General features: G+C 45.8%; 2 protein-coding genes across 7 annotated transcripts in view; one reads left to right on the forward strand and one right to left on the reverse strand.

The window, feature by feature from the left end:
- Nucleotides 1-28,377: 28,377 nt before the first annotated feature.
- On the forward strand, nt 28,378-112,326 carry BCL9 (BCL9 transcription coactivator). 6 transcript variants are annotated; one of them, XM_042993942.1, is made up of 10 exons: nt 28,378-28,655; nt 91,136-91,270; nt 93,374-93,465; nt 97,904-98,216; nt 99,430-99,746; nt 100,963-101,152; nt 102,040-102,193; nt 105,012-107,253; nt 108,522-108,782; nt 109,886-112,326. In XM_042993942.1, exons 4-10 carry the CDS (start codon nt 98,164-98,166, stop codon nt 111,001-111,003), a joined length of 4,335 nt encoding a protein of 1,444 aa, XP_042849876.1. In that variant the 5' UTR covers nt 28,378-28,655; nt 91,136-91,270; nt 93,374-93,465; nt 97,904-98,163; the 3' UTR covers nt 111,004-112,326. The 6 variants fall into 6 exon arrangements, with proteins under 6 accessions (XP_042849876.1, XP_042849877.1, XP_042849875.1 ...); XM_042993943.1 differs by lacking the exon at nt 28,378-28,655 and adding an exon at nt 87,050-87,067; XM_042993941.1 differs by lacking the exon at nt 28,378-28,655 and adding an exon at nt 87,427-87,540.
- Nucleotides 112,327-133,655: 21,329 nt separating this feature from the next.
- The window catches only part of ACP6 (acid phosphatase 6, lysophosphatidic), an 18,611-nt gene continuing 8,399 nt past the window's right edge, over nt 133,656-143,867 (reverse strand). Inside the window, exons 4-10 of the mRNA XM_042993948.1 lie at nt 143,580-143,659; nt 140,785-140,872; nt 139,783-139,915; nt 138,569-138,669; nt 136,311-136,406; nt 134,486-134,651; nt 133,656-133,847 (exon numbers count right to left, since the gene is read on the reverse strand). Coding sequence (XP_042849882.1) covers nt 133,704-133,847; nt 134,486-134,651; nt 136,311-136,406; nt 138,569-138,669; nt 139,783-139,915; nt 140,785-140,872; nt 143,580-143,659 — 808 coding nt within the window. The 3' untranslated portion in view covers nt 133,656-133,703. The remainder of the gene's footprint in view (nt 133,848-134,485; nt 134,652-136,310; nt 136,407-138,568; nt 138,670-139,782; nt 139,916-140,784; nt 140,873-143,579; nt 143,660-143,867) is intronic.

Genomic DNA, 143,867 nt, shown 5'->3' on the forward strand with positions numbered 1-143,867 from the left:
CCAGGCTGAAAAGACCTTCCCGGATGAGCTTAAAAACTAGTGGAGGAAACCACCACAGCAAACAACACTTCTGTGAACTTCAGAAGAAGCAGGGCCATATCGAATAATGAAGATAGCTGTAATCTAAGCAGGTGGCAATACAACCACATGCACAAAAGACAACTCAAGCAATCTAGATAGTATAGATTTAATACATATGTATGTCAGAGCTAACATTTATCGAGTACTTACTATGCAGCAGATATCGTATTAAGCACTTTATGCACATCTTATATATGGGAAGTGTGGACTAGCCTGGGAAATCGAAACATCAAGTAATACGCCTGTTCATTTTGGTATGAAAGGAAATAAATGAAAGGGTATAGGGAAGAGGTGTGGGAACAGACTTTGGCATTCCAGGATTTGACATAACAAGCAGTGACTATCGAGGAGCAGTCCTTAAAGTGCAGGTCGTGGATTAATGTGCAGCGTGCTCAGATAAGAGTGACTTATGTTGGGCGACGATTCTCTCTTAGCTTTGGGGGAGAAAGTTTCACTGCCCACTGTTTGCATCTCAGTACAACCTCCTTGTTCTATGTACTTCATTGAGTTTGTAGTCATTCTTCTGAAAGGATGCTTTACCGCACTTCATGGGGGGGAGACTAGAAACCACTGTTTTAAATGCGAGTTTGAAGACTTACAAAGATGTTATGAAGTGCACTTCATAAAGGCAAGGGGTCTCCTGATTTCAGAGCGGCGCTCAAGTCCCCTGTTGGGCAGGGGTAAGTTCTCTGACGCCTCCCTGTGGTCTAATTCCAGTGGAATCACCGGGGTCTGTACCAGTGGTTCTGTCAGAGCCGCTGCTGTGACAGCTTGCCATTCTTGCCTCCTGGGAGTAACACCTCTGTTTTGCTCAGGGTTTGGGGGATGGAGAACTGTAAAATGTATTTTGGATTGGCCAACCTTCTCTTCAAAGGGTGCCTGGCCTCGACCCCCCATTCCCTGCTGTGCTGCGGGACAAGGCCCTGGGCTGCTCTTGCAACCAGGGTGGCTGTGTTCTCTACAAGAGCCTGCGCTCTGCCCTGTGATCGAATGCATAGTTGACTCTCGATAGAAAGGCAGCCAGGGCACCTGGGTGGCTCAGTCGGTTGAGCAACCAACTCTTGATTTTGGCTCAGGTCATGATCCCAGGGTCATGGGATCGAACCCCACGTTGGGCTCCACACTGAGGAGACTTCTTAGGATTCTCTCTTTCTCCCTGTGCCCCTCTCCCCTACTCACATACTCTCTTTCTCTCTTTCTAAAAAAATGGGGCACTTGGGTGGCTCAGTCGGTTGAGCGTCCGACTTCAGCTCAGGTCATGATCTCCCAGTCTGTGGGTTTGAGCCCTGCGTTGGGCTCTGTGCTGACAGCTCAGAGCCTGGAGCCTGCTTCGGATTCTGTGTCTCCCTCTTTCTCTCTGCCCTCCCCCCCCCCCGCCACTCATGTTCTGTCTCTTTCTCTCTCTCTCAAAAAAAAAGTGAATAAACATTTTAAAAATGTTTTAATTAAAAAAAGAAAAGAAAGACAGTCAATCTGAACTGTGTGTCAAGTGGGCTCCACAGAAGTGATGACATAGGGCAATAAGGTTCTTTTAGAAATTTGAACTGGTAAATTCCAAAAAGGAATTGGTAGCACAAAAAGCGTCAAGAAGTTCAACAGGGAAGGGCAACTGGGGAGAATAGCCGGTCACGCTTGTGGCGAACAGTACAACACTGAAGGGCCAGCTCCTGGGGCAGATCCTCCCTGCGCCCATCAGACACTTCCCTCGCTGAGAGGCTACTGTTGCCAGATGGTTCTGGGATGTGTCTCTCTTCTATTGCCATAGGTATGCCTCAGTAAGCCCCCACCGACTGAGGCAGAGTGAGGTAGTGTCTGTTCCTGGGAAAGAAGATATCCCAGGACTGTCAGCCAGTTAGGGATCATTTCATCAGTGCTACCTGAAGTACGGCCCAAGGACCAGTGCACTCCACCGCCGGGCCGGTGCGTGCGAACCAAGAACAGAAAGTGAGAGTAAGCGTTTGATACTTGAACGGGAATTTGACTTTGCCGCAACATCCAGTTTTATGGCTGTTGAATCTACCGATAAAAAAAATTTGAGCCTGCGTTTAGTAAGTCTGGGGGTTTATTTTTACTTCATTTTTCTAGTAATTTATTTTTATTGTGTTTTACAAAATTATCAGTAACCGAAGGGCTGTAAATGGTAAACAACAACAACAACAATAACAACAACTTAAAAACAAGTCCTCTGGAACAGATAGCCCTGATTGATCCTTGATCCATGAGTGGATATCAGCAATAACAAATAATAGAGTAGAAAATATTACAGCACATTGCATATAGCAAGGCTGAGTATGGGTTTGTTTGTTTTTAACTCGGTAAGTATGGCTTTGTGAAACTTTTCTTTAAGTATAAGTAAATACACACACACGTATTTTTGTATACGTATACAGCAAGGCAACGAACCTGGGATCATCCTGTTTGTTTGTAAAATGTGCCTCTGCTTTTTTCATAGGTATAGGGAAAAATATGTACATCACTGGAAAATTATGTAGTATCTATAGGATACTCTTTTGCATAATCTGATTTTGACTCTATGGGATCTATTTGACAACTGTATAAGTTGCAGATCACTGGGGTGCCTGGGTGGTTCAGTCAGTTAAGCATCCGATTCTTAACTGTGGCTCAGGTCATGATCTCACAGCTCATGAGACTGAGCCCACATCGGGCTCTGTGCTGATAGTGCAGAGCCTGCTTGAGATTCTCTCTCTCCCTCTCTCTCTCTGCCCCCTCTCTCACTCATGCTCTCTCTCAAAATAAATCAGTAAACATTTAAAAAAATGATAGATAACTGATAGCATTGCAAAATCATTCCTGTCTACAGACATGCAAATTCTATCACTTTAAGGAGTGGTTCAGATGACTCCCACCCCCCATGGAAGAAACCAGTTTTGCCTCTTTTTGTAAATTCTTGTCAGTATTCCCGATGTAGAAACATCCCTGTTCTCTGGATTCTCTTTGATCCAGTTGTAACATCCATCTAGTTCCCTCACTGATTGAATTAAATAAAGTCTCTAAGGGGGCACCCGGCTGGTTCAGTCGGTACAGCACATGACTCTTGATCTCAGGGTTGTGATCTCGAGTCCCACGTTGGGGGTAGAGATCACTTTAAAAAAAAAAGGCAGTAAAAAAAAATCTGTAAGGCATGAGCATTCTAACTCTGTATGAGCATCCTGTCTACCTTTTCTTAAGGATGATCTTTCAACAGAGGTCATGGTAACGCTTTCATGCCAACATCAGGTTGTGGTGTTCGTTGAGACTGAAGTCCATTCTGATGAAATGGGACCCCTTGACAGGAAGCAAAGCCTGGGACCCCAGCAAGGCTGAGGGGCTTCCTCCTGCGCTCACGTTCTGCAGCTGCCATTACAGGAATTGAAAGGGACTTCGATTGTGAAAGACCTTTGCGAAAGACCAGGTGCTGTCAATGACTTTGATTGCTGCTCCATAATATCCCTCCCAGACCTTATTCTTGTGATATTTTAAAATACACACCCCTCTTATTATAGTTCAGAAAAATGTCAAGATGCAATTGAACGTAGACTAGGTAAATTCAAAGTATAAGGCCTCAAAGATAGCAAGAATGAACAGCAGCCTGAGAATCAAATATCTAGATGCTAGCCCAGGGGCACCTGGGTGGCTCAGTCAGTTGAGTGTCCAATTCTTGATTTCGGCTCAGGTCATGATCCCCTGGTCAGGGGAGCAAGCCCCGTGTCAGGCTCTGTGCTGAGCATGGAGCCTGCTTGGGATTCTCTCTCTCTCTTGCTCTCTGCCCCTCCCTAACTCAAGCATGCTCGAGCTCTCTCTCTCTCTCTCTCTCAAAATAAATAAATAAACATTAAAAAAATAGATGCTAGCCCAGCTTGATCTCTAATTAGCTGTATGATCTTAAGAAAGTTACTTAACCTCTGTGGGCCTCAGATTCCTTATCTGTACTTTGACCTAAATTAATAGCTTTGATTTTGGGGGTGGGGCGGAACGTGGGGGTAACAACAGTTTTTTCAAAAGAAAGCTTGCACACAGCCCCAATTAGCAAAACAATGACAGACACTCTCTCCAGTTGGGTGTCTGCTTGATTTCAGCTCCCCACACTGTGGCCGGCTCTACTTACAGGGGCCCCTCAGAACCCCAAGGATTCCAGAATAGTACAGCCTCCGAGACGTGGAACTCAATTGCATGAAAGCGCTTCCTAACACTGTGATGTTACAGTCAATTATTTTGTCTCTGAGTGTCCTGACCTTTGGAGTGGTGTTTCTATCCCCAGTTCCCGTAACCCCTGGGATTCACTCCTCAGTTCTAGTTTAAAACATGTCTATTGTATTCTATGGGGCACGTGGGTGGCTCAGTCAGTTAAGCATCCGACTTCGGCTCAGGTCATGATCTCATGGTCTGTGAGTTCGAGCCCTGTGTCAGCCTCTGTGCTGATAGCTCAGAGCCTGGAGCCTGCTTCCGATTCTGTGTCTCCCTCTCTCTCTGCCCCTCCCCCGCTCATGCTCTGTCTCTCTCTGTCTCTCAAATATAAGTAAATGTTTAAAAAAAATAAAATAAAACATATCTATTGTATTCTAATAATCTGTTGAAATATCTGCTTCCCCCACCAGCCTGTGAGTTCCCCGAGAGTACAAGCCACATCTTCATTCTGAGCTCTCTCCTCCACCCCACCAGTGACCTCCTGCTCAGAGCTCGCTCCTGAGCCTCAGGCTCCCACGTGCAGCTTCGTGCCAGACAATTCCACCCTGGGGACCTCCCAGGCTCTTCAAAAGCAACACGTGTAGAACTGGCCAGAGCTTCCGTTCAGAACCCTCACCCCATCCTGACGTCCCATCTCGATGAAGGAGGCTGCCATCCACCCACTGCCTCACTTCATTGCCACATCCAACCTGTGACGTGTCCCTTAATTCCACCTCCTCCTATTCTTGGTTCCACATGCTTCTCCTCCAGTGGGACACTGCTATTGCCCAAGGACCCATGGCCACAGGGATAACAGCAGATAATTTTGATGGAGCTTTCGGGGTGCCGAGTGTTGTGGTAGTATGTACGTATATAAATAGGTGAATTAAGTAAGTTGCTCTTCATACGCGAACTCCTTCAATGTCCGTGCCTACTTGGTATCTTAGTGGTCATTACCAGTCTCTCATTTGATGGGTAAGGACATTGAAACTCGGAGAGAATAAATAACTTGCTGGAGCTGGAACGCGAGCCCCTCTTTCTCTAATGCTAATGCTCCAGCCCTTGACCATTCCATGAAAACTAAAATGTGGGCTGGTGTTCTGTCCCTACCACCAGCCTTGCCCTTTTAAGTCCTTTCTCCCTTCTTATAGCCCGGGGCATTTTTAAAAATAGAAGTCTTATCATGTATCCTCCACTGACAACTCTTCATTGTTTTTCCTTTGCCCTGGATACTGTACAAACTTGTTTCGAGCTCACTGGGGCCTTCACAATCTGGACCACATTAACCTCTCTGACTCTCTTCTTGCCTCTGTCACCCTGGGCTCCAGTCACATTGAATCGTTTGCAGTTTTGAGCACACACCTCACAGTGTCTCGCATCAGTCCATACCGCCTTTTGCTTGTGCCTGGCAAATTCTTTGCCCCACCTCTTTACCCAGCCGGCCCCTGGGCCCCGAGTCACACTCCAGGGCTCAGCTCAGAAATGTTCACTGCTAAGAAGCTCTCTGTGACCCACTCCGGTTGCCAGAGCCCCATGTATTTCCTGACAGTATCGCCGTTACTCAACATCGGAAGTCCCTGTTTATTTGTCAGTGTCCCCCACCAAAACCAGCTCCCAGAGGGTAGAGACTGCTTCTCATTCATACATTGTCACCCTTTACCCTAAGGTGGGTTCCTTTGAAACAGGTGAGGATTCTTGGCAGGTGATGGATTTATTGAGGGAGTATTTATCTCAAGCTGGTCCCAGAGGGAGCTCTGGGTCTTGATGACAGCACAGATTGTCCCCTGTCCAGTGAGCAAGGGGGCTGAACTTCCATCCCCTCAGAGAGAGAGAGGGAGAGAAAGAGAGAAAAAGTGTGTCGGGGACATAACTCCCAGGCATCACTGGGGACAGTGCTTCCCACCCATAGGATTCCAGAAAAGGGCAGCTGTGAGTCCTTAGCAGCTAGCAGGTGGGTACGCCCTCCGGCTAAGAGGATTTGCTACTCACCCCAGCAACTGAATGCAGCCTGCCACATGACACTCAATAACTGTCAGAGGAATAAACGACATAACTTTTTTATTCATCTCTCTATTTCTCATTTATTCCTGGCTTAATGGTTTTTCTCGTGAATTAAATCCCCTTAAAGCTCTCTAGCTGTTTTCCCCTTCCCTGAACTCTAACCCCTTCACAGTGTTCCCAAACTTGGGTAACTCTAGTTTTTCCCTTAATGTGTTTTGTTAAGTACTAGCCAAATATGCACATGACTGTTCAAATTTCTACAACTTAATTAGTTGTTAAGGGTCTAACTGCTCCCCAGTCAGACCGTACACATCTTCTCAAATCCAGGAGGATTTGCGGGGGAAAAGTTTCTGTCATACTGGCAATTGTGGGCAAATTTGATTTTTTAAAAAATTTTTTTAATGTTTATTCATTTTTGAGAGAGAAAGAAACCGAGTGCAAGTGGAGGAGGGGCAGAGAGAGAGAGAGGGAGACACAGAATCCGAAGCTGGCTCCAGGTTCCGAGCTGTCAGCACAGAGCCCGATGTGGGGCTCGAACTCACGGACCGTGAGATCGTGACCTGAGCCAAAGCCAGACACTTAGCCGACTGAGTCACCCAGGCGCCCTTGGGAAAATTTGACTTTTAAGCCATTTGCTTAGAATGATCTGCTCCAGAATATCTACATATATCCTGCTTGAGGGTCTACTCAAATATATCTATCAATTCTCCATAATTTGTGTGTGTATTATCAAGGGTAAGGGCCCTTACCTAGCAGTTAGCTGCTGCCTGTTCAGAGGGCCTGACATCAGCAGCCCCCTTCCCCGGTTAGGAAGCTGGGGAGGTCCCCTGTGGAAGGAAGTTGGATTATTCCTACAAGAAGTTTGCTTCTGCCCAAGAGGGCCGGGGCCCCGACTTTGTTCCTCAAAGACATTTTCTCTCTGGGAGAAATTCAGCCCCATCAGACTCAGCCAGAAGTTAAGAACCTTCAAGGTAGAGACTGAGTCTTGTTCGTCTTTACATAAACTTAGTAATACTTCACACTCGACTGTTTAAATGTACTTTCACATATAGTATCTCATTTGACCCTCACAAAAATCACAGTGAACAAAGAACTATTGGTCCCATTTTACCATCAAGAAACATCTAGACATCAAGACATCTAGAAGTCAAATGACTCCCCTACGATCACATAGCTATTAAGTGATGGAGCCACGATTCAAACCCAGGATTTCTGATGCCAAATGCGATGGTCTCTTCAGGGCACCCCCCTGCGTCCCTGAGTAATGTGAGGCTGGCATGCCATATGCCCTCATTAGCTGTTTGTTGGGTTGAATTACCTATGGCTTCTATTATTCATGTCCAGTGCTCCCCTTCTTTAGTCTAGATAGCAAAGAGTACATGATGGGCTCGTCTGTGTCAGTGGAAGCATTGTGCCAATAAGGTCAAGGGCACTGGTTCAGTTCTCAAAAGAACAGTTACTTCTGTCCCAAGACAGTAGCAATCTTAGTTCCAGAGATAGAGATCACTCTCCTAATCAACCGTTTTGCCTGACTGTCATGGTCAACAGCAAGGAATGGACAAAATAATTTGAATAGGGAGGGGCAAATCCATTACTAATTCCAGGGAGCCTGGGAAAGAAAATCTTGTTATTTTAATTTTTCTCCTAGGAAAAGGGGTAGAGAATCAGTGGAGTTACCCAGAGAAGACTCTGGGTCAATATTCAATGATTCAACTGGATCTAGCCCTAAAAACGTTTAGGAAGGAGGGGGTGAGCCAGGCTAAAGTGAGAACAACGGCACAGGAAGAAATGACCAGCTGGGACATTTGGTTCCAATACACATCAGGTCTTCAAAGAGGAGGTCAGAGGGTACATTTTCTGCTAGAGATACCTTGAAGACTTTGAGGAACAGGAAAGTGTCATGCTTCCACTGGCTAAATTTTAAATCCAGAACCTCAAATAAAACCTTCACCCAAATTCCCAACTTCCATTCCTACCACTTAGCTTATAACGACAAGAAAGAACAAACGCTTTCTAACAAATACTTGAAAACTTCAGAGCTCTTACTGCTAATAAAGCTCACAGCCATTCAATTTAATGAACACTGGATGACAGGCCTGTTGTACATCCACAACACTACAAGGCCCCGGGAGTGGGGTGCATGAAGCCTCTGCCCTTGTTATCATCCAAGGAGTAAAACCATTGTAGTACGTAGTAACACAAGTCAAGCAAAAAGTAAGCGCTGACTGGTGAATGTGCTCTAGGAGATTCAGGGGGAAAGCTGGCTGTGATCACATTCCTTTGGGAAATCTTCATGGGAGAGGACTGAACTGAACTTTGAAGGATTGTTAGGATCTGATTCTGAAGGCAGAGGGGAGGGGAAAGAGACTTCCTCTTCTGAATCCAGTGCCCCACCTACATTCTCCGGGCCCCCTTTGCTAGTTCTGCCATTGCTGCAGCAACCAGCCGCAAGCGAACAAGATTTGGCACTTCGGGGCCCGGAGCAGTGCTCGGTTTCCCTTCCTGGCTTCCTCCGCCCTCGCCCGTCCCATCCGCAGGAACCAGCTCAGCTGCTCTGATACACGTGCAAACCTGGCAGCGCGAGGAAGTTAACACCCAATGGACAGCACTCGACCAATGGGGAGCAGAAGCTGGTGGACTGATGCCTCCGTCTTCCACCCTGCGGGTTCCCAAGCCTGAGATGCCTTATACAAGGGCTCTTCAGAGAGTCCCAACTAGCACTGAACGCGGGTTGCCCACAGTGATGATCAGATAAATAAAATCCGCATGGATTGGCTTCTCTTTCTTTCCTGTTTCAGTCTTTACAGACCCCTAGGCCCCCAATCCTATTTCTTAGAATCACTTCCCAAAACTAACCGCCTGCACACAAGCTCTTGACTTGGAAAGAGTCTGGACTAAGGTTAAGAATGAGGTTGTTGCTTTTTCTTGACCTCCCTGAAAAGCAGGTGTTCCAGAGAGAGGAGAAAGTCATGCAATACGGTACAGGGAGGGAGGTGCCAAATCTCTCTACCAAACCTCACAGGCGGATGACCTGCTCCTTCTTTTGGATTGGTCCTACAGGACTTCACTTAGAGCCCTCCTGGGGGTCTTCAGAGAGCTCCCTGAGGCCTGAGTGATGGAGAACACCACCTCTGTGTGGTATAGGACACTTCACTGAGGCTGCAGCAGCCCAGCCCCATGCCCTCCTCTTTCCCCAGTTGTCAGTGAAAGCTGAAAGGGGTTCTTGTATTCTGAGGCCCAGCATTGTGGAGAGGGCGAGAGCTGGACCTCAGCTTACCTGCAGCACCCTAACCCTCCCTAAGCCTAAGCCACCCTCCCTCCCTCCCTAAGCCATCCTCCCTCCCTAATCCACCAGGTCTCAGCACCCTCCAGACCCCCGACCCATCCCCAGGTTGGCATTTGCTCAGTCTGCACGCAGCCAGCCTCCCCAGACCGCTCGGCCCCACTGTGTCCTCACCAGAAAGCACGCTCGGAAGGGCCCTCAGACCGGCTTACTCTGATCTTGGCAGTACGCCTGATCCTCTCTGAATGTAGACCATGTTGAGTTTTGTGCCTCACAAGTGAAGCATGATAATAAGAACTTGGAGAGGATCTCACAGGGATATTGGGTTTGAGAAAAAGATCTAGACTGAATGCTGAGAGGAACAGGGTGACTTAGCTCAGTGAGAAGGAAGGATGTGCAATGTGCCAATGGTCCCAGTGATTCAGACAGACCGACCCATGCCAGAGGCATGGGACATTGCCTGAAAGACTGAGGTTGGTGGGAACTTCTCCCTCAGAAGGACCGTGAAGGGCTTGCATTAGGTGGGAAGGTGGGGGCGGGAAGATTGTCAGGGAGACTGAAGAGAGGTAGATGACTGAGTAGGGTTTCTGGTAAGACCAACAGGACTCGGGGTTCATTTAAGGACGACTAAAGCCCAGTCATTGGTGGTGGGAGGCTTGTTCTCCTCAACAATCTCTCTGGCCTTGAGTGATGCCATCAGGCTCAATTTTACCCGTGTGCACTTGAAGGTGCAGGAAAGCGATGTGGAGAGGAGGGGAGAGAGGGCGGTGGGAAAGGCAAGAAGGAAGGGGGAATGGCACCTGTAATTGCTGTTGGAACGCTTCCGCATCAGCAGCCAGCCCTACAGGTCTTCTGGACCCTGTTCAGGAAAGCCGCGTGGCCCAGGGGTCAGGATCCTGGCCTGGGCGACAGACCCGAGGGTCCCAGCGCTGCCTTAGGCAGGCTGAACAGCCCTCGCTCCACACGTACCTCCCAGCACAGCTTCCTCATCTAGAGTGGAAACCCCGTGAGGACAGGCACTTTGCCCTATTCATGGTGATAGCCCTGGAGCCTCGTAGGGCACCTGGCAATACATATTTTCTGAATGAATGCAGAAACCTATGAAATGGGAGTAATGTGACCACTGCTCCATAGGCAATAAAACATCATGACAAAGAACATAGAATTCATCTGAATTCAAACTCAGCCACTTCTAGCACATAACTTGGGCAGGTTAGTGAATCTCTCCATGCCTCTCTGTGCCTCAGTTTCCTTATGTGTAAAATAGAGAAAATAACAGTACATCTACCTCAACCAGTTATGGTGTAGCTTAAAACAAGTTAATTTAATGTATGTGAAATGTATAAAATAGTGCCTGGTTATATATTTGTTAGTTATTATCATTGTGATGAGGATTAATTGATAAAAGGCAGAGAAATGCTCAGCCCTTGTGTTCTATTCTATATACTCTATTCTATACTCTCTCTTACGATGAAAGATAATCAGATATTGTTATTGAAAAAAAAATTTTTTAATGTTTGTTCATTATTGAGAGACAGAGACAGAGCGTGAGCATGGAAGGGCAGAGAGAGAGGGAGACACAGAATCCAAAGCAGGCTCCAGGCTTTGTGCTGTTAGCACAGAGCCCAACGTGGGTCTCGAACCCACAGACTGTGAGACCATGACCTGAGCCGAAGTCAGACACCCAACCGATGATGGAGCCACCCAGGCGCCCTGAAAAAAAATTTTTGTTTATTTATTTATTTTGAGAGAGACAGAGACAGCACCAGCGGGGGAGGGGCAGAGAGAGAGAGAGAGAGAGAGAGGAAGACAGAGAATCTCAAGCAGGCTCTGCACCATCAGTGCAGAGCCCAACGCGGGTTGGTGGGTGGGGGGGGGGGGGGAGGGCTCGAACACATGAAGCCGTGAAATCATGACTTGAGCCGAAACTGAGAGTCAGACAGTTACCCACCTGAGCCATCCAGGCACCCCTGAAAGTTTTTTAATATTAAAATATTTAAAAAAATTTTTTTAATGTTTATTTATTTTTGAGAGAGACGGAGACAGAATGTGAGTGGGTTGGGGCAGAGGGACAGGCACAGAATCCGAGGCAGGCTCCAGGCTCCAAGCTGTCAGCACAGAGCCCGACACGGGGTTCGAACTCATGAGCTGCGAGATCATGACCTGAGCTGAAGTCGGACACTCGACTGAGCCACCCAGGCGCGCCTTTAATATAAAAACATTTTAAAGCCCACGGCTCATCATCCGCCACACTGTAAGCTCTCCCTAAATGTTAGTAATTGTTACTGTTGCTATTGTTTTCGGTATAAGAAAATCATTCTGATCTGACCGGATCGGCAGGCTGAGTTTCATCCTCAGGATCCATTTGGAACAGGAGCAGGCAGTGGCAGGCATTAACGGAGGAAAGATCCCCAGGAAAACTGCTCTTGGCATTGAATAGGATGGAGTAGCGGGAACTGAGCTGGTTGTAATGTTTAGCCGCAGGCTAGAGAAACAGACTTGAACAACAGCAGAACAGGAGAAAAACAGTGATGTGAAGAAGCACAGACACTGAGTAGAACTTGTTGTAATTCACCAGACCAATTTCTTCTTCTGTACAGTTTGTTACTTCCATTACTAGTCAGAGAGGCTGGTTCAATTCCTCAAGAAGTATTTACGAAATTTGTACTATTATCATTTTTTTCGGCACTGTGATCAGGGTTGTGAGAAATAGAAAGGCAGTATATGGCAGCCTTTGCTCTTGGGCTTATAATCTCTTAAAGACAGAATACAGTAGACACATTAAGATCGTATATGAATACATCCCTAAGTGGACAAAGCAGGTGACTGCTGCAATACTTTAAGACAAGGGAGACGTTGATTCATTTGTTCATTCTTGCAAACACTCACTGAATCATTGTTTAATAGACATTTACTAAGCAGCCACTGTGCTGAAGGTCATAAAGGATAGGAAGTTCAGGAAACTACATGCCTGCCCTCAAGGAACCTGTACTTTAAAACTGAAGGTGGTCAGGGGGGCCTGGGTGGCTCAGTCAGTTTCTGCTCAGGTCATGATCTCACCGTTTGTGAGTTCAAGCCCTGCATCAGGCTCTGTGCTGACAGCGTGGAGCCTGCTTGGGATTCTCTCTCTCCTTCTCTCTCTGTCCCTCCCCCCATCTCAAAATAAGATACATTTTTTAAAAATTAAAAAAAAACAAACAAACCTGTTGGCAGTCTGTATGAGAACAGCTCCAATACAGGGCAGAACACAGTCATGTTTTAGGGATTTGCTCAGTGTTAGCATTACCAGATGTACCTGAGTGGTTTTGTGTGGCTTTCTGAGGATGGTGGAATTTGATGTGACTTGAAGGCTCAGTATAACGTAAATGTATGGGGGCAGAGATGGCATGCCGAGGAGGAAACTCGCAGAAGTAGAGATCAGCACGGCTTGTATTTCGTTGATTCATCAATTCATGGAACAGACTTTATTTTTGGAAATATCTATTATAGGTCTTAAAGAGGAATAAGAAATCATTCCTTCCCTCAATTTGTAGGCTAACGGGGGAGGCAGGTGCATTTGTAAAAAGCATATTACAGTGTGGCATGTGTAACAATTGAAGTACGTGTAAAGTAACCTGCAGAAGGCTATAATGACGTGGGGACTCAGCAGGTGACAAGGGAGCCAAGACTGCAGGAACAAGGGCCAGCATGTACAAAGGCTCTTTAGGAAGCCCATTGGAGAAGCCAGTGTATAAGGACAGATGAAGAGTGATGGGAAATCAGGTAGTTAGACAGGTAGAGATCAGGTCATAGGGGCACTAGAGGCCATTCAATGGAATTTAGGCTTTGTTCAGAGGACAGGACGATCAGTAAAAGTTTTCGGGGGAAATGACCTACCACATTTGTATTTTGGAAAGATAATGATAACTGTGTCTTATGTTATTTAGGGAGGGCCAACTGTGGTTTATAAACCTCAACCTCACAATAATCTTTATCACCTCCAGAGAGATGCACAAATTTGCCCAAGTTCACTCAAGGGGTGAGGAGCTGAGGAGGCTTTCCTGTCTTACCCCTACACGCTGCTGCCTCTCTGCCGCATGGAAGGGACCGGAAGGGAAGAGGCAGAGCTGTAGTCAGAACAAAAGATACTAAGCCCAGAATTGAAGCAGTGGGGGAGGAGTGTAGAGAAAGAGACGGAGTCCAAAAGTATTTAAGACGTATGCTCTCCTGGGCATTGTGAGAGATTAGATGTGGGGAGAAAAGTGGGGAGGGGCTAGAGCGACCCCCAGATTTCTGCTCCTACAACTGTGTTTCTTGTGGGGCTGTCTGCAGGGGTCGGAACTGTAGGAAGTGAGGGAGGCAGGGATGGAGGTGATGGGGGAGGCAGCTGTGGGACATCCAATGAGGACCCCCGTGGGTGGGGGACCCCCGTGACACACAATCTGACAGACTGGCCGGACGGGCAGGGCTGATTGGACTGTAGAGAGCCCGGATGACAGGATAACACACGGATGTGAGTTTGAAGGCAGTAAGGAGTCACTGAGGCCCTTTGATTAGGGAAGCAACATGGTCAGTAACAGCTTTTTAAATGTCAAGCCTCAAGTGACAATACAAGAACTAAACCAGAACTCCATTCCACTCTGTGGTGAAAATAACACATCAGGAAGGATCGGCCAGCACCTGCCTGGGCGGAGACCAAGTGCTGTGGGGCTTAGCAAGCCCTGGAGAAGGGGCTGGCTCTTGGCCGTTGTCACCCTCCCATGTGGCGCCCCTGAGATGTCTCGTTCCCGAGGTCTGCAGGCCTGCTCTGAGCCACGTGCACGGGCATCATCGGGACTGCGAGGGCTCTTCCCGTCTCTCCCTGGGAAAGGCCAGAGGACTCCCAGCTCCTGTCTTTGTCTTTCTCATTCCTGCTACCACATGGTGACCGAAGGGTAAAGGATGAAAAGAAATGTTGGGAGATGAAATGGAGTGGGAAATATTAATTTGTACCTTGAGACACTATCCTGCCACATAATAAGAGTCCTATTTTGGGAAAACCAGTTCACGACATTGGACAGGGTCTGGTGGAGTGAGGAGACAACCAAGGAAATGGGGAGGCCAATTAGGAGCCTACCGGGGTCACGGGGTGTTGTATGGGCCACACAGAGTTACTCTTGAGCAACTCGCGTATGAACCGCGTGGGTCCACTTACACGCGGGTTTTTTGGGATGAGTACCGTACACAACTCTAAATGTATTTTCTCCTCCTTATGATTTTTTAAATAACATTTTCTTTTCCCTAGCTTCCTTTCCTGTAAGAGCACAGCGTGTAGTGTATATAACGTATAGAATATGGGCTAATCAACTGTCTATGCTATCGGTAAGGCTTCCGGCCAACAGGAGCTTTTGGGGGAGTCAAAAGTTATGCTTGGGTTTTTGACTGTGCAGAGGCGTGGCGTCCCTAACCCCCACAAGCATCAACTATAATTTATAATGGGCTCTCCCCTCTCGCTTGATGTTCACAGGGACTCTGTCATTTGGTCTTGTGATTCCCATTTTACAGATAAGGCAACTGTGCGAAGTTAAGCAGACAAAGCCACCTTGCCAGCTTAAATTAAACCTTGGTCCTGCATCGAAAACCTTTAAGGGAAGGAGCAACCCTTGTGCCCTCACAACCCACGCACATCCCGCAACACCTCCTTGCCTCTCCGGGAATACGACGCCTAAACATCAGAGCCCACAGGTGCATGTGGTGGCTCTATGTTGAGAGAAGATCCCACTGGGAAGGAAGGCTGCAAGCCTTAAAGCATTCCTCTGGGCTTTGGAGGGACTTCCCACAGAGAGCTGCTTGGAGCAGCACCACACAGCCTTCCGCAGGCCCCGCTGTAACTTCGCTGTTGAGGCTCAGCGTACAGCCGGCTCTGACAACCGTCCTCTGATCCATGCTGAATGAATCCCGGGTACACACTGTCAGAATCTAAGAGGCAGGTGTGGCTCCCCTGACGCTTTGAATAGGAACTTGTTCAAATCATGTAGCCTCTCTAGGAATGGTTTTTCAAAGGAGTGGTTTATAATTTCTCCTCTGCAGCAGGAGTCAGGGGGTGGGTTGGGAGGAGGAAAGAGGAAGTACTGATGGGGGAGGCAGGGAGAGAGACACCTTCCTGGATCACAGCAGCAAAGATCAAAGGAGAGGGGTGATCCCGGCTTCTGGAGATGAGAGGCGGGGAGAGAGTGCCTGAGTAGGTAAAGGAGAGAAAGAAATGAGATGTGGCAGGTGGAGTCCTCTCTAGAGAGAAGGAGAGGAGGTTTCTGTTTCCCCACAGGAGTTTGCTATTCAGGGCTCCCTGGCCCCACCCTCAGCCTCTGTAACCACTTCCTCTTCGTCCAAGCTACAGCTTCTGGTCCCTACTCTTCCTGACCTTCCTCCCCACCGTCTCCTCCTCTCCTCCTGTGGTTTATGCGTTCCTACCCCTATACATCCACTCACGTAGATAGCCCCCAACCCTTCACCCTCTCTCATTGATCAGGACCAAGTTTAAAAGCTGAATGCCCTGTTAGTCTGACCTGAGCCTCCAGCCCCAGAACCGAATCGCCTACACCTGTGCTTTCAGGCGCTAGCCCACCTCAGAATCACCTGGGGGGCTTTATAAAACACAGACTGCTGGGACCCCCCCCCCACCAGTTCCAGATTCAGCACACCCGAGGTGGGGCCTGAGAACCGACATCGCTAACAAATTTCTAAGTGATGCTGAGCTAGTGGTCCGAGGACCACTAATCTAGATCATTCACGTACCCTTAATCACGCACTGCCCCAGGGGCGCCTGGGTGACTCAGTCGGTTAAGCGTCGGACTTTGGCTCAGGTCATGATCTCACAGCTCGTGAGTTTGAGCCCCGTGTCAGGCTCTGTGCTGACAGCTCAGAGCCTGGAGCCTGTCTCGGATTGTATGTGTCTTTCTCTGCCCCTTCCCTGCCCACGTTCTGTGTGTCTCTCTCTCAAATAAATAAACATTTACAAAAATTTTTTAAAAATAATGCACCGCCCTGTATTGATACCTTAATTGAGTGTGTGCATCCTGCCTCCCGGATGAAACTGAACAGTTCAAAGGCAGTGGTAAGTATATGACTGTCTCCTCCCCCTACCTCCCACAGTACTGAGCCGGCAGACTCTGAGCAGGTACCCAGATCCAATAAAATTTATTAATTGGTTGTGAAGGGTTAGTTTTGATTTTGGGTAAAATTATGAAATAGGCAGTTTGTCCACAGGAACCCTCCCACTTTCTTCTCCTCTTTTTCTCTACTGATTTCTGTGCCATTCACTCTTCCTCTTCCAGGCTGAACCTGCTCCCCAAACCATATGACCGTCCTAAAAACCCAGGGTTCTATTGTTTGCCCCCTTAGTGTCTATCAACAATTCTTATAAGCAGTTGGGCTGAGAAGGAGAAAAGTGAGACCAGGCAGTAGCCATAGAGGATACGGGGCCCAGGAAGCCTGTATTTTTATTTTATTTTACGTTATGTTATGTTATGATATGTTATTTTGTTTAAAGATGAGGGGAACTTGAGCTTATTTAAAGACTGACCGAAAGAAGCCAGCAAGGTGATGGTATGAAAAAGACAGTATAATGGACAGAGGGTGAAGATTGAGGGAGGCAGGGGGATCCAGAGGAGGAGAAGGATTGACACAGACAGGAGCAGGGACTCCTCTCTCACTGTAGATAGAAAAAGGAAAGAGGTTTAGATTCAGGGACAATGAGGCTTTGGACTTTAGGTGACTCCTCACTCTAACATCTTATGATTCCACGAAATTAAATTGCCACAGAGTCAGTGGCTTAAGGGGCACCTGTCTTTGGCCAAGCTTTTTTTTTTTTTTTTTTTAAGATTTTAAAGTAATCTCCACACCCAGTGGAGGTGGGTCTCGAACTCCCAACCCTGAGATCAAGAGTCACACCGTCCACTGACTGAGCCAGCCAGGCAACCTTACTTCTCCTTAGCTAAGCTTTAACCCAAAGAAAATAATTTTTCCTGCAGAAGTCTCAGGCATAGGAGGCCTGGCAGTGGGGCCTTCCAGTGGCCTCAAACACCTGTTGTCCTACTCCATAAGGTGGAGGTGGAAAAGCAGGCCAAATATGTCCAACTGTGACAATGTGAGGTCTAGAGCAGGGTCACAGTGCCAAGCAAGTGCTGGAACCAGATTTGGAACCCTCCTCCACCTGACCCGAGAAGCCATCCAATCCACCCCTCTACACTCATTCGTTCTCTGACCACCTAAAATTGCAAGGAAGTGGGGGCAATTTTAAGACAGCTTTTCTTAGCCCTCGGCATTGAGACTGGAGATCCACGCAGCCCTAGCCCATCTCTGAGAAAGAGAAGAGTAATAACAGCAATAATAACAAGTTGTAATACATCCTCAATTACATTAGCATGCCAAGTCCTGCTACATTGTAGGAACAGGTCAATAAGTGTAGGTCGCCATCATCTTCTTCCTCCATCCTTCTCCTTACCATCATCGTCCCCACCATCATCATCATCACCATCACCACCATCACGGTGTGTCCAGGCACCATACCATGCTATGTACTTATGTGTTTATTTACTTTTAAAGTATATGTTTTTCCTAATTACAAAAGTAATAGATGGGCAGTGTTAAAAAGTTCTAACAAGAAATCCATAACAGAAGAAGTGCAAGTGTGGTGTCCTGGGAAGAGGGAAAGCCCTGGGCTCAGACTGCCTGTGTTCATATTAGGGCTCTACTGATGTTGGCTGTGTGATCTTGTTTAGCTCTTCTGTGCCTCAGTTTCCTGATTTGCTAGGTGAGGGCAAGAAGAGTTCTTAACGTCATACAGTTCTTAGGAAATTTAAGTAAGATGTTGTATACATAAAACATTGATCACCGTGCTCGGTACATAGCAAGCAGTCAGGAAAAGGGGATTGTAATTGATATTATTGCTGCTGTTCTGTAAATGAAGCTCCCCACAATTCACATCTCAGAAGTAACCAGTATTGACAGCTCTTTGCATATCTTTTCAGGTTTTGTTTCTATCTATCTATCTATATCTATCTATCTATCTATCTATCTATCTATCTATCTATCTAATACAGGGCCCAAAATATGTATACTATTTCACATCTTTGTTCACATGACAAATATTCTAGATGATTCTCAAACAGTCCTACAAAGTACATATTGGTAACACCATTTGTTATGGATATCCATCAGTTATGGATAACTGATATACCCTCTCTGAAGGTGGCATCTTCATATCCCAAACGTTCCAAGGAAACCTTTGGAGGCTGAAGTATAGGGTGTAGGTCAGCAATCTTTTTCCGCAAAGGGCCAGAAAGAAATAGTTTGCACTTTGCAGACCATATGGTTTCTGTTGCAACTACTTAACTCCATGGTTCTAGTATGAAAGCAACTGTAGATACTATGTGAAGGAATAAGGGTGATTGTGTTGCAATAAAACTTTATTCATGGAGACCAATTTGAATTTCATCTAATATTTACATGTCATGAAATAGTCATCTTTTAAAAAATTTTTCCAGCCATTATTTTGAAATGTAAAAACCATTCTTAGATTGCAGGCTATACCGTACAAAAATGCTACAGGTCAAATATGGCCCGTGGGTCCTAGGGAGTACCCTAGATTGCCGTGCTGGAACGTGGTTGAAAACTAGAGAGGCAATGACGTGTAGAAGTAATATCTTAATATGATCTTCCTACCTTCTCTGTAGTAAGTATCTTTTCCTCTGCTTGAAATGCATGAGCCCACAAAATCTCTTCAAATCCTACTCCAGGTTTAGATCACACACTGCATCCTCTGTGAAAGTTTCCCAAAATTCCTCTGAAGAAAGAAATGCTTGTTTCCTCCCCAGATTCTCTTAACACTACTTTCATAGTACTATATACGTACTTTTCACCTACCAGAATCCCTACTAGGCCTCAAACTCCTTGTGAGTTCGACTTATTTAATGTGCATCTGGAACAAGTATGCTGCTTGGCATCTAAGAAGGGTTGAACTGAGTTACTGAGCTTCATTCTCTCTACTGGGGGCAAGAAAGAGACACCTGTTAGAAGTAGTCTGGCGGGAGAGCTGGAGAGGGGTTATTTAGTGTCCTGAACATCTCAAGGGACCTCAGTTCAGGAAGCCTCCCCCAGAGCAGACAAGCAAGGATACTTTCTCTCTCTCTCTCTCTCTGTCAAGCCACAAGGATTCTCCTCTCTACCTCTCTGAGTAGGCTGATTTCATTACTTTTCTTCCCCCACTCAGAAGTTCTCTCAATTCAGGAGCTAAGAGAGATCAACTAGCTTCTCTTAAGTCCTGATTCAATTTCTTAGAGACAGAATGTTACTGGCCAGGGGAGCTGGTTACATCGTATAAACATAAGTGCTCCAGCTTTTCTGAGCAGGTGGCCTTGGTGTTATACTCCAGTAATGGAGGACATGTTTTGGGCAGAAACCTCAAAATATGTCCAATACCTGGGTTCCTGGCTGGCTCTGTTGGTAGAGCACGCGACTCTTGATCTCAGGGTTGTGAGTTCTAGCCCCACATGAGGCCTTCTTTAAAAAAAAAAAAAATGCCTGTGACACCTGTTGGCTTCATTTACCTTGTGATGGCTGGTGTTTTCATTTGGAAGCACCTCTCTCTTTTCCACTATCTAGAGGGCATGCTCCTTTAGAACAGAGGCAGTCTTACTCATTTTGGTGGCGCCAGGCCGAGCATGGTGTTTCGCACACAACAGGTCATAGCAAATGTTTATTGAATTGGACTGAAAATACCACCTTCTATTCAGTCTTTACTTCATCTTTCATCTTTATGAAAGGTACACATTCCATTGCTAGGCAAAAGACAGGTGGCATGAAAGATAAATTACCTTTTCCTGGCTTCGGGATTTTTTTTTTTTTTATTAAATTGTCTTAAGCTCAGATAATTGCATTATTTCCATTCCAGGTTTTCAGAGGTCAAACGACCTCGGGTCCAGATGTACTATGAATGCCACTATCATAGTTGCAGAGCAATTATCTCCTTCCAGCTCTGCAGGGCGGAACAGCTCCAACTCTGGAGCCAGTCTAGGCAGAGATCCTTGTGTAAGTACCCCTCTCAGAGTGAGGGAAAAGTGAACTCCCAGCCGCTTGGAGCAGAGGATTACGTGGTTGTGGCTGGTGGCCGAGGCACTGGCTGCCTGAGCTGGCTTCTAAGCAGGCCCCGGAGCAGCTGAGGGCCTCAGGTCACACCTGAACCCCTCTGCCATTAACCAAGGCCAGGGAGGCCGAGCCTCCAAGGTCAATCAGGGGAGGCAGTCCTTCCCTGGCTGTCTCCCTGACTGCTGGAGAGAAGCTCTCTAGCCAAGTTACTACATCGCCTCTGATCTGTTCCCTTGGGGGAGAAGTTGGCTGATTGTTTACCAAAACCTGCAGCTCCCATCGGTACCTCTGCTGCCTCTTTCTGTGCTGATGAGCTACAAGCTTTGTATATGTATAGAAGCAGATCTCCGGGAAGGGGCATTACAGATAAAGCCCTCGGCAGGCAAATGCAGCGTGTTCTATGGTTTGTGCCTTCCTGGCCTTGGCTAATATTGATTCCTCAGGCCTTCTAAGCTCCCTTCCACATCTAGCTTAGAGGAGAGGGAGACGGGACACAGTGGCCTCTCTGTCCCACTGAAATGCCAGTTCCTAACAGACACTCTACAACCTGCATAGTTGGGGTACTTAATCATGCAGATCCGGGCCCACCTCTCTCCCAAGACACTGTGTGCGTGAGCACGTACATATGTGCCATGTCCCCCCTGTGAAATGCACGGAACTCCAAATTATCATTAGTTAACCCACTTAAACAACAATTATAAATATGAAGCAAATACATATGAGCTCCAGCAAATCTCAGACTATCCTTTATCTCCTTTATCATTCAATTAGGGTCCTCTACAAGCATGCATAGGTCCTTTGCAACAATTAGAGCTTTTTCAGAAAGTTGCCTGGAAAAAAAAAAAAAGATGAAATAACTCGAGCTTAAAAAATGGTGTGTGAAGACCTTGGGGCATTGAATCTGTTGGCCGCTTCCAGAATGGTTATCCTGTCAGCCTCCCCACATTGAGCCTGTTCTTCTGATTTATTGTACTTTAAAGAGAAGGAAGAAGCCGTATTCGTTCACTCTGCAGGAGAAGGGTTTCTGTTCCTCACTACGTGATGATCTGTGGTCACCTGCCATCTCTCACTGGAGCTCAATTATGTGAATCTCTCGTTAAGATACAAACTTAAGTTGTGCTCCCTTTAAATATTTTTTGCCTGTAAAATAGATCTTCTCAAATTTCTACGCATCTCTTAACATTTGGGGTGGGAGCGTACTATGGTTTGTAGATTACCTACATGCTTTGTTCTTTCTTCTTATTTTTTAAAAATCTTTTTAATGTTTGTTTATTTTTTTTTTTAATTTTTTTTTTTCAACTTTTTTTTTTTTTTTTTTTTTTTTTTTTTTTTTGGGACAGAGAGAGACAGAGCATGAACGGGGGAGGGGCAGAGAGAGAGGGAGACACAGAATCTGAAACAGGCTCCAGGCTCCGAGCCATCAGCCCAGAGCCTGACGTGGGGCTCGAACCCACGGACCGCGAGATCGTGACCTGGCTGAAGTCGGACGCTTAACCGACTGCGCCACCCAGGCGCCCCCAATGTTTGTTTATTTTTGAGAGAGACAGAGACAGCCAGAGTATGAACAGGGGAAGGGCTGAGAAAGAGAGAGACACGGAATCCGAAGCAGGCTCCAGGCTCTGAGCTGTCAGCACGGAGCCCGACACAGGGCTCCAGCTCAAGAACCGTGAGATCATGACCTGAGCCGAAGTCGGATGCTCAACCGACTGAGCCACCCAGGCGCCCCTGTTCTTTCTTCTCCACTATACTTTTTGGCCACTTATGCTCTTTTTTTGACCTGAAGCTTAGCTGAGAAGAGAAGATAAAATTCAAACTAATAATTTTTAAGTTCTAAAACACTAGTCTGCCACAACCATTTTCTGAGATGCTCACACTCTGCTCCAGGATTACTTGGAGGGATCCTTCCAACTAGTGTTTTCAAATAATAACATCATTTCTCTAAGATGTGCTATATGGAAAGTATTTTCCTTGAGTGTTTATGTTTACAGACCAACAGTTCACGTGGGAAAGCTAATAAAGGGTAAAGCAAATGATGATGCCATTAACATGTCCTTTCAATTACCTGCGGTTCAGAAAAATCAATGGCGAGATAGACAATATAAAAGAACAGTAAAGAGCAGGGGCTCTGGGTCCAACAGGACCACATTTGGGTGCCTTATATGTATAAGCCGTGCGACCTTGAGCAAAGCATTTCATCTCCCCACGTTTGTGAAATGAGAACAAATATAACATCTAACGTCTGCTGATTACTTTTCATGTGCTGGGCACTGTGCTAATTATGTCACATGCATTCATTATCTCATTTCTTCCTCAAAATAATCCCATGAGGAAGGTACTGTTGATATCCTCATTTTGCAAACGAAGAACCTGAAACTCAGAAAGGTTGAGTAATTTGTCTGAAATCACAGAGTGACTGTGACTCACTGTAACACGATACCATGCCCAGCTGGCTCTAGAGACCCAGTGTGAGCACGAAAGCACCGTGTTGCATTGTGTTAGCAGTACTTTTCTTACAGGGTGAGTTGTAGCAATTAAATGAGATACTGCATGTCAAAAGCAGCCCTGATGCATAGTAGGGCTCTTATTGTCACAAATGTTTACCTATTACTCGCTAAAATTTGTATAGCGCTTTACTCTTCATCAAGCCCATTGACACAGTAACTCATCACTTCATGATATCATGTGAAGTATCATCAAACTGTGGCTCAGAAAGGTTAAAAGCCTTGGCCAAGGGCATTTAGCTTAGACGTACATCACATCGGAACTCATATCTTTCAATTCCAGAACCCAGAAACTTCACCCTGCCTTTTAATCCTGGAGGAGGTAGCTATATTTTTATGGAACGTAATTTATTTAATTTATTATTAGGAGAAGTGGCTATTTTCAAATCAGGTGAGTTCTAATCTTGCCTGCCCTCTAAATTGCTGCTTTATCTTGCTAAATCTTGAAACTTGGTTCTTGATTTTCTGCTTGATTCTCTCCTTTATGTCAGACAGTTCACCTTCCAGAAATGTGGACAGAGAAACCTCTTTTGTCTGACTCCCACATTTTTCCCCACAGTGAAATACATACAGGTAGATGGACATCAAATTATGAATGGGCTGGGTTTTGTAACATTAATTTGTGAGTTGGGTGTTTGGAGGGCTGAGCATTTTTCCCTCATAAAAACCATGTTTGAAATGGAACTTGAGCCCCATAGGGACCCCGCAGGGACCTATTATGAGCATGTGTCAGGTGCAGGGAAAGGAGAGTGTGGAGGATGAAATCAGGGTCCCTCTTCCTGTATGTATGTATTTATTATTTTTTAATGTTTATTTATTTTTGAAAGAAAGAGAGAGAGTCAGAGACAGAGTGTGAGTGGGGGGAGGGGCAGAAAGAGAGAGGGAAACACAGAATCTGAAACAGGCTCAGGCTCTGAACTATCAGCACAGAGCCCGACGCGGGGCCTGAACCCATGAACTGTGAGATCATGACCTGAGCCGAAGTCAGATGTTTAACCGACTGAGCCACCCAGGCGCTGCAATTTTTAAATTTTTTAAAAAAGATTTTATTTTATTTTTTAAAGTTTATTTATTTCTGACAGAGAGAGAGAGAGAGAGAGAGAGAGAGCTGAGCAGGGGCAGAGAGAGATGGAGACACAGAATCCAAAGCAGGCTCCAGGCTGTGAGCTGTCAGCACAGAGCCCGACGCAGGGCTCGAACCCATGAACCGTGAGATCACGACCTGAGCTGAAGTCCAGTGCTTAACCAACTGAGCCACCCAGGCACCCCTAAAAGATTTTATTTTTAAGTAATCTCTATACCCAACATGGGGCTTGAACTCACAGCCCTGAGATCAAGAGTTGCATGCTCTATGGACTGAGCCAGCCACGTGCCCTGGTCCTTCTTCCTTGAATTCCAGACTCGCCTCAGATACAATTTTGAAACTATTTGCCTTTATTGTGTTCTCACCTTCTCATAGTTAATGCCATCCCCTCGTGGCCCTTTATCTTCTCCCGCTTCGAGCAAGCCCCAAATCAGGCCTGTCTTAAACCAAGACGCTTCTCAATTCTGAAACTATTTACCTGCTTCCCCTAGTCTTTTCCACTTCACTCTCTAAGCTAACTGGCCATTTGATATGAATTAGGTATTTGGAGGAAAGTAGCCTAATGAAATAATTCACACTAACCTAAGAGTGGCTGATTTTCCTTATCCCCTCTAGAAGCGTTTGTCTTTTTTTTAAGATTGTTAATATTGCAAGCGAACGTGCAATTGTTGGAAATTCTGGCAGTGAAAGAAAATAAAGTGAAAAATAGCTATCACGTGGTAGGTATCTGGGGGGAGATGTGCCATGATTTGGGTAGATCCGCCCAAAGAGTCTTCCTTGCTCTATCCCTTCATGCTATGACCCTCTCCGGCACACATGTACACACGTACCCAAACACACGTCTCATCAGCTACCTTGGCTTTGACCAGGGAAACTTACCAGAACGATAGCGTTTTAGTGCTAGACATGGCGCTAGGGCTGATGGCGTCAGCTCATTTTATAACTGACGACACCAAGCTCGGACAGAAGGGCCTGGTTCACATCCCCGTGAGTGGTAGAATGGCACTAGAATCCAGATCTTCCACTCAAGAATCCAGGACATTTTCTACCCTCCTCCATTCTTAGCGTTCAGAAGTCTCCTAAAATAAACTGAGGAACACTCACACCGTGACCTTGCTCACTTGCCTATTTGGATTTTCTCTTCTTGGCTTTTTGGACTTGGCAGGTGCAAACCATCAGTGGTAGAGGCAAGATAGTACAACCTGGCGTTCCTATCAACATGTTGTGACCCAGGCGCTGGGGAGTCTCGGCCCTCTGCCAGGTGGGACTATGGAGGAATTGGAAAACTGGGGCTGTCGGGGGGGACCCTGGCATAGGCTTTCTTCTCCATTAGCCCCTCCTGGAGATGTCACGTGAAGACATTAGCATTGTTATTGCCTCTCTCCTCTCTCTCTCTCTCTCTCTCTCTCTCTGAGCATTCAGATTGTCACTCTAATAACTGGAAAGGGTCTTCACTCTCCCACTACTGTGCAGCCGTGGAGATCACAGTCTCTGGAGAGGAGGGCCTCCTGGGGCCACATCTCAGCCAGCACTTCCTGCCTCACTGAGCTTGGCACCTTACTGAACCTCCGTGCCTCAGCTTCTTCATCCAGGAAATGGGAGCGGTAACAGTTTATACCTTATGGGGTTGTCTAACAGACGGAGGAGCTTAATAAATGTTAGCTACCGTCATCATCATCATTATCGTCAACACCTTGCGGGTGTTTTTAGTTTGCTTTTATTCTTTTTTTAAGGAAGGGAAGCCTTCCTGGCCTTAGCTGCCTTTCTCCATTGCCCGGCAATCTGTAAATCGTGTAGTCATTAAAGGTTAAGTTGACCCTTTATGCAATTTTTGCCTAGAAGGCCCCATTGTGTATAGTGAGTCATCATGGCTTAGAAGTGGACGGTGAGTCAGTAGCCTGTTAAGGGGAGGTCAGAAGGTCCCCTGGCTCAGAGTGAGAGGACTCAAATCCAGTTCTGAGGTGCAGAAGGAAACAATGCATTTGTATGGCCGAGTGGGGTGTTATGGAGAACCCAAGCTATGCAGGTGAGAGGGCATAAACTAGTGGGCAAATGCCGGGCCTTTGGAATCACACAGACCTGATTTCAGGGTCTGATTTCAGCTCCACTTGTACCTTGCTGTGTGACCTCAGGGAAGTTATTTAACCTCTCTGTGCCTCATTTTTTATCATCTGTAAATGGAGATGGTCTGAATAGAAATGCTTTCATGGTACAAATGCTTGGACAAGTGCTAACAATTAAGTAAATACTCAATCAAAAGTAGTTACTATTCTGGGGCACCTGGGTGGTTCAGTTGGTTAAGTGTCCAACTCTTGATCCTAGCTCAGGTCTCAATCTCAGCACTGTGAGTTCAAGCCCCGAGTTGGGCTCCATACTGGGTGCAGAGCCCATTTAAAAAAAATAATAAAGTGGTTATTATTCTTATGATCACCATGAATGGGAGTTGGGACAGAAAATTCTAGGGATCGGCCCTAATGGAGAAGCAAACTAGGTGATGAAGTAACAGGAACAAGGATGTGCCATTGACCTGGTGAGTTTTAGGCAGTGACAAGCCATGTAGTCAGCATTAGGTTTAAAGAGCCCTAATTTCCCCTTTGTCGCACCTCTACGAAGAGTGAGTGATGTGCATCCATGTAATTTGCATTTTGTAGAAGATTCTGAGAAATAGAGTCTAAGCCACCTTCCTGTAAGAATGCAGGTCTAGATCAGCTCCAGTTAGGAGCTAAGCTTCCCCACAGACCCCGCGTGCTGGGGGGTCACTTCCTGGCCTAGGGGGAGACCTTGTCAGGTCTGTGACTGCACAACACAGTAAGCATATGAATGTCACATAATCATCCTGTCCTTCTTCTTGATCTCAATCAGCCCTCCTGATTTCATGCCATCTGCAAATTCGCACATCTTTTGTGCTCCTTCTTGTTCACATTTTATGCCTTCGTTTGCCATCTCAGTTCCCCCACATGTTTCAATCTCTGGGCTTCCATTTTTCTTCTTCCTTTTTCAATGCAGTCTCTCTCTCTCTCTCTCTTTCCCCCCCTTCTCTTCTCTCCTTTACACCCCCACCTTCCTCCTCCCTCCACACCAATCAAATTCCTGCTTGCTTCATGCCATATTCATTATCCTACCTCATTCCCCCCTCATTCCTCGAAAACAGCTCACTGAGACTCACCCTCCCCCCCTCCCCCCTTCCCCGCACTCGCAACTCGCAGCGCCCACCCTCCATACATTCCAGCCGCCTGGCAATCAGTAACTGTAGCATCACACTTCACAGCTCTCGGAGTTTACACTACTTGTTACTACTCTCCTGGCTACTGCTCTCTAGGGTTTCTGCAAAAAAAAAAAACAAAAACAAAAACAAAAACAAAACAAAAAACAAAACCTAAAAAACAAAAAAACAAGTCCACTTTAAAAATATCCCGGGTACAAGTTGAACCCACAGTTAGAGTTTACGCGCACCTTGACACGTTTCATGGTTTTATTTTAGCTAGTAGCTCAGGTCTGGGCTCAGTTATGCAGTGAAGAGAGACCAGCTCCTCAGGGGACCAATTTTTGTCTACCTGAGAGAAGAAAAGGCACCTATAACATTCTACAGACGCGCCGGAGCTGGGCCCACCTACCCTCTCACGTCCCCACTCCCCCAGTGTGGAGCTGACGGGACCTTGCTGTTTTGTTTGTGGAGTCATTTCTTTCACTCTTCCTGGAGCTCAGGCTACCCCCGGGGGTGGGGGGGGGGGGCGTCTCTGTGCACACGTGTGTGGCCACTGCTGTTTTTCCAAAGGGCTCACCTCTCTTCTGCCATTTTACCAGGACACAGGAGGCTCTCCTGCTCTCCCGCTCCCTCTCTCTTTCTCTCCCTGCCCCCAACTCAGCCTAGGCTTTTTCCTGTCTCTTAACTCCACCAGTGCAGCAACTAGCTGAGCTGCTTGCGTGTGAGTGAGTGAGAGAGAGAGAGAGAGAGAGAGTGTGTGTGTGTGTGTGTGTGTGTTTCTGCCTGCGCAGCTAGGCCAAGCCTGCGAGCCTGCCTGTCACTGGAGAGTTTTAGTTTGCATTCAGAAGAAAGGAGGAGGGGAGACAAGGGGGGAGGAGGAAAAGGTGGAGGGGGAGGAGTTGGGGGGGGGGCACCCAGAAGGGAGGGAGAATGTCTTGTTTGTGGCTTGTCAGCAATTGCTTGAGACAAGCTTCCATGTGTGAAAGCTACTTGGCATGAATGCCTGGGCCGTACCAAGTGTCACCGCAGCAAGAGGGGGAGTCAGAAGAAAAACAGATCAGACCAGAGCAGACAATAGGCCCCTAAAGTGTTCCCCCTAAGTTGCTTTGATGTTGTCCTAGTGTCTTGATACCAGGAGGCCGGGGATTGCAGGAAAAGGGCCTTTTTTGTCTTCATTCACTTTCCCCCCTCAGTTTCTGAAATGATTCTCCAGAATTTCTCCTCATAAAAAAGGTAAGAGCCCTAACAATTCCTTCTTCTGTGGCTGGCTCGTTCGCCCGTGCCTGGAAGTGGGGGTCTCATTCCTGCGCTGCTCAGGAGGGAGCGCTGGGGTCCTGCCGCTGGAGCTCTTGCCTTTGCCCCTAGAAGTGCTGCAGGGCTGGGGTTGGCCCCTCTTTCGAGGGAACCCCAGTAACACGATCTGTGCCTCTGGGTTGGTGGGGGAGAAGGGGTGGATGGAGAGGGGCGGGAGGAGGGTGTGAGGGTGGAGGTGTGAGGGGGAAAGAGAGAGAGGAGAGAGAGAGGGGAGGCTGAAAGAGAGGGAGAGAAGGGCAGAGCCCTCGTTCGGAGCAGCCCCAGCCTGGAGCCCAAGGAGGCCTTGCAGGCTGGGAGCTGTGCGTTCTCAGGCAGGGCTAGGGCTGGCCGGGGGGCGCCTGCAGAGATGGCCTCAAGCTTTGTGTGTGCGAGGGTGTGCGTGTGGACTTCCCCCACATGGCCCTGGCCCCCCTTGTGAAGGGGAGGCACCCCAGCCCTCATCACCCCGAGCCCAGACTCGGAGGCAGAGCGGCAAGCAGACGAGAAGGGAGAGCAGGAGAACTCTGCTGCGAGACAATCCAGAAACTTTTCCAGTCTCGGGGATTTCTCTGGTGGTAGATGCAGTAAAGGAGTTGTGTGGGGGGGTGGGGTGCGGGGGGTGGGGAAGGGGGGCGTGCCTCAGTTTCCCCTTCTGTACAATCCAGAGAGCTGAGTGGGGATGCCGCAGGTCTGCCTGGGATTTGGCGACACAGTACAGATCCTTGTGTCTAAGAGGCATGGAGACATCTTCGAGCTGGCAATCTTGCAGGATCCCCAAGTAGAACTGTTATCATCATCATCGTCAAACCATCATTAAAGACACCCCGAGACAAAAAAACAGGGAACACAGATCAAGTGTCTGAGCATTTCTAAGGAAACAAAATGCCTTTTTCCACCTGTTGGCTTCTGTCCTTTCCTCTTGTGTCTTTTCGTTAGATTTATTGGCCGATTTGTACAGAGAATGGGGTGGGAGGGCTTAGGTTTTCCCCTTTCCTCCTCCCTTGTACATATTTTTTTTTAAAAGAAGGTCCCTGTAAGATGCTTGAGAGAAAATGTGCCTCCTGTTAGAGTAGTTTATTCAAGACCTTGTGTTTTCTGGCTCTGGTAAGGCTTGTAGACACATCTGTAAACTCTACCTTGGAGGTTAAAGATTTTTATTGTGGCTTTTAGAGATTAAATGAGATTTATTTACAATTGCTGTTTATCAGAGAGTAAATGTCTTACTGTGTGTGTGAGGGTAAGAATGTGAAGGCTGTTTACTCGCTGGTGGTTTTGTGGATAAAACCTTTTGCTTTTTTAAAGTGACATCTTGAGAGATGGGAAGAGAAGGCGAAAATCAGTGCCTAATACTCATCTTAAAAAAATTTTTTTAAGAAAAAAAAATGTCTGCTTATTTTCTTGAACTGTGGATTTCCTTTCTTCTCTTCTTACGCGGCAAGGCTCTCAGTTGTAGCTCTCTTTGAATTCTCTGGGGGAATTTTGCTTTCTTATCTAATTCTAGGTTTTCTGTGACTCTGCTAGTTGTCCCCCCCAAGAAAAAAATCTGTGAAAGTCCGGGAGGCTGTGCCTCCTTCCATTCGAACTGCAAATGTTTATCAGACTGACTCCCTATGATAGCTAGAGATTGAAGCAAAGGGCCAGCCCTGGTTCAGAATATTTATGTTTTTTTCTGGGAGGCCTGGAGAACCTGACTTCTGGGTGTGAGAAGGGCTGAAAGAGAGATACTAATTGGCCTGGATTGGGCAAGAAGCGCCCTCCACACACCCATATAATGTTTCACTGGAATAGAACTGAACTTCGTATTTAAAAACTTAATTCTTTTCCACTTCGTAAAGCAGAAGATCTTACCATGGTTTGGTTCCGGATATCTTCCTAAAATGTTAGAGTTTCAGAATTGCCAGGGGAAAGAAAGGGTATTTATTCCTCAGGTCTTAAATGAGAACACCAAAGGCCTGGAAGGATCAGCAGTGATCTGAGGGGTTCAACGAAGCTGCCCTGGGGTTCTGGGTGCCCCGATGGTGTCGCGCTGGCCCCCTTCCCTGGCCTCCACGCTGGACCCTGTACGGCCCAGCACTCGGGTCTGCCAAGAAGATTGGCACCTTTTGGCTTCTGCTTGCTGTGCTGGACTAGAGCGGTACACTCCGCCCTGCTCACGGCACACGGAGCGGACAGGACGACCCCGTGTGACAGCGTGAGTTCGCAGGAATTCATTCATGTATTCACTTGTCTGTTCAAGTGATATTTGAGGGGCATTTCTTAGGTACCAGGCACCTTGCTGGACACCGAGGACACAGGGAAGGACCAGGCGCATGGTCCCTTGCTCTTGGAGCACTTGGTCCTGGTGGTGTAATCAACATTCACCACACAGTTAAATTATAATCATAATACCGATAATTCACACCGAACAGCATGCAGATACCATCGTAGGGCAGACCATAAAGGCGTAGAGGTAACTGCCCTAAATTTGTAGCTAGACTTAAGCTAGCTGTCCTTTTCTCTTGGCTGAGTTCTCCCCCCAGCCAACTTCCATTTCACTGGAGGCATCCCAACTCCCGTAGAGTCCAGTGTTTGCAGTTAGAACCCCTCCCCCCACCTGCCCACAGTGCAACAGAGATACAAATAGTATCTATTAACCCTTTACACTTGTACTATTAAATAACTTCACACTCATTGTGAGTTGGCCTCCGTGGCAGCCATTGCCTGGGTGACTCACATTAGCTGTGGCCTCTGCACCCTGTTAACCTCTAATGGGCATTGGGAGAGACATGTGGTTCGTGAAGCCCTTGTCTCATTTCACTTATTCCATAGTTTCTCCAGTTGATGCCAACTAACCACGTAGCTGTGGGAAACCCCGCCATTAGCACTGTCCCCTCACAATTCCAAAGACCATAGCGTAATGACACGGCTTTTCCCATTCCTCCTGACAAGGACGTGTATCTATAAAGGGCAAAATATTTTAAAGCCTCTTCATCTTACCATAGTCCCCTTTGGGCTGGGTTATTAAAATCTGACTGGCTTGATCCCCCAAAGTAGGAGAATCTCCCGTCCCCATTTTGGTCTTGCTTGGAGGGAACGTATGGTTGAATATGCCAGTCTCTTCCGTGCCGGCAGACTTGTGCTCACGCTTGTATCCCCATTTTCTACATGGTGTGTTTCTCTAGTACTCAGAGGAGTGCTGTCAATCCATCTTTTTTTTTTTTTCTAGGCTAATTTAGTAGTTTAAAAGGGAGACAGACATGCCCACCCACACATAAATCATAGGTTTGGTGCCTCTACTTGGGGAACCTACACAGGTCGTGTGGTTAAGTCGTGTGATGAGTCATTTCTCTGCACCCAACGTTGTTACGCGGTGAAGTACCGGCCTACATTGTAGCGACAGCCCTATCCACAGCTTGCCATCGTCATCTGCATTTGGCACCTGTGGCCATTGCCTTCTCCTGTGAGCTGTACGACTTCATTTGCAAAGTATTTGATCACTTCCGACACACTCTGCCCGCCCCCCAATGTGTTACTCACTGGGGCGCTGCCTCTGGGGGAGGCAATCTGAGTCCGCTTTGGAACAGTAATCCAAGGAGGGGAGTGGGGAGCTAAGATGTGGATAGAAGGAGGATCTGGTTGAGGGAGAAATTTAACAGAACTGGGAAGCCAGACAATAGTCATCAGGTCGTCCTTAACTCTGGGGGAATAAAAATGAAGACTGATGACATTTAAAAAGTGCATTGTTTGCGCACTGTGTGTAAATAAAGGTGCGAGAGCTTCTAGTCCCTCTGAAGGTAAAACCGTTACTACGTGCGGGACATTCCCCAAACTCCTTGGTTACAAATGCCGATTTTGCATGTAACTTTAGTGAAGGGAATTGTGTGTGTGTGTGTGTGTGTGTGTGTGTGTGTGTGTGTGTTTTCCCCCAAAAGATATAAATATAAGGTGTAAAATGGAAATTTTCTCCATTTCTTTTAAGCCTTGACATTTTAATGCACTTTAAAATATCTGCTCAGCCCTCTCTTACAATAGCCCTATGAATTAAGTAGTATCGTTATCCTTCTGTTATAGTTGAGTAAGGTTATGTGACTCACCCAAGGACTCACAAGAAAATAAGGGACACCATGGCTAGCTGATTAAATTTCTGTTTTTCCGTTAGGCCAAATCCCTTCAAGAGATGAGAAGCAGAGACGTGAAGCAGTCACCATTGATATTCCAGACAAATTTACCCCTTTCTTTAAAGACTTAAGAGTTAGAGTGTTCAGGTGCCTGGGTGGCTCAGTCGGTTGGGCCTCTGACTTCGGCTCAGGTCATGATCTCGTGGTTCGTGGGTTTGAGCTCCGCATCTGGCTCTGTGCTGACAGCTCAGAGCCTGGAATCTGCTTCTGATTCTGTGTCTTCCTCTCTCTCTGCTCCTCCCCTGCTCATGTTATGTCTCTGTCTCTCAAAAATAAATAAATGTTAAAAAATTAAAAAAAAAAAGATTTAGAGTGTTGATCAAAAAAGAAGGGGCCCAATTCTAATTTAAGCTTTACATGGTTTTTACGAGTGTATTGGACCAGTTTCTGGTTTTGGTTTTGCCATTCTATGACCCAGGACTCCCCATTCTGCTCCTCTGGATCTCTTTCAGAATGAGGGGCTGGGCTGCCTCATATCTAAGTTTCCTTCCTGTTGTTCCCTATGTCTCGAATTCTGTGAAGAGAATGTTCCATGGATCTGGTCTTTTGGTTACATTTTACAAAGCCCAATTCAAGAACTGTGGTCCCCAGAGGGGAGATGTGAGTTTTGTGGGTATATGGGATTCATTCCTACACATCCAAACCACGTTGACGTTTTGAAGTGAAAAGCACAATAAGCAAAAGTGGGATTTTAATTTATGGATTTGAAGAGAATTGGCCAGTCAGCATGCAGGCGCATGTGCAAGGAGACTAAAGAACCAGTTCCAAAAGAATAGGCTGTTTTGAATGCACATCTTCCTGTATAATAAGTATGAATTGAAAATGGACGGGCCCCGGGTACATCTCTTAGCTTCACCATGCTTACTGCTTCCTCCCAGAAATTGTGCTGTTCCTTTTCGTACTATGCTTGCATACTGTTTTGAGGGCGCAAGGGACCAGTTTAAGCAACAGCAGTGCCGATGACACACGCTACGTGTTAAACACCGTGCTTTGGGGGATGACAGGGCTACTGACGATCTTTATGATCAGCAGCTCCTGAAGGATATTGCTGAAGACTTGCTGATATGATGTGTGAGATATATATATATATATATATATATATATATATATATATATATATATACACACACACACACACACACACATACATATGTGGAATATACCTTTAGGACGTGAGTGAAAAACTGCCTCTGAAATGTGACCAAGAGAGACAGATAGGGTGGAGACTGAAGTTTTTATTAATCGTGTTTTGTGTGAGTAATTCCAAGCACTAGTCACTTGAAACTGGCTAAATCTTTGAAAAGATAGAATTTAAAAATTTCACATGGTAGCTCTTAATGCAATTTTCGGAATCTGGAGTAAGAACTTGTACCATATTTTTGGACTATCATCTTACTTGTGGCAAGGGAGACTAGTTCAAGGCACTTTGAGGATCAGTAAACCACTGACTCTCTTTGAATTGGTCTTACTTCTGTCTGCTAAAAAAAAAATATCTAAGATATAATTACTTTTAACTGGGGAAGGGAATTTGGAAGACCATATTTGATAATATTTTGACTTATACCTTTATTTTTGGTTGCTTAAAATTCCTAACATTGGGTATCTAGCTTAACTTCATAAAATCCTAAGAAGTAACTACGTAAGAGAAATATATTATTGACTTTATAGATGGGAAAACATGAACAGGTTTGTGAAATGATATACCAGCAAGCTTTTTAGAACATAAGACTATGCTCTATAGGGGCGCCTGGGTGGCTCAGACAGTTGAACGTCCGACTTCGGTTCAGGTCATGATCTCACAGTTCGAGCGAGCGAGCCCTGCGTCTCGAAACCTTCTTCGGATTCTGTGTCTCCCTCCCTCTCTCTCTCTGCCCCTCTCCTGCTTGTGCTCTGTCTCTCAAAAATAATTAAATAAACTTAAGAAAAAAGACTATGCTCTATAGAAATATGTGAAATGTGGTTATTGTTGAATGCTAAACTTGAAGGAAAAGAAAAACATATTCTATATATCAGTGTAGCCAATCTAACTTTTGATGATCAAGATAATTATCAAAAGTATTTTTTATGCTATATGTTAACAATACTGGAATTAAAATAAAAATCTTAAAGTATTTTTATTTTGTTCGTGGAAAGGTTCGAAATGCCTCTAATCAAAAGTTTTGGAGAGCTTTAGTAATTTACGTGAAAACCATAATCGTTGGGGTGCCTGGGTGGCTACGGTTGAGCATCTGACTTCGGCCCAGGTCATGATCTCGCGGTTTGTGGGTTCGAGCCCCACGTCGGGCTCTGTGCTGACAGCTCAGAGCCTGGAGCCTGCTTCGGATTCTATGTCTCCTCCTCTCTCTGCCCCTCCCATGCTCATGCTTTGTCTCTCTCTGTCTCTCAATAATAAATAAAGTGTTAAGAAAAAAAATTTTTTTAATAAAAAAAAGAAAACCATAATCATTCTTTTCCTCGAAAAATACATACACAAACTCAAAATGAACAGTAATGACAGTTGAAAGGAACCAAGCCATCATTTGCTCAGAAGAGAAACTTGGGAGCCTTGCGGTAGCTTTACCTTGTCTAGTACTAGCTACGTTGGATTTTCTGCTATCCTTGGGGCTGGCATAGTAAGCGTATGGTTGGGGAGAAAAACTTTGCTTAATGTGTATGACTAAGGGACTTTTTGAATGTGAGTCAAGGGCATACTTGCCTTTTCTAAAGACGCCTGGATTGGTGGCTTATTGTACGGAAGTCCATGATATCCCGGGGTCTTTAAGGCAACTGTGGTCTAAAGGATGCAGAGCATTAGTGCCCAGGTCATTACCTTCGCCTGGACATCTTTCCGCCTCATCTTTTCCAAGCCAACTCCTGCCTCTCCTTCAAGACTTATCCTGGGCATTTCTTCTGGGAAGCTTCTTAGATCCCATCTCTGTCCCACTGCCTCTTCGTCCGGGCGTATGCTTATGTGGCCTTTATGACACTGCGCTGGAATAGGATACTTCCTGCTCTGGGCTATAGCCCCTTCAAGGTTTGGGACTGTCTTTAGCTTTTGTGCACCTGCTGCCTAGCACAGGGTGAAACAGCAGGTGGTCATTTGTTGCTGTCAAGTGAATAGGTAATTCACAGTGAAATGTAGCTTATTAAGAAATTTAACTAAACCGGAGCACCTAGGTGGCTCATTCGGCGACTCTTGATCTCAGCTCAGGTCTTGATCTCAGGGTTGTGAGTTCAAGCCCTGCACTGGGTTCTGTGCTGGGCATGAAGCCTACTTAAAAAAAAAAGAAGAAATTTAGCTAAATGCAAAAAGAACAACAGGTAAAAATCTTAAATTATACAACCTTACATCCCAAGTTAAAAAAAGGAAGTTTCTTGTATTAGGATATTCACCCTTCTCCTCCTTTGCAGAGTAAACTATACCTTCATAGCAAAGTATTTTGTGAATCCCTGAATCTTTCCTCTTCTTGTGCTCAGCTTTTCTCCTGTAAAGTTTGTTAGTTGTGTTTCTCATTGGTCTAAGAGTTTACTTCTTATGTCAAAGGGTCATAGGCGATAAATGAGTGGTGCGGTCTGTACTGATATTTAGGTAGTAGCTAAACAGGAGAAGTTTCTCCTATCTCAGAAACAGGGAAAATAGATCTTTGAGGAAGTCTGGACAATCAGAGGGTAGTCAGGTGAACGAATGCCTGACTTCCAGGAATCTGCAGCTGAGACTCACCTGAAACAAGAGAACAATACAATTTAAACTTCATTTTCTAAAGGAGGTTTTAAGTGCTGAACCCTCAAGAAAAGGCCTTCTGGTTGCAAAGAACTGACTCATGGAAGTTTCCTCAAGGAAAGGGATTTCCCTGTGGGGATGCTCAAGAAGGAACTTGAAATCAGAACTGAAGTCTTTCAGGACCTGAGGCAGCTCCAAGGGCAACCTCTTCTTTTATATCAATCTCGTTCTCTCACTGTGTGTTTGCCTTACTAGCTCCTTTTGCTACATGCTGATTTGGTCTTCTAGCTTTATTCGGCGTAACCTCTCTCCATCTCATAGCTTTTGCTTACACCTAGTGTTGCTTCTTTGACTTGCCAAGACCTCCATGTCCAGAACTCTACCCTCTCTACCCTGCTTCTTTTGTTTCTTCTTCCTCGCGCCTTCTTTCCCTACATTTTTCATCTGTAATTTTCCCTGATAATTGCTTCATTCTCTCAGGTTTTCCTAATTCAGATACCCAAGAAAGAATCCAATAACCCAGCTAGCCTTTTCCTTGCCCTTCTTCTAAGTCCCTAACCAGCCTTGCCCGAGGGTCAGACGCAAACCTCTAGCCTAGAGTGCCGCGGTAAAGGGAGGTGGGTGGGGGGGGGGTGTTAATATAAAACTAGATTGCCGTTTAGTAGGAACTATGGAAAGGCCATCTTCCCTTCTATGTAGGTGTCAACAAATGTATTTGACATATCTAATATAAGTCCATTATGGAAATGTAAAGAAATTAAGGGTAACCAGATTATTAAAAATTAAAATGTTTCATGGTTGACAGTATACAGAGATAAGAAGACTGTGGGAACAAATAGCAAATTTGTAACCAGGAAAGAAATTAGGAGAGGGAAATGTATTAGAGTTAGTTCTTAGATGAGTGACATCATTTCATACATTTATTAAAAAGCTGGAGTGTGTGAATAGTGAAAGTGAGAATATATTGTGTCAGATCCCAGAGGCTGGCTTAAAAAGCAAGCCTAATCGAGGCACCTGGGTGGCTCCATCGGTTGAGCGTCGAACTTCGGCTCAGGTCATGATCTCACGGTTCATGGGTTCATGCCCCGTGGCGGGCTCTGTGCTAACAGGTGGGAGCCTGGAGCCTGATTCGGATTCTGTGTCTCCCTCTCTCTCTGCTCCTCCCTTGCTCGCACTCTGTCTCTCTCTCAAAAATAAATAAAGATTAAAAAAGTAAACAAAAAGCAAGCATAATCCAGGGCGCCTGGGTGGCTCAGTCAGTTAAACGTCCCACTTTGGCTCAGGTCATGATCTCACGGTTCATGGGTTTGAGCCCCATGTTGGGCTCTGTCCTGACAGTTTGGAGCCTGGAGCCTGCTTCGGATTCTGTGTCTCCCTCTCTCTCTCTCTCTGCCTCTCCCCAGCTTGTGCTCTGTCATTCTCTCTCTCAAAAATAAATAAATATTAAAATTAAAAAAAAAAGCAAGCATAATCTTGAAACTGGGGATTAGGGTGGGGATAAATAGGCTTCTTAGGGAGTTTCTGCCTATACTTTCTGCCTGTATTTTCTTTCTCTGCTTCCTATTCTGTTCTTGATCCCACTTACTTTAGCTTCTGGAACAATCTGTCATGAACTAATGATGTGACCTTGGGCTGGTTATTTATTCTCTCTGAAACTCAATTTACTCATCTGTAAAATAGGGATAATGATTATTATCTCGATAGCTTATTACAAGAATTAAGTTAGATGGCATAATATATTTAAAGGCATAATATATTACCTAGGATAGGTAATGAGCACATAGGTGCTCAGTCCATTGTAACAATTATTCTGCACACAGGAAGGAAGGAAACACTGACTGAATGTGTTGGGTAAAATTTTGCTTCTTATATCATTTATCTCTTGTAAGAATCCTAAAGGGTTTGTATTATTATTTCTACTTTATGAACAAGGCTACAATTTTAATAATTAATTGAGTATTTGCTACGTGCAAAGCACTGACCTGAACCTTTTCCCGTGTTGTCTTATTTAAATCAAGTTAGGTGCTCGTTATGTTTCATGTCGTAGTTGAGGAAATTGAGGTCTAGAGAGTTTAACTTGCCCAAAGCCGTACAACTGGTGAGCGCCAATCAGAGCTTATGTGTAAGTCTGTCTGAACTCAGGTCCATCTGACTCGAATGTTTTCCAAAGTCACTTAGTGGCTGAATGTGAGTGTGATGGAATCGAGATTCTGGTCTTGTGTAGGGCAGCGTTCTTGAAGTTCACCACCAGAGGTATGCACTGACTGAATGACAGATAGTGGGAAGCACACACACACTTACGCTGCATCTGAGTCTGAATGCCATGACTAGACAGACAAGGGCAAATTTTGGAAAGAGTACAAAGGAAAAAAAAATTTAAAAATTAAAATATGTCCAAATAGGCCTCCCAGACCTGATGAAACGATTTAACAAACATGTGTTGAATGTCTACTGTGTGTCAGGCAATGAAAAATGATCTTGGCCTTGTGAGAATGCAAGGCAAGTAAGACTGAATTCCTTCCTTTAAGGTGCTTTCATTCTGGTGGAAAGAGATAGATGCTCATACAGTTAATAAAGCATGTAGCGCTGGATCAAGGAACTATGGGAGTCAAGGGAGAGAACGGTTAGTTTGGTGGGTGAAGGAAACGGTGGTAGAAGGAACAGAGGAAGGCTTCATGCAGTAGACAACATCTGCCGTGGTCTTTGAGGGGACAAATACAGAAGGACAAGAGGCCTCCTATAGTTTCCTTTTTCTTGATACCAATGGTTTTACAAAGGGTGGTACAAAGTAACTCCTGCAGTAATATATTGAGAGTTAGTAGTGTTTTTAAAGATTAGGTTCGTTGAGTGTGAAGAAACAGCTACTCTTGTTAATCATAAGAATATATTTGGGGCGTCGGGGGGGGGCTCAGTTGGTTAAATGTCCGACTTCGGCTCAGGTCATGATCTTGCGTTCGTGAGTTTGAACCCCGTGTCGGGCTCTGTGCTGACAGCTCGGAGCCTGGAGCCTGCTTTGGAGTCTGTGTCTCCCTCTCTCTCTGCCCCTCCCCAGCTCACACTCTGTCTCTGTCTCTCTCTCTCAAAATAAATAAATGTTAAAGTTTTTGTTTTTGTTTTAAAGAATATATTTGTGTTTTCCTGGTCTGCGCTTACATGTGTTTCTATTAAAAGGACCAGAAAATGGAATCCTGTTTTCTATGCATTCTAGTTTGAAGATCTCAAGTTGTCCAGCAATCCAACAAGAAACTACAAGTCCCCCAAGTGGCCAAATGGTACACCAGTGTCCGCTTTCAGCTGTATCGTGAGGCGTTAAAAGTACTAAGTTACCGGCAAGTGGGTCACCTATCCATTTAAATTTGGAATGGAGATTTTAGTCTGTGGTTGGGAGTTCTCAATTTTTCTTACATACAATACCAGGTTTTCTGAAAAAAACAAAAAGAAAACAAAACAAAAAACAAAACAAACAAACAAAAGAAAGCAAAATACCAGTCCCAATTTAAAACGTTCTGCCTTCGCTCCATACGTATATTCATGATTGGTAATCTATGTGTTCTGATTGTAATTCAAAGTCATCAATTAAATGTTTGGAGAGGCCTGTAGACATCTTGTGCTCACAGACTTTGTCCCTTGTTTTTGTTTGGTTCTTTGCTCAAGTCCCTTTTTTCCCTGATCTCTGTTGATGGACATTATGCTCACCCTTCCTAGAGCCTGAGGAGTCTCTCCATCCCCAGAGTGTCCATGTTATCTGGTTCTTTTCTTGAAGTGACCATAAGAGCTCTACACATTCACCATCACAAATCCCTTAATAGGCGATAAACAAGAGGGCAGGTTTTAGGTGCCATTCACCTACAGATCCCTGTAAACACCCAACACGGCCCCTGCCTTACGAGTAGCTGGCGCTCAGAGATGTTTACTGAACTGAACTGAATTGAGTTCTAGGTTTTGTCGGACTGGGTTTTTCAGAGCTATTTATTTATCTTGAGAGACACAGAGACAGTGCAAGTGGGGGAGGGGCAGAGAGGGAGAGGGAGAGAGAGAATCCCAAGCAGGCTCCACGCAGCCAGCGCAAAGCCCCACGCGGGGCTCGAATTCGCGAAACCATGAGATCATGACCTGAGGTAACACCGAGAGTCAGACGCTTAACCGACTGAGCCACCCAGGTGCCCCACGTCGGGCTGGCTTTGGGTCTAGTAACATTGATGTCTGACCTCCAGTTCCCTTTTGGAAAAGAAACGTTGCTTTAAAAAGAAAGCCTTTTAACTGATTTTAGGATGAAAGAAACCATGTAGTATAAACAGTAATTGTAATTATTATTAATACACATAATTAAAATAGCATGAACTGGTAGAAGTGCTTCCATGCTTACTCTTGCTGGCAGAGTGGGCAGGCCTGATGAACTAACTGGTCTTTTCCATCTGTAATATGTATGATTCTTTGAAATTTTATGTAGACAAGTGCGAGCTAATGTACACTGGAAGGAACAATTGAAACAGCTCATACTCACTGATGGGCTCTGAATTACTCCACTTGTAAGTGCCCAGGAAAAAGATCTCGGATTCATTGTGGATTGCTCAATGGAGACATCTGCTTGCTGTGCAGAGGCAGCCAGAAGAATGAATGAGATATAATAGGCTGTATTAACTTTGAGAATGGGATAAAGAATGATGCAGAAAATAATATAGTGCACATAATTTGGCATTGACTAGTTCTGTAATTACAATAAAACATTTTAATGACATACATTGATGTTATGACTTCACCTTAAAATCAGAATTCGGCATTGGGTCCTTTCGTCTCAAAGAAAACAAAGCAGAAATACAAAAGACCTAGAGAAAAACAACAGACCATCTCCAAGACATGCAAAGGATTTGCCTATAATGAGAAACTGAAAAGACAAGGACATTTTAATTTGGATAAAGGGGAAGGGGGGGAATGACATTGTATAAATTTATTTAAAATTAATGGAAGTTTCAGAAAATTGCTCGAGCTCGCTTCAGATTATCCTTGGTAATGGAGGTCAGAGATAGGCAGGATAATTGAAATCCTTGATAATCTCCAACCCTCATTTGAGCTATTAGTTGCAGCCTCCCGTCCTATGAAAAGTTTTAACAAATGAACAAATAGGGACATTGCAGCCCACGGTTTGTGAACTAAACGGCCGACAAGAAAGGCAGCCAGGGTGTTGGGAAGCTCACAGAGTTTGAAATCAGGTGACCAGGGTTCTGGTCCATATTCTGTGCTTATCATCTGTCCAACCTTGAGTGCTATGCTTGACTTCTAGGAGACCCAGTCCCCTCATCTGTAAGATGGAGATAATAGCAATACTTGCTTTGCACGCTTGTTGGGAGAACCAAATGGGTCCATTGAAAGTGGTGGGTGAGCCTTGATGTTTGATATTGCGGATTGGTTGTTAAGAGTATTGGCTTGCCGGTCTCCTGGCACCTGGGAACTTACATCACACCTTCCCTTCTCTTGAACTTTCTCCAGCTTATGTTTGTGGCAGGAAATTTTAGAAGAGGTGTGCCACATTTCTTTAATCTCCAGGATCATCCACAGATTGTCTTACTCCCTTGCTCCCAGTAAGCCTTAAGATAATTTTGCAATGTTTTTATTAATGCATGATTATCTAAAGGTCATCTCCTATAATTTTCACAACAGTCTGCTGAGGTACAGACCCACAGTTGTCTTCATCTTCCAGATATAGACACGGAAGCACACACGACTTGCTTAAGGACACATAGCAATGACTGAACAGAGTCAGACCTGTGTTGTCTTACCTCTGGGTTGATTGACAAAGTCTAGAAAGCCGACTTTTGTGACTATGCTGATTCGTCTCCTGGGGAGTGACTGGCTTACTTATTTCCCTAGGAACGCCTACTCTATTCTTTGGCACCCAATTCAGGACTAACTTCCTCCATGGAGCCTGTCCTGAGCCCTCCTTTCCCCAAGAAGAAGTCGTCTTGTATGCCTCAGCCCCCCATATTGTAGCTTTAAACATACTATTATGTTAACAGTGGAAACTCTTATGCCCTATGCAATGAATAGTTGGTGATTTGGTTGAACAAGTTAGTTAAAGCAGGAATCATACAAAATGATGGAATCGTTCCTTAAGCTTTTATTTCAACTTAAAACATCCCTCAAATTTTTGATGTAGGGCCAAGGCCTCTCTTGTCTTTTGAGTTTCAGGCCTCCCATTAGAGTTCTGTGCCCTATTTCTCATATAAGCCACACCTCTGAGGTTTTTGCAATCATTTTGTCTTGGTTTCCTTTAAAGTAGAGCAAGATCTTAAAGCCATTCTGTGAAGCAATCAGATTTTTCCAGATTTTTTACAGGTGGCTCTCCCACGCGTACACTGACGGCACATGTTTTTAGTAATTCACCTTTCCTGTGCCTTTCCCAAACATTCACCTGAGCTCCGGTAGAAACAAATTCTCTCTTCTTTATTCGTATTCCTTATGTTGAGTACGTTTACTTAAATTGTGTAATAACAGTGACGAGAGGAACTAGCCTAAGTAGGTTTGGAAACAAACATGCCAACTTCTGGTGGGCGGACAACTCGGCTGCGGGAATAGCAGAGGGCAGGCCTCCTAGAGGAGCCCACCACTGGCCGTGATCACCCCGCATCATGGGCCTATGTCTGTACCTTTACAGATGGAGTGGAGGCCACAGATGAGTCAGTGAAGTGTCAGTCACTCAAGGGAGCCCCTGCTCAGTGTGGCTTCTGCTCCATGTCTGGCCTCGAAGATGAATGCCTTGAAGGTCTAGCATTTATCTTTCTGGTTAGGATCTAGCACAGTGACGGGTATATAGTGAGCCCTCAATAAGCATCAACTAACACGCCAACTAGCCATGCCAAGAGAAACAAAACATAACTTTGCCACTGTTCATTTTCTGGTGGGAGTACTAAACAGCGATCACCTGTCCAGAAGTTGGTTTAGGGAGAGAGAAGAAGAGCTAGCAAGTGAATTTCAAATATTAATGGAAGATAAGATAATATGTACCATTAAACAGTTAAATGTGAGGCAGCTATAAAGGATTGGATTTTGTTTAGGGGCGCCTGGGCGGCTAAGTCGGTTAAGCGTCCAACTCTTGATCTCAGCTCAGGTCTTGATCTCAGGATCGTGCGTTCAAGCCCTGTGTTGGGCTCCACGCTGGGCCTGAAGCCTACTTAAAAAAATAAAAAAAGGAAAGAAAGAAAGAAAGAAAGAAAGAAAGAAAGAAAGAAAGAAAGAAAGAAAGAAAAAAGAATCGGATTTTGTGTAATATGTAATTAACCTGTGTAACTCTAACACAAAAAAATGACATTGAGACAAGCATGCTTGATAACATTTTATAAAAGACAAGATATGTCCTTACGTGAGACAAAAATCCACACTTAAAACCATAGTATCTGACTACAAAGAGCCTCTCTGGTGATTATGTTCAGGGCCAGCCAGGTCATGAAAAAATTTCCCTTACTCATATATCATTGGAGCATGGAGTTGATTATACGCTTCTTGTGACAAAGTAAAGCATCTTGAATTGAGCACCAGAAGAGGAAAGGAGTCAGATGTGAAGGATATTAAACTTGACAAAGACATTCTGTGGTAGGTGATTGGTTTGGAAGATGGTGGTAGACTTCTGGTGAAGGCAAGGATATCCTCTTTCCTAAGATAAAGCAGGCAAAACATTTAGCCTTGCGCTCAATAAATGTTGAACCAAAATATACTCACTAAGCAAAGTTGGAAAATTATAGAAGGTTTACGCGACCACAGGAAATGGGATGATAAAAAATACACACAAACACACACACACATATATGTATATATATAAAGAATATATATATAAATATAAATTTATATAAAGTATATAAAGAATGTGTATGTGTGTGTGTGTGTGTGTGTGTGTGTGTGTGTAGAATAGAATGAATTCTCCGTAGGATCTAGTGCGAACTTTCTCCTTAGTTTACCATAGCGAGAATCTGTAGACCAGTACCAATTATTAATTCTTGAGGACCTCCCTGTTTCTCAAGAGGTTGTGAAGGTGTTATCTATCAAAGGAAAAAGGGAATTAGAATGGCACTGAGTGCTCATGGTGTGCCAGTCATTATGCCAAGTGTTTAATATGTGTTATATTCCTTTGAATATAAGTCGCCATTGATTTTTGTAAGACCCATATTACTTTATGTGCCACTATGACACAAAATAACACTCTCAATTAAACTATGGCACACTACCAGTGTTAAAGTGCATCTTGAGGGGTTGGGGGAGAGGGGAAAGTGGGTGATGGGCATTGAGGAGAGCACTTGTTGGGATGAGCACTGGGTGTTGTATGGAAACCAATTTGACAAGAAATTATATTTTAAAAGAATGCATCTTGATTTACGAGCTATTAAAAGGTGAAAAACTACCCATCTTAGAATTGAGGCGATATGGTATCTCATTTAATCCTCCCAACGACCCTTGATATAAGTATTAATATTGCCAGATGAAGAAAGTGAGGCTCAGAGGAGTCAAGTAATTGGCCTAAACGCAAATAGCTGGCAAGCTCCAGGGCTGGAATTTGACCCCAATTAGTGTCTCCAAATCCAGTCCCCTTTTCATAGTCCTGTGCTGCTGATTGAAATCAGGGCTTGCTACAGAACTCAGAGATTTTTTTCCCAATAAAATGTGTTCTACTAAAAGTATTTACCTTAGGACCTATCTCCCAAAGACATTTCCTTGAGGGAAAACTGTGAGCGACACTGGGGTCAATGATGGCCATGGATTTCTAAGAGTAGAAGGAAAATTTGAGTTCCTCTGGTGCATGAATCCCTGATGATAACATTCTCCCAAAGAGCCACGCAGCCTCTGAGAATCACCAGCAGGACAGTCACTTGGGCGGCCCAGTGCACCTGTTGTGAGCTCGGCTTTCATCTACTCTCTAGTCCTCGTTCTGTCTGCAGAAATATATAGAGTTGGCCTCACTGTCTTAACCCCTTGTGGCCCCTTCCCATGTTTGAAACAGCTATGAGGGTCTCTCTAAGGCTTCTTTTCTCCAAGTTGAATACTCTGAGTTCTTCATAGGACATGGTATAGAAATCTTTATCTTTGGCCACTCTCCTGAATGCACCTCAGTTTGTCTGTGTTCCTTTTACAGAAAGGTATGCAGAATTGATCATTTTGCTCCATAGGAGTAGAGAATGATCACCTCCCTTGCTTTAGGTACCATACTTCTCTTGGTACAACCTGCAAGTACATCCAATTTTTCCAGCATCTCATCAGAGAAGTGTTATCTCTCCTTCCCCTGCTCTTTCTCCTTCCTTACTCTCCTCTAGAGTCTCCTTTTTTTTTTTTTTTTTTTTTTGAACACATGCTGCTATGTGGGCAACCTGGACTTTTTGGTAATTTCTGTGTTGGACCTAAGTCGTTTATGCTTTGGTCACTTTGAAAATTCCTTTTGTTAGCACTGACATTTTGAGGATTTTTGACTTTGGGTTTTTTGTTTGTTTGCGTTTGGTGGCCGTGACTCCCAATTTTGTAACATCCACAAATGAAAACATTTAAAAACGTCTTCTATAGCTTTAAATCATTGCTGTACAAATGGAGCAGGACAGGGCCAAAGACAGAGTCCTTTGGGAAGTCATAGTTGTTGAGTTACCAATCTACCATATTTTTCTGTTGTTCCCCCCATATGTCTCCATCTTGTCTAGAAGAATATAAGAGGCTTCACATATGCCATCCCTTGTAACCTGGGCAGATAATACTGCTCCTCTTTAACAGACGGGCAAACTGAGCCTCACCAGGGGCCAGTGTTGGAGGAGGGGGTCGCTTACCCAGGACTGCCCATTTGTTAGGAGTAGAATTGGCATTTGCACCCAGTTTCTCCCATCCCATCCACTCTGCATGGGTGTACCCATTATGAATTACTTTGCTGCGATCCAAAGATGCAAATGTTACCCCATTTTCCTGAGCTACAGGAGAGCCCTTCTGACCTCAAAGAGCCAAATGTTACAACAGAATCGCACTCTCTTCCTCCTTCCCCTAGAGAACCACAGGCAAGAGTGTGGATACCTCAGTCCTCTCTAGGCATAGGACTTACGCCCTCACCTTCGCATCGATGTCTCTTAGAAAGAGGTGTGAGAACAGTGTTTGAAAAAGATTTCCTGGACATTCTGGGCAATTTGAGTAGTTGGGTCCTGAAGGTGAGAAACTAGTCCCAGAGAAAACAGAGGTTTTTAAGAAGCTGGAAAAAGGCTGTTTACCTAAACTCTTGGTAATAAAGTCACACACACACACACACACACACACACACACACACTCTAGAAACCAGACTTAGAAAGCTTTTGCTCTCACTCCTCACCTTAGGACATGTTACAAGGACTTCATATTTCAGAATAAGTTACTATTGTGATGTTTAAAAAGAAAAGAAAAACAACAGAAATGATACAGGGAACTACTCCTGGGGCTCAAATCCCACAACTGGTATCCAGCTTGCTGGTGGGTGAGAAGCTGTGTTGGCATGGATGAGATTCACAGGGGACGGCAGCCCAGGGTGAGGTAAGACATCCTGAGCAAGTATCAACCTTCACATGTCTCAGTGATGGACGGACCTCTGGTGTATCCCTTAATCTTCCAGGAGGAGTCTGTTAACTCTTAGGAAGGAATAAAAACAGGTACCATTGCTTCGTGAGATCTTCATGATTCTCGGCTCTAATTAATAACAGATGGTTCACAGTGAAACCATGTACTAACAATATGCATAGCTTAAAAAAACAACACGGACATCTAGTTTTCCCCTTTCATGAAAAGAGTCAAGTCAAGATCAATGCATGACACCCAAGATAGTCATGAGGAAAGGTTATCTTCTTGCTTCCCCAGCAAATGTACCCATTTTCTACATAAATAGGGGCCTTTCCTCCGTGGGGACATTCATTCAGTACTTTCTTCCAAAGCAAAGTCACTTACGGTAAGTGAGCTCACAACACAATTGATTGAGGTAAACCCCAACACACTAAGTCAGTCTTTCTGGAATGCTAATATACTAATACTACAGTGAAGAATGAGGGAATTAGATGAAACTTTTATCTTTTTTTTTTCTGAAAAGGAACTGCTCGACTCAAAATTAATTGCTAAGGGAAATGGTTCTACATTATTTCCCTAAACCTACCTTGGGGATTGAAGGACTATGGGTAGTGGGGAGCCCCAGACATGGAATCTATGTCCTAGGGCACTGTTAACACAGTGCATAATTTTCAGCAACTCCCAAGTGACTTTTTCTGACATCCATTCCATGTAAAACAATGGAAACCTATTTCCATGCTTATTTGTGTTTCCCGGGAGCCCTGAGATGCCATGGTGAAGATTAAAGGGCTAGACCCTTCTTCTTATTCCCTCTTATGATTATTCATAATTTTCTAAAATCATCTCATTGAACAATGCCGCCTAAAGATGAATTTTAGGTATATTTGTCTATTCATTTGTTCATTCATTCAACAAATATTTATTAACCACCTCCTGCATGCTATGTTCTCTGCTAGGGACTAACAAGCATAAAAAATGAATAAGCTTCAATCATCATCCTCAAGGAGCTAATCATTTAGTAGAGGAGTAAGACATACGCGGATAGCTGTAATACAAAGAACAGTGGAATAAATGCCTTAAAAAGGTTCCAACAGAATCCTGTGGGAGGTTCACATCTAGTCAGAAAAAACAGAGGAGGCAGCGTGAAGATGGTGTCATTCGACTCTGGGGATAGAGCAGCGTAGGATCTCAACAGATGTGACCGGAGGGGGCATGCATTCAGACCCAGAACATCACAAAAGTAAAAGCAAAGGCGTGTTCCCAGAAGAGCCAAGTAGATCAGTTTGGCCAAAGCATAGAAGGGAACTGGGTGAGTGTGGAGAGAGGCACAGTTTAGGATGCATGCTGTAGGATCTTGAATACTGGGTTAGAGAATTACAGCTTAGCTTTGTAGGCAGCGGGGAGCCATTGAAAGTTCTTGAGCAGAGAGGTGGTGTAAGCAGATCTTTAGTTTGGGAAGATTCATTTGGCTGTGGTATGTGGGGTGGGCTGCAGAAGGGTTAGATGAGAGTCCGGAAGACCAGTGGGGGAGCTACCGAAGTCTTTCTGGCGTGAAGGCTTGAGGACTAGAATTGCGGTGATGGCCGTGGAAAGGCAGAGGGGGGGTTGAGTTTCAGAAACACTGGAGGCAGACCTGGTAGGATTTGGCAACAGATTACACGGGGGTGGGGGTTGACTCACACATGACAGAAAACTGGCAAAATGACGCCGCTCTTAAGAGGAACTGAACGTGTGCACGTGCACACTTGCACTTACGTGTTTGGGCGAGGGGGTGGCAGGATTAGGGGGAACCTTTTTAAAAGGCAAATCAAATCTCATTGCTCCCTGCTTAGTAATATCCAAATGGCCTTCCACTGCATTTAGAATAAAATCCAAACTTCTTACCACTGCCCGGTGTAAGCTCCACATGAGCTGGCCCTGATCTGCTCCAACCTTATCTCCCAGCACTCTGTCCTGCTTCCGTTTTAGCCACATTGCCCACCTGGCAGTCCCTCAAATGTACCAAGGTCATTTCTGCCTCAGGGCCTTTGCATTTAATATACACTCTGCCCACAACACTCTGCCCTCAGATCTTCACCTACCTGGCCCTTTCTTGCCAGTCAGGACTCAGCTTAAATGTCACCTCCTAGGAGAGGCCTTTCCTACCCAATCCATTACCATACCCTTTGCCCACAGCCACCCTTTATCACATCATCCTGCTTTTTATTCTTCACGGCATTTACCATAATCCGAAATGCTCTTATTTATTTGTCCCCTTTGTTTGTGTCTGTTCCCCTCTACCAAAAGCAAGCTCTAGGAGTGCGTCTTGTTCGTAGCCATAGTCTATAAAACCAAGCCTGGCACGTATGAGGTGTTTCATGAATCGTTGCCAAGTGAATGAACGAATGAGAATCTGTTCTTCCGGGGGTATGTTGGCTTTTTATGCAGGTGTCACATTCACGTAGAGATGGACAACGAGGACTAGGGTATGTGGGGTTAGAGCTCAAGAGAGGACCATGTTTGCTATTTGTCTCACAGGAGTTGGAAAGTCAGGAAAAGTCAGCTCCTGGGCCACTTTGAGCAAAGGCATCTTTTCACTGCTTCTGCCTTAATCACTGATGCTAAACTTATAGTCAACTCAACCTGTGGTGTCCAAGTGAGTGTCTGTTGCCCTCCAGAGATTGTCTACTTGGTAGACTTTAGCAAAAATGCTACCTTGTCTGAAGTAGTTTTTGAAATTCCTGTTTTAGAACTGCAGACAGTCTGCAGCATCTCAATAATATTGTGAAATATTAATAACACTATTCACTAAGCACTTGTGTCAGGCACTGATACTAAGTATTCTCAGAAATCAGTTCACTAAGTCCACCTCAAAACCTTGTAAGGCAGGTAAAAAGATTCCCCGGTTTTGCATTGAGGAAACCGAGACCCAGAAACGTAAATCCCATGAGCAATGTCAGATGTGAGGTTCACATGGAGTCTGGGGGACTCCCAAGCCTGCATGCTTTCCTGCTGTACAGCGTCCTCTGTGATGAGGTGTGGGAGGGCAGGCAGGGGGTGGGTGTCTTCCTCGTTTTTGAACGTGAATGTGACTTTTATAAACAGCCAGGAGCTGTAGCACACAATCCTGGTTATACCACTCAATAGGTGTGTGATCTCAGACTAGGAACTTTCCCAATAATACAATCCTGCTGAGATGCTCCTCATAGAAGTGTTCTGTCAACTCTAATCTGCAAAATGCCTGGCACATAGTGGGACTTCATTTTGTACTCCTTTCTCTCTTATAAGACACACCACTAACTCTTGTTTTTTTCAGGGTTTGATTATCTAGGTGGTAGATCACCGAGTCCCTTGCTTTCTTCCCATCTTTCTTATTCTTATCATGTTTAGAAGGATTATATAATTTGTTTCCACTTCTGCTGGTGAAGTTAGGTGAGAGGAAGGATTGGAGGTTGTACTGTCTGAGAAAGGAACTGGAGAAAATGCGGTCTGAAGTGATGGCTTCAGATTTCTACTTCATTTTTGTTTGAAGCCTGTGACCTTGGGCAAGCATCCGGGTCTCAATGTCCTCAGCTGTAAAATGAGATCACATGACTTGTCTTCTACATCACAGGGTTATTGTGAGGATCAAATTATAGCCATAAAAGAACTTGGGAGAGCATAGAGTTATAAACAATTGTAAGATATCGTTATCATTGCCATCCTTACAAAATGAGAGTCCATCCTTCTTTTCAGAGGTCTAATACAATAATAGTGCTTGCTCTGTCTGTAAATTGCCTGAATTAAACTCATGCCTTTCTTTATTCTTCAATTGAAACAATTCCCAAATCACTCCCTTAATCTTTTATCTTTATACTTAAAGTTCTTGCTTACAATGCAGTTGATATCTGCCCTATCCAATATGGTGGCCAATATCCACATGTAGCCAGTTACATTGAAATTAAGTAGAATTAAATAAAGTTTAAAACTCAGTTCTTCCATTACACTGGCCTCATTTCAAGAACTTAGTAGCCACGTGTAGCTAATGACCACCATTTTGGACAGTGTCACTAGAGAACATTTCCAGCCTTGCAGGAAGTTCTGTTGAACAGCACCATTGTTGATTTTCCTGAGTTGCATTTTTCCATGCTTTCTCATAACTCTATAGCCACAATAAAACCAAGCTAGTTGTTCTTCAGATGAGGACATTGAAACCTAATGTATTTGCCAACGCCTATATGAAGAATATCAAGAATCGTAAGCCATCACCTACTCCAACTTTCTAATTTTACACACGAGACAACTGAAGCCCAAAGAGGTGAGATCACTTGCTCCAGCCCATACAACTCTTCAGTGGATTTCCACTGCTCTTCACACAGTGTAACTGTGGACACATGAGTAATAGAATAGGCTGATATTCCTTTTGCAGGGCTGCTAATACCATCCATCTCAGAAGAAGATATGCCTGAGACAGAATTTACAAGTAGCTTGCTATTGTCGTTCAGCATCCTTCTCTTGCCTGGCTAAGTGAACCCCCACTCGGTCACAGTGAAGATGTGCTGAAAGCTGGAGAGCATGCCCCTTCCATGCTGTCTCTAAGTTACAAGTGCCCTAGAAAATGGCTGCCCTGCAGACCAGAGTATTCCATGATGCAGAATTTGAATCAATTCCCCAGACCAGCTCAAATTACTGAGATTGGCTTCACTTCATCTTTGCACTTATTTAAATCATGAAATATTGATCTTTAAGCAAACTGCTAGGGAATTTAGAATGGGGATTGTTATTCCCCAGGCTTACATGCAATATGGATGTAAACTGCTAAATAGTGCTTGGTACCTAGTAGGTGCCCAATAGATGTTTAATTCCATCCCTCCAGCTCCACCCATTTCCACCCCGTCATCTCACCAGCTACCAGCCCTGTCCTAGATAACCAACACAATACTTGTAATTCCCAGTTTGCTAGAACCCCAAACAACTGTTTTTTTAAGTCTTATCGCTCTCATTAACCTTCAGAGAGAGACTACAATCAGTGTATTAACAATTTGTAAACATATGGGGGGAAGGGGGCACAAGTTTTTTTAATTTATCGTCAAGACAAAGGATCTGATTGGTTTAAAGCATTTCTAGAGGCAACAGGGAGTTGGCATTTCTACAGCCAACTTCCAATTGGAAGTAGGAAGTGTGCCAGAAAATTTGCACTGTGTGGTTGCTTTATCCCTCCGTATATGTGTGTGGACCAAGCAATATCATTAAGAAGTTTAGGAAGAGAATTCTACCCTGGCCTGCTTTTCACGGTTATAGATACCTTATTTCCAAAATATTCTAATTGAGTTGACATTTCACACACATTTGGTATATGCTTAAGGGAAATTTAGGAGGGAAAAACAAAATGGAACCTGTTCATTTATTTCTGAGTCAAGTAAAAGCAAGGAGAAAATATTTCATTTTGAAAAACCAAATATCCGCAACAATTAATGATATAAAAATCAGTATTTTCCTAAAGCATCAAACTTGGCATGTAACTGAGCCTCAGTGGGGAATAATGCCTAACTCTGTTAGAGGAGAATATGGGTGGAAATAATGAGACCGTAAGAAGTGAAAGCGAGTAGTGTTCCTGCATAATGAAGCCTAAATCCGTTCTTGTCCTAGGACCACCCCCCCAATCTCAGGAACCAATCTCTCCTTCCTCCTAAGGCAGAGATCCCCTTATCTACTTTGAGGGTGGCTTTGCTAGTGACCCAGCAGGTCTGACTGCTTTTCCACTCTCTATTTCAAATTTTATGTTACATCTCAGTTCTAATAATTGCACTTTCAAATTGCACACAACCTACTCTGCAACGCGGTTGCACACACAAACACTAGCGAACCCCTTATACTCCCCTCCACAGAGCAAGCTTCATCCTTCCAGGAATGGAAGCCTTTGCCTATGGAGCTTTAGATATGCTAACAAGCCCACCTACCTCTGGAGCCAATGCCTTATCTTTTTAGACGTCCAAGGCACCCTCTCATTCCAAGAAGGTTCTAGTCATGCTGCTTCTCGCCAATAGCGCTCTGTCATAGGAGTGAAGTGTTTTAGGGCACAACTGTGATCAAATGAGACTTTAAAACCCGACAGAGCAAATTCTTCGTAACAATGCCCTGTTGACACACACCACACAGAATGCTGGACTTCGTGGCACTGGGAAGTTTCAGAGACGAGATACCATTTGGTCCAACTTGTAACAGTGCTTAAATCCCTTCTCTCAGTCATTTCCTACCTGGGCAATGCTGAACCAGAAAGATGAAAAAGAAGCAAAACCAAGCAACTTTCTTAGTCATTTTACTTGGATCCAAACAGAACAATTAGTAATCGTTGGTGATTTCTTATACCTTTACTTGAGCCTTTCACTTTTTTTTTCAAGTACAAGAAAGATGAGATGAAAAAAGGAGGACAATTTCAGGCAACCTGTTAGCAATCTTCTTTTACCTGCTTCCTTCCTTCCCACAGATCTTCCTAAAAGACTTAGTAAATGAAATCATTAGACATGAGGACATCTTTGAAGAAAGGCGTCTTTCTGTCTAGGCCCAGATCAGAGGGCAGTTCAAGAGAGGATGCATTTCTTTATGTGTGTCCTTGTGCACGTGTTTCCATTTTCTATTTTTTTTTAAAGTTTTATTTACTTATTTATTTACTTACTTATTTAATTTATTTATTTTTAAGTAATCTCTACACCCAACGTGGGGCTCGAACTCACAACCCTAAGATGAAGAGTTATGTGCTCTTCTGACTGAGCCAGCCAGGGGCTCCCCCCGCCCCCCACCATGGCTCTCTTGGTCATCTGTCCTGTCTCCCTCACCATTCTCATTATTCATTTACTTATTCAATCATTCCCTGAGTACCCACCACTGTGTCAGGGGCTAAGGATTCCTAGAAATCATAAGATAAATGCCCTCCCTACAGGAAGCATACTGTGTTATACAGTGATAAATAAATAGCCCTATATAAAGTGGCAAAAAAAAAATATTAATTGGAGCCGAGAGGAGGGAAGGTGATGACTGGGCAGCTGGGGGAGGTAGGGGAGGAGAAATTCTTATAGGTCTAGAGGAGTCTTCTGGGTGAACAAATGGGGAAGAGAGGCAAGTAGAGGAAAGGCACCCAGTAAGAGGGAACAGAATATGCAAGATTGTGGAGCCATTTGAGACCCAAGTCTTCTTAGTAAATAACTACTTTCTTGAGGAGGATTCTTTTTGGAGAAAGTAGAAGGACATGGGCAGGGGGTTAGTGGAGGAAAAAGTCTGTCACATGATAAGGAATTTGAACTTTATCCTATAAGGTCATTCTGACAGTACTTTGGAATAGGACAAGACTGGGGACAGAGATATCAACCAGTAGACTGTCACAGGGAAACAGGAAAGAGGTGGTGAGGGTTGCTGGCAGGTAGAATGAGGAGGAAGGGGCATATTTAAAACATATCGGAGGGACGCCTGGGTGGCTCAGTCGGTTAAGCGTCCGACTTCGGCTCAGGTCACGATCTCATGGTCCGTGAGTTCGAGTCCCGTGTCGGGCTCTGTGCTGACAGCTCAGAACCTGGGGACTGCTTCGGATTCTGTGTCTCCCTCTCTCTCTCTCTCTCTCTGCTCCTCCCCTATTCATGCTCTGTCTCTCTCTGTCTCAAAAATAAATAAACATTAAAAAAAATAAATAAAACATATCAGAGGTAGAATCTGCAAGATAGTGTGGGAATAAGGAGTGGAAAGGGTCTAGGAGATGCTGTTTTCTGGCTCAGGCACTTTGGCATTAAAGGTGTCACTTTCTGAACAAAAAGAACAAATAGAGGTTAAAAAAGGAGGATTGACCACAGGAGATTAGTTCTGTTTATGTTGAATCTGAAGACTCTATGGGACTCTATGGGCATGGTGATGCCTAACGGGGCTTGTGTTTGGAAAAATCCAGTTAGAGCTCAGCTCATTTCAGCAAACAGTTATGGTGTGCTTTCTGTGTGCTCCCCAGGATGTCCGGGTTAGAGATATTGGTGTGAGAGCCAGCTGTTTGTAAGTGGCAATTGAAATTATGGACAATCACCCAGGAAGAGCACGTTGGGAAAAAAGACAGGTCTTGGGATGGAATGCTGGGGATCCCTGATCCTTAACGAGAAGGGAGAGGAGAGCTGAGGAAAAGTAGGGAGAATGAGAAGTAGAGAGGTGGTATCGTGGAAGCCACGTCAGGGAGAGAACCGCACGAGGCACGGAGGAGTCAATGGTGCAAATCCACAGGCAGACAAGGTGTGGGCTGGAAAGCGCTTTTTCCATTTGACAGCTGGAAGCCATTTGTGATGTAGGGGGAAGCAGTTTGTCTGAAGTGGGGCAGGCAGGGGATTTGCATCCTCATCGTCTTTGGAGTAGGGGTTGTGTTTTCAAGTTCTTATATATTTATACTCTCTACCATTTGCTGCTCTTTGTCACCCTATTCCCTTGGCCCATCCCCGCTCTGTAATATAACATTATCGACTGATTTCTCTCCCTAATTCCAGACACATTCTCAACTGCCCACAGACACTTCGATGGCCTTCCGTGGGCACCTCGAGCAAAACAAAACACATTCGCTTTCATCTAAAAAACCTGAATCTCCTCCAGTATTCCCTGTCCTAGTTAAATAATACCACCTTCCATCCAGTCCCTTAAGCTGGATACCTTGGCCTCATTGAATTCTTTCTCTCCCTTACCTTCTACGTCCAAATGGTCATGAGGATCTGTTGACTCTACCTCAAAAATGTCTCCAAATTCAGCATTTTCTTTCTCCACTGAGCACCATGTCCACACTCCTTTTCGGACTTCTTTCGTTCTGTTATAATTTTGCATATGTGCATGTTTCCTCCTTCAAATCCAGAGATCCTTGAGAATCAGACCGTTCCCTTATTTAATCTTATATCCCTACTCCTGGTACAGTGCCTGGCACCCGACTGACTCTCAACACATACCGGATGAGTGAATGAATAAGATCTTTTCATATGTGACATTCGCCTTCCTGTCTAAAAGCTTATGGAACCATTTCTCTGCCTGTGGTTCTGACCTTTCTGCTCTCTCATCTGCCCACCAACCTACCTGCTTCACTTTAACTCTAGTTGGGTGACACGTGACTTTTGCCTGAGGAAGATCAGATGCATTAAACCAAGCAGTTATAAATTTGTCCCTCTCCAGTCCTCCAACAGGGGAAAACATTTCTCAGAGAAGAAAAATGGTAGACAACCCGGTCTTTAGGGGTAGAGACGTGAGTGTTTACCAGAGAGTAATTACTCCTTCATTGCAGGGCTACTAACTTCTCAAAGCTACCCTCATGTCAGACTCAGAATAGGAATCCAGTCTATTCCTATAGAATAGGAGAGGAGAAATGTGAATCAGACCCCCAACTTTATTTTTTTTTAATTTTTTTTGTGTTAAATTTTTGTAATATTTATTTATTTTAAAGGAGAGAGAGACAGAGGGCAAGCAGGGGAGGGGCAGAGAGAGAGACACACATACATAGAATCTGAAGCAGGCTTCAGGATCTGAGCTGTCAGCACAGAACCCAGTGCAGGGGCCTGAACTCACCAACTGTGAGATCATGACCTGAGCTGAAGTCCGACTGAGCCACCCAGATGCCCCAAAGACCCCCAACTTTAAACAAGAACCACTTTCATACCTGCAGGAAAGATTAGCTTTAAGGAAGACCCATTTTAAAGGTGGGCATGATGATTAGGTCCTTACTAGGGGCATTTTAGCCCTTCAGCTCCCCAGATGTGTCATCATGTTCTTTTTTAACAAATACTTGGCATGACACTGGTGATAGTTTCGGGGACAGGCATATTCCTTAAAGGGGACTGGACAGACATATACACAGCCTTGAAGCAACTGGCCCCCTTTGGGGCTCATCCTGGCCAGATGGGGTAAAAGAACAGGCAGGACATGATCTCCCTGATATCTCTGCCTCAGGTGACTTCCCAGTACCTCTGTCATTTGCAGGAGTCAGTCCTGGGCTGCTCAGGCTTCATATCCACTGGGTCATTTCTGATGCCTATAAATGGGAAGCCTTGTTTTTTGGCAACTTCGTTGACTTTTTCCCCCTAAAGCAACAAATGTACAATGTTTTTGTTTTTCTTTTGCCTCAGATGAGAAGAGCTGGTATGTTTTCTCAGGCAAATATCCCAACATGCTGTCTTCAGAGGAGCATAGTTGTGTGCACGCGGGCACGTTGTGTGAGCTTTCTGGGCCACAATTTTCTCATCTGTCAAACGAAGGGGCTGGTTGACTTACCCACGTTCTCCCTTAGACCTAGTGTGCTGTGATTTGAGGATTCATAATATTTCCCTCACCACCCTCACCTCTCTGTCTGGCACGTCCTAGAAGCACAGGAAACTGAATTATCTCAGCTATATTAAGGAAACAAACCTGACATATTGAAACTCTGTATTCATACAAAAGACAAGAAGAGAATCAGGAGAATGGCACCACGATCCTTCTTATAAAAGGTGTCTTCATTTTGCGAGAGCATTTATTTATTCATTAATAGATGTGTTCATTTTTCATCCTCTTAGATTAATCACCGGTTAGGTTTACTATTATTATTATTATTATTATTTACTGTTGCTGTTCTCTTCTTCTGGAAGCTCCACACCCACCCGAGGCTCAAATACACACAACCCTGAGATCAAGAGCCGCGTGCCCTGGCCACTGAGCCAGCCAGGTGCCCCATTCACCTGTTCGTTTCTAAGGCCAGTGTTAAGAGACAGGACCCTGCTCTGTTTCAGGATTCTTTATAAGTGTGCTCTTGTAATATGTCACACTTGGGTTCCCTGGGACCAAGGGCCTCTCCCTGAGTCCCTCACTTGTCACGGCTGCCCATGCTCTTAGCCAGGGTAAGGAACCAATTCTTGTGACCCATAGCAAATGAGCAAGGAATCCTTAGTTCCTATAGGTGCTCATTCACATAAATCCATCTCTAGCAAAGGAAGGAACGGAGGTCAGGAATACCACATGTGTGTTATCTGCTGCTTAGGTCCAAAGCTCTAGAGCCACCCTGCTGGCTGAGCAGCCAGAACCAATCCCTGGCAGAGACAGATTGGTACTTGGTCTCAGGGAAGCGGCCTGCACATTCCCCATCCACCAGGCTGTACACACCGGGCCCACTCAGGTGCCCCTGAGGACACAGTGGGTCACAAGCATTCCTAAACATATCCCACTACAAGGAGAGACAATCAGTGGGTGAGAGGTAGTCACTCACCTTTACATGACATTTGCAGGGTGCGATCAGTTGTGTTCCTCATTGTCTCTTTTGGCCCTTACCGCTCGGACGTAAGGAGGATTGGTCTCATTATCCCTGTTTTACAGGGGAAGAAAGTGAGGCTGCTGGTTCAAGACCTGAGTTTTCTGATTCCAAGTCCATTATTCCTTTTCTCCTTTGCCTTCTGATGCCCCAACCCTGCAGGTGAGGAGCGAAGCTGACAGCACCCCCCGGGGCAGAGTGCTGCAGACAGAGGCAAGGGTAGTTCTGTTTGTCAGTCTCCTAAGAGTCAGCTGCAGACAGAGACCCCCTCTTCCATCAAAGCCAGGCCTCCGGGTTGGGAGGGGCTCAGTGATCCGGGGCATTCAGACAGGGTTTACCCCCCCGCCCCTCCCCAGGTGACACTGAGGTCCCTGCTTCCTCCTCAGCAGGTGAGAAAGCCCCTTCATCCCTGCATCCCACTCCTGTTCCCCTCCCCCCAGAGGAAGTATAGCCACACCTCTGCAGGTTGAGGACGTGCCACGGGAAGGACGCTCCAAAGGCAAGGCACCTTCTTAGTTCCTAGGTTTTGCACCCAAACTCCTGCACTAACCCAGTACTCTAGTCGTTGGCTCCACATACATTTACTAAGCATCTACTATATGGAGGCCCTGTTCTGAGTACTAGAGATGAAACACCGTACAAAACCACTCTCCTCCTAGAGTTTACATTCCAGCGGGACACAGGCCAGAGGCCAGGTTTGCCACCAAGGCCTTTGCTGCAGAGGCTCCTAAGAGTCAGGCAACCAATGTGTTTCCATTCTAGACTTTTCTAGCATCAATAGAAATCACTTCCGGGATAGGCTGCAGCTTAGGTGGCTCAGGAAATTCCTGACCCGCACCGACCGTAGGTGACCGGCCAACACTTTGATCCCATTAACACCTTTCTAGAAGAAAAAGTCCACAGGTTGAAGGTTTCAACCCTCTGTAATACTTAAGAACAGAGGTTTGGGCTTCGTCTATTGGTGTTTGTTTTCCCCTGGTAGAGCATTCCAGCAAAGAAAATCTGTGTGTATGTGTACCCACATATTTCTGGAGTCTTTTATTAGACTCTGAAGATAAGAGACAACTAGAGAATCCCTAGCATTTTTTTCTCAGAAGAAAAAAAAAGAAACAACAAACTAAAACCCAAGTGCTAGCACTCAGATAAGATAAAGACTTTCCACAAATGGATGCAAGTGAGTTCTGTGGTGAAAAGAGTTAAAATATGTAATTCTGATAGGGGCAGATGTCTATCACAATATAGGAATTCTAAGGCAAGTGGTCTAATGAATATGCTTGTCAGGGGGTTTGTGTTGAGGGGGGCATCTCATTTTCCATAGGGTAGAGAGTGTATTAGACACACGGTAAAGACTCCTTAGCTGATGATGGTTGCTGGCTAAGAACAAGGTTGAGAGGCTCACCCCTCGGGACAGAACCAGAAATTCTTAGCCAGAAGTGACCTTGGAGATGTCAAATGGGAAGGGAGAATAAGGCAATTCAGTGTAACATCTAATAAGAGGGTACATGCTGGAGTGAGACCTGGGTTCAATTCCTGACCTTGTCCTTTGATAGCAGTGAGGGTTGTACTGTCATTTGTTTGTTTCTGTTTTTGGAAATCATTTATTCCTTTTTTTTTTTTTCGAAAAAAATTTTTAGTGTTTATTTATTTATTTTGGGAGAGAGAGCAAGCAGGGAGAGAACGTGACAGAGAGAGAGAGAGAGAGAGAGAGAGAGAGAGAGAGAATCCTGAGCAGTCTCTGCAATGTCAGCCCAGAGCCCGACGGGGGGCTCAATCCCATGAACTGCTAGATCAAGAGTCGGATGTTCAACTGACTGAGCCACCCAGGTGCCCCTGGAAATTATTGATTTAGGTCTCAGTTCCCTCATCTCTAAAATGGGGGCATATTGTATAAAGGTTAAGTCTGAAAATTCACGTGACCAGGTCCAGCGCATACAGCGAATGTCATTTTTCTGGAAGAAGAAGTGATTTGCTCAAGTCGCACAGCTAGTTAGAGACAAACCTGAAAATAACAAGGGTCCCTAACTGCCTGTCATGTGCTTTTTTCCCACTACCCCTACACTAGGCCAGAAAAGAGAAGCAGAACAGGTAAAATGTAGGCTGAGTTCAGAAGTGAGTATGACGGTGCCTTGAAGAAAAAAAAAATCCCCACTGCTTACTGAGGGCGGCTGTGTGCCAAGTATGTATCCTGCATTCCACGTGTGTTATCTTACTAATCTTTGCAGAGACACTACATGGCATTATCATTATCCCTGTACTAACGACACAGAACTTCAGCTTAGGTGGAATAAATAATCTACCCAAACCCAGATCTGTCTGCCTGACCTCCAAACCTGTGCCTTACTCTTAGCCGTGAAGACCGTGGTAAGAATATTGAGGCATTTTAAACATCAGCACAAGGCAGACAGGCCCCGCCAGGCTGCAGGTGGATCCTCCCTTTACTGCTGTCACTGCTTTCGGTGGCCACCTTTCGTGAGACTGTGATTGTCATTTGTGGGAGGACACAGTGGGTTTGAGTGGACGCTGTTTTTATATTATTCGTTTGACTCATAGGATCTGTATAGACAAATGGAGATCCTACTGCCATCTGGGACCAGAATTCCGGAGGAACAAGCTATCCGTGCACCTTGATGACAAGGAATGGTGTTGTATCTCCAGTGTGAAATGCCAAATAGTCCAGGAATGATAAAATCACCCTAGTTTTTCTTATGAACTCCTAGAAGTCATCTTTGTTGGTATAAATGAGATCATTTAGCCTAATTAGTTCCAAGCTTAATTAGCAGTAATTATCCCAACATGGGAGTAATATCCAAGCAGGAAGTGCCGAGTCCTCGATTAGATAGATCTCTAATTGGTGTTACAATATTGTAATTAAAGCGTGTTTGTACGCCTCTGCCACAGCACGCGATTTGTTTCATGTCTGATTAAACAGGGAGACCCAGCAGCCTTTGAGGGGGCCAGGACTCTGGATCTGACTCCTATAACATGTTAACCCTGTGACAAAAAAATAATAGGGCCCCCCTCACGGTCATGGTGACTGTGCAGCCCTGAGCCGAAGGCCTTCCCGCGGAGAGGACGTGTGCTTTGTCTCCCCGCCGCGTCCCCTGCCCTGCAGTGTGTGCAGGAGAACAGGAGCATTTAGCAGAAGGACCATTTTGTAAGTTGTATACTTTTGGGGGCCGCCTCATATGTAACCCAGAGGAGACGCTGCAAAAAGAGCAAACAATAACAGCTATCATTTATTGAGCATTTACTATGTGCCCCAAACTCCTAAAAGCTTTAAATACCAGACGTATTAAGTCTTCAGAGTGAACCTCTGAGACAACTACCACGATCCCTGTGTTACACGCAAACACCTGAAGATGAGATGAGCTTAATTACAATTAACTTCAGCTAACTCCGAGGTCACAGCCTCAGGTCTCAGCTTGAACCATCAATCACCCCTCTAGAAGGCTCCCTCCGACCCGAGACCAGGTTCCCTCCCCTGCCGAGCTCCTTGTAGTTTTCCTCACTTGCTGTATTATAATTTTATGTCCCTCTGCCCCTGCTCTGTGCCCAGTGCCCAGCACCTGGCAACGAGCCAGGACCGGACAGGTGTTTGACAAACAGGAGTTAAATAAATTGTCACAATGGTAAGTTGGGTGATTCGAACTCAGCTCCGTGTGCTGGCCTAGACTGTTTTCCACTGCATCATGCTTCTTTTTCTCGTGTTTAAAATTCTGGGGGCTCCTGGGTGGCTCAGTCGGTTAAGCGTGGTCTCTTGATTTCGGCTCAGATCATGATCTCATGTTTCACGAATTCAAGCCCCACGTAGGGCTCTGTGCTTACCTGCGGAGACTGCTTGGGTTTCTCTCTTCTCTCTCTCTCTCTCTCTCTCTCTCTCTGCCTCTCCCTGCTCGTGTTTTCTCTCTCCCTCTCTCTCTCTCTCTCTCTCTCTCAAAATAAATAAACCAACTTAAAAAAATAAAATCCTGAAATTAAGCTTCCAGGTAGTACACATACAATGAATATTTATTTGGGCAAGGGATCGGGGAATGAATAGATTTTCTTTCCTCTCATTTCAAAATGCTGTATTACAATTTTGCAATAGATCCCTTAACCATTCACCATATTTATCTATTTAATGCTTCAACTTATGGTACAATGTAGAGATTTTTGTCCATACTCACATAATCGATAATTGAATCTAATAAGCACAAGAGAATTTGAGTAAACCAGATAGACTTTATGTGCATTTATGTATCATTGGATTCTGAAAAGTTTTAAAAATGTGGCGAGCACTTTCAGAACCTGTATTTCAGTGATTGCCAGCTATGGTTTTGGCATATCCCAAGAATGTGTAGTTATTTCGATTGGCAACACAAAATTCTCATGAATTATTATTTTTTTAATTCCAGAATAACTAACATACAGTGTTATATTAGTTTCAGGTGCACAACATAGTGATTCAGCAGTTCTGTACATTACTCAGTGATCGTCATGATATATGTCCTCTTCTTCCCCATCACCTGTTTCTCCCATCCCCCCCATCCGCCTCCCCTCTGGTAACTATCAATTTGTTCTCAATATTTAAGAGTCTGGTTTTTTGTTTGTCTTTTTTTTTCTTTGTTTGTTTTGGTTCTTAAATTCCACATATGAGTAAATCATATGGTATTTGTCTTTCTCCGACTGGCTTACTTTGCTTAGCATTATACTCTCTAGCTCCATCCATGTTGTTGCAAATGGCAAGATTTCATTCTTTTTTATGGCTGGATAATATTCCATCGTATCTATATATCATATCTTCTTTATCCATTCATCTATCGATGGACACATGGGTTGCTTCCCTATCTTGGCTGTTGTAAATAATGCTGTAATAAACATAGGGGTGCATATATCTTTTTGATTTAAGTCTTTTCATATTCTTGGGGTAAATACCTGGTAGTGGAATTACTGGATCATATGGTATTTCTATTTTTAACTTTTGAGGAACCTCCATACCATTTTCCACAGTGGCTGCACCAATTTGCATTCCCACCAACAGTGCACAAGTTTTCCTTTTTCTCCACATCCTTATCAACACTTGTTGTTTCTTGTGGTTTTGATTTTAGCCATTCTGACAGGTGTGAGGTGATATCTGATTGTGGTTTTGATTTGCATTTCTCAAAATTCTCAGGAATTAAAAAAAAATTAACTTTGCTGCCGGGGTGCCTGGTTGGCTCAGTTGTTAGAGCATGTGACTATTGATCTCGGGGTTGTGAGTTCAAGCCCCATGTTGGGCATAGAGTTTACTACAAATAAATAAATAAAATAAATAGACCCTAAGGTGCAACTTTTAAAAAATGTAACTTTGCTGAATGTTTAAAAGTGTGACAACCTTTAAAAGAAAGGATGCATTGCGGAGGAATAAGAAGCAGGCTAGATCGGAGTGGAGCCAACACCTTTAAAACTTTGGAAATCAGCTGCTATTTAATCTTGGTCACTGCTGAAACATATTTAGGGATTAAGAAGCTCAACAGAAATATGTTTATTCATTAAAAATTTTTCATGCAAATAACTTTTTTTTTTTTGCAAAAATTCCACAAAGTGTTTAAGTGAAAAGGTTTCCTTCCCACCTTACTCCATCCCCACCTCGCCCCCCCCCCCCCCCCCCCCCCCCCCCCCCCCCCCCCGTCACTTCAGAGGTGGCCAGATTTGCATATACCTTTCTGGAGATATTCTATGCATATGCAGATATATCCATTTTGAAAGGCATTATTTCTTGACCCAACTCCGTAGCACACACTGAATCATAACAGTGAATTAGCTTACTTCCTAGTCTAGGCCAAGACAGGAAGTGAGAATGAGGCATTCAGTACATAGAAACCAGAAGCACAAAGCTCTGTGAGTCTATTTTTAAACAAAACTACTACTAAACATTGTGGCGATGTACTGAAATTTGAATGGTACTAATGGTACTGGGGCTAATGAATGAGAAATGCTTCTTGACTTATGACAATAATAACAACATCACGTGTGAGTCCTGAATCTTCCTGGGTTTTTCTGTTCTGACTGACTCTTAGGATGATGTTTCTACAGGGCTGTTCATTGAGTACCAGCATAATGAGGCGGAGGTGATGGGTTCCGGTCACTATTAGCAACTTAACTTGCTGCTGGTCTCTGTCACTAAAGGAGTTAGGTGAGAAAGTGAGGATGAATTCATGCAAATCTAGTCCCACCAAGAGAGAAAAGTCTCTTTTATATAAAGGATATCGTCATTACATTATTTTGTGTGGACAGGGCTTGGTTTATTATCTTGGATGACTATTTTAGTGCAAGAATAATTCACTAAGCTTCCTGTAGTATTGCACTAATATTTGGGGCTTTTTTTTTTTTGGCTTTTAAATAACCAGGAATGATCTAACCATGATATGAAAATAATTGGATTTGCATTTATACAAGTAACAGGTAAACCATGTTAAAATTGTTGTGGTCCGAGTATCTTATGATACCCAAGGAGTACACTAGGCAAGGTCGTCATCAGCTTGTTATAGTTTATATTTAGAATTCATTGAGCCCTACGCATACAGGCTTTGTAGAAAACCTGGTGCCCTGGGAACTGATTATTTATCATCTCATTTTGTTTATCAAAGACTTGCCTAGAGTCTCTGTGGTTTTTCTTTTTCACGAAGGGCTCACTTTGGATGGAGATAGACTCTGATGCTTCTTTTACGGCTGTGGAAATCTCTCTTGACTCTGAGTAGACTGTTTTCTTCTGAATGTGCCTTTGGCAAACAAAAAGACCAATGCGATAGAATGTTCTGGAAACATCACCCAGGACCACTGTAACCTTTTGCCTTTATTTTAAATATTCTGCTCCATTATGCTTATAAATGCACTTGTATTTTGTGTCCCAATTTTTGGCTTAGACAATATAGCTATTGGAACTGGAACCAAGTGGCTCTAGTTTGGGGGCTGACCCTTTTTGCTTTCCTTGGTGGAAAAATAAGTTTTTGCTTTGTTTCTCTGGACCTTGATCTTTTCGTTTGTAATGAGATGTTGGATCAGTCTCTAAGGTAACTTTTGTTTTTGAGATTCAACCAGTATGAGCTTGAGCAGTGCTTCCAAGGGTGTGTGTGTGTGTGTGTGTGTGTGTGTGTGTGTGTTTAATGTTTTCATGATATCAAGTTCTGAATGAATCTAGCTATGTAAGTCATTATGTCTATAAGGACAAACTCCATATATTTTGGAAGTTAATTGATTGTTTCCCTTTTACCCAGCTTAAATCTAGAAAACCTTCCTCCTCTGTGACACTTCAATACATTTTGAGTTCTCCCACTCAAAGTATATCCCCTCCTGGTTCCTAGCCAGTTTTTCTTTGCCTTCACAATATTTCCAAGAATCTGCCTTTCTCCTCCTGCTGGCTGATAACTGTGTGACTTCAGTTACTCCCCTTCTACCATTAATAAACTTAGTGGTACTCTTGTCTTTTAGAGCAGGGACCATGTGATATTCATCTTATTGGGCTTCCTCCTCTCTATGTCAAGTGCCTCGTACATATTGGGCTTTCAGAAAGGGTTGTTGATGGAGCTGAGTTTCTGACAATTGCTACCCATCACATCCTTCAGAACTTCCTCCAAAGAAACCTTTCTGGACTAACTCAATTCAGACTTTGCATTCCCTTTATTTGCATGCCATACTACTTCTGTACATGTGGCTTGCATCATATTAACTTGTGCAGTTCTGGGTTCTAACTATTCCTTCTGAAGTATAAGTAAAGTATGAGAGAAAGGTCCTCAGTCTTGGCATTCAAAAACTTGGGTTCCGTCTCTGCAAATTTTCTAATTGAGTGATCAAGGACGGTCACTCAGCCTCCCCAGGTCTCAATTGTTATTGTTGCTATTTAACCTAAAAGATGGAGGGAGACCAACCGTGTGGCTGGATCTAATGGTTCTAGCCTTAGAATCCCGATTTTTGGCCCACTGGTTCCCTAAAAGAGATTATAAACTTCTCAAGGGCCAAGAAATTTCTTTTTTCTACAATTTGGAATAGACAACAGGCTTGACATAGATGGTACTTAGTAAATTCTTCCATAGAAAATGGTGGTTATTTTACCCCTTTGGGAAAGAAAGCTAAGCCCAAGAGTGCTCTTCTCATAACATAGCCCATGACCTAAAGTGGCTCTTGGATCCACTCTAGGAAATGCTATTCTGGACTCGGACACGAGCCGCGAAGAACAGCACAACATGTTAGTCATGAAGTTGAGGGGTACACCTAACAGCTTTGCCTTTTTAAGTAAATGTGTTTATGGTTTGCGCTGCTTTCCTCAGTAAGATCATTTCCTTCCAAGTAATGAGAGCTGTGTGTGATATGGTTGAAATCCTGTCCCTCGGCTGAGATGGAGAACTGACGTGATGCTTGAGTGGGGCCCATTATCCCAACGGCACTCATAGGAATGCTAAGTCTGGCAAATATGAACTCGGGAACCACAGCAGCAGTGAGGAGACAGCTGTCTGCCCACCTTCCTGAACCTACCACTTTGGGGGTGTTTTCTGATTTTCCTTTCCTTGGCTTGAGCATTGCATTTATTTCCCCCTTTCATTCATTCTTCTTTCTCCTCTAAAAACAAAACAAAACAAAACAAAACAAAAAAACATACACACACCAAAACAAAACAAAACAAAAACAAAAACAAAAACAAAAACAAAAAACCCACCAAAAACGAAAAACCAAATAACCTAAACCAAAACAAGGACATTGTATTTCCTCCATTTGTCTCCAACTGGAAACTCTGATGTTCTCATTCATTTCAGAACAGAAAGCTTTTCCTCTTTTGCCTAAGTGTGGCACAGTACATTTATTCATCCTCTCTGCTTCCAAGCCACAAGCCTGGGCATCGGAAGAACTCTGGAATCTTCCAGGGGTCCCTGGGAACAGATTCCCATGCAGGCAGCTATAGAATGCATGGGTTGTGAGAGCAGCTCAAAACCATTCCTGTGTGCTGGAGACACTTTCTTCAGAGGAAGAGAAGCATATGATCTTTATCCATATGGCAGGGAAGGGAGTGACATATTAGGTGGGAGAATGCTAACGTACATCTGAATGGATGTGAAGAAACGACTTATAGCTAAGAAGGAGGAGTTTGTGGTTTAGGTTAAAACCACAAAGGAAGTGAAGGACGTTACCACCTTCCTCTTTGTGGGTAGAAGATTCTCCTTCGGCTCATCTCATGGGCTCTGTGAGACGGAGTCTTCCTACAGGAATATGTTTATTGCTCCTGCTCTTCCAGAAAAGCATCCTGCATAGTGGTTTGTGGTCTTAGAGCGTTTACGCTTGATTTTTAAAGTATAAACATGCTATAAATTACCCCCATTTCCAAACCTGGTGTCCCAAACATGCTTCCCTTATCTCAAATAGAAAAGCAAAGAATTAAGGATCTCTGGGAAATGAAGGGAAGAAAAAGCCTTTTCCCAAGTTACCTAAGGAATTTCCTGACTTTAATTCTCTTTTGTTTTCCTGGAAGAGACCTTCTGACTAAGCTTTGACTTAGCAAAAAAATAAAAAATAAAATACAGATATACAGATATATATGTGTGTGCATGTGTATACATATATATGTAGCATATATATATATGTAGTATATATATGTAGCATATATATGTAGTGTATATATATATATAGCATATATATATATGTAGTATGTATATGTAACATATATATATGTAGTATATATATGTAGCATATATATGTAGCATATATATATGTAGTATGTATATATATGTAGTATATATATGTAGTTGTGTTCTCTTAATAGCAACCATTTATTGAGGACTTACTATGTACTAGGTATTTTCGTTATATTATTTTTGAACTTGCAAAAAGTCTGAGAAATAGATTTTATTATTCCCATTTTTATAGGTGAGAAAACTGAAGCCAAGAGAAATCAACTTGTGCTATGATCTTGAACCTTGCACTCTGTGTGTTTGATGGTAATACTTGTGCCCTCCCCGCCTCTCCTTACAGTCTGGTAGTACAAGTATTTCAGCCACTGATGCCGAAAACTTAGAAGTAAGATTTGAGGGGCGCCTGGGTGGCTCAGTCGGTTAAGTGTCTGACTTCAGCTCAGGTCACGATCTCACGGTTCGTGGGTTCGAGCCCCAAGTCGGGCTCTGCGCTGACAGCATGGAGCCCTGTTTGGGATTCTTTCTCTCTCCCTCTCTCTCTGCCCCTCCCTTGCTCGTGCTTTCTCTCTCAAGATACATAAATAAACTTAAAAAAAAAAAAAAAAGATTTGAAAGCTGGCTCTGCCTCTTATTACCTAGATGGGCCTGGGCAAACACTTGGATCCTTCCAGGTCTTATCTGGTATGTCTTGACTGCTGTGACACTTGCTTAACGTTGGGAAAAGTTCCCCTCATTGGCTTCTTATTGGAATTAACTGAAGCAACCAATATAAAGGTGTAGTATATTGACTGGCACACAGTAAACTCCCCAGAGGATAGACCACATGCTAATTGTGTATGGGTCAGGTTCTAGACCAAACTGCGAAACCATTAAAGTGTGCTTGGGGGAACTTTCCCTCTCTTGTTTAAAGACTGGCCTAACTCCTCTCTCTAGCAAAAAGATGCATCTAGGTGTAACACTTGGAAGAGAGAAGTCATACCTCTTCCACGCTAAAACAAAAGAAGCAAGCCTTGGTTGTAGAATTCTGTCCTCCCAAAGCTTGAGGCAAGGGCTGTTTTGTGGTTAATTGTGTGTGGGGGGGGGGGCGGTGTCCAGGGGTAGGAACAAGAAGCCATCTGTGTCCCCCCTACCAGCCCCACGGAGCACAAGGACCCAAGGCAGCCTTTTCATCTCTTCTTTTCTGGATGTGTTCAGTGCAGGGGCAGTTGTAGATTCCGGGTCTCAGCTGCTTTTGATCAGAACTTTTTTCCCCTCCTGTGGTGATTTTGCATGAATTTTAGACCCTGGCAACTTTCAGTTGCCTGGATCTGGTTTTCATTGCAGATTTTGTCAAGATTTTACATTTAGGTGGCATTTGAAAGGCTTTTCTTTTTTTCTTCTCTGAATATTCTATGTGAATTTGAGATTCTGGACTTCCCCCCTGCTGCCCAGTTTATTCTATTTTAAATGTAATATTGGTGAACTTTCTTTTTCTAAAGGTTTTATTTTTAAACAATCACTACACCCAACACAGGGCTCGAACTCACAACCCTGAGATCAAGAGGCACACACTCCATCCACCGACTGAGCCAGCCAGGCACCCCAGTGTATTGTTTTAATTACAAAATTAATAATGATTCATCGTAGAGAATTAGGACAAAAGAAGAAAGAAAAACGTAATGACCCACGAACCCGGCTTTTAGAACGCTATTCACATTTTAATTCATTTCCTTCATTCTTCTATGCATATACATGTTTCTATCTCTGTAAATTGTATTACGTATGTTTTGAAAAATTAGGATGTATACATTTTGTATTCTGCTATTTTCACATAGCTTTATATCATGAGCATTCTTCTCATGTCATACATTTTTTAAAAGATTTATGGCTGTATAATATTTCACTGTATGAATGTACCAGGGAACACTTAACCATCCCTATTCAGCTGATGTTTAGATGCTTCTTTGTAAAAATTTCTGAGTGTCCACACTTTCTTTTTCCTTATAAATAATTCCCAGAAAGGGAATTATTGGAAAATCAGGGAATAGAGTATATACTTTTAATTTTTTATTTAAAAAAGTATTTGTACCTGATTACTTTAATACTGGCCAACCTGTATACAGTCAAAGCCTTTTCAAAGTCTCTTGATATATAGTGTTAAATTGATTACCAAAAATGTTGCTCTAGGACAGGTCAGTCTGTGAACCATGGGCCACATTTGTCCTGTGACCTGTTTTTGTACCACCCATGAGCTAACAATGGTTTTTACACATTTCAATGGTTGGGGAAGAAAAATCAAAAGAAGAAGAATATTTTATGACAAGTTAAAATTATATGGAATTCACATTTAAGTTTGCACAAAGAACGCATGTTGGGGACATGGTCATATTCTTTCATTGACGTCTCGTCTGTGGCTGCTTTCGCCCTACAGTGGCAGAGCTGAATAGTTGCAATGGGGACTATGTGGCCCACAAACCCCAGAATATTTACTGTCTGCCCTTTACGGAAATAGTTTGCGGAAACAGTTTGCTGACCCCTGCATTAGTATGTGATCCTACAAATTGCCAGTGGGACTTTCTTACTTATTGTTAATCTGAACAAGTCAGCAAATAATTATGAAGTGTTTACCGTGTGCTGGGCCATCACAGAAAATACAACTGACTTCCTACTTCTTCAGTCATTAGTTAGAATGATGTGTTCGCCACTTCAAGTGATTTTTTTTCTATTAGTTTTCTGTGGGTGTTAAATGGTAAATTTTGAAATGTTAAAAATTGAAATGTCAAATTTTAACTCAGGTGTTTATGTTTTTCATATTGCTTTGTATGAGCTCTTTATATACTAATAAGGTTAATTTCTTTTTCAGTCATATTTGTTAAAATCCTATTTGTTGGAAATACTTTGTTTCTATTAGGTTGTTGGTCTTCCAGTTTTATGAATTTTTTTACAGACAGAATTTTACATTTTTGTGCAGTCAAATCTATTGAATTATTTACTTATTTTTCCTTTGATTTTATTCTGAGAATATCCTTCCCTGTCCCCAAGGTCAGATAAGTATTCATCTACATTTTCTTCCAGTTTTTTTTTAACTGATTTGTTTTTATATTTATCTCTTTAATCCCTCTGGAATTTCTTATTATACGATGTGAGACGAGGATCTTAAATTTTTTCCAAATTGCTGGCAATTCGACGCGGGGCTCAAACTCACAAAACTGTGAGATCACGACCTGAAGGGAAACCTAGAGTCCGAAGCTTAACTGACTCGAGCCACTCAGGCGCCCCAATGTGTATGTCTTTTGGTATTCTGTTTGTGTGTGTGTACGTGTGTGTTTTGTTGTTGATTCCCTACAGACATCCACTTTGTTGTTCCTGATTAGGTCTGTACAGTACACAGATCCTAGTGGATTTTGGCATTCTATTTTTTTTTCCTCCGGTGTCTTACTCCTTTACGGTGGTAAATTTCAGTAGCATCGCCCCTTCTCATGGTCAATTTGTCAGGCATGCAGTATAAGCTTATCTCCTACAAGTACACAAATCGTAAGGAAACTTCCTACCAACAAGAGGTAAAGGCCAGAGCCAGGCCTCACACATATGTGACCCATGAACCGTAGTGCTCGTTCATAACCACTCCAGGTGACAAAGCCTTCAGCTTTTGTAACCTAGGAGGTTGGAGTTTTTCTGGCTGAATAGTATCAACTGGTATAAAAAGAGCAAATCTCTGAAAAGGGTTCCCAGAAGAGCTGTTACATGATGCACAGCCCCTAACCTTCTGTTAACGGCTCACCCCAACCCGACCCTGGTTCACAGTGGAGTTATTTCATTTACCAGGTGTGAAAATTGGTTTTTACCACAGAGGAGGGGAGTTATTACCTATCAGGTCTGCTCTTTAGGAGGGCAGAGATTGGTGTGGGATTTATTAAGAGATGTGCTTATGCACAGAACAAACCATTAGAGATGTGTTCCTTTAAAATGGATTTGCAACCTTTGTCATTTTAGGAGTGCTATTTTTTTTTCTTTTACTTTTTCTGACAGCCTCCTTTCCCTTGTAGATTGCACACATCCCACCTAGGATGTGAATATTTTATATGGCACCATTCTGCCAAGACAGGGACCTCAGGGGTGTGACAGAGTGCAGTTGGGGGTGGGGGTGGGGACTGCCTGCCGTTTGGATGCTGATATTAGTCACACGTGGATACAAAGGATGGGAGGTGGGCTGATAAAATAATTTTCATGTTGATTCACTGCAGTCTGGTCCAGACCTCCGTTTGATGCAGGTATTAGGGTCACTCAGATTCTCCAATGAGGGAATTCTTGAAAATCAAGAGTTTAGATTTCCCTACTTCTTGTTAGAAGCCACAGACAGCCTCAAAGTTAGTATCTGGATAACCGCATCTGTTTTTGAAAGAAGACACCTTGTTTACTATCATGGTGGAGGAGGTGGCTGAATTTATTATTGTTTAGCATTTCTAGCACACTTTGTTCTCGCGGAGTGCCTTAAACTTATTTATGTATGTATATTGGTTGCTCTCCAGCACTCCCAGGAGATGAGTGGGTGATAAGTTTTATTATCACCTGCTTTTCCAAAGAGGAAACAAGAGCTCCTGAGAAGAGAAGGGGCTGGCCTGGGTTTACAGCTCAGGGCTCCTGTCACCCCGTTGGGGGACTGGGCCCTCAACAAAATGGTGATAAAGGCAGGCAGGCCTTGCTCTGCCCCCTCCCAGTCCTGGTGGGCCACCTGGGTCCCCTCCCATATCCCACTGAGCACCGAGTGCCCTCCCTCAAAATAAAAATCTACACGGTTCTTGGCCTCTGACTCTGTCAGCGCTTGGCATCTAAACACACAGGCTTCCTCACAAGGGCGCCTTACCCCCCTGCTTTCCTTGTAAAGGTCCTGCTGTTTTCCTCACCGCCCAGCTCCAGTCCCTGGAGTCATCTGTGACTCAGCCCCTCCATCCACTTTAGTTGTCCGGTGTGCCATGTAGATTCTGTCACCAAACATCTTCACATTCGTCCCTTCCCACTGCCACTGCCTGGACCCCTATAATAGCCCTTTCCTGGGTCCCCACACTTCCCATCCTAAACTCTTCAGTCCCCTCACACTCCCTTAAGCAACCGCCGCTCCACAAACACTGTGCTCCCTTGGGGTCCATTCTCAGCTCAGGGTGGCCTTCTAACCCAAGTGCACACTCCTGGCCAGCACTCAAGACCCACCTCCCTAAGGAGCCATTTCTGCTACCCAGCCCCTGAAGATCACCTTTGATCCTGCGCATCAAGACCACCTATGGCGTTTGGTAAACAGGCTCCAGCCAGAGAGGATCTGACCCGGTGGGATGGCTCTGGGGCGAGGAACGTGTGCGGCGGCCACGCTGCCCTGCCCGCCGCCTGCAGCCAGGTATCCTGCCCCCCCCTCCCCTGGGTGCACCACTGGCCCCACACCCTGGGCCGCTCACCTCACCGCCGCGTGGTTCCCACCAAGCCTTGGGCTTTGGGCCCCTGCTGGCTCTGCTGTTCCTTTAGCCTGAAGCCCTCCCTGGCCGCCCCATCCCCACCTGTTGAAATTTTTCCAGTGCTTTAATGGCCCAGCTCAACTATGAAGGCACTGCTTCGTGAAGACTTTTCTGATTGTTCCAGAGGGATGGGGTGCGAGTTCCTCCGCATTCAACTTAAGATCTTTTCACAGCACAGCTTGGTCTTACCATTCTAGTCCCCATCTTTCCTGCCTGGCCCCTTCGCTGTCCCTAAACTCTCACTTTACAGGCATCCCCAGAACAGACCCAGGACACATACCTCTGCCAGGAATGCGGTGCCCCTCCCCCCTCCCCTCCCCCACCCCCCTCTCTTTTTAAAAAACTTACCCTACTAGGCTCAGCTCATGTGTCATTTCCTCTGTGCCACATTCATCACAACCAACAGTCTTTCTAGACTCTCCCCTGCCCCCACCGGCCCTAAGTCACTCCCTCTTCTCTGCTTTGCAGGCCCCAATCGAGAACTCAACTGCCCTGGCTTTCTTCCTGCTTTGCTTAACCTGGTTAACGCCACACTGGGCAGTGAACTTGGCCAAGGTTGTACTCTGAGGTCCATACTCTGTCAGTCCTGGAATGCGTGCCTGAAGGAATCTGTTTGCTCTGAGCCATTCCGTCCCAGAACGAGCTCTGCTCCCTGCCCTTCTCCCCTGCCATTTGTCACCTCCTGCCCTTTCTGTGCTTTGTTTTATTCCCCCCACTAGATTGCAAGCACTCTTGAGAGGAGAAACCTTAGAGGATTTCCCTCTCTATCCCCAAGCCCGGTTCCTTACCCGTGGCAGGAGCTCAATAAATGTTTGTTTAATTGAATTGTAGGGTGTTGTGCTCAGCTAGCTGGTAAACAACCCTATTTAAGGGGTTAACAAATAACACGCGGAGAAGTTCTTCTCCTTTGGGGGCATTTGCATTTTAATGGGAATCTTAAAAACCCGAAGGAAATGTTCTCTAATGGTGGGATTGCCTGCATTGTAGGAAGGCTCATTTTTGGTGGTGCTGGAGAGGGACTCGGGTAAAGTTTTCCAGCCCTGGAGTCCTTCAACTCTTTTGGGACATGGACGCACTTTGGGCAGTCTGGTGAAACCTATGGTTGGAATTATAATTTTAAACACATAGAATGAAATGCACAGCATTGCAAAAATCGTTACAATGAAACATGATCAAAATGCCAAAAGCATCAAATCCGCCATACACTAATATATGTGCTTCTTTATTAGAACATTAATAAAAAGGTCTACTGGCAAATTTAGTAACTACTGTAATTGTGTCATCGGTGATGAGTTTAAGCTATATTTGGGATGTCTGCCACAAATGAAAGGTGATACAAAAATCCCTGTGATTCTATTGGTGAAAAAGTCACGGGTGGTTCATACGGCCTTGATCTATTGCCTGTGTTCCTGTTTGAAGGAAATGATAAGTTCCAGTTAGAAGTTACTGCAAGTAAACGTATATTTTTTTCCTCCATCCAAAATCCAGCCTTAGTCTCCAGGTAAACCTGGGATTAAGAGACCCTGCTTAGCTGCACAACCCGCCCCCCCCCCCCCCATGTGATGTTGGTAGTGGGTCGTCCTGAAGCCAGGGTCAGTTGGCTGGCCCTGGGCTTCCTTGTCTATACTCCACAGCCTCTATCTGGAGATCCTAGATTCTTTCCTTTTTCCCCCTATATTACACAACCAAGGGCAGTAGTCTAAATTTGTTTCATTTTCACTGGAGACGTGAAAGGAGAAACATAAAAGGATTGTCAGGCTTTGGGGGAGGGAGGGGATCTTTTAGTCCCTAGCCTGGGAGGATCCCTTCCCAAAGTCCTAGGCTTGGGGTGGGGGCCAGAGGAAGAAGGTCATTGTATGTATGTATGTATGTATGTATGTATTTATTTATTTATGAGAGGAGCAAAGAGAGAGAGAGAATCCCAAGCAGGCTCCATGCTCAGCATGGAGCCCCACACGGGACTCTATCCCACGACCCTAGGATTATGACCTGGGCTGAAATCAAGAGCCCAGAGGGGCACTCACTCAACCGGCTGAGCCAGCCAGCCAGGCGCCCCGGGGTTGCTGCATCCTGGGGAAAGCAGTTGTAGAGTTTCCCTGAAAATCACTGCTGGCTCCTTCTGAAGTCAGAAGTCCACATGGAGGCCAAAGAGCCTGATTCCCGGGGGGTGGTCCAGCATGATATCCACCCCGGGTGTTGGTTAGTGACTAAGTGAAATATCATTGCTCTTGAAACACCACACTCCCTAATGCTGATGTTATTTCTAATTTGGGTGAAAGTGTTTGTGCAGTTCTCTTTTTAGCAGCCAAATGCAGGGAACACGTTCAGTCCATTCCCACTCTCCTTGTGTGTTTTAGTCACGTAGAGACAATTTTCCCCCACATAGACTGACCCTGCCGTTTGCCGTGACTTGGGGCACAGACCTCTGTTCTCCGTGGTGGGGGTGGGGTGCGAGCTTAGGGAATATAAGTAAATTTTAATATTAGTGGGACACCTGGCTACCAGAGTGAGCACCCTATCAACCAAGGCAAAGCATCATCCCTGCCCCGAATGGTAGTGACACCAAAGGTTTTGTCCGCAACACCTTTCTTTCCTCTTGTGTGCCTTTTCCTTGCCACTAATCTGCTTTCTGTCTCTATAGATTTGCCTTTTCCAGGACATTGCGTATAGAGGGGATGATGCAGGCTACAGTCCTTGTGCGCCTGGCTTCTTTCCCTTTGTGTAGCAATTTTGAGGTACAGCCATGTTATAGTGTGTGTCAGTACCCCATTCCTTTTTATTGCTGAGGAACGCACCACATTTTATTTATCCACTCATCGGTTGATAGACACTTGGATTATTTCCGCGTTTTGGCTGTTAGAATAATGCTGCTATAGAACATTCACACACAAGTCTGTGTGGACCTGTTTTTCTTTCCCTTAGCTAGACACCTAGAGGTGGAACGGCTGCTGGGTCATATGGTCAACTTACATTTAACTTTTTAGGGAACTACCAAACTGTTTTTGAAGGTGGCGGCACCATTTTCCGTTTCCCCCAGCAACGTGCTGGGGTTACAGTGCCCCCCCCCCCCCCGTTCTCGCAACACTTGATGTCGCCTGTCTTTTCTCTCATGGCTGCCCCTGGGTGACATGTAGTACGTCTCACTGTGGACCAGCGTCGGTTTTGAACTACGCGCCCCCCCTTTCTGACCACAGTGCTCCCCCCACCCCCACCAACCCCGCCACTTCCCCCCATTTTAGGCTAGAAACCAAACTGGAGCTCTTTTCCTTCCTCTTACGTTCACACGCTTCAGCAATGAGCTACTCTAGCCTTCCTCAGGTGGTGCCTTTTCATTCACCTTTATGTTACCCTCTCTGGGTCTGCATCACCTCACACCGAAATTTCTGCAGCCTTCCATCTGCTCTCCTGGCCCGCTGTGGGTCTACCTTCCTTCCTGGAGCTGCAGATTGTTAGAAGAGTAACATACAAAGGGTGTGCGTGGATGTGGAACCAGGGGAGCTGTGCCCTCGTCAAGGAATCGCACTTAACTGCCACATGACCTTGTATGAGTTCTGCAACTTATCTGAGCCCAGCCTCCTTCATTAAGTTATTTAACCTCTATGAGCCATGGTTTCTTCATGTGCGAGGTAAGATTGATAATAGAGCCTATCTCATAGGGTTGCCGTAAGCCAACCATACAATCCATGTAAAGCCCTCCGCACAGTGCCAGTGGTATGGGGAACTCGGTGCTGCCTAATATTATTACTTTAAATTTTTTTAATGTTTATTTATCTTTGAGAGAGAAAGAGACAGAGTGTGAGCAGGAGAGGGCAGAGAGAGTGGGAGACACAGAATCTGAAGTAGGCTCCAGGCTCTGAGTTGTCAGTACAGAGCCAGACGCGGGGCTCGAGCTCATGAACCATGAGATTATGACCTGAGCTGAAGTCAGACGCTTAACTGACTGAGCCACTCAGGTGCCCCGTAATATTATTATTTTAATTATTGTTATGACTATTATTATTATTATTCATTATGATGCAGGTTTCTTCCAAACCTAGCACATGGCTATCATAAGGATCAGGTGTGGCTGCGAGTATGAAAAGGCTTTGAAGAATGCCATGCAAATTGCAGTAATGTTATTTTTACCCAGTTTTTCCTGTGCTCAAGGAGGGAGGCAGGCAGGAAAAGCAGCGGGAACACAGGCTTTGCTGCTGGCCTAGTGTTTGAATCTGAACTGTGTGCTATTTAACAGCCGTGAGGCTTGGCCAAGTCATTCAACCTTACCATTTTGATTTTCTCATCTGTAAAATGGGTATAACTATAAATCACATTCTGGATGATGCTGTAAGGAAGGTGTCTATTCCTTAAGCAGCGTTTGGTAAAGGGTGGCTTTTTCGTTTTTTTAACGGTGTTATCATTCGTGCATGCTTCACTATTGTGTTCTGTGTAATGAACTCCTACCCTAGTTATTCAGTTGCATTTGTCCCTGCACCCAACACCTGCTTTCACCTCAGAATGACTTGGGTTTTAATCTCAGCTCCCACTCGGGTTTCAATCTCAGCTCCCACTTAAACTACATGATTTTAGGATAGTGACTTATCTCTCAAAGTATCTGACCCCTCAACTGTAAAATGGGAACAATAGTTCATACTTTGTGGGGTCATTGTGTGTATTATAAGAGACGATATAAATATAGTCCTTAGACTATTGCCTGGCACATGCATATACCAAATACTAAGTAAAGGCAGCGGTCGTGTTGGCTTGTAATCACCATTAGTATTATCGTTTTCTGTCCACACATACACTGTTCTCCTTTCAGCCTCTTGCTTGGCTCCTTGTCTCTCCCTCCTGGGTCACTATCCCCACCTGGAACTGCTCAAATCCTATTCAAGGCCTAGTTCAACTTCTGGTGCTGCAGATGATTGCTCCAAACTCTACTCATTGTTTTCCACCCCGCCCCCCGCCCCCCACCAAAGTCGAGTTTGTTTCCTGTCTGTCATGTCTGTAACACAATTTAGGAATTAATTATTACTAAACTTTTTGTGTTTTCCCAACTGAACTGTAAGGTTCATGACAAAGACTATTTCTTCACCTTCTACTGAAATTCTCACTCGATTTAATTTGGCACTAAAATGCATATTAAGTGTTAATTTAATTTCTCATTGATAAACAATAACTAAGAAAGCAAACATGTAAAAGTCATTATGAAATTTTAAAACCAGGGTTTTTTTGAATCACCTTTTTTGATAGTGTTCTTCATTGATACGATTCAACTTTGATCCTGAGTGAAATTATTTATTCTGAAACACAGAGTAGAGAAAGTGGAGAGTCCCCAAGTCAAGGTCAGCATTGTCTGTTAAGTTAGTAAAGCTTGTTTTTACTGACACAAATGACCTTGTTTTTGTTTTCACTGTTACATCTTGGCATCTCTGTCCAATCCGACCCTTCCCCTAATCCCAGAGGACCTACTGCCTTCAGAAAGCCCTCTGAGCATCTCCTGGCTTTAATTTTTGGGAAGGTTCTCCAAACTCCAGAATTAGTTTTTCCTTTCTTCTCCACAACATTCCCTCCATACAGTTAACAGTTAAGGAGGGCAGAGGTCTGGCCAGATAAGTTATTAAAATAATTTGTTGTGTTACCCTTCCCAAGGGCTTGGGGAAGGGACATCTTAAATCCAAAGGTATGAATTTCTAATGGCAGAGTTTAAAGGAGTGTGTTAGGAGAGTTGACGAGATCCCAGTGAGGGAGATTTAAATGTGAGAATAAGTGAGGTATTGAGGAGGTAACCTTCTCAGTGCTCCTAAAATCTCCCCCTAAAGCCAGTCCCCTTGTGGATAATCCAGAGATGATGAAATGTAGTAATAACCAACATTTACTGGGGACTTACTATGTGCCAGGCACTAGTCCTACATGTCTACATGTGGGCGCTCATTTATTCTTCATGCTACCCTGTGAGGAAAATATTAGCATCGCTCCACTTTATGAAAGAAAAGATGAAACCCTAGAGAGGTTAAGTAATTATTCTAAGATCACACAACTCTCTGATGGTGGAATTCAACGCCGGGCAGTCTGATGGAGGGCCCCTCTACCCAGAAATGGCTCTGCTGAATCTTCAGTCTCCCCTTACAAGCATTCTAGGAAATCAGAAGAGCCAACTTTATGAGCAAGACTTAGATACCATCATCATCATCGTCATCCTCGTGGCAGCAGACAAGGTGTGGTGCCATTGTGCGAGGGTGCTGCATAGAATGTGGAGAAGGCATTGATTTAGCCCCACTGCGGGTCTGAATCAACCTGCCTGCTGCCCCCTTTGGGTAGTCTCAAATGCCTCCACTTCCATGATGCATTTTTTGCTCATCTCACCCAGCCCCCAGATAATATATCTCCTCTGATTGCCATTTTACTTTTTGCCTCTGCTCTGCCACTTATTTATTACTTTCTATCTTGTATTGTGGTTATTTATATACACTGTCACACAGCTGAGCCGTTGCACATTGCTGAGTCCTTTGCTGGGCTGACTCCTACGCGTTCTTTGAGATTCTGCTCAGGTCTGGTTGCATTCCGTGACTCTCTTGTGTGGATTAGATGCCTCTCTTCTGTGTGCCCCGGACACCTGGTATTTATCCATTTCCTAGCATTTATTATACTTGATTATAAATGTTCACTTGTCAGTATTCTTAACTAGATTGATCCCAGGTACCAACATGAGGGGACTTGTCGTATACTTACTTGAATCTTTGGTGCTTTGCACAATACCTGACACTTACTGAACCCTTCCCTCCCCCCTTTTTAAATGAATGAATCATCTGTATAAGTCTGATTAGACTTTGAAGACAAAATTTGATACCTGATTCATATTTGTGCGCCCCCCCCCCACCAAGATGCCCAGCACTTAGTAGCTGCTCAGTAAATATAGCAATGACTACATGATTGCAAAACACAGAGAGGTATATAATTTTGTTCTCCAGATATAGGGCAAGACCAGGAACTACCTTAAAAGGTACAGGGTGTTAAAAGTTTGCATATCCATGCTATGTTCTAAAATTGGAGATATAAACACCTTCTATAATGGATGAGAAGGAAAAGAACATTTCTTTTTCTTCATTTTGAAGTTACTTGGTTAGTAAACTGTAGTCCAACATTCCATCAAACCCAGGTCCAGATGACTCTAAAGGCAGTATTGTTCCTGTCACACACACCATTGAGATCTTAGGGTAGAGGGGCCCTAGTTGGGCCCAGAAGAACCAGTAGGGCTGAAGTAATCAGACAGGAATAGACACTGCATTAACTGTAATATATATAAACAAGTCTTTTAGGAAGACCTATCTGGAAGGAGCATGGAGAACTGACTGACAAGGGGAGAGGCTAGAGGCTGGAATGACTATTTGGAGGCTATTACAGCAGGCCCAAGTTGGGACCAGAAAACAATAAACTGATTTAAGGAGGAATTTGTGGACACTGGTGACTGAGAAGAGATAGATGGATGGAGATTTTGAGTCAGGGTTACGCCAAAGTTTTGAGCATGAGTTAAAGATAGTAAATTTAGAGATGAGACTTAATTTTGAAAGATGGTGAGTTTGTTTTTTGACATGTTGAGTTGATTGTAGATAGGCAGGCTGAGTAGACAGAAATGTAGGATTTAAGCTCAACGGCCCTAGGATGTGTTGGTCCTCTGCAAAGGGGCAATGGCTGTAGTTAGAAGAGTGAGAGAGGCATCTTATGGAGACTTGGAGAGGGGAAAGATTAAAGAAGCAAGGACTTTAAGGAACATTCACAATTAGGAGACAAAAAGAGGAATTTAAATCAATAAAGGAGACGGACCTCTAGGTATCTATATGAAGGAAGTGAAATCACTGTCTCAAGAGACAGCTGCACCACTAATTACAATAGCCAAGACATGGAAATGATCTAAGTGTCCATCAACGGAAGAATGGATTAAAAAATGTGTTATATGTGTACAGTGGTGTATTATTCAGCCATAAAAAAGAAAGAACCCTGCCATTTGCAAAAACGTGTATGAAACTTGAGGGCATTATGCTGAGTAAAATAAGTCAGAGAAAGAGAAATACTGTATGATCTCATTTATATGCAGAATCTAAAAAAAAAACCCAAACTTACAAGAACAGAACAGATTGGTGGTTACCAGAGGCAGGAAGTAGGGGGTCGGGGGGAAATGGGTGAAGGTGTTCAAAAGGTACAAACTTCCAGTTGTAAGATGAATCAGTTCTGGGAATGTAGTGACTATAGTCAACAATACTGTATATATTTGAAGTTGCTGAGAGAATAGATCTTAAAAGTTCTTATTACACACAAAAAAATTATAACTATGTGAGGTGATGGATGGTAATTACTCATAGTGTGGTAATCATCTCACAGTACATACATACATCAAAGTATGTTATTGTATACCTTAAACTTATACAATGTTGTGTGTCAATTACATCTCAATAAAATTGGGGGTGTGGTGGGGGAGACAAAATCAGAATAACATTCTATCTTGCGGTTCAAACTATAAGAGATTCAGAAAGGAAATGATATTCATTGGATGCTTTGGGCGATTAGGTTTGGCGATGTTGAAGAGAATTCTAGTAGAACGCTTGGGTTAATTATAGAGGAGGAAAATGGATGGTGAGAATGTAGGTTACCCTTTGGCTAAATTGCGAATAAAAAGAAAAGGGAAGAAGAGTGTTGGAGTAAGAAAGATTTTACTGAGATACTAAGGCAAAGGCAAAGTAGATGGAAGAGAAATAACCAAGTAAAAAACTCCTTTAGAGGTGGGGTGAGATGACAAGGTAGGTCTTGCAATGTAGGAGGAGTAGTGGATAAAATTTGGGATAATTGTTGCAGGAAGTGTTATAGGAGGTGATGACGATACATAGAAGAATTGCCAAGTAAATAGTAACAAAGTTCAGTTGAAGCTCTATCGCCTAAATGTTGACTGGGACCCACTTTCTCGGTTTTGTGGGTTTTTTTCTAATAATGTCTGGCAGCCCAGGAGTGGAAACAAACATTAGGCATTTTCACTATTGGAACAGTGGGTGGCCAGGCACTCCAGAAAGGCATCGTGGCACATGAGAGCAACCTGGATGCAAACCATGGAGGTGTGGTCCAGTTGCAGTTCCAGAGAAGCCAGGGAGAGGGTGATTGTGGGAAGTGGGAGGCCTCCAGCTCGGAGGGTGGAAACCCAGGAGAAATAAAATAGGTGTATCTGAAGGGCAGCGTTTCTAGAGGTATGTCTGGGAGAAGAAAATGAAATGAAGTAGTAGAAATATTTAGAATTATTGCTGGGAAAGAGGTGAAGAACAAAATGAAACAGGAAATTAATGGCAATTGAAGAGGAAAAGGGTTGTGGGTCTATAATGGCAGATGTGAAGGACTGGAATGAAGATGAAGAGATTTGGGGAGACATGATTGGAGCACCTAAAACATCCCACGTGTTTCTTGTTAAGCTATGATGGACTGTGGTCCAAAGACTGGGGAAGATCAGCATTTATATTTTATTTTTTAAATGTTTATTTATTTATTTTTGAGAGAGAGAGAGCGCACAAGCAGGGGTGGGGAAGAGAGAGAGAGGGAGAGAGAGAGAGAGATTCCCACGCAGACTCCACACCATCAGCAGGGCTGACTCAGGCCTGACTCAGGGCTGGATCCCCGAGTGAGATCATGACCTGAGCCCAAATCAAGAGACTGGGCACTTAACCGATTGAGCCACCCAGGCACTCCGAGGATCAGCATTTATATATCAGTCATTCGGGGCTCCGGAAGGAAATAGCAGTCTGAAAGTCACAAGGCTTGACCTTTAGATGGCAGACATGAGGTTAGGAGACACAACCACACAGGTCTGAGTACGAAAAACAAAAGGGAAACATCGATGGTAATTTTTCAAAGAATCTGAGCGTCACATCGCAGATCTGTCAGAGCTTTCACAGAGAGGATGCCTCTAATTCCCAGATTGTGGACAGCAGGTTTGTGGTGACAAAGAGCAAGACCCACACTCACATTCAAGTGCCAATGGCCCCAGGTGGAGTGGCCAGAAGGAAGGAGGTGGGAATATTGATTTCTTCCTTACAAAAGAGACACTTAGCCCTAAGTTTTCCCAGTAGGGATGAAGCTCTGAGACTCCCCATTGACTTAAATGGACTGGTGAAAGCTGGGTTAGGGAGATTTGATTCTCCTTCATGGGCACCCTAGCAAAGAAATTGCCTGCTGGGTATTTTATTACAGCATTGGGCAGTAGACTACAAAGGTTAAGACACCATTCCATCCTAATCCTTCATTTTCAGTCACAAATGACTCTCTTGGTAGTATTCCTTTGGGGTTGAAACTTGCCTGTTTTGGTTTGGACAATGGAGTAGATGAATCAGTAAGAAACAGTATAAACAGCAGGAAACTAGACAAACTGAGGGCTTTGACCAAGGCAAGAATTTGTTAGGGCCTCTGAAAGCCCTAGCACCAGCTGGCTGAGTGGGCTCAGCCTTTCTGAGTCTTACTTTCAACATCCCGAGGTAGAACTTCATGTTCTCTTCTACAATGATAAATATTAGTAGGAATGAACAACGCTTGGCAGTTAACAGTGCTGAAGAGTGTTGGACTTCAATTCTACTCCCTAAAAATGGGTATAATCTTGGCAAGTCATTAAACGTCTGTGTCTTAGAATTCACCTCTGTAAAACAGAAGGGGGTTCTTTCCAACCCTAAAATTTCAGTCTAAGTTTATCAAGAGCTGGGGGAACAAAAACATTTTGAAAGCGGAATTTATAGGTAAAAAAAAAAAAAAGACGGGAGTCAAACTTAAATAAAAGATACTGTGAATAGTTGAAGAACTAACAGGCCAAATTTATACCATCCATGTTTACATCAGAGTCAGTGCTTTATCATCATTATGAGAAGCAAATTTCAAAAAGGAAACAACAACAACAACAAACCCAGGTCTCTTCGGTGTCAAAAGCCTCAATTTTTAACATTGTTAGCCATTTGGATTAAAAATGATTTATCTTAGAATTTCAAGAGGAGCAGAAATAGTTTGAAGCTCTTATTTATAGGATGCTTTTAAAAATGATTCCATCATCATCCGTTAGTATTTATGTACATACAGCATGCTAGATCTCTATACAGCAAAATAGAATTATTTCTCAAGTGAGATGGAAATGAATGGAAGTTAGAAAATTCAGAAGACAAAAATTCTAGTAAAATAAACTATTTGATAGAATAAATAATATTTTTAAATGCATTTCAATCCCATGTGCAATGCAGGTAATTTAACATTACTATGGAGACTCTAACCTTTCGATTTCATGACTTTTAGCACACGTTATTCTTAATATATTGCTCTGTTACCCTAGTGTTGCACATTTAGTATTCATTTACATTTTTCTTCTGGTTCAGTAAATAATTTGAATTTTGACACATAAAGTTGAGGGCGTAATGCCTAGTGAAACGGTTAAGACTTTTTTGTATGTATTATTGTTATAGTGAGCTTGACTTTGAATAGAAATGATCAGGCCTGGAACACCCCACCCAGGAGCTTATTTTAGTAATGGTTTTCTCTTACAGGTACCTTCTGTAAATCCCTTCTTTCCACCTACGTTTGCAATCCCAAATGTTTCTTGCGTATTCCTGGTTTTAGTTGTCTTTTCACAAGTGCATACCTTACTTTTCCCCCCTGTCTTCTTTTTATAGAGGTTCTCACCTACCTCCAAAACTTGACAGAAAAGCATTTTAATTGTTTCTCATTTGGAATCCTTCAATTGATCTTAGCTTTGTATTGTTGTTTTTTTTTTTTTAATTTTTTTTTAACGTTTATTTATTTTTGAGACAGAGAGAGACAGAGCATGAACCGGGGAGGGTCAGAGAGAGGGGGAGACACAGAATCCGAAACAGGCTCCAGGCTCTGAGCTGTCAGCACAGAGCCTGACGCGGGGCTCGAACTCACGGACCATGATATCATGACCTGAGCCGAAGTCAGCCGCTTAACCGACTGAGCCCCCAGGCTCCCCAGCTTTGTATTGTTTAAATATACTATTGTCTTTTTTCCCTTATTTATATCCTTAGTCATAATGGAAGACAAAGAGAAAACATCTTGCTATGAAAAAACAGGTTTTCATAGGATCTAGGCTGGGGAGACACGGAATAGAAACTTACATGGCCACCCAAGACTTCTAAGTGGTTTCCAAAGCTTCATCATTCAGGGTTCTCCTTTACAACCAGCACCATTAGTTAAAAGATTGCCCCAGGGTAGGTTTCCTACTTTGTAGACAGGGAAACTGACTACAGAATTAAGCATCCTGCTTAAAACTATGGGTGGTAGAAGCAAAACCAGAAGAAAATTTATCTATTTCTCTTGGCCATGTTGCCCCTCTTTCTTCAGGGAGACTAGGCAGTACATTGTAACATAGGCAGTCTTCACTTAACTGATTCAGAAAGGCTGTAGGGCCAGTGCACGAAGTTGCAGAGAAACATCTTAGACCAAGATTCTACAAAGCACAAATACAGAGATGTAACAACAGTGTGTTCCCGGGAGGACTGTGGAGTAGACGTGTCTGTAATAACAGTTGGTCACGGCAGCAACGAGGGCCACAAAGATAAAACAGGAGTAGCCTTAATCTGAGCTTTATTCAGCAACATGCAGTCACCAGGATGCCGTCATTTTTCCTTCTGAGAAAAAGTGCAATCTAAGGGGTTACCTTCCCACTCCACAGGGGACAGTGCCGGGATGCCTGGGCTTCGAGTCCTCCAAAGCACAGGCCTCCCGAAAAATCAGGGGAGCGATACTTCGATCAAAAAGCGGTTGTGAAGCCATTGGAGGATCTGGGCATTAAGTCCTCTAGGGCACCAGGTTGCGACGCGCGAGCGGGGCTGGGCTGGGCTGGGCTGGGCCGGACGTGGAAGGAGAGACCCGGCACCAGCCATCGTGTCTGCAGGACCCGGGCGAGAGTCGGCTTTGGAGAGGGTGGGGGAGAGTGCAACCCCAAGAGGGGCCTGCTCCCCTGGGAGGGGAGAAAGCAGGCAACCGCTAATGCAGTGCACAGATTGAGAGGTGAAAACGCGGGACCTGCGCTAGTGGCATCCTGGAGGTGTGAGGGGGTCGCCTTGAAGACTGACGACTAGGCCGGGACCAGGGCAGCAGGGAAGAGTGAGGGAAAGACCCCTTCCTTTGGCAGCTTCCAATTCGTTTCTGTCAAAGATGGCCAAATTCCACGCTGCCCTGCCCCCCTCCGTGCCTTTACTGGTCCCCTGGGGTTGCTCCCCGGTGCTGCAGCAGGCGGTGGGGAGGTCCGGGTGAGTGCGTGCGCGCGGAGGACTGCTCGGGGAAAGAAGAGACCCTCCCCGGCCGCACCTCCCACCCCACCGGCCCTTGGGGAGGTGCTTTCAGTTGAGAAACAGGGCTCTGCCGCTTTAAGGTGGGGAGTAGGCGTCACCTCTGGCCGGGTGACGAACCGGGGCGGGGACCCCATGGGCGTGCCCATGCAAAACAGGAGGTGGTGCTGGCGGTGGGCGGTCCCATAGTAAAATGTTCCGGGGAGGGGCGGGGTCGAGGAGGCGAGGCTACTTGGTGGGCGGGGCGCTGGGGGCGGTGCCTCTCCGGGAAGGCCGGGGAAGGGGAGGAGGAAGCGGCCGGGTTGGTACCATCGCGCGCGTTCCGGGAGGGGGAACAAGTGACATTCCCTTGGAGGGGGGCGGGCCCTTCCCGGCGGCGGGCCCAGCGCCGAGGCGGGGAGGGGCAGTCCCCAGTCCCCCGCCGGGCGGGACGCCGGGGCCGGGGGAGGGGGCACTTCTCCGCTCGCGTCCGAGGCGGGGCCGGCGGTACCTTTCGTGGCGCGGTGCGGCTGGGGGAGGGCCGAGGGGAGGGGGAAGGGGCGGGACCGGGAGGGGGGAGCCGGAAAGGGGGAGGCGCCGGCGGACAATGGAGCCTATGTGTGCCTGCGGGAGTGGGACGGCGCCGCCGCCGCCGCTGCCGCCGCCGGGGGGAGACGCTGCGCCGCCGCTGCCGCTGGCCCCGGCCCCGGCCCCCCGGGGCTGAGTGCCGCCCCGGACCGAAACCTCCTCCCCTACTCCGCTCCTCCTCTCCCCTCCCCCACTCCCGCCTCGGGGGTAAGTGGCACCTCGGGGGGGAGGGGGAGGGGAAGGGCTGGAGTCGGGGGTGTGGGGGGGCCGGGTCCGCGTGTTTTGAGCCGGTTTGGGGGCAGGGGTGGCCACAGCCGCGAAGAGCCGTAGGGGTTGGGGGGGAGGGGAGAAAAGGGGCGGGGGTCGAGGTTGCGGATTTAGTGAGTTGAGTCTGGAGAAACCTGTGGGGGAGGAGGGGGGACGTCCTTTGCCCACCGCTCACTGAGCAGTGGGAAGAGACCGCGGCATCTCTCGATTTTTTAGAGGTTGTGTCCCAAGCAGTGCTTGGAGAGGCTGAACGAGGAGATGGGACGGTCCCAAGGTCCGGGGATGGAGGGGCTTTGGAGGGGGGAGATGGAGAGCTAAATAAGGGAATTCGGGTTGAGTTTGGTGGGGTCTGTAAGACCCCGGAGGTGGATAGAGAGGTAAAGGGGACTTTGCAGGCCAGTGACTTGTTGAAGGGTGAGGGGAAGTGAAAGCTAAGAAGCATGTATGAGTAGTAAAGGGCTCCAGTAGGTGAGGTGGTGATGTCTAGGTCACTGAGTCATTGTGGGGGTCGTGGACACAACAGTGATTTCCAAAGTGGAGCCCTAGCCATTGACCTTTGAAAGTTGCAAAGACTATTAAGATGTCACTGGTTAGTGTTGGGTGAGCCTGGTGAAATGGAGATATCCTAAGGAGAACAACAGCAGGGTTGGTTATTATGTTCAGAGGGAAGGGCCAGAGGCCTGTAATATTGTTGCTGGGGGCCTTACCTGGTGGCTCCCAAGCCTGAAGGAGGAGGCCTCAAATCTGTCCTCCAAGGGTCCCCTGGTCTGTGATAGAGAAGAAGGACTTAGAGCCTAAATTCTAGTCCAGTTAGGGACGAATAAAGTTACTGGACAAGGTAGAGAAATAGGCATAAGTATCTCTTGGTGGAGAGAGACTCTAAGGTGGGATGGAATTGGTGCAAAGTTAGTCTTTGGTTAAGGCAAACATGGATTGCTCCCTGGCGGTGACTTCAGTGGGAAAGTGATTTGGTGGCTGTGTAAAGAGATACATTTTGATCAGTGATGTGTGGTGGATAACTAGCATTTGAAATATTCGAGAATTAAGTGTTCGTTCTTAGACCAGAGATTTGGACTCTTGTGCACAGAGCACAAAATGATGAGTCCGAAGTAGCAGGTAGGAAGGATGAGTAGTAAAATAGTTGAGAGGTAGGGCCTGGGAGGGGCAAAAGGTTATGGGTGGGTAACAGTCATGTGTGAGTTTGACTCTGCATGGAGATTGTGCAGCATGATTGCCCTGTTGATTTTGGTTTTTTGTCTTGGTACTAGTGGTTTGGGATTTTAGCAAGAGATTAATGCTACTGTGAATAACGTTTTGGTCCTAAGTACAAATGTAAGAAAGACATGCTTACTAACTATGGAAAAAAGACCCAAGCTATTAAAGACAGAGATGAGTTCATGAAAGGACAAGTTAGATGATGTAAGGATGCTTTGAAGAATGAGGATTCCAGTAATAGGTGGTTTGAATAAAAAGAGAAAATCTAAGGCAAAGTTGGGGCTGGGGTGACATCTCACAGTTTTAGGACCTAGGATCTATAATTGAACCATTATAATGCTATTTTGTAGTAACAGTGTTGAATGTTAGATGATAATAGTTCCACAAGATATGGTAGGTTGGTAAGGAGGTCATTGACTAAAAGGTGAAGGAACGATTCCACACTGGTCTCTTCTTAGAAGGCAAGTTGTATGTAACTTGGCTTTTGAGCTCAGGATCCCTGACCTCGATTTTTAGATGACTAACATAGGTGAAAAAGTACTTATGCACATTAGAATTTGTTCTATGGGATATTTGCCCCATAGCCTTCAGAAGTGTCTGCTGCTGTGAATCAAAAGAAAATGCTCTCTGGCTTATAGGGGGGAAAACGTACAGAGGTTTCACAAGCATTATAACCAACTAAATTATTTGATCATGGTGACTTGGGATGGTGGTTAGAGCCATGAACTTGGAATCAGGAAGCTGGCTTCCCATTGACTTCTGTGACTTTGAACTAATCTCTCATATTTATTCTCCAGTTTTACCATTGATGAAGTGGGGATCCCACTGCCCTGACCACTCATAACACATTGCATTGCTTAACAAGTGGATGCCTATCTGTAAACTGCTTTAAACACTTCTGAGAATGAGAGATGATGTAGCCCAACTTTTTTCTCACTTCTAAAAGACTGCTCTCTCAGGAACAGACCACTTTCAGCTTTTGTAACAATCATGGCAGCATAGTTGATCAAGGAACAAAAAGGAGTACCTTATGCATCTGTCTTGTTCTATCATCTGGGTTTTGGTTTCCTACTGATTTTTTGAAAAGTGATACCTCTTCTCCATTTACGAGGAAGTTAGAGTGATGACAATCGGAGAATGTAAGGAGAGGTCCCCATGCAGAGTAGGAATGTACATGCTGTGAATGCTCACCTAGACTGATGCCTGCCCTAAATTTGTGTGATCTTGGACATGTTACTTGGCTTCATGGTGCCTTAATTTTCTTCAACTATGAAATATTGTTGGTGGAATAACCCACTTGTCCGTCTGCCTTGGTTGACTGCGCTGTTAGAGTCTATAGAAACTTTTATTTGTCCCAGAACAACTTTATTTGTTCCTAACCTCCTATGTCACACATACACCTTTGGCAGGCTAATGAAATATAGGACCTCTTTTGGGAACTGTGTTTTTAAAATGCATAAAATGAAACACATGGACTTACAAATGACATGGAAACAGTTATCAAAATGTTAATCAGTTATGATATAGTAATACATATGCTTCTTTCTAACACATTAAATAACAAAATGTAGCTGCAGGTCTAACCATACTGTAATTTTGAACTAGTGATGAGTAAATATTGTGTTGAAGTATCTGCAGCAAGTATAATGTGACATGAAAATGTCCTGTGGTTTGTCTTGGTGACAGTCACAGGGTTGCTAATACTATCACGGGTCGTTAGCTCCCTTCACAATTGAAGGCAGTGCTGACTTTTGCTGAAGAGGTGAGTGAGTACAAACGAAGATGGACGTTTCCCCCCAGTAAGTCCACAGCTGCCACCAAGTCTCTCCACAGACCCCATGTGAGGCAGTGGGTCCCAGGTTAAGGGCTCCTGCCCTAGACCAGCTGATTTTTGAAAATTAAATGATCTTATGGCCACTCGCGGTTAAAGCTTTGCAGTATTTTTTTCAACATCTCCATCATGCCAAATCCAAGAGCGTAAAGAAGGTATGAAGTAAAAGTTTGTTTTGCAGCCTGTTGGTGACTATTCTTGGTTGTGGAGAAAAGTAAAAACGATGGTTAGCATCAGGCTTTCACATCTGGCGGATTTTGTTTTGCGAAACAGCCCCGTCTTCAGGGGGGCGGATTTGGGCTGTGCTGCTCCGTCTCCTTGCATTTTGAGTTTTAGTGGTTTGCCTTCATTCTCCATTTTTGACCTAATTATTTTCTCACTACTCCTTCCAAATACTCTGTTGGCCACAGAGCATTGGGGAATGGGTGGTTTTCTTTGCAGTTGGTGTGAATTGGGGTATGAACTTCTCCATTCTTCTCGTCCCTGTAGGACTCAGTGTGGGACTAGCTGGTGTCACTCCACTTTGACCTAAAAATTCCCTTCTGTTTGGGAGGCAGAGCTCATTCTTGGAAAGTTCTTCCGTGTCCCAATGTAGAAGAGAGAGCAGATCGGACATCTCGAAAGGTAAAGAACCTGATGATGAACATGTAACTTCTGCGATTCACTCTGAGTATTTTAGAGTTTTGTTTCTGTTTCTGTAGGGTCTCTTATACCTTCCACTTGTTCATTATTGTAACAGTTCCCAAGGCAAAGGTCATCAAGTCAAATGCAAGTCTGAACTGTAAGTGTAGTCACCTTATACTTTCCTGTGAGCAGGGACCTCTGCAATTGCTCACCTCATGGGAAGGGCAGGTGGGAAGACGTTAAACAGGTGTTTAGCGTGTCTTCATTGGTCTGTGTACATACAAGCCAAAGGTAGCAAAACTTCAGCCCCAAGCTCATTATAATCCTTGGATCACTCAGTATTTATTGAGTTTCTCTTGGGCATCAGGTGCTGAGATGATGACCCTTTTTCTCAGGGGGCTCTGTGTCTCCACATAACAGGGATACAGTTTATAAGGTGTAATAGTGTTGTGACTATGACGCTGAAGGGCCACAGAGGACATGCCTAGGGATAGCTGGGAATCAAGGAGAATTTCACAAAGAAGGGACATCTGTGCTGACATTTTACTTTGGGTGGCCGTCATTCCAAATGATAGTTGAAGTTCCTTTTTGAATGTTTACATTTTGCCAAGACTCTTTAGTTTGGTAGAAATGTTTATTTGCTTGCCTAAGGTTTGTTGGCCTGCAGGGCACTAGAGGCATTTTGACCCTTCGAGTATGAAAACACAACGTTAGTATTTTGTGTGGACCAAGATTTTCTGCACATGCCTATTGCCTAGTTGTCTTTCCCCCACATGTTGGAGAGAGAGTGGTTCTTCCTGTTGTGTACTCTTTCTGCAAGGAAGCCTGTTAGGAGTTGGCATGCCAGAAGTCAAGAATGAGCTAGGAATGGAATCCTGCGGCCTTTTTGTTCCACATTCTAAGTTTGATACTCTGCCTTTTATGGAGCAGTGGTCATAGTGTAGAAATGAAATTTGTTAAACATGACATAGTTGTAATAAACTTGACTTCTTAGAGCAGGAAAGTGGGAAAGGATCATTGGAGGAATGGAAATTGGAATTGTAGAGGTGGTTCTGAGCTTGGTCAGATTAACTTGTGAATTTCTTTACAACACTGTGACCACCTTGTAGAGTCTCCTTTTAAAGATTCCGAGGTAGTGTGGCCTTAGAACAGTCTGGAACTTGGTTCTTCCTTGCAATTTCAGAACTATAAAATCTGGACAAAGGGGGGAGGCTCAGGGTTCTAACTCTGTTTTACAAGGACTCACACTGGAAATTGTCCTGCTCGACCAGTAGCTTGTTTTATTGACTTACCTAGCTCAAGTCAATGTAGCCTTGTGCCACAGTAGGCACTCAGTCAGAGGAAATCATCTGGCCAGGTCGTTTGGCCCCAAGTTCTCCCGAAAGTATGTGAACCGTGCTTGCTGAACGCTTGTGATGCAGAACCCGGTTGAGAAGGGGGAGGACTGTGCTGCATCGCTCTGTGCCTTTGGCATCATGTCTCCAGTTGTGTGTCTCCTGCCTTCCCAGCCAGCTCTCACTTCTCCCTAATAACAAGGACTGGACAGAAGCAAAAATGGGAGGGGTGTTTTTCTCCTACCAAATGCCCAGAAATTTAAAAAATAGAAACATTGATTTTATTTGCTCTTAGTATTTCACCAGTCGCTGAAAATAAAACGTGCAGTTGGGGAAGAGGCAGAGTCCCGAGGCCTAGGGCCTTGAGATGTCTGCAGATTGGATAACACACTCTTTAAAAAATTGGAAGTTGATTCCCTTTACCTGGGAGGTGACAACAGCCTCTCAATCTAGTATTCTAGAATAAATAGGAAATCTGTTCTTCTCTTAAGGTGTTCAGTGACAACACGATATAGTGGATTTTTAAAAAAAAATCCATTTAGGGGCGCCTGGGTGGCTCAGTCAGTTAGCGTCTGACTTCGGCTCAGGTCATGATCTCACAGTTTGTGAGTTCGAGCCCCATGTCGAGCCTGTTTCGGATTCTGTGTCTCCCTCTCTCTCTGCCCCTCCCCAACTTGTGCTCTGTCTCTCGCTCTCAGAAATAAATAAATGTAAAAAAAAAATTTTTTTTAAATCCATTTAGAAGTTTTTCTTCTTCATCCTCATCCAGGTGAGGGTCACCTTTGAGAAAGGGGTTCCCGGACTCCCCCAGCTCCTCACCTCCAGGATGAGCACTGCGGTATCGTGACCCTTGGGGTTTCGGTGAGTAGCCTGATGGGTGGTGGCACTAGAGAACCTGGCTGGCTTAGAAAGATGATCTTGGGGAAGAACTTCGGCTTTTGTTCAGCAGACATTTTTTGAGCAGACACCACATGCTGGGTGCTGTAGTAAGTGCTGGGAACACAGAGGTGACCAAACAAATCACCCTTGACCCCTGCCTTCCCTTCCTGAAGAAGAAATCCCAAAGCCGAGATTTCAGGCATTCGGCAAAAATATTCAGACTCCATACGGAGGGTTGTGGTGAGGGAGAGACGTGTCGGGAATGACTCCCGTGTTTCCGGCAAGAACCGACCGGGTGGACGAAAGTGCCATTGACCACAGTGTGGAAGACTGAGGGGCAGGTGCGTCGGGGAGGGATGAAGAGTTCCTCTCCCATCTAGGGAGACGTCAAGGTGGTGGCTGCGTGTGCAGGTCTGCGGGGTGCCAGCTGAGCTGGAGATGGGAAATTGGGAGTCACTGGCTCCGAGAGAGCTTACAGAGTGGGGAGAGAAGAGTGCCGACGAGCTCTGAGGAGCTCTGAGTCGTAGAGGCTGAGTGGAGAAGGGGCTGGCACAGGGCGCAGGTGGAGAGCGACTGGGGAGGCAGGAGGGAAACCAGGGAAGTGTGGCGGCCTGGCAACCGAGAGGGGAGAGTTCCAAGAAGGAGGTGATCAGCTGGCAGACTAAGAGGTGGAGTCCGATGAGGTTACAAAAGTGGCCAGTGGTGACCTTAAGCAAAACAGTGGTTTCTGTGATCCGGGTGGGGGTGGGGGGTGGAAGTCAGTTTAAAATGGTTAAAGGGTGAACGGCAAGTAAGGAAGGGAAAACCACATGTCTTGTCAACTCTGTGGAGAGACTTGGCTCTGAGAGGGACTAAGAACATGCTTTGTTTTTCTGTAATTTTTTGGTCTCTGTTCAACGCTGGAAGACATACCACGCACGTGTCTGCGTGGTGGCTGGAAGCACGCAGCAGATAGCGGGGAAGACCCAAGGAGAGAGAGAGAGGGAGAGAGTGTGCTCGTGGAAAGCTGGAAGGGATGGGGTCTAGACCGCCTGTGGCGGGACTGACCTTTGAGGAAGAGTGGGCTATTTTCTCTGTTTCGATGATAGAGAAGAAGGAGGAGGTGGGTACCGTGAAAACAGGTTTGCAGACTTGGTGGTGAGGACGATGTCACGTCCTGCCTGGTGACTTCTTTTCTCCTTGTTAAGTCCTGGGCAGGACCGTGCCCTGAGAGAGGGGAGGGCGGGGTGGAAGGGGACAGTTGGAGAGGAACAAGATATGAAATGCCATTGGGCAGGATAAGCGAGTGAGCTGGCTAGACAGTGATGGTTGCCGTAGTACCAGTTAACCCAGAGGCTGATACCGTGCCGCCAAGCACTGTCTTCTGGGCGCTAGCTCACCTTGTCCACCAAGTCCCCATCTTGACAGTGATGAAGAGCACAGCCGGGGGCCTGGCCGAATGCCAGCTCTCCCACTTACTAGAGTATGACTAACTCGCATATGACTAACTCACGTATGACCCAACTCGCTTCGGCGAACGGCTAAACGTTTCAGAGCCTCAGTTTCCTCACCTCTCAAATAGGTGGGGGTACCTGCCTCCCGGCGCTGTGGTCAGTGACTTAATATGTACAGGCCTTGCCTGAAAGAGTGCCTGATACCTTGTTAGGAAGAATTTTAAATATGAGCTAAGAAGAAAAGGGAGAAGCATTGAATGAATAGATCTTCAAGTTGGAAGCCTGAGTTCTATTGGAGGAAAAAGTCTCTCTGTGGCTGTAATGAATCATCTTCTGTGGAAGACCTTTTCCAGTCCTTAAAATGACAGCTGAGCACCAGCCTGCAAATGTAGGCACCAAAGAGCCAAATTGTAGTCTTTGGAACTATATGATGAGACACTTGGTGGATTCTTTTGCCGGGCTAAGGCTAGGGTGACTGACTTCAGCTACTCCCCTGGCTCATCCAGGGGTTTTGAAAACCCGGGATTTTGAAAACCCGGGATTTTGTTCCCCGTCAGTCAGGGAGTCCACATGCCTGCTTCAGCCTTCGTGCTGTCTCTCCGCCCATAAGGTCATGGTGAGGAGGTGAAGAGTAGGGTCGATGAAGAGTAGGGTCGGGGAGAACCGATTGCAAACCTGGGAAGAAGCCCTGCACACCGTTCACATGTGCTCCCCCCATTCACCTGTAAAATGCCCATCCATCAAGGCTGAGAAACATGTGAGAATAAGAAACTGTCTTTAGGAGTACTTTGAAGATAAAAGTGTTGTGTGCTCACAGTATTATTATCAGAAATCATCTTTGCTACCAGTTCATCAGAAATGCCTGGCAGACTGGGGCACCTGGGTGGCTCAGTCGGTTAAGCGACTTCGGCTCAGGTCATGATCTTGCAGTTCCGGAGTTCGAGCCCCGCATCAGGCTCTGTGCTGACAGCTCAGAGCCTGGAACCTGCTTCAGATCCTGTTGTCTCCCTCTCTCTCTGCCTCTCCCCTACTTACACTCTGTTTCTCTCTTTCAAACATAAATCAACATTTAAAAAAAATATTTTTTTAAAGATAGGCCTGGCAGATTGAGGCGATTTGATATTTGTAATATGTTTTGAGTTCCTTTGGAGAAAGTGTACCACAAATGCCAGGTGTTTCTGTTCTGGGAGAAGCAGATGGAGTATGTCACTGAGGGTCCGATCACATCTTAGTACATCATGCTGAGTATTATAGACAAGCCAAAGAACTTGAAAACAAGATTCTTGTCTTCAAAGAACATAGTCTTTCTTCATAAGGAGATAAAACATACACATAGGACTATTCAGTATGACATATGATTGAGTGCTAGAATGTGTGATGCAGACAGAAAGTACCAGAAGTTACAGAAGGGGACTATTTGGTGGGAACCACTTTTCTGTTCCTGAGGTAAATGTTTTCTGATGGCTTTGTCCATGCAAGATTCAGTGGCTACTTGTATGTTACCAGGGATTCCTGATGTTTAGTGAGAGGTTACAAAATGGTTTATGATTATGTATGTCAGACTTGACAACCACGATCAATTTTATAGTTCAGACTGAAAAAAAGAAAAAGCTGAAGGTGGTGGGGGCTAAAAGTACAACCTTAAATACCATCAAGACCAAAATGTTTTTTTGGGATGTTTTTCCCCCCGAGGTCGGCATAGAAAACATTCCATACCATTTTCTTCTAGTTGTTTTTCCTGACTTCATCATTTAAAAAGAAAAAAAAAAAAAAAGTAATTGTGTGCACTGAGAACTTCCATAAATTCCTTTTAGCGTCTCAGGTAAAATGCTGGGACTATTGCAGATTTCCAAAGGAAGACATGGATGTTTAACCCTTGACCCTGATCAGACTCGGCGCCAAAACCTGTAACAACTCCCAATCTCCAGTCCGGTTCTGGAGTCCCACAAAGTGTGTGTAAGCGGTAACACCCGAGCTACTTCTGGCTCCCTGTGATTCTTCAGCCACGAGTCCCGCATCTTACATCCTTCTATCTCAGTCCCGGGCCCCTTTGCCAAGCTATCAGAAGTCCCGCCAAGCTATCAGAAGAGAGTAGAGGGGACAGCGGTTACCAGAAAACCATATTGGAACTGCCCTGGAAGAATCAGTGACTGAAAGTGGGTTTTGGTTGTCCCTGAACTAGTCCAGGCGTCCTGAAGTAAAGGGCGTTCTCATTTGCTCTCTGGCTAGGTTTGGGAATATTTTCTTGACCTTTATGCTTCAAATTAGCCTTGCAAATTGGCTCAAAAACTATCTTAGCTTCCAAAGATGTTCTTTTACCTTCAATATGATGGATCATTCCCATGCTTAGCCATGCCTACGGTCCCTGTCATTAAACAGCGAGAACTCCAGACACATCCTTGGCATAATTTAATAGAAAGATCGTGGAAGTCAGGGGGCAGAACTGATTGTATTTGGTATTGGCTCAGCAGCCGATCTCAGAAGGACCTCCTCCAATGTCTCCCCACCCTGAGGCCCCGAGAATATAAACAGATTAATTTGTTTCGTGGTTTGACATCGGGATGGGTTTGCTACATTTCAGTGCCGTTGTCTGCCATCAGAGGCGAAACACCGGATAGTTGCTATGGATTTGGGAGTACCCTGTGGTTTCAAAGCATTGTTTTGAAAAGAGCAGATAAACCTGCGTTTTGGGCGGGTTTGTATCTGGAAGTGGAGAAATGTAAGGGAGAATATATGGCTGAAGATGAAATGTTTTTCTCGTGTGCTTGCCGACGCCCGGTACATGATACTTGGTGGGAGGCCCGTGTGCTTGGCAGAGAGTCCTGTCACTCTCTAGCTGCCTTCTCGCCAGAGCATGAACACTGCTCCCCCTTTGGCCCTGTTGGAAGCCGAGGAGTGATGTAGCCGCCGCGTCTAGTTGGCTAGACTGTAACCTTGATCCTGTTGTAAGGGTGTTTTATGTCTTTCTGGGTGGCCTTTTCCCATAGTGTGCCCTGGAGATGCGAGATTTTCCTTTGGCAGCAGGAGGCACACACCCAGAGGATGCCGGAGCTGCAAGGGGAAAGGACCCACTTCCACAGCAGAGAAAAGCAAAGAGGAAAAAGGCATACAGGTGGCCAGCGCTGAGGGCCGCGCCCAGCAAGCCGCCGGCCGCCGCCACTGCCCTCAGCAGCTGTCTGTGCTGCAGCCCGAGAGGAACTCGGTGAGCCCGTCCCTGTTTGTGACTGCACGCTCAGGATTTCAATCAATGCATTCCAGTAACCCCAAAGTGAGGAACTCTCCATCAGGAAACACACAGAGGTAAGGGCTAGAGCCCGCCCGGCTGCCCCCTGGGGGTGTCGCAGGTGGACCATGAACACTCCTTGAGGGAACAGTGTGTTTGGATTGGACGCAGATGAGACTCGAGTGGGGAAAAGAGGAGAAAACAGAATAATAAACGGGCTATAGTACCATCGGGCTTTCTGTTAGAGACGTCCGTTGGTGTTCTTCCGCCCATTGTTCTCCGACCGCGCCTCTCCACCCCCGCCCCCTCCCCAAAGCGCAAAGGAGAGGACCTTAGAGTTCACCCAGCACCATGTGCTAACCTTGGCGAGTGAGGAAGCCGAGGTCTGGAATGGTGAGGAGGCCTGAGATCCTAGGACTAAAACACCAGCCCTGGACTGGACTCCCGCTGTGAAGCTTTCTCCTCTGTTCCACAGTACTTAAATTGAAACTTTTTTCTCTTTGTTTTGAGAGAGAGACAGAGAGAGCACAAGCAGGGGAGAGGCAGAGAGAGGGGGGGCGGGATCCGAGAGGGAATCCCAAGCAGGCTCCACACTGTCAGCACAGAGCCCGACACGGGGCTCGACCCACCAACTGTGAGATCGTGACCTGAGCCGAAAGCGAGAGTCGGACACTCAACTGACTGAGCCACCCGGGGGCCCCTTAAATGGATATTTGAAAGAACTTTTTCCACATCCCTTGGGGCACTGGTTAGCATATCTGCTCTGGCGTGCGATACTGCTTGTTTGAGGGACTCGTGTCTGGCAAGGTTTCCCTAACCTGCCATTCAGCAGCGGGTTTCCTCATGTACTCTCCGGGTCTTGCTTGTATTTTCCAGCAGGGAAGCTAGGCTCTCGTTACAGCTGTTCCTTGTCATCAGCCAGGGGGTGGGTAGTATTTTAATCTTAACGATGCCTGTTTGTTTACTCTGAGCTAGTCTTAGTGTGAGAGTCACTTCTCTATGTACATAGAAACCATTGTCCTTTATTGACAGAAGCCCTAGAGATGGGTCCCCATGTGACTCTAGGGTTCCTGAGACCTGGCAGGCCACTCTGCCTGACCCTCCTCTCTGTCGATAGCTCCGAGATGAGAGTGGGGTTGGAGGGGGTGAGGAAGGAGCCGAGGTGAAAGGTGGGGTAGTTACTTAGTCCTCTGTGTCTCCTTGACCTGCTCCTAGAAACTGCTTCTTCCTGATTTGGGCTGCCCAGCTGTATCCGGCATCTGATCTCTCTTTATTATTTGTCTCTTTTAGTAGCCCTAAGTCAAAGCAGGAGGTGATGGTCCGTCCCCCTACAGTGATGTCCCCATCTGGAAACCCCCAGCTGGATTCCAAATTCTCCAATCAGGGTAAACAGGGGGGCTCAGCCAGCCAATCCCAGCCATCCCCCTGTGACTCCAAGAGTGGGGGCCATACCCCTAAAGCACCCCCTGGCCCAGGTGGGAGCATGGGGCTGAAGAATGGGGCTGGAAATGGTGCCAAGGGCAAGGGGAAAAGGGAGCGAAGTATTTCCGCCGACTCCTTTGATCAGAGAGATCCTGGGACTCCAAACGATGACTCTGACATTAAAGGTATGTCTATAAGATCTTTGAGACTCAGAGGGAAGTAGGTATTCCCGAGGGAAGGCCTCCGCCATTGCTGGATGCTGGAGAGCCTAATAGCAGCCGAGTGGGGAGAGTAGGTATCAGACTCAGGTGTTGTCACGGCTTATTAAGAGGGAACCATTTCTTCTCATTTTCCTGCTCACTGAAGAGCAGTGTGGAACCACTTTGTTGAGGAGCTCTTGCTCTTGATGATGCAGGTGTTGTGGGGGTTACAGTAGGACGTTCCGTGGTCCTAACCACGTTCTTATGGATGTGTCTGGCCTCCGTGCTATTTATACTCCAGAATCAAACCAGCAGCTCCAGCCTGTCGACCCCAGTGGCCCGCACTTGAGCAGTTTTCCTGGCGTCCCTTCCTTTTCTCTGTCAGATTCACCCTCTAAGACGTGGGTTTTGTGCTCTCTGGCTCCCACCTTGCCAGCGTTGTAGGCACGAGGGTTAGCGCTGGCACTAGTGTGGGTTTGTCCCGGCTGATTTCAGTGTGGCAGGATGAGTGGCTACGTTGGGGGAGACATAGGGGAGGCCCCACAGTGGAGCCAGCCAGGAGGAATGTGGGACCAATGGCTGTGGTTTTAGTTGTTTTTCCTCCTAGTGTAAAACCAAAAATCCTAACTGTAGGCCAGAGCATGAAGTTAGCATTCCAGGAGAGGAAGTGTGAGCCCCCAACCCAAATTAGAGATGAAAACCTGGTGACTGTCCCCGTCTTTCGTTCCTCCCTCGGGTGTTTGTGGGGAGGCCTGTCATGAGTGCCAGCGCTGTGCTGGGTGCTGGGGGGCCACGGTCAGCAAGATGGATGCAGCTGCTGTCCCCGAGGATGTGAGCGCACCTAGACGGCACATCGTTAAACGATTACAATCAAATTGGACAAATGCTGAAATCAGAGAATGTGGGGGCTATGGGTTCAACCCACAGGGGCATCCAGTCCAAGAGGTTCCAAAAAGGTTTCCAGGAAGCAGGGATGTTTGCGCTGATATCTGAAGGATGCGCCCTAGAGAAGTAAGGAGGTGGGGGAGGAATGTTTTGTAATTCATCATTTCGGGGCAAGTGTGTTGGAGTTTTTAAAATTAGAGGTCTCCTGTTAGCAAGGTGCCTCCTCCTTGAAATTCTCAAGGTGGGCTTGTGCTATATAAATGCTGGCAGAAGAAGTTTTATTCTCTCCGTGACGCGGATCTTTTCATTCTTCTAGAATGTAATTCTGCTGACCACATAAAGTCCCAGGATTCCCAGCACACGCCACACTCGATGACCCCGTCAAATGCTACGGCCCCCAGGTCTTCCACCCCCTCCCATGGCCAGACTACTGCCCCAGAGCCCACACCTGCTCAGAAGACTCCCGCCAAAGTGGTGTATGTGTTTTCTACTGAGATGGCCAATAAGTAAGTTAATGGCTGTGTCTTGCTGTTGGCATGGCTTGTGTGTTTGGACACCTAAGTTCTTATTCCCACTGAGGACTGCTCCTTCCCCCCTCCTCTGACCTGTGTTATGAGCACTTAAAGTTAACAGGACAGAAAGGGGTAAAGTAAAATAAAATATTAAACCTCCCTACCCTCTCTCCCCAGAGGCAACCACTAATGATACTTGGGCTTTCCTTCCAGAAGTTTTTTATGCTTGTAATATACATCTAGATCTTTTTTAAACATAAAAGAGATTAATTACACAATATACACTTTTCTGTGATTTAGCATCCTTTTTTAAATAACACAAGTAATACAGGTCTATCTTGGAATAATTAGAAAATATGAATAACTAAAAAGAAAAATCTGCCTGGAGTTCATAGAGATAACTACGGTGGACGTTTTGGTACCTATGTCTCTGGTGGATGGACCAGCAGATTTTTTACTTATTTAATTTATAAAGAATGTGACTATACCTTACATACATACAAAGTGAATTTTAACAGCCTTAGAGTATCATTAGGTATTGTGAGATTTCGTATTTGTGGTTGGGATTTTGAACTAGGATTCCATAAAAACACACCTACCACAGGACATTGGTTTGAAGGAGAAAATCTCAGGTTTTTTACATGCCTCTTTTGAGATTTGCTAATGGCTGTCATTAGATTTCAGAAGTCTGGTGGTAAGTGATAGACACAGATAATGAAAACCCTGTGTTTCTCGATTCTTATTCAACATTTCTGGTGGCTGTCTACACGGAACGCCTTCCTTCCCCTTGTACAAGTTCAGTCTGGGGTTAAAACGTTTTGGAATTACAGGTAGTGAAATAGAAGCACGTCCTAGCGTATGTGTCTCTTTCGTCTCTGCAGAGCTGCGGAAGCTGTGTTGAAGGGCCAGGTTGAAACTATCGTCACTTTCCACATCCAGAACATCTCTAACAGCAAGACAGAGCGAAGCACAGCCCCTCTGGTAGGCCATTCTGGAAGTGGAGTGTGGTTTAAAGGCTCTACAGCAGCTGTACAGGTGGGAGACGGTGAATGTCATTGGCAGGGAGGGTAGTCTTGATGGTGTAAGCTGCATTCTGGACACCTAGTCCTGGCGCTGTGTGGCTTCAGGCGGATCGCACTGTACTGGCCTTTTCTTTTTTTTTTTTTCTTTTTTTTTTTTTTTTAATTTTTTTAACATTTATTCATTTTTGAGACAGAGAGAGACAGAGCATGAACGGGGGAAGGTCAGAGAGAGAGGGAGACCCAGAATCCGAAACAGGCTCCAGGCTCTGAGCTGTCCCCACAGAGACTGATGCGGGGCTCGAGCTCACAGACCGCGAGATCATGACCTGAGCCGAAGTCGGACGTCCAACCGACTGAGCCACCCAGGCGCCCCTGTACCGGCCTTTTCTATCAGCATGCTGGTATACTGATGGATTACTGGGAGAGAAAGACACAATAAAAAAGGAATTATGTGGAGACCTTAGATTTCCTTCATGTTAACTAACCATCTCTGGGAAAAGCTGACTTCAGACCCTGTGTACGGGGCAGGTTTCTAAAAACTGACAAACGTTCTTGAGTTAGTTGCAGAACAGAAAAGGAATAACTAAAGCCACAGTCCTGGAGCACATGCTGATAATACCATAATTACAGTCTCAGTGACTTTCAGAATGATCCTCATGTATTTCAGAGTGAGAGGACCATTGAGTGCTTTTAATCGCTTGATATTTCCAAAATTATAATAAACGTTAGTCTGTTTCCTGTCTGGAACTTAAGTGCCTGCTGCAAACCACATTAGAAAAAGTATGCTATGGTTGCTTCAAGACAGCGTTCCAGATGGAACCAAAAGTTATTTCTTGGGACAGGTGTTGGCGAGTGCCGTGGGGACACTAAGAGGTTCCAGACACAGTCCCTGCTTTCAGGAAGCCTAAGATCTAGCGCTGGGTTGGGTCTTCGACATGGGAACAGTTAAGTGACATTAAATGACTGAAGTGGCAATTCAAGATAAAATAAAGTTTTCATCTATGTCGTTTATCAACGAAGCCCCTCTCTGTTGACATAGCAGAGCTTGGGCTTTGTTAGACTTAGAAAAGGCATTTCGCGCTGCTCATACATCTCTGCTAGTCAAGAAGGATAGAGGTGGACATACATAATATTTAAATTTATATATATATATATATATATATGTTTTTTAATTGATACTTAAACCTTTTATACACATATATAATGCTTAAGATTTATATTATCTGGAATGCACAGGGTTCGTTGTAGTGCAGACTAACATTTGATCGATTGGATAACAGATTGTACCAGTTTTCACCTCCACCTTCTCCGGTACTGAAATGAGTCGGAGAAGGAGCTGGAATTGGGAATAATCAGATTGCCGTTGCTCCAAATCTGAAATCGAAAGTGGCACTGAAGTGCTTCCTCTGTTCTGGTCACATGACAGAGTCCATGCCCACCCCCCCCAACAAACAAACAAAACCTGGCCACCAAAGGCAAACTTAAAATGGCACTGGAAGGAGGATGAAGGTGACCTCTGCGCTCCAGTGAGGGAGGCGGGGACATGGAAAACACTCGGAGCACACAGAGCCCTCGCAGGTTTAGCCAGCCTTCCCCGAACCGGTCTCTGTCTGCAGACATATGTGTGTGGCTACCTGCAAGCGAAACATTTACATACATATTCACAGAACGGGAACACCCGAGGATAGTCTTTGTGTTTATGCAACACAAACTGTTCCATGCGGAGATACACATGACGAGTCGTGTACAAATGTGCACACAGGGAACCATTCCAGAGAGTCAGTGGGGAGGCAGGGGTTTGGAAACACAGACTGGATTAAGTGAACAAGTAGGAGCGAATGAACATCAAAAAACGGATCATGCGGCTCCCTGGAGCCTGGCGAAAGATCCCTGAGCTGGGGTTTGTAGGCAGGGCCCTTCGGTTCTCCTCCAGTACCTCCTGCAGCACCAGGGTGTAGACCCAGGACATACACGTCCCTCTTCCAGGCACTAACAGCATCCTTGTCACCTGCTGCAGGACTTAGTGTAGCGCTGGTACTTAATAAATAATAACGAGGCTATCATCCAGCCTATAGAAAGGGCAGTCCACCGTCTATTGGAAAGAACAGACCGAGAGACACCATGAGCTAGATAGCCTCAGATTTCTCCACGGACGCTTCCTGCCTGCGGATTATCTTACTACAGTTAATGTACAAATTCTTATCGAATATGGAATCAGTGATCACAAACTGAAAACAGAAACCAGAGATGTCAGGCCCCCTGGAAACTCAAGGAGAGGAGTACTTAGGTAGTCCCCCTGCCAGAGGAGACGCCGACACTGAACGGCCTTTCCTGCTTCCTCCAGCTGGGAGGGTACAGAGCTGTCAGTGACAGGGACTTTCTCTTTCGGTTGAAAACATCAGCCCTCCTGATTGACAGTGAGAAGTCTGCATACCCAGTCGTACTTTCGGGGAAAAGAAAAGGTGTTAGGTACAGCCTCCCACATACCAAGAAACTAATCTCTCTTTGAATCAGCAACACACGGTACATGCGATATCAAACCTGTTCCTCGAAATAGATACTCAAATGTATTCACTTTGGCAGAGTGGCTCTCCCCCTGGCATGCTTATAAAGTTATTGAAACCTGATCTTCAGCACGGGAAAGAGGATGCCATTTGACAGTAAAGGCAAAGAAAAAAATCAGAACGTCCCCATGTCCAGAGTGGGGCTGTACAGCAAATGTCAGAGTAGATTTATGTGACGGGGACAAATCCTTTATAACGTGCCTTGCCTTTTTCATCGCCTCTTTGTACAACTTACTAATGATTTTTTAAAACCTCGTTTGTTTTCAGAACACACAGATATCTGCCCTTCGGAATGATCCGAAACCCCTCCCACCACAGCCCCCAGCTCCTGCCAGCCAGGACCAGAATTCTTCCCAGAATACCAGGCTGCAGCCGACCCCGCCCACTCCGGCACCAGCACCCAAGCCTGCTGCACCCCCGCGTCCTCTGGACCGGGACAGTCCTGGTGTAGAAAACAAACTGATCCCTCCTGGGGGCAGCCCCGCCAGCTCCACGCCACTGCCCCCAGACGGTACTGGGCCGAACTCGACACCCAATAACCGAGCGGTGACCCCTGTCTCCCAGGGGAGCAGTAGCTCTTCAGCAGATCCCAAAGCCGCCCCACCTCCACCAGCGTCCAGTGGCGAGCCCCCCGCGCTGGGAGAGAACCCCGATGGCCTGTCTCAGGAGCAGCTGGAGCACCGGGAGCGCTCCTTACAAACGCTCCGAGATATCCAACGGATGCTTTTCCCCGACGAGAAAGAATTCACAGGAGGACAAAGTGGGGGACCCCAGCAGAACACTGGGGTATTAGATGGACCTCAGAAAAAACCAGAAGGGCCGATACAGGCCATGATGGCTCAATCCCAAAGCCTAGGGAAGGGACCTGGGCCCCGGACAGATGTGGGAGCTCCATTTGGCCCTCAAGGACATAGAGATGTGCCCTTTTCTCCGGATGAAATGGTTCCACCTTCCATGAACTCCCAGTCTGGGCCCATGGGACCTGACCACCTGGACCACATGACCCCCGAGCAGATAGCTTGGCTGAAGCTGCAGCAGGAGTTTTACGAGGAGAAAAGGAGGAAGCAGGAGCACGCTGTTGTGCAGCAGTGCTCCCTCCAGGACATGATGGTCCATCAGCATGGGCCTCGGGGCGTGGGCCGAGGGCCTCCCCCTCCATACCAGATGGCCCCCGGTGAAGGCTGGGGGCCGGGGGGCGCAGAGCCCTTTGCTGATGGGATCAGCATGCCTCATTCTCTGCCCCCGAGGGGCATGGCTCCCCACCCCAACATGGCAGGGAGCCAGATGCGCCTCCCTGGGTTTGCGGGAATGATCAACTCTGAAATGGAGGGACCGAACGTCCCCAACCCAGCATCGAGACCGGGTCTTTCTGGAGTCAGTTGGCCAGACGATGTGCCAAAAATCGCAGACGGTCGAAACTTCCCGCCTGGCCAGGGTGTCTTCAGTGGTCCTGGCCGAGGGGAACGCTTCCCAAACCCCCAAGGATTGTCCGAAGAGATGTTTCAACAGCAGCTGGCAGAGAAGCAGCTGGGCCTCCCCCCGGGGATGAGCATGGAAAGCATCAGGCCCAGCATGGAGATGAACAGGTTGATCACCGGCTCCCAGCGACACATGGAGCCTGGGAGCAGTCCCATTTTCCCTCGAATACCCGTCGAGGGCCCTCTGAGTCCCTCTCGGGGCGACTTTCCGAAAGGAATGCCCCCGCAGATGGGCCCTGGTCGGGAACTGGAGTTTGGGATGGTTCCCGGTGGGATGAAGGGAGATGTCAGTCTGAACGTCAACATGGGATCCAACCCTCAGATGATACCTCAGAAGATGAGAGAGGCTGGGACGGGCCCTGAGGAGATGATGAAGTTACGCCCAGGTGGCACAGACGTGCTGTCTGCTCAGCAGAAGATGGTGCCCCTGCCGTTTGGGGAGCACCCCCAGCAAGAATACGGCATGGGCCCCAGGCCGTTTCTCCCCATGTCTCAGGGTCCAGGCAGCAACAGTGGCTTGCGGAGTCTCAGAGAACCAGTCGGGCCCGACCAAAGGACTAACAGCCGGCTCAGTCATATGCCAGCACTACCTCTCAACCCTTCCAGTAACCCCACTAGCCTCAACACCGCTCCTCCAGTGCAGCGTGGCCTGGGGCGGAAGCCCTTGGATATATCTGCGGCAGGCAGCCAGGGGCACTCCCCAGGCATCAACCCTCTGAAGTCTCCCACGGTGTGCCAAGTCCAGTCACCAATGCTGGGCTCGCCCTCGGGGAACCTCAAGTCCCCCCAGACTCCATCGCAGCTGGCAGGCATGCTGGCGGGCCCGGCTGCTGCTGCGTCCATTAAGTCCCCCCCCGTCTTGGGGTCTGCTGCTGCTTCGCCTGTTCACCTCAAGTCTCCATCACTTCCTGCCCCGTCACCTGGATGGACCTCCTCTCCAAAACCTCCCCTCCAGAGTCCCGGGATCCCTCCAAACCATAAAGCACCCCTCACCATGGCCTCCCCAGCCATGCTGGGCAGTGTAGAGTCAGGTCAGTACGCTCGCGTCCTCACGGTCGCCCCTTGTGAGCCAGAGATTGCAAAAGCCTGGTTTATGCCCTTTGAGGAAGCTGGTGTCCTGACTTGATGATGCAGCTGGTGCCCGGAGACATGTCTCTGAGCTCTGCACTCGGAGGTGGCCTCTGCCGAGACGGACGTATCTGTGGCCGTGTGCATCGTCGGTACTTCCACGGGGTTAGGCACAGGCGTCCCATCCTGGCAGAGAAACACGGCTCTCAGGGCAGAGTATGTGTGTCAGATGGGACTGTTAAAAGGAAGAGGAGAAAATGGGAAGTATTTGTCATTTCACAGACAAATTTACATTTGCACGGTGAACATGTTGGTGAAATAAAATGCCTTAACGGTGGGTAAATGTGGCTGCTTTAAATACTAGGCCCGCCCACTGGAGGGGGCTGCCCTCACATCCACAGGCTCTGAGTATAATCCTAAGCACAAAGGGGAGGCCGCTGAAAGATTTGAGTGGTTCTCGTAAATACACGTTGGCCACAGAAGCAGTTCCCAAAACCTCTTTGGTAGACTGCTGTTCTCACAGATCAGCCGCAATTTATCAGTATTTTCTTCCCAGGAGAAGCTCTCACTGATGATGGTGGTTTTATGAATGGGACCAGAGGTGGTCCGTGGAAGATGAGCACCGAGGTGTAAATACTAGGTCCGCCTTGTCCCCACTTGAGAAAAACTAGACTCCGAGTAAGATAGAAAACATACACTTCCAAGTTAAAGCGCCCCTCTCCATTGGTTAGCGGGTCATGAAAGCAGGACGGTGGGACAGCCCCCTCAGAACTTTTTTGTTCAAACGCTTTGGTTGTGGAAATTAATCAAGAGCATGTGTAGGGTTGGTGGCTGGGGTCAGATCGCTAGTCTGGCTCCACAGCAGACTGAATCCCGGGTTGAATTTTGAGTTGTGATCGGCAAGGGAAAGACCTGCTTATGTCGTGTTCTTTTCAGTGAAATAGTTGTCCGTAAGCCGTGTTTTTCCCAAGCTTCAAGTTCTGTCTGAGGCATTCTTGGCGTGTTTGTCTTCACGTCTGCTGATTCGTCACCTCTGTATTGCGCTGCGGTCTGCCCTCTGCACACACACAGATCTTGACTAGAAGACTGATGATTCGTGTCCCGGGTCTAATAACACTGTCCTGTTCATCTGTCGCTTCCCTGGCCTTGCTAGTTCATAATCATAGGCCTGATAGCCTTCAAGAGCAATCTAATTCCCTGCCCGTTTTTGTTTCATTTTGCTTTCTTCTAGGTGGCCCCCCACCTCCTACAGCCAGCCAGTCTGCCTCTGTGAATATCCCTGGAAGTCTTCCCTCTAGTACACCTTACACCATGCCTCCCGAGCCAACCCTTTCCCAGAACCCACTGTCTATTATGATGTCTCGAATGTCCAAGTTCGCAATGCCCAGTTCTACCCCTTTATACCACGACGCCATCAAGACTGTGGCCAGCTCCGATGACGACTCCCCTCCAGCTCGCTCTCCCAACTTGCCATCAATGAATAATATGCCAGGTAAGCAATCAGGATGGAAGCTAGGATACGGAGCCCGTGTTAGACAAAAGAGAGACTTCTCACGTGCTTTGTCAACAGCTGCAGACCTCAACGGGTGGAGGTGCAACGAGTTGAGAAAGAATACCGTGGATAGAATTAAAGTGTCTGCACTAGAGGAAGATAGCAATTTTGTATTAGTTTGACTCAGTCCGTGCTTATTGGAAAGCAGATTTCTTGACAGTTCTTAGAATGAACTTATAGAAGTTCTGATGCCTCTGTGTGCCTGGATGGGTTCGTTTTTCCCTTTTTGTGGTGGTGGGGGTGTCGAGGGTCAGAGTAGGGAGGGTCCTCCTGGAGCAAGACTGAAAGCAGTTTCCTTTTAACATTCTGATTGGATGTCTTTAGTTTTTAAGTGTTTTTCTGGAAGGGCAGCCTCCAACCACAAGCAGCCACGGGATTTGAGATGGTGGAAAAGCCCCTATTTCCTAGCAAGCACCGTCCTTACCATACTCAGTAGTAATTCCACAGAGAAACCAAATACTTAAATGTCCCAGAGACTATAGTAGAAACTGCATGCTTTCCCTCTCTGTTAAAAGCTATGTTTCTTTAACGTTTTATACACCCTAGAGTGTGAAATGCTCTCTGAGTAAGGCAGTCTAAAAAGATAATGCTAGATGTCATTTGGTAAAGGCCTGTTTGGTTTCCTTGTTATTATTTCTGATTCTTGGACTTGTAGGACTGATTAATCCTCTTTCTCCAAAGAGGACCATACTTACTTCAGACAGATTCTTTTTTTCTGTATGAAATGTCTCCAATGAAGAGGACTACACTGGTTTGCATATTAATTTGTAACTTTTCGCACAGGAGACTTTCTTCCTGGTTGTTTTCTACACACTCTTACGTCATACAGTTTGACACTCAAAATATAACCTCTCGTAGAGCTGTTGGGTGTCTGTGCTCAAAAATGCATTTCGATCTTGTTGAGGGCAGGGACTCCGTGACCTATGTTTTCCCAACAGAGTACCTTGCACATTTGACTTTTTGTTGTTGCTGATTGGATTTGTTGTAGTTTTTCTAAGTTGCTCTCGGTTAAGGTGATTCCTTTGATATCTTTATTTTTCTAGGGATGGGCATTAATACACAGAATCCTCGAATTTCAGGTCCAAACCCCGTGGTTCCGATGCCAACCCTCAGCCCAATGGGAATGACCCAGCCGCTCTCTCACTCCAATCAGATGCCCTCTCCGAATGCCATGGGACCCAACATACCTCCTCATGGGGTCCCGATGGGGCCTGGCTTGATGTCACACAATCCTATCATGGGGCATGGGTCCCAGGAGCCTCCAATGGTACCTCAAGGACGGATGGGTTTCCCCCAGGGCTTCCCGCCAGTACAGTCTCCTCCACAGCAGGCTCCGTTCCCTCACAACGGCCCCAGTGGGGGGCAGGGCAGCTTCCCAGGAGCTATGGGTTTCCCAGGAGAAGGCCCCCTTGGCCGCCCCAGCACCCTGCCCCAGAGTTCAGCAGATGCAGCACTTTGCAAGCCTGGAGGCCCCGGGGGTCCCGACTCCTTCGCCGTCCTGGGGAACAGCATGCCTTCGGTGTTTACAGACCCAGACCTGCAGGAGGTCATCCGACCTGGAGCCACCGGAATCCCGGAGTTTGATCTGTCTCGCATTATTCCATCTGAGAAGCCTAGCCAGACACTGCAATATTTCCCTCGAGGGGAAGTCCCAGGCCGTAAACAGCCCCAGGGGCCTGGGCCTGGGTTTTCGCACATGCAGGGGATGATGGGCGAACAGGCCCCCAGAATGGGACTAGCATTACCTGGCATGGGAGGGCCAGGGCCAGTGGGAACTCCGGACATCCCTCTTGGCACGGCTCCATCCATGCCAGGCCACAACCCAATGAGACCACCAGCCTTTCTCCAGCAAGGCATGATGGGACCTCACCATCGGATGATGTCACCAGCACAATCTACAATGCCCGGCCAGCCTACCCTGATGAGCAATCCGGCTGCCGCCGTGGGCATGATTCCCGGCAAGGATCGGGGGCCTGCTGGGCTCTACACCCACCCTGGGCCTGTGGGCTCCCCAGGCATGATGATGTCCATGCAGGGCATGATGGGACCCCAACAGAACATCATGATCCCCCCACAGATGAGGCCCCGGGGCATGGCCGCTGACGTGGGCATGGGTGGATTCAGCCAAGGACCTGGCAACCCAGGAAACATGATGTTTTAAGCTGCTAAGATTGGATGTGCCGATCCTTGTCAAGATGAGATTCTGGGTCCTGAGAGCTGCCTTGAGGGAGTTCCGGGAGTGCTGTTGGTCAGGCAATAGGAGAGCAGAGACCCGAGGGCTGCTTTGGGGGAGGGGGGAACTCGAGAATGTATGGATTTACCTGAAAACAAATGATTCATTTAATCAACAGGTGTGTTTTTTTTAAGATTTATTTTTTAAAAATTATTTTTGTGGACTTGGGTATCCCATGATGGCACCTACTTTTGGGAATCTGTAGCCTGTGCTTCGAGAATTGCCATCGGTCATGTGTTGCACCGTTCTCTGTATGTTTACGTCCTTTGGACTGGCTTCTCCCAGGATTCTTTTCTGGTTTTGTTTTTGTTTTTTTGTTTTGTTTCGTTTTTTTGTTTTTGTTTGTTTTTTTATTTGCTTTGGGCTTTATTTTTTTGTGTACTGTACTATATTGTAAAAGGGATTTTAGCAGAGACTTTAGTCTTTGGGACAAGAGGAGAACAGGAATGCTGGGCCGTTTACTTTAGGTGGAGAATCCGTCTTCAGACCTTTGGACTATTTTCTTTCAACTCCAGTGTATAGAAAAAAACCAAACTACGACCTCAGAGCAGAGTATTAATGAAAAGCACAAAAAAAAGGAACTAAGTTCAGCGAGGGGTGGGGGGAGGGGGGAGATTTTTCTTTTCAAAAATAATGAAGCTTAGGACGTTTGTTTTTCGGTTCGAGTGCTCTCCGGCACGGTCTGTCTCTTCCAGTCTGCAAACCCACCTTCACGTTTTTCTCTCAGTTTCCCTCTCCTCCCCGCCCCCCCACCCTGCCCTCATCTCCTTGGTTAAGTGTATCTCCTTCTCCCGTGCCCCCGCCCCCAACTGGTGACCCCTGCTTTCCTCCTCTTTCCCTTTGGCAGCTGCAATACACGGTGTTCTTTTGGGGAAGTAAATCTAATGAAAGCCTCGCCTTCCAGGCTGAGCGTCGTCCCGGTTCCGCGAGGGAAAGGCCTGTGCTTGGGATGCTCGGCGGTCTTCTGCTCCCTTTCTCTTCTTCCCCAACACGCCCTTCCCTGCCCACCTTGTTTTCTGTTCTCCTTTTCTTAGGAATTCCCAAGTGAATTTTATCGATGTGGGAGTGGAACAGATGCTAAAAGCTATCCAGGATTTCGTTTTTGTTTTTGTTTTTAATTTTGTGGTTCCTCCCCTGCCCTCCCCCTCCCATGCGTAAAACGTTCTGTGTAACCTCCATTAAATTTGGTACAAAACCACTCACCAGAGCTGTGGTGTCAGAAAAATAAAATATATTGTTTCTTACAAAATCCAATTGCCTTTTTTGTTCATTTGGGTTCCTGTGCTGTTTGGTATGGGGCATGGTGGCTGCCAAGTGGCCCAGAGGGTTCCACCTTGTAGGGAGTTGGCTGATGAGGAAAGGAAGGCTAGCAAAGTCTACAGCGGCCCAGGTGAAGCCTCTTCCCTGTGGATGAGGGATAAGCCCCCGAGGATTTATCCTGCCAGACTGGGTCCTGTCCTAGTCGTGAAAGCCAGGCTGTCGGCAGAAGAGCAACCCCCCTCCCCAGTGCTGAAATTCACCTCTTTACCAGAATGGTCTTTCCCAGGAATTTCTGTGAGAGTCAGTTTAATGGCGTGAAGTAATTAAGGCTGAAGGTAGATTTGCAGTCATTTGCATAAGCTGTGAAATGTCCTGGATCTTGTTAAGGCAACGCATTCCTGCTGTCCCTGCAAATCGCGGCTCTCCACAGTCCGTGGGTTTCTGCGGTCCCTTCTGGCTCCCGTCCTCACTGCCTGCTCGTCGGCGTCTTCCCCTCCCCCGGCCCTGCTCAGGCTGTGCTCTGTTCGATCCCCCATCACACACAGGACCCCCAGTGCAGCAGCGTGCACCCTGCAAGGTACTCGTCTGAGGGACTGGCTGTTTGTGTTTCTGTGCCTTTGGATTTGTTTCGGCGTGTGGATTTCTTTAGGTCCTAGGCGTTTTTAGCTGAGCGAGTGGGCGTCTGTGTGTGCGTTCCTTCACAGGTGAGAGAAGAAGTGAGGAGCTGCAGGTGCGGAGTCAGCTGCAGACAAACTTGGACAAGTTGGGCTCTGCTGGCGTTCTACAGTCCGGAGTTTTTCCTGTGACCGTTTCTGTCTCCGGGAAGGGTGTTTGAGAGCCATTTTTCTCTCCCACCGTCGGCAGCCCTGGCTTCTCAGTAACACTGGAGCCCCAGACAACAAACGTGAGAGCACCTCCCCCACCGTCCCCTCCATGTGTGTTCTCGTGCAGATCTTTGAGGGGCCTACGAAGTAGGTGGTACTCATCTCCTTTGCAGATGAGAAAGCTGAGCTCAAGTTTAAGGATTCTGGCACAATCAGATCTATTCAGATGGTCCTGCGTGGTGAAAAGTTTATGCCAGGGGAGCAAAAATGAGGCTTTTGTTCCATGAACTTAGCCATATTCCTAGGTCCTCTGGCTTTGAAGCATAGAGAGGAGAGCAGGGAACAGCGAAGCATGGGGAACGTGAGAGGAGAGCCCTAAGGAAGGTTGGGGGACCTGGCATTTGCCCACTGGACTGGCTTCTTGGGCAGCCCCACTGCCTGCTGCACCTGATGGTGCTGTGCTCACTGATAGTGCGTGGTCCCTTGCTACTGTCCCTAAGAGAGAGCCAGGGGAGGGCAAGAGCGGGCTGGCCCCTGCTGGGAGGCGCTGGGAATGTGGCACTGCTCGCGCCGCCCCCTGCTGGACAAGTGCGGCAGTGCAGATGAGCTGCCCGCTGCAGAGCCGCGCAGTTTTGAAAAGCCCCTTTCATAAATCTTCATTCATTTACACTGTCAGCAGATACCAACAACATTTCATCACGATGATATCTGATAAACTAAGTTCATTTGGGGTTTGAACAGAACAATTTCTAATTTACTAAGAATGCTGTGAAATAAAATCACATTTGAGGGACTGGATGCTGCACAGAGAACTAATTTTTAAAACTTAGCAAAAGGTTGATAAAGATATTTCATGTTAACATAATCCTGTGAAAGCCCAGCCAGTCTCCCCGCAATTTCAGGACTAAATGGAGGAAGTGCAATAATGATGGGTTACTTCATTTCAGGGGGTAAGTGGTGGGGTGTGGATCATAGCATTATTTCTTAAGGACTAACAGAGTGTGGTGTTTTTTTTCCTAAAACAACGTGAAATAAAATAAGCTTTTTAAAAGGATCTGCACTTATAAATGAAAATAAACCACTGTGGGGGTCTTGTGAAGGGCGAGGCATGAGAAAATAGAAATTTTAAAACAAATTTGCAGATTTTAAAGCTACTTTTTTAAAAAATTCATCCAAAATTTCTCCCAGACTCCCTACTCCCCTGCTGTCACCAGGGCCAGCTTTCATGGATGGGAAACCTGTGCAGCTGCCCAGGGCTGGGGCTTGGTCTGCTGTCACCTTTTGAAATTCTCAATAATCGTTGGATAGGGGACCCCACAGTGCCATTCTGCACTGGGCCCCACAGATGGTGTAGCCAGTCCTGACTGTTGTAAACTGGACAATCACAGCAGCTCCATAGCAGCCCTGGGCTCTTGGCCTCAGTCCTTCCTCCTCCCCAGTGGCACGGGTACACCCAGTGGTGGTGGTGTTCCGTTTGAACAGTCTACACTTTAGTCATTTCCTTTTCTGAGTACTTTCAAAGTGCTGCGAGGATGGGGAAGCTGTATTTAACACAAGGACTCATTGCCTTAGCAACCACCATCTAGAGAGCACCTACGGTGTGTCCAGAACCGTGCTGAGGCTGGGACGAGGGAACAGGTGCAGAAATTGATCATTACAGTACAATCATTACAGTACAGGTCATTACCGTGGTGAAGGTGCAGGGTGCAACAGGCCAGAGGGGAAGGTGATTTTTCCTGGTGGAAGGTGGTGGTGGACCTTTCAACAGGCCTGCCTGTTGAAATTGGATGGGCGCTATAGAGGAGGTGGAGGTAAGAAATGAGCAGAGGGAGAGAGGTCACAGAGAGCCGGGTGGGGCCCATCGAGGGGCCCGAACTTCAACGTTTGAGCAAGGGACGCAGGTGATCAGCTTGGCCCTTCAGGAGTGTGCTGTGGTGTGGGAGTCAGGCTGGGGGTGGGGTGGGAGAACACAGGAAGGTCACTTGCAAAGACTTGCTTATTCTGCAAAATCCATAAGTGCACAGACTCATCTCTTCTGCTTTAAAAAACATTAGATTGAACTGTATCTTCGGTGCTTGTTTAAAGAACTTAAGGCTTACTGCTGCTTTCTTTTCTCTCACCTAGACCAGTCATTGTTTTTCAGAGCCACAAACCCTTGTCTCTAAGAACCGTCATGGCATCTCAGTTCGGTGGTAAAATTCGAAAGATACATCTAAAGCAAACAGTTTGCAAAGCAGAAAGACCAGTTTGTGGCCAACTGGTATATTTTATACTGGAGGGAGTTAAATAATAAACGAGGTTAAAAAGAAGGTATGCTATGGGGACTGTAGGAATAAAAATGGTCTTGCTCTTTAACATGGCTCTTTATCTGGGTTACTGTAATAGACTCCATCTGTTTTCTGCCTGTAGGTGACCACACTTCAACTGTTAACTTTCTGGTTCAGTGCTTAGTTGTGTTTGGCAACCAATACTGCTAGAGAAAGAAGGTAAGTATATGATCACAGACACAGTAGATAAAGAGAAGGTGCTCGGTGCTAACCACCCTCTTCCTTTCTCCAGCAGCATCTGGAGCTAGAGTTGAGGGCAGAAAGAACTTACAAACCTTAATGGTATTCAATGTCTAATTAGTTAGCGCTCAAGATGGATTGAAATTTTAAAGGTTTTTTTTTGTTTGTTTGTTTTTTGTTTTTGCCACAGCCCAAGTTCTTTCTGTTAAAGGTTCCTTGGAGCCTGTGGTTTTTTTTTTGTTTTTTTGTTTTTTTTTTCTTTCTCATCTTTACCAAGCCTCCAGGAGCTTTCCTTTTCCCAGCTTCCCACACAGAAACCCTCCGTGAGCTTCTTTGCCTGGAGACTCCTGCCCATCCCCACACATCAATCTGATCTAAGCGCACATGTTCAGTTCTCAGTGGTGCTATAAGAGCTCGGGAGTACTAGCCTCCGGTTGCTAGGTTCTCAGCATCAAATGCAGCCAAGCCAGGCCCAGCACCTTGCTAGAGACTGAGTCATCCCCACTGCGTTCAAACCAAACATATTTGGTTACAGGGAATCCATGGACGACTGTGATTTATTTCTTTCCCCAAATGCAAAAGGTCTCCCAGGCTTTGGTGAAGTTCTTTATTCTAGCTGTCAGTAGTTGTGCTATTAAAATTTTTTGCACACACGGATTTATTTATTCAAGTGTATATGCACCTTTAATATACTAAGGTATGTAAATAATTAAATGCCAGTTTTGAAATGTCAACACGCTGCCGTGAAGATTAGTTTGTTTTTTCCTTGTCAATGAGGCTGGAGAATCCCTAGAATTCTCTTCATTCCTGCAAGGCCTTTAAAAGGCCCTAATGATACCAGTAAGGAAATACAAGGAACACATCCATACAAAGTACCAGGCATCACTTGGCCCAGGAAAGAAAGGATCTTTAGCATCTGTGTAACAGAGTCCAAGGTTTCAGCAAGGACTGTTATAAGAAGGTCTTCCCACCAGTGGAATATGAAGGTATACAAGTTGCCTACGAGAAACGTGCATATGTCTCATTGAGAAGATACATGCTAGCAATGACTGTAGAGTATGAGCATATTCTATTCTCTGCATCACCATATTCATGTTGATATCACACCCCAAAATAATTAGTGAATTCACCAATAAAGATGACTGGGGCTATACAGAATGAAGTTAGTGATCTTGTGACTACTTGTGACCCCCTTCCTGCATTATTAATCTCTCCCCTGGCTTTCCGTCATTCCCATCAGCATACAAACAGGCCCTACATTTGGTCCTAGGCTTTCTGCTTAGTCTTCTAATTCATCTAGTCACCGTCTGTACGCTAACTCTAGAACTTCTATCTCCCTCTCTGCCTATTCATAGGAGTTCTAGACTTGCAGCGTCAACTGGCGCCTGGACACTGCCTTGTGGGTGACTTGCAGGCACTTCAAACTTAACAAGTCCCACACTTGACTTCTGAATTTCCCCCACATCTAATCTTCATAAGTGATACAGGTCCATCCACTTAGTTCTCAGCTCAGACACAGGGAGTCATTCTTAATTCTTTACTTCTCACATGAAACCAGCAGCATAAAATCCTTTTATGTCTATTTTCCATTCTTCTCTCCATTCCAGTTCAAGTTACCATCTTTCACCTGCTCTATTACATTCATTTCTTTTTTTTTTTCCCTTAAGCTCTTATTTGTTAATTGATTTAAGTAATCTCTACACCCAACGTGGGACTCAAACTCACAACCCTGAGATCAAGAGCTTCCTGCTCTTCCAACTGAGCCAGCCAGGTGCCCTACATTCATTTCTTTTTCTTTTTTTTTAAATTTTTATTTTATTTTATTTTATTTTCTAAATATAATTCATTATCAAGTTAGCTAACATACAGTGTATACAGTGTGCTCTTGGTTTTGGGAGTGGATTCCCATGATGCATCACTTACATACAACACCCAGTGCTCATCCCAACAAGTGCCCTCCTCAATGCCCATCACCCACTTTCCCCTCTCCTCCAGCCCCCATCCACCCTTAGTTTGTTCTCTGTATTTAATAGTCTCTTGTGGTTTGTCTTCCTCCCTCTCTGTTTGTAGCTATTGTTTCCCCTTCCCTTCCCCCATGGTCTTCTGTTCAGTTTCTCAAGTTCCACATATGAGTGAAAACATATGATATCTGTCCTTCTCTGACTGGCTTACTTCACTCAGCATAATACCCTCCAGTTCCATCCATGTTGCTGCAAATGGCAGAATTTCATTCTTTCTCACTGCCAAGTAGTATTCCATTGTATATATAAACCACATCTTCTTTATCCACTCGTCAGTTGATGGACATTTAGGCTCTTTCCAGAATTTGGCTATTGTTGAAAGTGCTGCTATAAACATTGGGGTACAAGTGCCCCTATTTCTATTTTTAATGTTTTGAGGAACCTCCACACTGATTCCAGAGTGGCTGCACCGGTTTGCATTCCCACCAACAGTGCAAGAGGGTTCCCATTTCTCCACATCCTCACTAGCATCTGTTGTTTCCTGAGTTGTTCATTTTAGCCACTCTGACCGGCGTGAGGTGGTGTCTCAACCTACATTCATTTCTTAACTTCTGCTTCCAGTCTTGCTCTTCTCCAGTCTACTCTCCACATGGTAGCCAGAGCGATCTTAAAAAGTATAGCCCAGATACATCAATTCCTTCCTTAAAAATCTGTAATGGCTTCCCAGTGCAATTTGTATAAAATCGAAGATCTTTCACATGACCCAGGTACCTCTCCAGTTTCACTTCATGCCCTTCTATCCTTACTCACTGTGCTCCAGCCAAACCACTCTAAGTCCAGTATCTCCAGTGTGCCAGGACTCACATACACTGGTTCCTTGGACTACATGCTCTTAACTCCAGCCACTCCCAGTGACTGATGCCTTCACCTCCTTACGTCCCAGATTGTCACCTCCTCAGGCCTTTTCTGATCATCCATCTAAATATCTGCCCGTCCCTACCACACACACACACACACACACACACACACCATTTTGCATCACAACATCCCATTTGTGTCCCTTATAGCAAGGGTTCATTCTATTTCACCCACTCCATGAAGTCAAAAACGGAATTTTTCTGGCTTATCACTTATTCACCAGCATCTAGCATAGTGCCCACCTTCTAAGAGGGATCAGTAAATATCTGCCAATGAGAGAAACGAAGGGTCCGTGTGAGTTTGGGTGGCCAAGGAAAGACATCATGGTGGTTATGGTGCATGAAGTGGTCTGTATAATAAAGCTGGGGGTGGGGACAACACACGTGAGGGAATGGAAGAGGGAATGAACAGGGGGAGACAATCAGACCACTTGACATTGAAGGGAACAGCTTCAGCAAAATAGTCATTTGGGTAACAGAATGAAACTGAAAAGAGAGGGAAAGAAGAATGGCTCCAAAAGCCAAGAAAAGTAATCTCATCTTGATATGGGAAGTAGCAGAAGCCTCTCTTTGGTCTAGATCAGGGGAACTACACGATAAGATAATTAGTTTATAAAATGGGTCGGGTCTGGCGGGGGGACTCAGAAGGGACTGAAGCAAGGGGCAGCCCCAAAGCTGGGAGAGCTGACTGGCAGCATGTACAAGTCCTCCAGGGTGGAGGATGAGAGGCTGCTGGCAATGGAGAGTGAAGAGTGGAGCCAAGAGAGCTGTGAGGGAAGAAGCCCCGAGATTTCATCAGACACGGGGTGGGGGGGGGGGTAGGAGGAGGGAGGACTCAAACAAGACACCAAGATTTCGAGACCAAGGAACTGAAAGAAGGAATTATGGTGTTGGAAAGGACCTACCTCCTGCTCTGCAGTGTCCCTGGCAGGTGGCCGTCCTGTAACAGGAGGCCATGCTGTTGAATAACATCAGTTCTAATATTTAGAAAATTCTGAACACGGGGGCGCCTGGGTGGCTCAGTCGGTTAAGCGTCCGACTTCAGCTCAGGTCATGATCTCACCGTTTGTGAATTCGAGCCCCGCGTTGGGCTCTGTGCTGGCAGTGCAGAGCCCGCTTCAGATCCTCTGTCCAATTCTCTCTCTGCCCCTCCCCTGCTCATTCTCTCCCTCTCTCTCTGTCTCTCTCAAAATATAAATAAACATTAAAAAAAAATTCTGGACACAATGAGTCAGGTTTCCATTAGCTCTCTGGCCATCCCAATTTTGCCCTTAGGAATATAGAATAAGGACAGTCCCTACTTCACAGGCCAGCCTTCCAGATGTTCGAAAACAGTTATCAGGTCCCTCCTAATTTTCTTCTTCCCAGGCTAAATTCCCTGGTCCATCAATCACAACCAATGAGGTCTGGTTTTGGGTTCCCTAATAGCCTCCATAGTTTTATTCTGTTTCATTACAGTTTATAAACCTCTTAAAAGTATGCCACTAAGAACTTAAGACAGTAGTATTTGGTGCCCTAGTAATGTCTGGTCAACACAGAGCCCAGTGAGACTGTTGCCCCCTTTTATCTAAACAAAGTTCCTCTCCTTGGTGAAAGTTCACCTTCCCCCCCTTTCTGTGGGGGGAATTTTAGGAAATGAAAACCCCAAGATCCTTTTCATGTAAAATTAACCCTTGCCCCTAATTCCGTATATTTTTTGCTAATTTTTTAACCTGAATTCAGGATTTTACAGTTATTCCTCTTTAATTTCAAGTCCAATTCTGATCTATTATCCTAGAATCTTCAAGTCCTTAAAAACCTGTCCTAAAATCCTTGGCATTGGTTCTCACTGATTTTCATATCAAAAACAAAGATGTTAAGATTTTCATCTAAGTGATGAAAGGGTCCAGAATAAAGTCCTGAAGCTCACCATTAAAGCTACATTTTTTTTTAAAACCCGTTTGTTTTTATTGTGGTAAAAAACAAAACAAAACAAAACAAAACCAAAAAACAAAGTTTACCATTGTAACAATTTAAAGTGCATAGTTCTGCAGCGGTAAGGGCATCATTGCCATGCAACCGTCACCACCATCCATCTCTAGGACGCCTTTCATCTGGCAAAACTGAAACCCTGTCCCCAGTAAACAGTAAGTCCCCATTTTGCCCTTCATGTAGCCCTAGCAACCACCAGTCTACTCTCTGTGTCGATGAATTTGACCACTCTTAAGTACCTCATACAGGTGGGAACATACAGTCTTTGTCCTTTTATGACTGGCTTATTTCCTTTAGTGTAATGTCCTCAAGGTTCATCCATGTGGTAGCAATGTGGCAGGGTTTCCTTCCTTTTTCAGCCTGTGTAATACTCCCCTGCATGTATCTGCCACATTTTGTTCATCCCATTCCTCTATCTATGGACACTCAGTTTACTTCTGCCTTTTTGCTATGGTGAATCATGTGCTATAAACATGGGTGTACAAATATCTGTTTGAGTCCCTATTTTAACTTTTTTTTGCTTAAACTTCTTTTAGTTTAACTTCTTTTCTCTTTTGACTTTCCTTTTTAAAAAAATGTTTATTTATTTTTGAGAGAGAGAGAGAGAGCACAAGCAGAAGAGGGGCAGAGAGAGGGAGACACAAAATTTGAAGTAGGCTCCAGGCTTCTAGCTGTCAGCACAGAGCCCAACATGGGGCTTGAGCCCACAAACCGTGAGATCGTGACCTGAGCCAAAGTGATGCTTAACCACCTGAACCACCCAGGGTGCCCCTCTCTTTTGACTTCATTACAGAGGTGGAAGTGCTGAATCCTATGGCAATTCTAAGCTTAAATTTTTGAGGAACTACCAACACAGTTTCCCACAATGGCTATATCATTTTACATTCCCACCAGGAGTGTACAAGGGTTCTACGTTTTCTACATCCTTATCAATACTTGTTATTTTCTGGGTTTTAAAATCATAGCTATCTGATGGCTTATGGTGTGAAGTGGTATCTCGTTGTGCTTTTGATTTGCATTGCCCTGATGATGAGCGTCTTCTCATGTGCTTATGGGCCATTTGTATGTCTTCTTTAGAGAAATGTCTATTCAAGTCCTTTGCCCATTTTGAACCGGTATGTGTGTGTGTGTGTGTGTGTGTGTGTGCGCGCGCATTGAGTTGTAGGAGCTCTTTATATATTCTGGATGCAATCCTTTATCAGATATATTATTTGTAAACATATTCTTCCATTCTATGGGCTGCCTTTTTACTCTGTTGACAGTGTCCTTTGATACACAAACGTTTTAAAATTTTGATGAAGTTTAACTTGTCTAGTTTTTCTTCTCTTGCCTGTGCTTTTGGCGTCATATCCAAGAGATCACTGCCGAATTCAAGGTAATAAAGCTTTTCCTCTATGTTTTCTTCTAAGAGTTTTATAGTTGGAACTAAACTTCAGATTGACATCAACTCAGTAGTTTGTTAATTTTTAAATGTACTTTTACAATCACTTATAAGTCCATTATCACCCAGCTCACATTTCCCATCTACCTATTAAGTGATTGATTCTTTTATTTGTTTTTTTAGTCAGAACGTACAAAGCTAGGAATGATGGATACGGCAGCAAACTGGTCAGGGATGGTCACATCTGGTCCTCACCAAGCTCATAGTCTACTAAAGAAGTCAGACATGAAACAAGTGATCACAAACACATGTATGACACAACAGAAGAAAAGGAAGTTGCCAACATGTTAAGACTGGGAAACATACACTGACTGGAAAGATTTTTATCGAATTTCTTGAGAATATTTGATTTATTGGTCTATTAACCCAAACAGAAAAGAGAGTTTGCTCACAGACTTTTACTTGTTAAAGAATCCACTCTAGGGCTTGGGTGGCTCAGTTGGTTAAGTGTCCAACTCTTGATTTCAGCTCAGGTCATGATCCCACGGTTCGTGGGTTCAAGCCTTGCATCAGGCTCTGTGCTGACAGTACGGAGCCTGTTTGGGATTCTCTGTCTCCCTCTCTCTCTGTCCCTCCCTTGCTCTTGTGCTCTCTCTCTCTCTCGCTCTCTCTCTCTCTCTCTCTCAAAAATAAATAAACGTTTTAAAAAAGTTATACAGAATAAAAAACTCCCCTAAAAAAAAAAAAAAAAAAGAACCAACTCTAGACCTACTGGGGACAAAGAAGCTCTTGGTCTTCAGATTCTACAGTCTCTCATTTTATAGGTTTTGAAAAACTAGGACCACATTTGCCTTTATATTTTGGCTCTCTGAGATAATTATAACTTGTCCTAGGCTACTCTCTGAAGTAACATCTAGAACTTCTTCCTCTATCTCAGGGCATGATGCATCTGCACACGAAGATCTGAACTCATTAGAAGCAACCAGGTGCTATATGCTCATCTGTCTAAGTTTTTCATCCATCCCAACAATGCTTGGCCTTTTTTGGCTTGAAGATGGCTTCCCTTCTTAGAAAATCCTGATTAGGGAAGAGAGAAGGATCTGGAGTTAAATGGTTTCATTTTGTCTTTCCTCTACTAAATCCCTTTACCCAGACAGCAGCCCGTTTTTTACTTCGTCATTATTTTCTCAGACTGTAGCCTAGAGGTTGTTAGCTTCCCCTCCCTGCCCCGCCTCACACAAACCTCTGGTATCATGGGTAAAAACTGGGGAAGTTGGGAAGCCAGTGCTTGTTGGGGTTGAGGAAGTGCTCAGTATGAAGGGATGGTTTAGCAACTATGTGCAGACAGTTGGAAATAAGAGCAGGGGGATGACAGGTTTGGATTAGCTATGGAAATGTGAATTCCTCCACCTGGAGCTGAGTATGGGTTATCTCTCCGTGGAAGAGAAGAGAGAACCAAGTGGAGGGTGAGGAACTAAGTCATGAAGGATTGGCACCGTTGGAAGTAGGGGAAGAAATTCCAGAGAAAGAAGCTGAAATTCGTAACATAGGAAGAAACCTTAGAAATGATCCTAGCCCACCTCTCTCATGTAACTGGTGAAGAAATGGTTGTCCAGATAAAAAAGAATCAATCCGGTCACTGGGGTAGCTACAAAAGTATAGAGTTGCATAAATCCTGAGGGGGTGGGAAAGTGGCTTGAAAGATCCAGGAGGTGGTCCACAGGGCCAAATGCTCCTGAGGAATCCAGGAAGGTGAGGATGCTAAGAATGGCTCTCAAAATTGATTGACTGATGCTCTGGTCCCCCAGAGGGCGTTTCTGGTTAAGAAACGGAAGTCAGATTGCCAGCGTAAGGATCAGGGGAAAGGGTTTGGGTATGAAAGAGACGGAGATGCTGAATTGTACACATTCAGTGGGTTTGGCAGTACTAGGCAAGAGAAACAGGATGCTGGCTAGAAGGAAAGCAGAAATAAAGTTTGAGACAATGGTAATATTACTAAGTCAGGAAGAAAGGAAGCAATTAATTGAGTGGGAGGGACCGAGGATACGAGAGAACTTGCGCCATCCTTGGCAGGAAGACCTCAAGAAGGAGGTGAAGAACCAGAGCATGCGTAGAGGTAAGCTTTGGAGAAAGGAAGACACCAAAAGGAAGGAGGTACCACATGTGGGGAAGGAGACAAAGCCAAAGGGAAAGCAACATCCCAGGGGACAGATGTGGGGAGAAAAACCAAGCCTACCCCAAGGTCAAAGGTGGGGGTCTACGTCCTGCCTCTGCCTCTTGCCAGATCATTGACTTTGAACTCTCTGAGCCAGCTGCTTCACATTTCAATGCCACCGAGTTTGTGAGACTGATTTCAGATAACATATGTGCAGAGGTCTACTACCAGCTGAGTTATCAGAGCATTTTTGAGATTTACCCCAGAGCTCACAATGCAGACATCTGAAATGTCTCTGCTAGTGAGTACATTCTAAAAGCTTCACAGATGTGCTGGTTGGACAATAAGGAAGTTCTATTTGGAGCTGGAAACTTTCTTCTTTCAGAAGGGAGACCCAGGGAGTCCTCTCGCTGCTCCCCTGAAAGGTAGCCCAGAAAAGCCTTAGAGAAAGCTGCACCAATTACAGTGGACATTGTAAGATGGGATGGGGGGAGCAGCCACAAGAAGGTGTCTGCAAGGGCTACTATTCCCTGGCGCCTCCAAGCCCAACTGGGCCCAACATGGTGGGCTCTTCAAGGGTAATAGTGAGGTCACCAGATTCTCAGGCACTTCCCTCTTCATTCTTTAAGGTTCAGAATCATCAAATTAGAGGACCAAACCCCATCCCTGACCACATGAAAAGAAAAATGAGGCCTGCCTCTGACTCAGACTGTTTACAGGGAATGAAAGATGCTGTGGAATCACAGAACCATGGATTCTCAGGGTGGGTAGAGACTTTAAAACCATTTATTCCAACCCCTTGGATGGTGTATGAGCCTTTACAATAGTCTGGCTAAATGCCAGCGTAAACTCAAAATCCTTCCGTGACAGGAACCCTCTGAGGTAGCCCGATTCACCCACGGCCAGCTCAGATTATCTCAAAGGTTTTCTTTACATTGACCTCAGGTCTCCACGGCCCTGTAGCCTATATACTGGTCTGAGTGCGGTCCTCAGGGCCCATGTAAATATTGTATCAAATATGTCCTCAGCCTCTTTGATCCCTCCCCCTTGGTCCTTCTCCGGTTGGCGTGTTTGTCTGTTTCTGCTAGCAAGTGTGGCTGCCAGATCCAAGCATAGGTCTCTGGGTTCTGCAGAGGGACAGCACCACGGCCCTCATTCCAGGCACCGGCACAGCCACAGCACATTTAGAACTTTGAGGAACACATCATACTCTTGATTCACATGGAACACATTGCTCACAACAACGCTTATCCCGTTGTGGGCAATTGATTGTGAGATCAAGAAATTTATATTTATTCCCAGTAAGTTCCATCTCATAATATTTGGCCCAGGATCAAAACAAACAAACAAACAAACAAACAAACGATATTGGCATGGACATATCTAATACACCTATCATTTATTCACTCAGTCATTCAGTCATTCAATAAGCTATTCCTCCCAGTTTTATGTCTTTAGTAAGTGTATCCAGCCTGCACACCCTGGTTGTTCAGTTGTATTTTTTACTCAGATTATTGACAAATATGTCCAAATGGGCAGAGGCCTACATATGCCACAAAACACTTCCCTGAAAAACGATTGACTATTGACTTAGTTACTTTATGAATTCAGCAAACACATTCAAATTAAATATATATTGAAACCCTCCTATGTGCCAGGTCCCGATCTACGTGCTAGAGAAACATCCTGCAGTGAGCGAACCAGACAAGATTCCCGCTGATTGCAGAGGGGGAGACAGAGGATGATAAAAATAATAATGATAGCTGACATTTATTGAGTGTTTCTTATGTGCCAGGCATTGTTCTAAACACGGCACGTGTTTGTTCTTCTCAAAATCTTGTGAGGTAAATACTATCACTGTTCCATTTTCTAGATTAAGTGTACAGAGACCCAGAGGAGTGAAGTTACTTGCTCGAGATCATACAGATTCTAAACCTGTTCAACCTCGGCAGTCCGGCTGCAGGGCCTGAGCATCTAGCCACCGGGTTTCTAGTGTATCTCTACAAAAGTAAATGCTAAATTAACCATACACGTAAGCACATAAGGAAATAACCCACACAAGACAGAATCACATTCAAGCTGAGGTCTGAATCACAAACAGGAGCCAACATCTCAAGATCTGAGGGGAAAGCAAGGGGTAGGGGATGAGGTGGAAGGGTGGGCAGGGGTCCTGTCAGGTGGGGCCTTGCGGATTAGGGAATATTAGGTAGGGATTTGGGGTATAGGAATTCAACCAGTTATGAACAGACCTAATTGTTTCGGTATCTGGCCAACACATATCCATCTTGTCCACAGATATACTGTGAATGGTACCCTTTCCCGGGATTACCCTCATCCCGGATACAGGACACCCCCTTCACACACTGGCCAGTTCCCTTCCAGCTGTCACCCTCCGCGTGGCACTGCAAGATGCACTCTGGACCCACAATCAGGACTCAGAGTCCATTAAAGCTCCTTCACGCTATGGGTCCTTGGCCAGTCACAGGCCCTCTGATCTTTCAGTTTCTGGGGATTGTTCCCATTGCTCCGTAATGTTATCTCACTCCCAGAACAGAACCACCATGGTATTGAGCATCTGGGGACCCTCTGATTTAGGGAACACTCACTCAACCTTTCCCCTTCCTGATCTTTTCCATCCTCGTCTCCACAAGGCCCAGGTAAGCGGGATCTAAACTTATGCATCTGGCTTCCCTTACTAACAGCTCCAGGGACCACTCTCTCATCTCCCAGAAGCCCCGCTGGTTTGACCCCATCAAATTCGACTTACCCAAGTGTTATACAACCCTCCCCTTAATTACACACTCAATCAGTTCCTTCCGAGCTCAGCAATTTGTGGTCTCTGGGCATCCCCCGACTGCTTTTCTGGAAGGAGCTCCCGGGCTGGGCCTTGGCAAGCCTCGTTTCTAAGGCCACAGTGCCCAGAGTTGAAAGCTCTGCCTGCTATTTCACACTCTATTTCCTTCCAAATTAATTCTCTGATGAATACTGTCCTTTGCAGTGATTCAGTGCAGGCCATTTCCTTACATCTCTCCTTTACCTTTGAGACGTTTAATCTCTCTCGAATCCAGATTTTCCTCTGCAGAAAGCCTGCCTCAGAGAAAAATGCCCTGCTTTCCCAACCGGTATAAACAGCCTTATCACCATTGGCCCCAACCTCATGGCACACCTGCTTTACTTGTTTACCTGGGCCATGCCTTGGATTCCAAAGCACACACCTGCCTTCTCTAAGGATCCCCACACCACAAGGAGCGACTCACACTTCTGGGCCTATGGTGAGCCACTGAAGTCTAGTTTAAGGCCCAAACACATGAAGATGTAGATTCATTCAAGAAGCTGTTCTTGAGCAGCTACATGTTCCAGACCTTTCACGGAGCTCTTTTGCTCTCACCCTCTACCACTTGCTCCCTCCCACTCCCAGAGAGCAGCCTCCCCATCAATATTCTCATGAACAGAGGCTCTGCAATGTTAAGTGGGTTGTCCAAGGTCATAGGGCCCGGGAGAGCGTTAAGGCTGGAATCCAAATCCCTGACTCTTTATCTTTACTCCAAGGTAGGCGTTTCTTTCCCCGTCCCACAAGCGGCTTAAACTCCCCCAAAACAGTCACCAGGATCTTCTCACCAACAGTACGCTATCCAGCACAGGGTGCCCATGCCTCGGGAACCCTCAGAGGAACGCTCAGAAGAGGTTTCTGAGGAATAATGTGAGTGATGCCTTACATTTGTATGGCACTTTCCTCCTCACATCATTAAGTGCATGGCATAGCTAATCAAGGAGAAGAGCCCAGGGATAATTCTGTGAAGGAGACACTATATGAGAGCCTCATTTCACAAATGAGGATATACAAGCTTGTTCACGGGAAGTTAACGGACTTACCCAAAGTCACACGGATGGTACATACAGAGGTAGGACTTGAACTCGCAGCCTGTGATTCCCGGACCGGTGCTCTCTCAAGTTCTGATACCAGTTTGGATCTTTGCTTCCAAAATGGAGACTGTGGGTTGTGCCACCTCACCCCAACTCCAACCTTCAGGGAAGCCTACATTTCAAAAGCCAGGTAGAGAGAAAGGAGTCCTTGGGAAGATCAGCTTTTTATTGAGGACAGTGCTTTTCATCTCTCTCTCTCTCCCCATCCTTAGACGGGGACCAGGTTCCTAGAGGCTGGCAGGGTAGACGGAGCAGTCAGGACTGCAAGGCCAGTCCCCTGGGCCACTAGAGGGCAGGGTCTGAATGGAGCACACAGCCCTCTTCCTAGAGAGTTCCCCAGCCAGGCAGAGGGACTTGAGCTTTCTCTTGCAGCCCCAGGGTACTCAGGGAATGGCAACTCTAGCCCCAGTGTTGAAGAATGATACTTCCCTGGCATATAGTAAAATATATATGAAATAGTTGTTCTTAACCCCTCCTGCCTCTGTTGCAGATACGTGGGCAATGCCCCCCGAGGATTCCAGCAAAGAGAAGGAGTGCCAGGTACCACGTGCAAAGACCTGAGTTGCTTACAACAAATACAAACGGGCCAGCAATGCCAGGTCCTGGTGCTCTGAGAACTGGGGCTGGGGTGGGATGGGGACGCTCTTCCTTCTCTGCAGGTGGGCCCTTTGGAGTTTTGATCCCCTGGCTGTCCTTTTGAACCATCTACATGAAACTGTTAAAGGGGAGTCAGCACATAGCAGTGACTGGCCTTGTCTAATGCCAGTTATTTCATCTCAGCACCTGCCAGACAGCCAAGAGCTCTGGGAAGTAATAAGATCAGCCACGAGGCCCTCAGGAGGGTCTGCCGGGTGAATTCCCACCAAAGTCAATCTACCCATACAAGCCAGGGGATGTGGGAGAAGAGTCACCACTGTCTGCTACCCAGGGAGGCCCTAACTTTGGCCATCCAAGGAGCGACTCACTCTGCAAATCCTTTTAACCTTAGGAGCACTCACTTAAAAACATAAAGAGAAAGGATTCAAGGCCAAGGGCGGGTGAGGAGTTTATGAAATGCTCACATCTATCCTGAGGGCAGATCGTCAGGTAGGCAAATGTTAACATCCCTGCTTAATAATTGGAAAAACACAAGCTCAGAGAAGTTAAGTGACTTGCCCACAGCCACGTGACTGGTGAGGGAGGGAGTCAGGGCTCCCCTGTACACACAAGCACACTGCCCCTGGTAAGGGGTAAGAGAGGAGACACTGTCTGCTGAGAGGGAGGCTGGGAAGTACACTCCCAAATTTCCCTACGAGGTGAGGAAGACTGTCTCAACTCAGAATCTAGAGGGCAGAAATAACAAAAAGGCAAAACAAACAAACAAACAAAAAACCCTCTCTGAAGGCTCTTACATTTACTTAATTAATTCTCACAACAACCCTAATTAGTTGGTATAATCATCTCATTTTATGTGAGAGTCTCAGAAATTCCTGTCCAGGAGTCACAGAAAAGCAGAGTAGTGTATAATTTGAACCCAGTGGAAGCCTGGGTGTTTGCCTTCACTGCATGTTTCCCCCTGGTGGCGAGTGGGGAAGAGTGCACAGGAGCACAAACAAGGAGGGATTTCAGAATCCATCAGTAAGGGCCTCTGGGTGGCTCAGTCGGTTGAGCCTCCGACTTCGCCTCAGGTCATGATTGCCACAGTCTGTGGGTTGGGGCCCCACATGGGGCTCTGTGCTGACAGCTCGGAGCCTGAAGCCTGCTTTGGATACTGTCTTTCTCTCTGCCCCTCCCCACTCATGCTCTCTCTCTCAAAAATAAAAACATTTAAAAAAAATCCATTCAATAAATCTTTGCCCCCTGGGCATCACACTCTTGATTTGGGCTCAGGTCAGAATCTCACAGTTCATGGGATTGGGCCCAGCGCTGATGCCCAGAGCCTGCTTGGATTCTCACTCTCCCTCTGTGCACCCCCTCAAAATAAGTGCACTTAAGAAAAAAAGAATATTAAAAAAAAAAACCCAAATCTTTGCTGAAGTCCATTGTGCCAACTCTTGTACTTGGCTCTAGGACAATAAACAAGACAGACAGCCCCCTGTTGCAAGACAAACAGAAACATGAGAGGTATCTAGATAAGCAGGGGTGAGGTGGGAAAAGGGAGTGCGTCGGGGGTCAGGGGATGGAACAATGTGTACCAAAGTCCAGAGGCCACAGGAGGCTTCCTGTTCCTAAAACGGTTCAGTCTGGCCAGGGGGGATATGTGAGGAGGTGCGAGGCATGGATTGGAGATAAGCAGGGGCCAGCTCTCAAAGGGAAACAGAAGGCAAGAAAGGGTATTAGGATGCCACTAAGTAATGCAGGAGGATATTATGGGCCCCAAGATAGTAGTGACAGAGGGGATGTGTTCATTCAACAAATGTTTGAGTGCTAGCATGTACGAGGCACTATTCTTGCTGCTGAGGGCATATCAGTGAACAAGGTGAAGTCTATCTTTATAAAGCTTGCATTCTAGTCAAGCAAATAAATATCAAGCACTGATAAATATCACGAGAGAAAAAAAGGTACAGGACCAGGTGTATTGGTTGATTAGGGCTGCCATACAAAATACTACAGATCAGGTGGCTTAAACAGCAGAAATGTATTTCCTTACAGTTCTGGAGGCTTGAAGTCCAGGATCATGGTGTCAACAGGCTGGGTTTCTTCTGACGTCTCTCTCCCTTACTTACGGATGACCATCTTCTCCCTGTCTCTTCACATGGTCCTCCCTCTGTGGATGTCCTCATCTCCCCTCTTCTCATAAGACACTGGATTAGGGTCCACCCACATGACCTCTTTTTATCTTAATTACCTCTTTAAAGGCCCCATCTCCAGAGTCACATTGAGGTACTGGGAGTTAGAGGACTTCAACATAGGAATTTTGAAGCGACATCATTCAGCCCGTTAACACAAGGTGATAGAGCATAACTAAGGCTGGACGTAGAGGGAAGAGAAGGGTCTGAAATCTTCTACATAAGCTAACATGGGAGGGCCTCTCTGAGATGGCAGTGAGCTGAGATCTGAATGAAGAGAGGAAGCTAACCATGCAAATGTCTAGGAGAGCATTCCAGGGAGAGGAAACCGCTTGTGCCAAGGCCCCAAGCTGAGGTGAGGCACACCGCATGGCTATGAGGCATACGAGGACAGCAAGAAGGCTTGCACAGATGGAGGACAGTGGGAAGAGATAGGAGAGGATGTCATAAGGTCCTGAGAATAATTATGATGACTGGCTCTTTCTTTGAGATGGGAAGCTGGGGTGAATTTCGAGAAGAGTGACATGGTCTGTTTTAAAAGCAACACCTATGCTGAGAAGTTGGGGGGGAAGGACAGGGCAGAAACGGAGACTTCGAAGAGGTAAGAGATGATGCTGAGACTAAGTAGCAATGGATGTCTTGAGAAGCGGTCAATGTAGTCTGAAGAGAGACACAATAGGATTTACTGATGCATTAGATGTAAGACATGAGAAACGGGGGCAGCAAGGGAAATTCCCAAGTTCTTAGCCCAAGCAATGGCCCGAGGTGGTACCATTTAAACCTAGATGCAGAAGCCTGTGGTGCGACAAGTAGGTTTGAAGAGGCAGAAATTAAGTTTATCATGAACAATGGGAAGTTTAATATACAGTAAATACCTTAAATATCCATGTAGAGATGTTGAGTTGACAGTTGGAAATGAGACTAGAATTCAAGGGAAAGGTCCAGAGCGAAGATATAAATTTGGGGATAAATTTGTGTAAAAATATGTTAAACTATGGAACTGCTTGAGATCATGTAGGGAGGGAAAAGGTAGAAAAAAGGTAGAGAAAAGATCCAAAGACTAAGACCTGAGATACTCCAACATCTAGAGATTAGGAAAAGGTAGATTTAGCAAAAATTAAGAAGTTGAGAAATTTGAGGGAAGCCAAATGAAGAAAATATCCCCAGACTGTTGATGAGAAGCTGAGTGAGCCCGGAAATTGGCTGTTGGATTTAGCACTCAGAGGTCACTGATGACGTTGACAGAAGCTGTTTCCATGCAGTGGTGGGGTGAATCACAGTTGGCTCAAGACAGAATGGGAAGAATCAGAGTCTAAATGACTTTTGAAAAGTTTTGAGACGTTTTGCTGTAAAAGGGGAAAGAAAAGTAGCAATAGTAGGTCAAAGATGTGGGAAAAAGTTGTAAGACAGATTTTACAGCACATTTGTATGCTAGTGAGAATAAGTAGGGTAGGAAGATAGAAGTAACAATGTAGAAAAAAGGTAATTGTAGGAGTCAGTGCAAAGCTGGAGGTTGGCCTTAGATAGGAGTGGGATGGTTCATTCTTAGTAACAGGACAGAAGGCCTTATGGGCACCAATGCATGTGAGTTAAGAGATTTGGCAGTGGTCAGGGGTGAGCAATCTTCTGATTGCTTTTACTTTCTTGGCGAAATAGGAAATATAGTAATTAGCAGAGTGAGGATGGGGAGGGGACAATGACCGTCAAAGATAGATATGAATAGATTCAAACAACAAACATGAGAGACTGGTAGAACTTAACTGATTAGACACAGGAAAATGGGAGAGGGAAAAGACAAGAATGGATTTCTGCTTTAGCAACTGAGTGGACGGTGGAGGGGTCTTTCATTCAGATACAGAAGGTTGAGGGAGGAGTAAGTCTGAGAGAGAGGGGGCTGATTCTGACATTGAAAGTTCGGGGCCTATGGGACGTCCTAGTGGTCATGAGTGTCTGCAGGCCAGATGAAAAACCTCAGCTACAGAAGTAGGTCTGGGAGCTGTCAACACAAAGATGGTTGGAAGTGGAGAGGGTTTCGTGATTGCTGTTTTCCCTAAGAGGTAAAGAGATCAATTGGTTTGAGATGAGAGCAAGTTTGAAAGAGTCTGGGGAAGAATGAGAAAATTGATAAGGAAATAGGGGACCATCAGGTACCTCGGGGGGCCCAGTTAGAGGTGGAGTTCTTAGAGTGGCTCCAGCCTGCCACTGTGGAGCCTGCATCCTTGCTACTGGGGCTACAGCCACCAGAAGCCGAGTGTCTATCCCGCACCTTCCAGCCGGGTCTCCACAGCAGGGCTCATCTCACTGACCAGCAATGTCCCCTGACCTCCAAGCTTACCTTTTGCCTACACACAACACCCTTCCCTCTTTGCTTTACCTGGTGAACTCCTACTCACCTCTCCTACTCAGATCAGCACAGAACCTCCCTAGAAGCCTTTCTTAACTGCTCCTCGGGCCCCTGCCAGCTGGGGCTAGGAATTTCTTCTCTGTACCCAAAGAGGTCGATACACCTCATCACAGAACGTAACACACTGCATTATCATCACTGACTTACTGCCTCTCCCATGGGCGAAAACAACGTGAGGGCAGAACCGTTCCACCTTTATAATGCCCACTACTTAGTAGGTGGCACAATGTATGTTTGTGAAATGAAGACAGGTAAAAAGAACTCGAGTCCCAAACCAACACAATTCTGCAGGGTCACGATGACCCTAGCCTGTGTCACGGCAGATGCTTCTGGCCATGGAAATCAAGCCACAAAATAGGAAATACCCCTTTGGTCTCAACATTACACCTCTCTTCCTTTCAAGAAGTGACCTCAGTATATCATATCTGCAGGAAGGAAATACCCTTAGGTTAAAATACATTAACCCTTGTTTCCTGCCTTCCCCAAACACGACAACCAGAGGCAGTGTGTTAAGGCATTTTATTGAAAAACCAACGCATCCTTTTGTATACATCGGTCACTCTCCATCTCCAAGTTCAATCACATGTGCTTGAGAGCAGAGTGTGTGGTATTTTTCTGGGCTCAAGGTGTAAGCTGACAGGGTGTTTAAGAACTTGTCCAGTGGACAGAGCTGGTCAGGGCATCCTTCTGGCACCTGCTCCTGGGGAAGAGACAAAACTCAGCGGGGCCACTGAGGACCCTGGCCTGCTGTTTTCAGCTGTGCCCAGAGGTCCGAGGAACTTGACCCAATGGTGTGTGCATGCACACACGTAACAGCCAGGAAGGGCCCACTGGCCGGTCAGCTTCTGGAATAGGCGCACCATGCCCTGCTTGAGACGGTCACTCAAGAACTGCTTCTTGAATTGACCAGGGAGACACGGTCACATCATACCCCTGAGCTGGGAGGCAAAAGTCTGCCCTGGGCGGGGGTGGGGTGCTCCAGCGCCTGACCTGGACAGCAGCTGAGGCACCGCAGTGCGGACAGCACACTGCCTCCCAAGGACACCAGCATTAATTTTCAACACAGCCTCCCAGTCAGGATGCCACATCCTGGCAGAGACACTCAGGAGGAGGGGGTCCTGTTCCTAGAAGGAGTCTGTAGCAGGCTCATGATAAGGCCCAAATCCCAGCCTGCTACCATATTTCCAGTTCTGCCCTGTCTCTGGGCCATGGCTGTGAGTCACTCTATTGGGTCCAGAGAGCTGATTGTACCAAGGAGACTCCACTGGGCCCAAGGAGGGAGCCTTGGCGGTAAAACCAGGTGAGCGGGGTTAGAGGAAGGGTGCCTCACCACCTTACCTCCCCACGGTAATAGAGCTTCACAAACCACTCCTTAGATTCCTGGTGCTGGTAGAGTTCCATGGTTAGATCAACAGCAAACGGGGGCCATTTGTGGTCAAAAATCCCCAGGATGATTAAGAGAGGCATGAGGGTCACATCGTGAGCCGCATAGAGGTACAGCTTTCTGCAAGGAGGAAACAGTTCTCTATAGGCCTTTCCCTCAGGACTCAGAAGACCAGGATGATGTCTGCCTCCTTTGACACTTATCAGTGAGCCTGATGGAAAACTGCTTTGAAGTAGATGCTGGGGGAACCCTGATGCCACTCTCATATTTTCATGAGGAGGGATCCCCACTGGGATAGCTGGCCTTTCCCTTCCTGCCCACCTGCTTGCCCACCCACCCACTCACTCCTCCCCTGGTGAAGTTTTGAAGTAGAAACCGAGCATGGGTCACTTGGTCCTACCTCTCTTCTCCACTTGGGACCTGCCTGCCTGTGGCAAATGTCCCTCCTGCTCTCAGCTGTGTGATGAGTGTAGTACAGCATGCTCCTCCTTGTTGGGGAGGCTTGCAGTTCGGGGGAATTAAGTTCATTTCAAAGGAATATTAATAAGCCTGTTTGGCCTTCAATATATTCTCCAAAGGGCTTTAATCAGTAAGAAAGGTGCCGTTTTTATCTTTATCTGCCCATCCCCTGTATCTATCTCTTTAAAAAGATCAAGGATTTCATGTGTTGACTTTTTTTTTTTTTTTAGTTTATTTCGAGAGAGAGCGCGCACACATGTGTGAGCAGGGGAGGGGCAGAGAAGGAGAGAGAATCCTAGACAGGCTCTGCTCTGTCAGCATGGAGCCCGTCGTGGGGCTCAAACTCAGGAACTGTGAGATCATGACCTGAGCCAAAACCAAGAGTCAGATGCTCAACAGACTGAGCCACCCAGGCGCCCCTATGTGTTGACTCTTAAACTAGAAGACTAACACTGGACCCTGTAGTATTCTACAGATACAAAGTCAAGGGGGGCAAGGTGGCCAGGGCCAGTGAGAAATGTACTGTCACTGCAGGTGCTGTGAAGGACAGGGAAGGGCACTGGTATGATCTGCTATTATAAATCTGGCCCAAAGTTCCTGAATGTTCCTATGTCACCTCACTGTCCCCTACTGTTCCCACGTTCGTGAGTTTCTAGCTATGTACAATCTCTCTAAAGAAGGCCACCTACAACAGCGCTTCAACAGCAGTGTGTGCATAAACCCCTGGGGATCTTGTTAAAATGCAGATCCTGATTCAATAGGTCAGTCCAAATCTAGAAGCTCCCCCAGTAGCGGTGAAGCTGTTCACCTGTAGATCACACTCTGCTCAGCAAATGCCCAGGACACGTCACATTCCCAATCTGTGCCCCCAGCCAGGTTCCAGGCACTACAAAGTGGCAACAGAGGTTTAGGCGCTACTTCCGACATTTAAAAACGCCTCGCGGATATCATACCCTTCTATACACTCGGTGAACGTGTTCGAACTAAACAGTCTATTCAGCAATTGTATCAGCATGATATCATAATTAGCTACTCTTTCACACATGTTCCATTAGTAAAAAAAAGGAAAAATAAATTTAGGGTTCTTTCTCACTAACATAAAATTTTCAAACCATGGCAGGACTGCTGCAGCAGGAAGAATGGTAACAATGTTGTGAACGTCTTTGGGACTCCTGGCCTCTTACACAACTGCCTACTGTCACTGACAGCCTGGTTCTTGCCCCCCTAGAACCTGCCCCCCAGCCCCCCGGCCCCCGGCCCTTGCAGCCAGAGGCCTCTCCTGCCCTTGGCCGCACAAAAGCCAGTTGCTGTGGCAGGTACCTGGTCTTGCCTGGTGCAGTGGCAGGGTCCATGACTTTCTGCAGGTTGCTCTCCAGGATGTGGAGGAATGGGCCGACTGCCATCTGAAGGCTCTCCCTGCGGCAAGTAAACAACACTGAAGCAGCCGGCACACAGGGCTGCGGGTGGGTCTGCCACCAGGACCTCATGATCCCAATCAGACGGCGGAGGAGAGAGTAACCTGCGGGATGGTGGGGGTGGGAGGGGGGCGTGTGGAGCCACCTCTGGCGTGAGGGTTCTCTGTGCACAGAGACTTCCAACAACGAAAGCGCCAGAATGTGGATCTGGTAAGAACACAACGGGAACAGGAGTGGTAACCAGGGTAAGTCAGGAAGAACCAGGCCCTCAGGGAGAAAAGAACAAGCTGGGAAGGGCAGGGCATAGTGATTTCCAGGAATTCCAGAAGGCCCTTAGAAAAGGGATAGGAAGGAACAGCATCCCAAGCTAGGCTTCCCAGATGCCAGTCCTCCTCCTTTGGAGTGTAGACAACAAGGACGTGTCAGATGTATCTGATACAACACAAAGTTCAGCGGTGGTGTCCGCAGGGTTGGCACGGTGGCCACACCACATTCCCCCTCGGGCTTGTGCCTTATGATCACAGGGTGGCTGCTGCGGCTCAAAGCCTGTCTCCCAGTGGTAAACGAAGCAGGAAGCTGAGCAGGAAGCTGTGCAGGAAACGGCACAAAGGCTTGGTCGTGGTGCCTCTCACTTTTTATCGAAGAGGACAAAACCTCTTCCAGAAATTCCCAGAGCCCAATCTGGACAAAAGGGAACGAGGTCATCATGATTGGCTCGGAGCAATCCTTTCATGGTGACTGGGTAAATACATGACCACCCTTACGATGTGTATAATGTGTAAATAAACGGGAATGTTGAAGTAATGGATGGGGAGTAGGCAACCAATACCGTATGCAACATCTACTTTCCAGAAGAAGGTACACAGGCCAAGCCAAGTTGGCTGGCACTGTGAGGCCATCCAATTTGTCCTTGAAGAAACATTAGCTTTATGAAACCAGGGCTAACTGAAATGCAAAGAAGAATCAAGGCTTATTTAAAATGCTTTACACTGGGAGAAAACAAACTATGGCCATTGGCCAAATCCGCTCCACCTGCCTGTTCTATAAATAAAGTTTAACTTGGAATATAGCCATACCCACTTGTTTGCGTATCATCTATGGCTGTGTTCATGCTACATGGGCAGAAATGAGTGGCTGCAACAGATAATGCATGGGCCATAAAGTCTAAAATATTTACTAAGTGTGTGGGGGGGGCGGGGGGGACAGTGAGTGATAAGTTAGGTCTGGTGGGCCCACTTCAGGAACAGATGAGGGAAGGCGGCAAGTCACAGTGAGTGGAGGCAAGCTGGCTGGCACAGCTGGAGTCTTCTGGAGGCCCCTAGCAAGTACACAAGTGGACACACTGAATCTGAGCAGGAGAAAAGCAGCCAGGGGTCCTTACCCTTATGCAACAGACCCTGCAAATTCCTGAAACATTAGCTGGATTTTGCTCACACTTATCTTCCCCAGGACTGATCCTCTCTTTCCCATCTCCTTCTCTACCAAGTTACCTATTCTGAGTGCAAGCTGGATATTCTTAACCAACCAGAAAAAGGTGTTTTGTTTTGTTTTGTTTTATTTTTTAATTTGGTTAAGAGAGAAACTCTCCATTCTGGTAGGCAAGAAACAGGCCTTCTAAAACAGAGCCCTAAGTATAAGCAACACAGAAAACACAGGACTGATAATCAGAAGAGCCGGCCTAAGTCCTGGCAGCTAGCTGAGCCTAGGTTAGGCTCGCACCTACTTCACCTATTAAGCCAGGACTTGGACCCTGACAGGGAAATGACACCTACCGCATAGCGAGAACAGGAAAATGGCTTGTAAGTTGTAAACTGATGAACAAAGTCAACAATCATTATTCTTCCGTCAGCTCTCCCCACCCAAACCCTTTGAAACTTAAAGTAAATGGGGAAAAAGTCAGTGATTAAGAGAAACTCAGTCGAGAGGTGACTCCTGGTTCTGCCTAACAGTGAACAGAAGCACCAGCTCACCAGTCCCAGCTCCAGAAGTATAAGCACGCAGGGCCGAACCCACTCAACAGGCCAGCAGAACAGGGTGATTCCCACCTCAGCACATGTAGAGACATGCGCTGGCAGGTGTGAACAGGCCTGGCGAACCCTTTTCCCCACATACAGGGAGGCCTGACCGAGCGTGACTTAGTGACTGTGGCTGAAGGCTTCTCACCTGTCTTCCCTCTGCATAACGTACAAGGCCGTGTCCACAGCTCTCTGCTCAATCATCTGTGCAAATCTCCTCAGTGTGGGGCAGCTTGGGAGACTGTGCACCTGGAAGGGCCACAGGGACAGTTTCACAAAGAAATGCTTCTCGTTCGCTGAGCTCGGCAACTGACCAGCTTCCACAAAGCCTTCAGGGGCCTGTCTTCTCCCGGGGACGGCCTCAACAACCCCCAAAGCTACACCCCCAAGGCCCTTCTAAAGCAATTCCTAGAGATCTGGAGGCCTGGGGCGGGGGGGGGGGCTTGGGGGGGGGAAGCTGTTTTTCCTCCCTTTCTGATGGTTTCCCATCTACTCCAAAATGAAAAACATTTGTATTTTTTTTTAAACTATAAAAATAAATAAATAAAACACAGAGCAAGGAATTCGTAAATTTCCACATGGCTTTTATTTTCCCAAAATGGATTTCTAAAAAGTATGCCACGTAAACACTTTTATATAAACTCTCACCTTATAACCTGACATCTATATTACCCATAAGCACAGGGCATTTCTGCCTTCAGGGCACACTGTCGTCCAGACAAGAGAAGGAAGGGGGACCCAGGCTACACTGCACCGTTGGGTGTCTGCCTTTTGAATCTAGAGAAGGCTTTCTCATTGGGTGGTCTTCAGTATCCATTAGATAAAGAAAGAATCTATGGCTCGATACATTTGGGAAAAATAGATTTAAAGACTGATCAGCTTTCTTTACTTCTCAGATTCTTTAATATGCTGCTGTGTGTAGAGACTCTCCACAAGGTGATATAACAGAGATTCCAAAACAGTTAGACAGCAATCCCTCCCTACCCATCACCCACCCTGCCCCTGCTGGCCCGGGATGCACACATTCACATCACAGGTATTCTGGGGAATGTGCCTCGAGAAACTCTGATCTAGAATTAAATGACCATGTGCCTAACCAAGTGAGGAGTCCTCCCTACATGGGCCCTATCCCTCCGCTCCCACATCCACCCCACCTGCACGTCCTCCCACAGCTGCCTCCATAAAGGGAGACCTCTGCCTCCACCTTCACCTCCACCCCACACCCCTCTGCCCACACCCCTCCCCTCCACCCACACCCCTAGGCCACACCCCTCCGCCCAGTTCTAACTCAGGAGCCAGTAGGTCCAGCTGCCTATCCCCAGCCCCCCAACCCCCAGGGCCAGAGAAGGACAGTCACCCAACCTGCTCAGCAGCCACATTGTCAAAGAGGCTGAGGAAGTCTACTCCGTCATTACTGGCAATGCCCATCCCTTCCTTCACCTTTTGCAAATCCTCGGAGATTCCTGGCTGCAAACAGGCAGCCTGCCTCCGGCCTCTGCCAAAAAATAAAAAGGAAACCCTTATATTGTATAGTAATTAACAGTTTACAAAGTGTATCTCATTCATCATTTGGGATCTCATTTAATCTTCAATAATAAGACGTTGGGGTTAGCTGGTTTTAGTCCCATCTTACACATGAGTCAACTAAGGTTCTATGAATTCAAATGACTTATAAAATAAGTTAACAGGTACCAGAGCTAGAATAATAGCCTGGATTTCCAAATTCCACTCTAGCATTTTCTTCTATTATACCCAAAATGATACAACCATGGCCCTGCGGTCTGCTTGAAAACAATATTCTCTGTCTTCTGTGGAACACATACTACATAGTCTTTGTGCAGCCCAGAAATATCTGAATGCTGAAAAGTGCCCTGAGCCCAAACCGAGCCATTCTACAGGGCAGCAAGCTGGTAAGAGTAGGGAAATCTGGGTCTTCTGCTTGCCCATGTGGATTTGCAGTTTTATGACCTGTTTCATCGCCTTCTACCTAACCTGACAGTTTCGTCGGCCTCCTCGGAGAGTCCACGATGGCCGAGAGGACAATAGTTTGTAAAGGCAAACCCAGCTCAGGCTGTTGGTACTGGCTCTCTGGCCCAGCAGGTGGCCTCCTGCAGGCTTGCTGTACCTTCCCTAGAGGCCTCCCACTGTGAGCAAGACCTTCATTTCCCGGACAGCGATGGCAGGCCTGAGTGCAAAGCAATCCTTCCCACCACTCACCCAACACAGTAAGCCTGGGCAGGCCCTCAGGTCAGGCAGAGTCCTGTGAGCAGAAGTGCCACGAGGCTGGCTGTCCACCCACCCCCCCCTACCTCTCCCTACCCCCCCCCCCCCCCCCCCCATTGAGCAAGAAGCCAGGGCGGTTACCTGGTTCTCTCCTGCAGGCTCCAGCAGTTCTGGTAGTTGGGGTACAAGACTTCAGAGCTTGCTTCATCAGTGTGGATGACGATGGGTCCTGGAAGGAAGGTGAGAGCACAGCCAGGAAGAGGCTTCAGCTTGTCCCTCCCAGCATCCCCACCCCCTCCTTCTCTTGTCTGCTTTAGGAGACAGATCATCAAGGTCACTGTTTTAGGACAGTGACTGCCTTGAACATGCCCTGGCCTTGCCAACAGCAGCTCTTCTATGGGCTGAGAAATGGAGAAAGCAAGGAGCAGCCTTGTTCTGTCTGGCACAACCCCTCCTATTGGGCCACATATGACTAGAGCAGGTACAGACCTGGATCAGACTTGGGCATTCTAACAAAGAATGAGCTGTCCCGGACTCCATCAGAACTAGGTGACTTTCTTGCCTCTTAAAGTCCAATCCTATAGACCAATATAGTGACTCAGCGCATGACAATCTAAGGAAAGCCACCACAAGGCCACAAATCCTGTCAGACCCCACAGCCTTGCCTAAAAGGAAAGCCAGGTTTCCAGATGAACTGCCAAGAACCACACGTTAGACCACAAATAATGTTTCTTATTATACAGTTGACCCTTGAACAACCCGGAAGTTAAAGTCACCAATCCCCCCATGTAGTCAAAGATCCATGTATAATTTTTGATTCCCCTAAAACTTAACGACTGATAGCCTACTGTTGACTGGAAGCCTTACCAATAACATAAATAGTTGACTAACCCATCTTTTATATGTTATATGTATTACATACTGTATTCCTACAACCAAGTAAGATAGAGAAAAGAAAATGTTATTAAGAATAAGAGAAAACATACTTTTATAGTTCTGTACTTACCAAAAAAAAAATTTATGTGTAAGTGGACCCATGTGTAAGTGGACCCATGCAGTTCAAACCCAGGTTCAAAGGTCAACTGTATACCTCGCAGGAGCTCGCTACTACTCAGAGCTCACAAGTACCTTTATCCCCTCCCATCAATACCCAGAGAAGGTGCTCTAACACCTTCCAAGGCTTTGCTCTGTGCCAGAGATGGTAAGGGCCTGTGGCAGTTTCCTTTGCTACACAACTCAAGACCAACCTTCTCTAAATGGCAAAGAGACAGCTGCTGTCAGCAGCTCTCCGGAATTCACTCCGATCAATACAGGGTGATTAGGTGAATCTAAGCCCCAAAGAGCTATTATTCCCAAACAAAAATTTGACAAAATTCCAGTAGCATATGGTAACTTTACAAGAATATCAAAATTCAGACACACTTTGTCAGGCAAATGATCAAAGGCCCTCCCCAGACAGATGTGTCCTCTGAGCGGCAGAGTGTAAAGATGAAGAGTATTGGATTCTGAAGCCAGACTGCCATACTTTGAATCCCTGTTCCACCATTTACCAGCTGTGTGTTCCTGGGAAAGTCATTTAGCCTCTCTGTGCCCGAATTCTCTTATCTGTAAATTGGGGATACTATTGCCTACGGCCCCGGATTATTACAAGAACTAAACAAGTTAGTAGATACAAAGCTACTAAAAAAGCTTTGGGACATGGTCAAATTGGAGTCCCAGGGCGTGCGGGTCCAGTGGCTCGTGGTGACACCACTTCCCTCCCTGTTGGGAATATGGGGCAGTCTCAGTCCGAGACCTGCCTGTAGGTCAGCCTGCCTTCAAGAAACAGCTTTCCTACTTTTGGTGTTTCAGAGGAAAGGGTATTTATTTGCCTCTTAGAAGCTGGGCAAGTGAAGAGCTCTCAGAAGGCCAGGCACTGTGGACTCTTCCAAAGCTCAGGGGCTCCTAAGGGGCAGCCCCTCTGTTTGCTCTATGTTACTCAGACACACCCTGCTTGTGCTCAGCAGGCAATTTCAGCCGGAATTAGCAGCTGTATCCAACCCCGACTAGGGTAAGGCTGGCCTCCTCTGGCCTGGAGGTTTCTATTCTTTTACATAGTTGTTGTTTGTTTGTTTGTTTGTTTTTTAATAAGCCTGATGGCAATTTTATGTCTATTTGAGATACTACAAAAGAAGCTAAGCAAGAACCTTTGCTTTATAGCACCATTTTAGTATTTCAATATTGGTGAGGTCGTGAGGATATGAAACTCAGACTGGCAATTACATGTAAATTTCAGTCAAGTATAAATGACAAAATGAAGGCCCCTCTGACAGTCAAAGGCCCTCAATACATAAGATCCATGAGGCAAAATAACACATGTGGTCCTTGGTGGTGAAAAGGCTGGGCACCACTAGCTGCAATCACTCACCGGTTGAACATGTTAAAACCCAAACTCAATAGACTTCCTCAGTGAGGAAAGGCTGAACAGAATACTGTTAATACCATCTGAGTCACGCTGTGGGTTAACACCAAGACCAAGCCAATGGCAGCAGGCTTGGGTCTCGGCTAAGTGTTCCTCCTGTCCTCCCTCCTTTTCAGCAGTGTCTTACCTAAGCAAAAAGCCCCAGTATTATTCACAAAAAGCCCCAGTATTATTCACAAGACCTGGCTGGGGATGCCTTAAGCGGCCTGGGTAGACGCTTAAGAGGAGAAGTCAGGGGCCAGAGGCACATCAGAGTGGCTGACACATCACCATGGAGGCGGAGGTCAGGCCGGCAAGGCCAGCAGGAGGCCAGACAAGCGAGGGCCCATCAGAGTAGGCACGCCATGGAAACCACGTGTGCAGGAGAAGAGAAACCGAAGGAACAGGCACTAAGAAAGAGAGGTGGGAGGGCTTTGGAAGGAAGAAGAAAAAGCTCCTCAGGGACAGGGCAGACTTCTAGACTCCAAACTCAAACCTTCTTTCTGACTTTGGAAAAGCCCAGCCAGCAAACATCGGGTAGACTCCAGATTCCGATATATATTAGTGGAACGAACACTGGAAAAAAACAAAAAGGTAGAGACACTCAAAAAAGGAAGATTCTATACACTGTCTCATCCTACAGAGCAACTGGGAGGCTTTAAGATCACATGAGGGGGGCTATGGGACTGGGAGGAATCCTTTCTCTGCGGGATGGGTGCCCCAAGGGACCCAAAAGCCAATGAACGTGATCTCCACTGACCACATGTTCACAGGATGCTGTTAT

Source organism: Panthera tigris, chromosome C1, assembly GCF_018350195.1.
Source record: "Panthera tigris isolate Pti1 chromosome C1, P.tigris_Pti1_mat1.1, whole genome shotgun sequence".
Classification (NCBI taxonomy): domain Eukaryota; kingdom Metazoa; phylum Chordata; class Mammalia; order Carnivora; family Felidae; genus Panthera; species Panthera tigris.

Bases quoted from the DNA above. Each gene is read 5' to 3' on its own strand.
- BCL9 (XM_042993942.1), top strand. From the start codon at position 98,164: ATGCATTCCAGTAACCCCAAAGTGAGGAACTCTCCATCAGGAAACACA. The intron at 98,217-99,429 runs GTAAGGGCTAGA...TGTCTCTTTTAG, and splicing joins CCATCAGGAAACACACAGAG to TAGCCCTAAGTCAAAGCAGG. The intron at 108,783-109,885 runs GTAAGCAATCAG...TTATTTTTCTAG, and splicing joins ATCAATGAATAATATGCCAG to GGATGGGCATTAATACACAG.